General features: G+C 41.2%; 2 protein-coding genes across 2 annotated transcripts; one reads left to right on the forward strand and one right to left on the reverse strand.

Moving 5' to 3' along the window:
- The first annotated feature begins 13,128 nt into the window (after positions 1–13,128).
- On the forward strand, positions 13,129–41,104 carry NRDC (nardilysin convertase). The gene is made up of 31 exons (XM_084266335.1): positions 13,129–13,423; positions 17,802–18,135; positions 18,324–18,405; positions 18,928–19,081; positions 20,339–20,412; positions 21,846–21,941; positions 22,831–22,953; positions 24,440–24,497; positions 25,530–25,603; positions 25,795–25,864; positions 26,259–26,336; positions 26,666–26,786; positions 26,866–26,924; positions 27,505–27,559; positions 30,534–30,638; positions 30,903–31,026; positions 31,359–31,445; positions 32,025–32,144; positions 32,877–32,928; positions 33,526–33,676; positions 34,820–34,947; positions 35,281–35,443; positions 36,606–36,637; positions 36,937–37,075; positions 37,498–37,545; positions 37,870–37,922; positions 38,532–38,615; positions 39,819–39,909; positions 40,206–40,322; positions 40,535–40,624; positions 40,879–41,104. The coding sequence occupies exons 1-31, from the start codon at positions 13,227–13,229 to the stop codon at positions 41,074–41,076; spliced, it is 3,357 nt and encodes a 1,118-aa protein (XP_084122461.1). The 5' UTR covers positions 13,129–13,226; the 3' UTR covers positions 41,077–41,104.
- A 723-nt stretch (positions 41,105–41,827) lies between these two features.
- Positions 41,828–103,085, reverse strand: OSBPL9 (oxysterol binding protein like 9). The gene is made up of 23 exons (XM_084266365.1): positions 102,965–103,085; positions 93,978–94,028; positions 88,144–88,222; positions 75,700–75,776; positions 65,852–65,947; positions 63,845–63,892; positions 60,485–60,514; positions 59,613–59,663; positions 52,218–52,311; positions 51,604–51,705; positions 49,961–50,120; positions 49,275–49,387; positions 48,890–49,008; positions 47,416–47,501; positions 47,003–47,177; positions 45,441–45,525; positions 45,073–45,183; positions 44,651–44,714; positions 44,397–44,537; positions 43,651–43,729; positions 43,213–43,304; positions 42,691–42,826; positions 41,828–42,610 (listed from the first exon to the last, which is right to left on the reverse strand). Exons 1-23 carry the CDS (start codon positions 103,073–103,075, stop codon positions 42,536–42,538), a joined length of 2,175 nt encoding a protein of 724 aa, XP_084122491.1. The 5' UTR covers positions 103,076–103,085; the 3' UTR covers positions 41,828–42,535.
- Positions 103,086–120,856: the final 17,771 nt, after the last annotated feature.

Raw genomic sequence — 120,856 nt, forward strand, 5'->3', positions numbered from 1 at the left:
TCAGATATCTTGAGAGTCATTGTTGCTGTCCTCTAGACACGGACCTCACTTTTCTCCGGTCACCAGTGATGGCTTGCAGAGTGCTGGGGTTGTTGCAGTGTTGGGCACCTTGCTGTCCCTGATCCTTTGTTTCAAGAAGCCCAAAAGGTGTCTGTCCTGCAGCTTTTCCCCTGTATCCTGTAGTTTTACCTTCTCCAGGTTTGCATCTACTCTGATCAACTGCTTGATAGTGGATTTGTTGCAGGACAAAGGAAAGGAGGAATTGGCTGCTGCATATGCCTTTGGAAGGAAAATCTGACTTGAAACAGCACTATCTCAAAAAGATCAGGAGCTAAAATGTGAATGTTGGCAAATATTAGTGCCAATATTATTAGATTTTTCTTTCTGCATTTTTTGTTGATTTATTTTTTTTAAATTTTGTGCTGGATGGGTGTGTGTGGGGATAGTGTTTTTCTGGTTTCAGGCTCAAACACGAAGTATAATTTTTTTAAAAAGGAAGATTGATTAATAAAACATAACTGCAAATGAAAAATGGCCAAGGCATCCTGTTAGCTATTCTAGGGTGTTTTGTTGTATCACTATTTGAAGGGAGGAATAATTTTTGATACTTAATGTCTAAAATACTCTTCCAACATCTCTAGAATGGCAGAACTTCTCCATGAGTGTGTAGAACTCTGTGTGCATTAGCCACATGCAGGGCTTGTGTTTCTCTGAAACATTAGGAGGAACTGCTTTTGGAACATAGACTGTATGCCTTTGTGATTGCACACTTGTTTGCACATCCCAGCTCCAAACAGCAACTGCAAATTCTGTCTGTACATGTCAGTTCAGCAGATGTGGAGAGTTTGATGTCTTGAAGTGAAAATTCTGGACAAGCTTTATGGCTTTACCTTAGGCCACTGTCATTTGCTGGATCATGACACTAGCAAATACTTCTGTAATTCTGTTCTGTTGTGTCTCCAACTGTATTAGTTCTAAAAACAAGCACAATGTTCTGGAGAAAAACGCAGCTACGCTGATGTAGTTTGGGCTCGTTGTGCTAAAGGCTTGATCCCTGTGTATGTTGCTGTCAGAAATCTTTATTGTGATGTGTTTTGGGCGTGTGTGATCTAGTACTGAAAGTGCCATCTGTGCGGCGCTAGGAATGTGGTTATTGTATCTAACCCCTGAAACTGCAAAATAAAGAGACCTGTACTCACCGGGCATGGCCAGAGAGCTTGTGTGAGCTGCATCCTATTAAGCAGTGGTGTGCCTGTAGAAAGAATGTATCTTTTTAATGCTTTTAAAATACATCAAGCTACTTTGCTGGGCTCAGGGATCACCTCCCTGTCAAAAAAGGAACAATCTGTAATCAGATTTAAAACAGAGTGAGGAGAAGGATTATTTGGCCAGCAAATGTGCAGTATTGTAGTTGTAGCAGAAGTACATTTAAGGGCAACTTGTGTAATAGCAAAAAAACCCCAAAACAGGGATGGATGGTTTTGATCTGTGCAGGTATAATGAAGTACCTTGTGAATGATTTTTTTTTTTTTTTTTTTTAGCTCATCAACTTGATGGTAAAAGAAAATGGATTCAGCAGAATTGGAATTTAAATTCTTTTTGGTTTACTTTTTTTTTTGGCAGCAAAAAAGACCTCTCCCCTTTCTATGCAATGTGGAATTGTGTTTCATTGTGTTCCAGTCCAATGTATTTTTTATTTAAGAAGAACATTCCATTTTTTATTTAAGAAGTACATTCCAGGCCCTTCAAGCTAGGATGGGCAGAATTGTTTTTTACAGCACAAGCCAGCAAGTAGCTACATAGCAGTATAGTCCATAGAGATGGAGAAGACAGTTATGAATTCTACCCTGCCCTATATTGCATATATGGAGAAGCCTAGTATTTGTTGCTGAAATCCTGCAGAGTTTATTTCAAATGAGAGAGCAAATCCTCACAGGTAACTGACACAAAATACACATATTGATGAGATACATCTTCCATCTGCATTAAAAGCTGTGTGTGAATACGGAGAGGGCCTTCTGCCTTAAGTGGCATGCTGCTGATGTCAGCATTGCCAGCCAGTCAACAATAATCCTTACTTGTATTAACTTCTAAGAGGTAACAGTAGTATGTCAGCAGGGCAAGGGAAATAACAGACTAAGCTGTACTTCAGACAAATCCAAAATGCTTGATGAGGGTCTTGAGCTTTCCAAGTGCCTGGCTGTGGCCTAGGTGATAAAACAGTATGGTTACAAGATTAAAAAACCCCAAAGAGGTACTAGAGTGTGAAAGGAAATACATGGCTGCTCTTCACAAGCTTCTCATGTCTGTACAATACAGTACTGAGGGGGCTGTTCTCCAGTACCGCCATGCAGGACCCTCAGCGTTAGACACAGTCCTGGCTTCTGTTACCGTGAGCCAGTAATTTGTTGAGCTGGTAACTGTATTTGGAGCAATATTAATCAGTAAAGAAGACTCAGTGTGCCTTATTAGTCTAAAGAATGCACTAAAAATTCCCACAGAAGACAACTAACACTTTAAGAACAGCCAAGCGATTAATCAACTCAAGGTCCTCTTGGACATAAAGCTGTGTCCTTCACCTCCTGATAGGGAAGCAAAGAAACCTCCCTATCCTCATCTAAGAAAGACTTACGATTGTTCAGAGAAACCTCCCTGCCTGTGTTCAGAGTTGGGCATGAAGCCTTGAAATGTCGAAATCAAAGCTCAATCACCGGGCTGGTTATTAAGCAGGTGTTCTTTATGCAGTGCTGAGCACACAGGACTCCTACTAATGTCTGTGCTGTTTAAAGCAAAGTTTTCATATTTATACAGATCAGTTATACAGACTCATTGTATTTCTAAGAAAAGGCAGGGTTCTGCAAATTATTTCCAGTAAGTCATTTACATTAACTCCTCCCAGACAGATCATGCACAGGGACGCTCAGGTGGTCTTCAGGGATGAAGGCTAGATTTCTGCCTCTCAGCTAACCTTTTCCTTCAGCACATGCTCTCTATGCTTTTCTCCATAGTATGAAAAAAACCAATCCTGCACAAACTAGTTAGGAACCCCTTTTAGCTGATAACAAGATGTACTCTTTCAATTGGTTATTGGTTTCATAAATTTGTTACTTCCCTATCTTCACTTCCTTTGTCTTCGAGGATGTTCCACTGTTATGGCTATAATTTATAGCTATTCTAGCAAAACAGCTCAAATAGCTATATTTCATTAAAATCTTAAATTTCTGTAAATATTTTCTATACTCTTTATACTGAATCTATATTAATTGACTGTTTCTTAATCTATATCTATATTAATTTATCTAGTATTATTATGCATCATTAAAGCAGGCAAGCTTAGAATAAAGACTCCACTGTCCCTAGACAATGCAATGCCTTAAATAGATAATATGAGGAAGGTATCTCTCCCCAACCACCGAAGTCCCTGTGCTTGCACAGAATCATTTTGCCAATGGAATAGATTTTGATATGCTGGCACAGAAGGACATTTGGTCAAGTTAAGGAATATGCAAACATAGAAGGAGACTTTGTGATGGATATGCAAACTTAGGTGTGTAACTAAAATAATTAAGTTGTCCTATAATTTTTGTAACCAAGGTGATGGAACCAACTGACCATGGCAGTGAACAATGCTGCTACATTCCTTGTACAGCCTTACCCACCCAGACAACAGGTCTGGAAAAGCTGATGATATAAAGCAGGTCGTTCTGGGCAGGTGCATTGCATTGTGTATGGTGGGCGATACTGCGCATGCCCATAATAAGGGGGTCATCCAGCGGACATGGGTGGGCAACCCCCACCCTCCTCAGAGGCCCTTGCAGACCACCACCTCATATCACTGTGCATGCACAGCAGGGAGATGTAAAGAAATTCCAAGAGTGCGTTATCGTGGGGCTGCCTTTTCCAACAAACATAACAGATATGTGTGTCTTTGTTCTCTAGGACGAGGTTTCTTCTCAGTTTCGTTATCAGGTGGAGACTTTGGGATTTTCTGGGTATAAATGTATGATGGATACTCCCCAACAGTGTGTTCCACTTGTGGATTTCCACCTGGCACCCGGACCTGAATAAAGCAGTATTTCCTCTATGAACTAGTTCCTGGTTTCAAGAGTCTTAATTTCAGGTAACACTTCCATCTTGTGGAGAAATAAAACAGTAAAATATTGCATAGACATCCCAGTCTAAATGATTACACCCATGTTTCAGGGAGCCCCCCCCTCATTTATACAAGCCTCTGACACCTTAACTTTGCTTTTCATGTATCTTGGAGAGTCCCCCGCTGTAACAACCAGGGCCAAGGGCCAAGTCCTTACCAGTAGAGCAGAAAAGCTCAAAGGTTCAGGCTGAAAGGATTAAGTCCCTGACAATCCCTGAGTAAGACCCTACTGTGATACATAAAAGCTTTTACTTGTATTTTTTAATTCACATGCATAATTTTAGTTATTTGCTGATGTTTCAAAATATGTAACTTCTTGCAAGATTAAACAGCCCTTGAGATAACTCCTTACTCTTCCTGCGTGTATCACTGATAGCGGGGACTCAGGATGATTGGGATGATTTTGTCAAAATAAGTGCCAAGGAACTAGTTTAAACTGACCTTCTTGTAACATTCCAGGGGAAAGATGGATGCACGAATTCCATGACTAAATATGGACAAAGGAAGCCAAAAGTACAACTAGTAGCCAGTGTGAGGAAGACTATGGACCATCAGAGGGTAGGAAGATCCTAACCCTAATTTTGCTGCTCACTCTTGGACTATGTAAATGAATCCCGAGAACTCAACACTGCTCTTTCGGTGATCTCTGATAAATATGTATGGGGTTTTTTGTGTAGGAACTGATGTGCTTTGCTGACCCGGTGAAGCACTGGTGGCGAGCGGCGCTCAAAGCTGCCCCGCGCTGTGTTAAGGGACGGCCGCTGAACACCAAACGGGTTGTTAGCGAGTAACTCATCTGAGAACCGTCCCGACAGCGGCTTCGGTACCGGCTTCGTTGTTTCGAGACAAAGCCCCACAGAGCTCACCTCTCGGGAGAGACAGACACACACAGACACAGAGAGACAGACAGACACACCTACACCACCCCCCCCACATCCCCCCCACACCCCCCGCCAAGTCCCTCAGAGACACAAGCCGCATGCGTAACGACCATGCGAATATGCTAATTCGTTCATGCATATGCATCTCGCAAAGGCGATATAACTTTTGGCGGAAAGCCCGTCCCGCGGACATGTTAGGCGGAGAGATCCCCCGTGTCCCCCCGCAAAGCGATGCCTGCTCTTTAACAGCACTGGCGTGTTAAAGAGTTTTATTCCCGATTTCGGTGACAATTTTGGAGACCCGGGCAGGATCCCGCTTCTGAGCCTCCACGGATCTACGGGACGGTGAGATCTCCAGCGCGCACCGGGTGATTCTCGGGGAGATCCCCCCCTCCCCTGGTCCAGCGGAGACAGAGCGCGGCCCCTGGGGCTCCGGTAAGGCATCATTACCAGGGGATCCAGCTCCCCGCCTCTCCCCGCGGGCCGCGGTGTAAGGGAAGCATGTTCCCAGGCTGTTCTGGGACGGGTGGCTGGCTGGCTGCGCTTTGTTCCATGAGTGCTTCTCGGTCCTCTACGGGACGAGTTCTCGAAAAGTCACCGCTGGGGTGTATATTGAAACACTGGAAAGATATCGAGGGCAATTCCCTTAGCAAGAAACAATTAATTACATACTGTAATCGTTGGTGGCCAGAGTATGTTTTGGAGGATCAAGAAGTGTGGCCAAAGAATGGGAGCTTAAAGTATAACGCTGTGTTACAATTAATGCTGTTCTGCCGGCGGGAGGGGAAATGGGATGAAGTGCCTTACGTTGATTTGTTCTTCACGTTGCAAAAGCATCCGGAATGGCAAAAAGATTGCGGTATATTGCCCAGTGATCCTAGGGTTTTAGCTTTGGAAATGTATCAGGAAAAGAAGCCAGGCAGGCGTTCGGAGGGTAGTATGGAAAAGAGGTGTATTAAATATGGGAAATCAGAGGAAGAGCACATGGGCTCACTGGTGACCCCAAGAGGGGGAAGGCAGGAGTCACCAAGGCAGAATAAGATGGGGAAAGAAGAAGAAAATAATTCAAACTCTGATGAAGAGCAAGGGTCAAGCCCTATAGCTGGGACAACCAGCGGAGAGATGGAACTTGGTGACATAGAGAGGGGGGAGGCACTGCAAGCTCCTCTTCAGCAAGCAGTAGGCAGTAACAGGCTGGTTACAGTGAAAGCTCCATTTTCATTAACTGACTTGATGATGTGTAAGGAATTAGCAGGGACATACAGAAAAAATCCAGAGAAAGTAGCAGCAGTATTTGCAACCATAATCAAAAACCACGATCTGGACTGGTATGGTACACAGATGGTGTTAGATTCCTTGTTAACTCACGATGAAAGAACGATGGTGATAGCTAAAGCGAGAGAGGAGGCCGAGAGGGTACATGCCCTGAGTGCCCACCCGGGAACTGTGAATGATCACGTCCCAACAGTGGATCCCCAGTGGGATCCCAACATCACACCTCAGAGAGAATTACTAACCAGATACCAGAGATTAATCGAGTTTGCTATGAAGCGTGCTGTTCCAAAGGCTGATAATCTGTCCACATTATATGAAGTAAGACAAGGAAAAGAAGAGTCTCCCTCTGATTTCTTTGAGCGATTAATGTCCACAGCCCGGAGATATACAAATTTGGATCCCGATAGGGAAGGGGACACCTTTTATTTACATACTTTGTTTGTACAGCAGTCAGCCCCAGATATCCAAAGGAAACTGCAAAAGTTGAAGGGGGCGGCTCTGATAGACAGTAACAAATTGCTGGAAACAGCTTGGGAAGTATATTACAACAGGGAAGTGATGGAGGATAACCGGGATAGAAGAGTAATTGTCATGTTAAAAGAACAAGGGACACAGAGAGGGGATTACAGGGGACGGAGACAGGGTGGGATTGGAAGAGGCAGGTTCCAGCGCTGGCCCCTGGATAGGGACCAGTGTGCCATCTGCAAGGAAAGAGGACACTGGAAACAGGAATGTCCAAGAGGGAAGGGAGCTGGTGATGTCATTCCCAAACAGGCCATGGGATCAATGACACTGGTGAATGAGAAAGCAGATTCCCTAGTAGGCACTGGAGTTGCGCATTCTGCTTTAAATACCTGTAAAGGGGCTTTTAGTCAAGACACTGTGAATGTAGTTGGTGCCACCGGGAAAAGGGAGAACAGGCCATTTTTCCAGCCCCTGGAATTCAAAATAGGTAAAAAGTGGTTGACACACCAACTTCAATACACACCAGAGTGTCCGACAAATCTCCTGGAAAGGGACGTACTAAGCAAATTGGATGCTCGAATCACTTCTGATAATGGACAAATACAGGTACATATTCCAGAGAGTAAAGCTTTGGAAGCCCAAGTTCTTATGTTACAGCTGCCAGAGGTGGAGGAAAAGATTCCAGTGGAGGTGGAAAATGCGGTCACGCCGTTGGTATGGACCACTGATGCTCCTGGGCGATCAAAAGCAGCAGAACCCGTAAAAATACAACTGAAACCTAATGCCCGACCGGTAAGGCAAAAGCAATATCCTTTAAAATTAACAGAAAGAAGGGATTTGGAAAATATAATTAATAAGTTTATGCAATATAAGTTGCTGGTAGAGTGTCAATCAAGTTATAATACTCCAATTTTTCTTGTAAAGAAACCCCACTCGGAGGAGTACAGATTAGTACAAGATCTTAGGGCCATTAATCAGATAGTACAGGACATGCACTCAGTGGTAACTAATCCACACACCCTATTAACAACAGTCAAAGGAAATGACAAATGGTTTACAGTATTGAATTTAAAGGATGCTTTTTTCTGCATACCTCTGGACCTGGATAGTCAGGCACTTTTTGCATTTGAGTGGAAAAGTCCGACTACAGGACAGAAAACACAACTCACTTGGACTGTGTTGCCGCTAGGATTCAAAAACAGCCCTGCCTTGTTTGGAATGCAGTTTGCAAAGGAGCTAGAAATATGGAAAAAGAAGAATGAGACTGTAACTCTCCTTCAGTATGTGGGTGACATTCTGATAGCCGCTCCCTCGCAGAATGAGTGCATTCAGGTGACTATTAGCCTGTTAAACTTTCTAGGACAAGCTGGCTACCGGGTATCCAAGAAGAAGGCGCAGATTGCAAAGACCCAGGTCGTGTATCTGGGATTCACCATTTCACAGGGACAGCGGAGCCTGGGGACAGAACGTAAGGAAGCGATTTGCCAAGTACCAGAACCGCATTCGGTGAAGGAGCTACGCTCCTTCCTGGGAATGGCCGGATGGTGCCGACTGTGGATTCCTAATTATGGACTGATTGTGAAACCACTGTTTGAAACGCTCAAAGGATCAAAGGGGACACTGCATTGGACTCCTAAGTGCAGGTCTGCCTTTGAAAGCCTCAAGAAGGCTTTGATGGATGCCCCAGCCCTGGCCTTGCCTGATTTAAGCAAGCCCTTTGAACTCTTTGTATATGAGAGCCTTCATCAAGCTCTGGGGGTGCTAACTCAGACACGGGGATCCAGGAAAAGCCCTGTAGGATATTTTTCTAAACAACTTGATAATGTTAGCAAAGGATGGCCAGCGTGTTTAAAGGCTGTGGCTGCCACCGTTCTACTCATCAAAGAAGCCCAGAAATTCACCAAGGGGAAGAGAATGACTGTCTATGTGCCTCACACGGTGGTTTCTCTACTGGAGCAAAAGGGGGGCCACTGGTTATGCCCAAGCAGGATGCAAAAATACAAAGAGGTCCTCCTAGAGCAAAAAGACATGGAACTGAAGACAACTACTGCCCTTAACCCTACAATGTTTCTAGATCCTGTGTCTGTAAAGGAGGAAGTGTTACAACATGACTGCCTCCAAACCATCAAACAGGTGTATTCAAGTAGGGAGGACTTAAAGGACACTCCGATAGAAGACCCTGAGGAGGAATTATTTACAAGTGGTAGAAGCTACATGCACAAAGGGAAAAGAAGAGCTGGGTATGCAGTTGTAACTGAGACTGAGATTGTGGAAACTCAAACTTTGCCTGTAAACACAGCAGCCCAAAAGGCAAAACTGGTGGCACTACAACGGGCATTAGAATTATCTAAAGGAAAAAGGGTCAACATCTGGACAGACTCTAAGTATGCATTTGGAGTGGTTCACACCCACGGAGCGATATGGAAAGAAAGAGGACTACTATCGGCACAGGGATCTCCAATCAAATATGGGGACGTTATCAAGCAATTGCTGGAAAGTGTCCAGCTACCACGAGAAGTAGCCATTATGCACTGTAAGACCCATCAGTCTGGATGCATTTCATTCAGCAGAGGAAATCGATTAGCAGATAAAACAGCAAAGGAGGTGGCAGAGAAAAGCATCCCAGTTGTTGCACTGTGCAGACAGGGAAACATACCTGAAGGGGCTCCCAAATATCAGAGCCAGGACAGTCAATTAGCTGAAATACTAAAAGCTCATCAGAATCCCGAAGGGTGGTGGGTGACTGCAGAGCAGCAAGTCATAGTACCGCAGGCTGTAATGAAACAGGTAGCAGAAGACAAACGTTGTGCAACACATTGGGGGGTCAGAGGCTATTATGGCTAGCTTGAGAAGCCAAGTGCTCAGTGTAAAGATGTTGGAAATTATTAAGAGTGTGGCAAGTAAGATCTGTTTACAAAATAACCCCTATTCCTATAACAGACCCCCTTTAGGGACCACAGAGAGAGGCAACTGCCCTGGAGACTACTGGCAAATAGATTTTTCAGAATTACCTCAGCAAGGTGGGTATCAGTATCTGTTGGTTTTGGTTGATACCTTTTCAGGATGGCCTGAAGCCTTTCCCTGTCGCACCAACAAAGCTACAGAGGTTGCAAAAATCTTACTAAAAGAAATAATATCCAGATTTAGAGTTCTATTGGGAATGTCATCAGACAGAGAATCTCATTTTATAGCAGAGGTTGTGCAGAATTTATCCAAAACAATGAGAATCAAGTGGGACCTACATCCCCCATGGAGACCACAATCTAGTGGGAAGGTGGAAAGGATCAGTCAGGGCCTAATAAGCCGAATTAATAAAATTTGTCAGGAAACATCACTTAATTGGCCAACACTAAGCATGTACAGGCTCTCTAAAGATGACCAGTACTACTGGTAAAACAGGACTGCAAACTTGTGATGTATGGGACCATATAGAAATAGGGACAATAAGTTAATCACAACTATATACGTGTACTCAAAGAATATAGTCATAGGACTTAGTCATGTAACCATATAGTTTGAAGAAAATAACTAATGGAGGAGGAAGCCTGTTTTTCTTTCCCTGACAAAGGGCTTACTTGTGAGGAGTAAGAAACGGTCTCGCATTATCTCAAGGGAGTGATTATAAGAAGCAAGAATTTGAAAACAGGATGGCATCCATCACAAATACATCCATAAATCTCCTAGCTGAAGGAAAAAAGATGGTTAACAAGGGCATGAATTAGCTCAGACCGATAAGAACACTGCAAGCTTGCAGGATCATCGCATTCCAGGCAAAGGGTGAAAAGACCTACAGCCTTCCTCCCAAGGACCACCGCCCATGTTCCAAGGACCCTTGCCCACAATTTTTGGAAGAGTCTGCACAAGCGCGAAGGACTGAGAAGCTAATTAGCATATGAAGCGAGAGTAGGCGGGTTGAGGTAATGAATATGTGTAGGCGTTAATTGAATATTCATTGTTTCATTGTATAAATATGGGATGGGTTTGCTACTTCGGGGATGCATGTTTGTGGTGGAGCGACCCGCCCGTGCATCTGCGCTCAACAACATATCGACCTTATAACTTCCGAGTTATAGACTCTTATTTCTGAACGTCACTTGGGTTTAGCTCATTGAAGTGGTGAGCAATACCAGCTGAAAGCTAGGTTCCCTACCAGCTCACCAGTGTGGCCAGGCATTTTGAACACTAAAGACAGCCCCACTTCATCGGTCTGAGTGATGCAGTTCATGCTTGGTGTTTCTAACAGCCGCTGAGAGCAGCTGACTATACCGTTTCTTCATGCTAAGAGAGCAGCTGACAATGATACCATTTTGATAGAGGAACTAATATTCAGGAGTTAAAACATGAGGCCATTATTTGGTATTTAGTTTAGGCCACATATTCTTGACTTCAAGCAGGAACGAGCCACACTGGGACACTTTGCCTGCATTTATGACTGACTACAGGATAAGCAAGGAAGGAATTAACCAAACACTCCTTCAGACAGATGAGGAACTGGAACTCGTCAAACAAATGAAGGACAAAGCATGATCACTGACGTGAGCTGGTACAAGCAAATTTTGCAGTCAGGGTGAAAAGTGCACAGCAAGGAAGACACACGGCCATCATCACTGAGACCCCAGCCCACGACCACCAGGAAGCACCAGGCATGTGCAGCTGGGAAGAGTTAAAGGCAGGGACTATGGAAATGATTTGTCGGGACTTGTTGTAATAAGGACTGCCCTTTCGGGGAGAGATTATGAATATGTACAGGCGAACTGAATATGTAACTATTTGCTACATAAATACGAGCTCTTGCAGACAGCATACACGATTTTGATGGGACTACCCCCCCACCCTGTGCTGCCCAGTGCTGAATAAAACATACCTACTTTACAACCTTACAGGTTGTGGAGTCTGTTTTCCACACATCAGTACTTCAATATGAGCACATATCAAGCACAGGAGTGCCTGTCTCCGGTAGGAACCGTTCAGATCTAGAGACATAGCCAAAGAATGAAGAAAGCATAAGCAAGAATAGGGTTCAGTCAGCGGCTACAGGGAGGAAGACCAGAGGACCCCTGCCCAACACAGCCACCCCTGTGTTAGGATGCATGCGTATGATAATGATTTCCAGGCAATAACATGAATATGCTAATCACCACCCTCCCTTTTTTAGTGTTCAAGGTAATCAGCAGAGTTAACCAATGGGCTTTGTAGAATGAGAATACATATATATATATATGTATATATAAAGTAACCAAATAGATATTGGTTACTTTACATATATATTTGGTTACTTTCTATGAATATATATATTTTATATATGTTTTTTTTATATATATAAAACTTTGGTTAACTTTATATATATATATATATAAAATAATATATATAATATATATATTATATATATAAAACTTTGGTTACTTATATATATATAAAATAATATATACATATACACCACATATATATTATTTTATATATAAAAGTAACCAAATCATAGCAAAGGTCAAATTAAGCAGCGAGCAGCCTGTGCAGTTTCGGGCAATGACCCTGCTAGAAGATGTACAAATGGGCTGTGATTTGTAACCAACTCCGGAGCAGGTTTAGTGGAGCTCTCCCCCGCCTTCCCCAGCGCAGGAATAAAGAAGCGCCTGCTTATCTGCTTTGCGTAAGGTAAGTTCCTGGCGATTGCGATCGCTAACGGGATCAGCACCCGCCTACGCCCGCCGGGGGGCACCGGGGGGCCGGGTCTGCTGACGCTGCCCCGTCCCCACCCGCAGTCCCGCCCTGCTCTGAGGCGACTGCGCGCGAGACCCCGCCCCCCGGGGGCTTGCGAGAGCTGATTGGTACTGTCAGCAGTGAGCGGCAGCTACTTCAGCCAATAGAAAAGGAGACAGCAAGGCGGGCCTCCGCCAACCAGCGATTAGACTGTTCCAATGCAAGAGCGGGGGGGGGGTAAAAGCTAGCGTGGCAGGCGGGTTTAAATGTCGGGACGCGGCGGCACAGAGAGGGGTTCCCGGGGTCTGGCTCTATCTCCCTGGCTTTTTCTCCTCGCTCTGATTTCTCTGCTCTCTCGGCCCTTTTTCCGAAAGGGGTTACGTTTCGCTCCGTCTCTCTCCCCATCTAAAGCTTCCCCCACCACCCCCACGCCGCAAGCATAATCTCCACCAATCAGCGTCCCCCCAAAGCAAGCGAGGGCCTGGGATTGGTCCCTTTTCCCCACCTGACACCACGGCGAGCGCTGACTGGTGCCACCTGTCTCCGCTACTTCCTCGTGCGGCGGAAGCCGCTCGGGTCGCGGCGGGGCGGGGGGCAGTCGGCGGCGGTGGGGGCGCATGCGCAGTCTTGCGGCCGCCTTCGCACGGAGGGGCCGAGCGGTGCGGGTGGGGGCCCGCGGCCTGGCGGGTCGCGGCGTGGCCGGGCGGCCCGTGCGCGCCGTTGCCCGACCGCTGTGGTGCGGTGCGACCGCCGCCATGCCCGGCAGGAACAAGGCGACGTCCAGCTACAGCAGCCCGGAGCTGGCGATGGGGCAGCAGGCCGGGGAGGGCGGCCGCGACACCAGAGGCCGCTCGCCTCACGGGGAGGAGGAGGATCGCGGGGATACCGGTCCCGGTGCCAACCTCGGCGACCCCGACATCGTCAAGTCCCCCAGCGACCCCAAGCAATATCGGTGAGGGCCGGCGGCGTCGGGTCTCCTCCCGGAGGCCGGTGGTCCGGGGAGGCTCAGGGCGGGGGTGGGGTTGAGGCAGCCCCCGGCTGGGCTCTGCGGTAGGCCGGGGCCTCCCCTCTCCTCCTGCCCACGGAAAACCAGCCCTGGCCGGAGGGAGGAGGCGAGTGCGGAGCTGGGTGCCGGCCTGCCCCGCGTCCCGAGCCCACTGGGCGCTCCAGCACGGCTGGAGCCTCGGGTGCTTGAAGTTGGGCTTGGTGACCGGGGGAATTAGGGGCCTCTCTGTGAAAAAATGGAGACTGAGGGTGCTCGGGTGTGTGTCTGCTGCAGGTGAGCCGGCTGGTTTGTGTGCGGTGATGGGCTTGGGGAGAAAGCGTGGGTACTTGGTGGAAGGCAGTACGCTGCGGTGGAATGCTTTGAAGAGCCAGCTGTGCTGAGTTGTTAGTTTGCAGATCTCCTCTGGGCAGCTCCGGGCTGAAAGTGTTAAGCTGAAGTGCAAAATGTAGTTGCAAAATGCAGTTAAGATAATGCAGAGCAGATACCAACTTTTACAAAGTCTGCTACTCTTCCTGGCTTAGATAAGCTTCCAGGTTTTAACCCAAATATCTGTGGGTTGGGACAAAAATGACTTTTATGCTGCTATCTTGGTTTTGTGTTTTCATTTATGTATTTCTGAACAATACCCCTGCAAGTGCTAAAAAAGATCACCTTCCCTGAGCACAGCCCACAGCATCTGGGGCCACCTCACAGTGAGAGATGCAGCTGAGAATGCCAGCGGAGGTCAAGCTCTTTGGGTGCTGTAAGGCAGTCATCCTTGAAGGGACACTGTTACAACTTCTTTCTGTTGGGCAGATTATTCAGGCCTTCTCAGAGATGCAGGAGGTTTTTTCCTTCACTTTTCATAATGTCTAATCTGTGCAGCCAGTGGAGAATTAGCCTAAGCCTGGAGCTGAATTTTGGATTCGCAGTGACATTGGTTGACAATGAAATTCCCTGCTGGCTGCGTGAAGAGGACTCTGTCTACTGGCTTAGGGAGAAACCTGCTCCCTTCCTTCTTGCCCTACTTCCTTGCTGCTTCCTCTGGATCTCTGTCTGTCTCTCCTGCTGGTGTTCATACTGGTGCTACTTTACAGAAGGTTTGTCTTACTTTGTTCACCACTGTCAGCTTAGGAGACTTCTGCCTTCACTATCTGAAAACAGTCACTGGCTCTCTATTAGGCTCAGAAGCCTTCTCTATGTGTGGAGAATTGGAGAGTGTGTTTGCTTACAGCATAAGATCAACTAATACCAATGCTTTGGAAAGTTCCTACTGTCTGCACTTAACAGGTAGTTTTGCAGTTGGAAGCAGAAAGTCACAACTTTTTGGACGTATTTCCATGTGTGGGGAGTGAGCCTTGCATGGAGCAGGTGCAAACATTACCCTTAGGAAGGAGAACTCAGTGTGGCTGAAAGTAAAGCAAACCTGTCTCCATTAACTCTAGACCAGACCTCCCAAGTAGATGTTACAGGCAGGTGATTTGATGATGCATATACACTTTCTCCTCTGTTCCTGCATCAGTTACAATGTTTACTGCAGACCAGTCACAGGGGGCCTAATTGCCTGTCTGGTGACATCAGTCTGAACTCAGTGGAAAATGTTACATTTTATTGTCTCAAACACAGTGATTATAAACCAAGAGTTCTGACAGATTGCAGAATGCTTTCAAAAGTGAGTCTGTTGGGATAAAGAATTACTGTCCTAGTGAAAGTTGGTTTTATTACAACTATGAGTGAGTGGTTATCTTTGCCAAAATGTATGTTTTATTTACGTTCACCCATTTGTGGAATTTCCTGGGCTTGTATTGCTTGATTTGGGTAATTTGGTAACTGAAAACACTTCTCTAAGTGTTTACTGTGCATTGATGTGTATTTCAATACTTACTTAATACCTAAACAGTTACCATCAATACAAGAAAAAAAACTTTGTGTAAGAACAATTCTATGATGTTTATTACAGTAGTTTTAAAAATCCACATTTTATATTTAAGCCTTATTTGTATCAGTGTGTATAGTCCTTCAAAAAAAACCCCATCCCAGTTGAACTATGCTTGCTTCTCTTCCTACATTGGGATGGCATTTTTGTGCTATATTTTGTGTACTAATTGATAGGTAGGTGTTGATTACACTTGTCCTTTTCCATTGGACTGAACCATGGAAAAAGAACACCCACATCAGTTGGTGCCTCTACTCAGTATAACCTAAACTGTTCTAGAGTCTCCTGAAGTGAGATCTGATAGCCTTCAACAGCAGATTAGTTCAATTGTTGCCTTGCTAGGTGCTTTCTGCCCTGGTGTGTAACACCCACAAGCCTGAAGATGAGTAATGTAAAATTAGCGTCATCTGCTCCATTAGTGTCGTGGAGGTGATGTGGAAAGGATCAACCAGAGCCACTGGATACGCCTGGCTGAACAGCTCTGTGGCACCTTGTTCTGGAAGAACAGCATTATTCTGTCCTTCACTTTCCATGACTGTCCACAGATCACTGGGCAGCCAGTACTCTCCATGGGCTGTGACCACCTGAAGAGGACAGTTGTATATGGAGGTGAAGATGTTGGTTGTGCTGGAAGACCCACTGTTGGCTTGTCACCACCTGGGATTCTTGATCTGAGCTCCCCAGAGGCTGAAGCATCCGAATGTACAGTATATCTGTTTTTAGGATCCCTGTTGTGCATTCAGAAGTGCCACAGCTGCCTGATGTGACATATGTATATGATGCAAACAGATTTTCAGAATGTATGGATGATTAAATTTATACCCAGACATTAGCATGGATCTCAGACTATCTGTACTTCCTACAGTTAGTCATAGCATCTCTGCAAGTCATACGCTGTGTGCTGGAGTTTAAATGAACAAAAATGCACTTGTGCTTTTGACTGGAACAGATTTGTGCTGCTCAGCAAACCTGCCCCAAGCAAAAGGGGTGTGTTAATGGTTATGAAACCCTAACCCAGAGGAAGTGCTATCAATTCCACTTGGGTGAGTGGTCATAATTCCTAAACTTAACACAACTATTAAACATATGTTAGTGTTTTTCATAGACTTGGTTGTCCAAGAAGTGTTGTTTTTCCTGTGCATAACTCTTGTCCCCTGTTTACCCCTTTCCTTTCAAATACATACCCATGAAATTGGGGTAACCTGTTTCCAAGGCCGTTTGTGGTTTGCAGAGCTATAGCTGGTGGCTGCAGCTCTACTGAGAAGTGTAATACATGCTGACTTCATGTTTTGAATTGGGATATTGGTAGCAACACATGCTTTTATTGCTGGGAACCATTGAAATAGCATAGCGATACCCATGAATGACATTTGTGAGGAACATTGGGAACCGTGCAGTTGGAAAACACGCTGTGTCTTCTGTTTTTCTTTTGGGTACTTACCATGTAGCTTGAGCTGGAAATCTCTGAAATTTCTGCTGCCTAATTATTGCAGTGGCCACACTGCAAAGTTTTGAACTGTTATAAACTTACTCTGTAACTCAGGTTTTTTGTGGGAGTGTGGGATGTGACCACAGTTTCTTTTTATGCTACCTGTTTTTTTTTTTTCTCTCTCATGGTTGGATTGGATACCACCTGTGTGTATCATGCTACTTTGTAGGTTGGCTCAAGTATTTCCTGGATTCAGCATTCCTTCCTTTCTGCAGCTGGCATACTAGCCAGCACAGGCTCCCAGAGTGCTCTGACTAATTCAATGAATTGTGACTGTTGAAACGAATGCTGCTGAGAGATCTCATAGTGCAGAACATTGGTGCTTGCAGTCCTGTGCCTGAAAAGTTGTAGAATAGTGGTTTATATATATATATATATGTGCATGTGTGTATTTATATGTGTGCATGCATATATATATAAAGTTCTATATGTGCACACAGAGAACACTGTATATTGCTTCTTGACAGTCACCCAATGAACACCCTGTGACTTACCTTGAACACATACCTGCTGTGTCTGTGGACCCCATTTAATTGATAAATTTGAATAAAATGCAGTGTTTGGGACCTATTTAGAGGCAAAGACTAAGATATTATTTCCACTGTGCAGAGTTTTCTGGGAGGGTGTGAGTAGCTTAAATACTTCACAAAGGGAGAAGTAAAAGCCCCAGTTGGTGTTCCTGACCTTATGAGGAGAAGGGCTGCTGCTGCTACCTGGAAGTGCTTACAGCTATTAAATAGTAGAAGAGTGTTTTCACTGTCCTATAAAACTTCTCACCCCCTTAGCTACCACTAGCTTTTCATTAGGAGATATCAGTTGAAGACCAGGGAACTATTGTAGGAAATAGAGACATTTTTGTGATTCTGGAAATTGTCATTTGGGAAATGAGAGCATTCATTGCAGATAATTATTTTTTTCAGGTATATCAAACTGCAAAATGGCTTATGTGCACTTTTGATTTCGGATTTGAATTACTTGGATGATGCCCCAGCTGCTTTATCTGAGGAGGATGAGGAGGAGGAAACCGATGATGATGAGGAGGATGAATCTGAAGAGGAAAGTGATGAAGAAGATGACTCTGGAGCTGAGATTGAAGATGGTAGAGAAGGTTTTGATGATGAGGACTGTGATGAGGAAGATGAGGCAGAAGACAATGATGGAGATAATGAGGACTTCAATGATCCTGATGACAGTGAATTAGAAGAGCTGGCTGAAAAGGAGGAGACAAGAAAGAGAGGCTGTACAGAAAAGCAGGTATGTACTTAAAGCTGTAGAGTGAAAAAATACAGAGCATGCTTTCTTGTGCTCTGAAACCTTGTGATAAAGCACTCAGACTAGACCTGTTTATTGTGCCTGCCCTGGTTGATTTATCTTATACTTCTGTCATCTTCCCCAAGTGTTTCTGGAAGCAGCCTATACTGAGAGTGTTGTATTTTCTCTAGTCTGCAGCAGCCCTCTGCGTTGCTGTTGGCAGCTTCTCCGATCCCGAAGATCTGCCTGGCTTAGCACACTTCCTGGAACACAGTATGTATCTGCTTCTATTTCATTTTCTCCAGCTTCAGTGCAAAATGAGTGCTATCTCTCTCTGAATTTCTCTAGTCTTTTAGTATCATTTCAGCTACCCCAGAATTTGGTTTTATAAAAACACCAATTTAACAAGGAACTTTTACTATGGGACAAAGTGTGTTATGCTCTTTGGCAGGCTGTGCATTAAGGTCACACACCTTTATCTCCCTAGTGAAGGATGATGAAATAGTAATACATGTACAGAAAGCACGTGAAGTTTCTGACCAGATGTATTCTTGACCAATTGAGGTCCATCATGCCTAGAAAAAGGCACTTTTGTTTCCAGCCTGTTTGGGCCTTCTGCTGAGGACAGCTTGCACTAGTTATTGGACAGATCACACAGTCTGTTGCAGTTTAGTAGTCAGTCTCTACGTGTGTGCAGTGAGTTGTAGGTAACGCTGCTGAAGAGGGCTTGCTATAGCTGCAATTAATGTTATCAAATTCATGTAATCTTGGTGATTTTGGTGATTTTTGTTCCAGTGGTTTTTATGGGCAGTTTGAAGTACCCAGATGAGAACGGGTTTGATGCGTTTCTGAAGAAACACGGGGGCAGTGACAACGCTTCGACTGACTGTGAGCGAACAGTCTTCCAGTTTGATGTGCAGAGGAAGTATTTCAAAGAAGCTCTTGATAGGTAATTTCATTTAAGTGGTGATGAGGTGTTAAGAAATGTTTGCATGTGCCTCAGGAGCTTGGGTGTAGCTGTTCAGCTTTTCATTTTGGGGTCATGTTGCTGAACTTCCATAGGTGCTACCACAGAGATTACTGAATATAAGGAAAATATTGTTTGCCTTTGGGTATCTTACTACTTGTTGAGGTAGTGCCTGTGTAGCTGCTGTGTGATTACTTGGGATCCATGTGTAAATCTTAATGCACGTAGCTTTTCGACTGCTTTAGCAGCCTTAAACTAGTAGCATTGATGACCAAAGAAATCTTATGCAACATGACAACTGCTCAGAGTGGAAGTGCTCCCAGAGTCCTACTGACTCATCCTGTGAAATATCTGTCCTGATAGATTTAGTGCTTGTTCTAAATTTTTTTTTGTCTGTTTCCAAGTCATAATCCATCATGGTGGGTGGGAGGGCAGCCTGGAAAGTTATGGTATAGTGTGTGCCTCAGAAGGATAAATTTAACCCAGTGCAGGTTAAGTCTGTGTCTTTTGCCAGAAAGTATTTAACTGGCTCTTCTGTGCTGTGGGGTGTACGTTTGGGAAAACGGAGCACCACCTCTTGACATGGTTTCCTTCACTGAAAGGAAATGACCCATGCATGGTGGCATGGCAGCTGAGTATTCTTGATGCTGTAGAATATCTCAGGAGGACAGTAGACTCCACTATGAACTTACTTTGATCACAATACATTCCTGTGATGACACGGAGAATAGTGTGCAGGTTTTACCAATTGTTGCCTAAATCTTACTAGGCCAAATTCAGCTTTCATTTGTGGATTAGTCTGGCTTTTTCAGGTGTTTGGAAAAGTGAAAGACATCACCTTTCAGTGGTCTTTAGCTTAATGGTCCCTGCAGTAGTAGAACTCCCATCAGCAATGTATTACTGTTAACCTTTTACTTCCACCAGCTGGATCACATCTCGGATCTGGTATGATCATTCTTAGGATGCAAAGGCAGATGATCCTGCACCCATTAGCATCATATCCTGCTGTATCCAACCAGTTCATTCCCACTGTATGGAGCTGGGGAGCCCTGCCCTTTGGTTTTTGTCACAAAACTGGCTTTTTTGTCATTCCGTAAGACAATATAGTCGAGAATTGTATCATTTGGAGTAAGGCAAGCAACTTTATAAACTAAACTAGTAGACATTGGGTTTAATTGCTGTTTTTTGCACTAGCTCATTTGACACTGAAGAAGAGTATGTAAATTATCTGTTTTGTAGGTGGGCACAGTTCTTTATCCACCCACTGATGATCAGGGATGCGATAGACCGAGAAGTCGAGGCTGTAGACAGTGGTAAGTAAGAGTATCTTTTCCTGTCTGGCTAGCCCATCTTAAAGACACAAAACATATTTTGTAATGATGTTTATTAGTTTCCATTTTGGACTACCTTTCTGAGCAGTCAAATTTGCCTAACTCGACAGATTAAAATCCTCTTCAAGTTTCATGGATATCAGTGGCTGTTAGAGGGGGAAGACTGAATGTAGTTCCATCACTGAGAGAGTTTACTGTCTCAGTTCTTGAATTAGAAATTAATCATTGTAAGTGTTTAGGCAGTAAGTGGTGGGGTAATCATACAAGCACAAGAATGCTTGTTAGTGAACAACTTTCCTATAGCTCCAGCATAGCTCCGGTGCTCTCTCCAGTCCTATGTGGAGTTAATAAAATCAGTTGAGGTGATTTTGTATTTGTCTCCTTATTCTAATGCCTTCATTAACTACAAAGTTGCTTCACAGGAGAAAATTGAACCAGGCATAGGAGTGGAGCATTCACTTGGTTTTCTAATATGCAAAGATTATCTCCAGACTGCTGACAAAACCTAATTGTTTTAGAAAAAAGCCTGTCATTGGCAGGTACACAAACTGGTTCAAAAATTTATCCCCATTCACCATCTTCTGACAAGGAAAAATGGGCAATTTGACCTTTGAATTTAGTTAAGTGTCAGTATAAACAAGGACCTGTTTTTGAGTTAAGGTGTGGTTCTGTGACAGCTTAAGCCAGTTTATGCCTTCAGTTGAACCTCTTTCATCATGCAGATCCACTGCTTCCCTTGTATTTACACAGGAGGAATGCACTGCCCAGTAAATTTAGTCAGCTTGATGAACTGGCTGCAGAATAACCCAGACAAAAGAATTGGTTTACAGTTCTGCTCTGCACGTTTCTTATTACCAGCAAAAACCAGAACAGGAAAATGCAGTTCAAGGAGGGTAAATTCTTGATTTTGACAGAATGTCATATTTAGATTAGCATAAACTGATTGTAAAGCTGCATTTTTGGAAACTATTTTTCTCAGCTTTCAATTTTTTTTTCACTTGATTATTAGGCTAGAAGTTGTTCTTCTCATGGGAGAAGCAGGTTTGTAATTGTTCTCTTGTCCTTTCTGCAGGGCCTGACCACACAGAATATTGGTGGCCTTGTGGCCCTGATAAATTTAACAGATTGAGAGTGTTCAGATAGGACAGGTTGGGGCTTTACATGCTTCCCCTCCTTATCATCCTGTTCTTTAGTTCTCAGCAATAAGCTCCGTTTTTCCTGTTCTCTTGACTTAGATCAACTGCTGCTAGCAAGTCCTTGTCCTGTTTCACTCATTCATCATACATTAAAACAAATTCCAGGCTGTGTCAATGCAGAGTGACTCCTTTTCAGTTTGGTTGGGGTTTTTGCTTTGCTTTGTTTTGTTGGAACACAACCTCGAATTTTGATGCATACCACTGCAAATTCTGTAACAGAGTATCAGCTAGCAAGACCCTCTGATGCAAACAGAAAGGAGATGCTATTTGGGAGTCTTGCCAGGCCTGGACATCCTATGAAGAAATTTTTTTGGGGTAAGTTCTCAATTTCTGTTATAAAGTGGGGATGATACTTAAATGTTTAACCACTTAAAAGATGCACTAATGTGAGCTGTCTTATCACAGCAAACAACAGCTTTGCTCAGAAGTATTAGGGCAATTATGCATTTTACAGTAAAATGTTTGGGACTGAAAGGAGCTGTAGCTGTCTGCTTCTTAAGATATTTTCATTCTGGTACTGCCTTTTGTTGATATTTAAGCTAGGTTGCCCTAGGCATATAATCATGTAACTTGCTGTTAATGTGAAGGTGGTGCTCTCTGAGTCATCTCTGTCTTGCTTAAACTTGGGTTTTGCTATTAAAATTTCCCAGAAAAATAAAGTATTTCTGGATTTGTGTCTATGGAGACTTTTTAAAGTATAAATAATTCCCTGTTGAACTTGCAGAAGTAGATCTTCACAGCCATGTGAGTGGAGCAGAAGGGAAATTTGTTCTTGCTCTCCTGGACAGTCAGAGCCCTAGCACCCTCACCCTCATGGTGCTGGGAGCATGTAAATTGCAGTGTGATTTATAAAGACTTAGCCAGTTTGAAATGTAGGTAATTTTTATATCATTTTTCCCTGTTCTGTGAGTTCCATTGCTGAGGAAATAGCTGGCAGCACACAACGAGCTGTGCAGTCCATGTTACAGGTGATCTGATAATGCAGGAGGACTCTGTCCTCCCTTGTCATAGAAACATCAACTGTCCTTATAATAGAAACTAGAAATGGGAAGATATTAAACTTGAGTTAACATTAGTTTAGCTCTGAATTTCTGTTACATTTTTTTAATGTGTTTACTGTGCCAGGGGAGGAAAAGAAGTACTATATATCTGGTCTTGACACAGACAGCAATCTAGATCACTAACCACCTTTCAATGCTTGCAGGTAATGCAGATACACTCAAACATGGGCCTAAAATGAACAACATCGATACCTACACCAGACTGAGGGACTTCTGGCAGCACCATTACTCTGCTCACTATATGACTTTAGTTGTACAATCTAAAGGTAATAGCACTTGATCCTTAAAACCAGGCTTGTTGCTGCTGGTGGTGTAGGGCTTTGGGCACCAGTTCGGCTCTAACCCAAGCTGTTGTAGTGGACTGACCAGTCCTGCAGGAGGTTATTTATTTATATGTGGATCTTAGCCTGGTTTCCAAAAGAAACTTGAGCAGCAGCTGTGCTGTGTTATTGTCACCCTGCCACTTCTTGAGAAACTTTTAACTGAAACTGTTGAATAGGTTCCAGACTAATGCAGAAGGTAAAATCTCAGAGATATATTTAAAAAAGAATCTGTAGGAATGTAGAGTTGGACCACTTTATGCTGCTGGTTTATCTGCCATCAGCAGTGAATCTCCACAGAAAATGATGGGGAGGCTGAGTCTGGGTCTCCCACTCGCTCTGTTTGGGGCACTTCAGAGGTCTTAAAACACAGTTCTCTAGGAAAAGTAGAATTTCTAAGGTTTTTCCCCATAGACTTGAAAGTTCTATGCAAATGGAATTGAGTTAAATTTTAGCAAAGAACTTCAGACCTCTGGGTTGTTTCTGCTGAGAATAAGCCAAATAAATTTCTTAGAAGTTAAGCATGTAGTAGATCTAAAAATAAACTGTTGTGTGTATTCAAGTTATGTTTGTGCTTAGGGGCTTTGTTTAGTGCTGAAACGATTGCAAATTCCATCTGTAAAATGGAGATGGTAATAATAGAAGTGGTATTTCTTCTCCTATGCTTTTATTTTCTGTCTAGACTGTAAAATACTTGAGGTATTCAGTGCCTCTTGGATAATCATTTATGTAGTGATGGATTGTAATGTTTCTTCTGGTGACTGGGAGGAAAAAAAAAAAAGGGCAAATGATAGCCAGCCAGGTCAACTTTATATTTCTACCTCTGTTAAAACAAAAGAAACCATTAATACTCCCCACACCCCATCCTACCTTTGTTGTTGCTGTTGATTAGCATATGCTGCATTGCATTGGGAATTTGGAATGCTTGCATAAACAAGCAATTTCCAATTGGTCATTTAAAAAAAGACCATAAACTTCTGGTTCTTCACATATTTCCCTTAGAGGATGGGAAGAAGGAATTCTTAGGACTGCAGGACAGCATTTGGGTGTGAAATTTGGTGGTGTATATTCTTACCATAGAGTGATGGAATGAGTCTAGCAAGTACTGGTCAATTTGTAGATCCCTAAGTCAGTAATTCCTTTTTACCATCACACCAGGTACGACTGAACTTCAAATCCCAGTTGTATCAGCCTGAGATTTCAGCCCTTCATGCAAAATCACAGCTGTGGCCAAAGATACAGTTCTGTGAATATTAAGAATTGGCTCAAACCAACAGCCTTGAAGCCTCTAATTTAGAACTTTGCAAATTTAAAATACACTGATGTGCAGCCTCTTTAGAATAACTGTATTGGTGAGGTAAGATAAAGAATTTGTTTTAGATCTTCAGGAAATTGCATTTCTGTCTGCTGTTTTTTTTTCTCTCCTTATTAGAAACACTGGATACATTGGAAAAGTGGGTGACAGAAATCTTCTCTGAGATCCCAAATAAGTAAGGTTCTTTTGATGCATGAAGGCATTACAAATTATAAAATTACCTGTTCCTAAAATGATGGTGTTTAAAAAAATACACCTGTACTGGAGAAACTAAGGAAATTAACATTTGCTAATTGACATCCTTATCCAGGGGGAAAAAAAAAGATAACTTTGGAAATTAAAGACTGGCATTAATTGTTTCAGGAAGATTTTGTTTATGCTTAATAATTATTTCCTTGCAAGGGGTGTGGTGCTGACTTGCAGCAGTGTTTCATTAATATGTGCTGATACCTCAATTTTTTTTTACAAATCATGCAAACCTAGATTATCATTTCACGTTTATCTCTGCTTTATGTCAAAAATAATTAGCAGCAAAATAAATTTAAAACCATATCTTTAATCCAAGTGGTATCTTGAAGGTGGCATCTTTTTTTCTAATAATTTACCCCAGTGTGCTGCCTGAAAAGGGGGTTGGTTCTGCAAAAGCTTTACTAACTTCAAAAGCACTTTATTTCCCCTTTAATTTTCTGCTTTTTGCAAGGTCTTTATTTCTGTTTTGCATGGAAATGTGCTTGTGAAAGTCTTAATGCCAACCAGAGACAGATGTGTCTTTCCCTCCCCCAGTCCTTCTCATTCCTGCTTCCCCACAAGACAGTCCATCAGGATTCTGAGCATCCAGGGCCAGCTCAGGAAATCGTTTGCTGTGCTGAGCTTTCCTTTCCCCTGTTGGGAAAGTGAGCTTTTTATTGGTACTGCCTTGGGCAGGAGGAGAGGGAGGAGAGATCTGAGTCTTGGTAGTTACTCTGTTGTGTGGGCAGAGTGCAAGTGAATGCCAGGTTGCCTTCAGCTTTAGGCAGGGTGGATCCTGGGCTGCACCCTTTGTTAAGGGCTGTTGTCTGGGTGTCTGGTGTACCGCCTCTGTCACTCAGAGCTGTGGATGCTTACATCTTGTGATGATCTCAGTGTACAAGTCATGATGATCTTGTCATTTAGTCGTTTGTCTCTTGAATCCTTGCCAGTAACATCACACTTTAATTTTGCTTTGAAGTGGTTTACCCAAACCCAGCTTTGGCCATCTGACTCAGCCTTTTGACACGCCAGAATTTCACAAGCTTTACAGAGGTGAGTAAAACAGATTTCTCTCAAGGTTTTGCATTGTGGAGTTTCATATTTCCTCTGTGGGAGCTGGACACTTCATAGAATAATTCTGTGTAGTTCTGAATAGCTATTAACCATTCCTTACACTTTGTGTAAAATTTCTTATCTATGTCTAATCCTGTGTATTTATATTCACTGCATTTGTTTGTGTTCAGTTGTTCCCATCAGGAAGGTTCATTCACTGAGTATCACTTGGGCGCTTCCACCACAAGAACAGTATTACAGGTACAGTGGTGCTGCACTTCTACCATCTTTATGTCATAGTTTATTGACTTTCACAACAAACCAAAGAATCTCATTAATTTGTGTTGCAGATTAATTGTGTTCAGCTAGGGCACCATTTTTTAAATTCATTAAACTGATGCAGATAAGGTTCCCTTTCTAAAGTGAGTGGAATTGGTATGCAGCTGATTTAACGTCATTCCTCACTGACTCAGATCACTCATTATGTTCTAACTCCCACATTTTTATCTCCTTATCATAATGGTGCCTGAAAGTGCAAAACTTGCCATGCAGAGGCAGACAGTGTATATTTTAGTCATTTATCTAGTGATTGGAGTTCTTTCTGTGGAACCTATTGCCTTGTGGCATTTAAAACATCCTTCAAATTTCCTTTCAGGGTGAAGCCTCTTCATTATATTTCCTGGTTGGTGGGACATGAAGGCAAAGGCAGTGTCCTTTCTTTCCTTAGGAAAAAGTATGTACTTTTTAAGCATAGATATTAAATGCTTTGCTGTTGTTAAAATAAAGGCAAACTCTATTTTGTGTGTATATGAAAGAAATAATTGATTTCTGGTCTGTGACGCATGGGTCAGCAATATCTGCACCTGATCTTTCACAGATCTCCAGAAAGGAGCTTAGCTTTGTCACTGCTCCTCAGTTCTGTGCCCTGAGGTTCTTATGTTGGAAAAGCTTTGTGTAAACTGTAAATGGATTGAAAGCCATTGAAGAAGAGCTATGATTTGTTAATTGTAACTGAGCTCACAAAAAATGAGTAATTAGTAAGTACCTTTAACTCTTCCACAGATTTTGGGCTCTTGCATTATATGGAGGAAATGGTGAGACAGGATTTGAGCAGAACTCCACTTATTCCATCTTCAGCATTTCTGTGACATTGACTGATGAAGGTTACAAGCACTTCTATGAGGTATGGTTTACTGCAACTTGCTTTTCTTTACTGTTTTCCTAATGTCTGATAAAATTAATCTATTCCTTTCTGTCTGCAGGTGGCCCATGTTGTATTTCAGTATGTGAAGATGCTGCAGAAAAGAGGGCCAGATAAAAGGCAAGTGTTGGCCACTACCATCACATGGTGGCAAGACTGTCCTTCTCCATCAGCCTGTTATTTGTAGTATTTGCACTTTTTGTGGGGTTACTAGAGCATGAGTGGTGAGTCAGCAGTAAAGCTTGTCTCTGTGGGAAATGGATAAGTTAAAGTTTAAAAATCCGTTTGTTTATGCTGGTTTCGTGGTGCTTTTAGTTTGGTTTGAGTTCTGATTTTAGTCAGTTGAACTAGTGTAGGTGTAAGGTGCAGTTTTGCATTTATTTAAATAAATTTGTTGAGCCAAATCTGTGGAAGTCAGGACTGTGGTGCGCTAGTGTTAGATTTTATGTTAATTTGCTATCAGATTTTGGCTCTTTATAGTTAAGTCTTCCTCTTTGGAAAGTAGCAGAACTTTCTGCCAGTTGAGAAATGCCCTTTTGGGTGGAAGGGAAGTGTGTGTAGTACTGGCTTCAACTTCTTGTCGGTTCAGATTCGTTCAGGTACCCTTGATGCCTTTCCTAGAAGACTGCTTTTTCCCAGATTCTTGATAAATGTTGTGGAATAATGGAGAACATTCACTTCTGTTCTCCCTCCTTTACAGAATATGGGAAGAAATACAGAAGATTGAAGCTAATGAATTTCACTACCAGGAACAGGTATTCATCCACTGCTTTGCATTGATAGAAGTGAATCATTTTAATTTTGAAACACATTTTCAAAGTTCTATTCAACCAGAAACACATTATGCATTTAATGAGACTGCATTTTGCTGAAAAAGATTATATATTCTGGGTGAGGAAATACTGTGACTTTCCCTTAACAGAATTACTTTTTTCATGCTCTGCCTGTAGGTAGGCTCTTTTCATGTTTTAATCATTAGGTCCTTGTGTGTAGGATTCTGTAGTGCTCTGCAAATTTGTTGGGGCTTTTTTTGTATTTTTGCTGAATTTATCTTTAAGCTGCTTGGGCAGTGCTGATTTCTGGGTGTAGAAAAGCTGTGTGAAAGGGGTGGCTTGCTGGAGGCCTGGTCTCATGCAGGCTGGGGTGCTAACAACCTCTCCTCTGCCCTTACAACATTACCCAGTTAAGTGTGAGTCTTCCTTGGCTTACTGAAGTAGCAATTAGCAGAAATCTTACTTGGTTTTTTTTATTAAAGAAAAAGAAGGGAATACAGTTTAGATAATTTGAGAAGCCTCACTGCATTGACTCCCTTAGTCACTGCATTTAGCCATGATCTTTTTCTTAAGTAGCACTGGTTTTGAGTGTCACTAAAGTTTCCTTTTGGGAAAATGGACCCATATACCACATCTGTGGCTTGAGAGCGTCACTGATTGTTGGTTTCTTTAAGATACACAGATGCAGGAAGGAGAGAAAAAAAAAAGAGAATAGGAAATATTGAAGGTGGAGTTTTTTCCTTTCCAGATGCTCCAAGTATTTTCAGACTCTCTCAAGACCTGCCAGTCTGCTCAGAGCATCAGGATGTTAGAAATGTCATTTTTAGCAAACCCTTGCATCTGTAGCTCTGCTTCCAAACTAGCATATGGAGGATATTGAGTGTCGTGAGTGGCCTTTGAGTGACAGGAGAGGATTTGCAAGTGATGCAGACAGCAAGGACTGCTGCCAACAGCCGCAGGCGATAGGTAACAGAGCGGTGGATTTCTGTGGGAGGAACGAGTTTACACTGATTTACAAGTGCATTTTTTAAAATGTTATGTGTAATTTCTAGTGGAATACAGCTTTTATGGATGTGATAGTGAAGCTCAACAGTTACAAGATTACAACAGACTGTCTTCCTAACAAAAGTTCTCCCCAGAGCAGTGAAGAAGAGCTGGAAATGTGTGAAGAATGGCTGTTTAGGACATTGGGCACACCAGGAAGGAAGGAAGGAAGGAATGCCTGTCACCCTACATACAGTTTTGTAATTCTGTCTTTAATCACTGTCAACAGAGGTTGTCCAATCTGAAGTTGGACTTTTTCATCAAAATGAACCTACTTAGTGCTGAAAGGTTCTTACTGATCTTACTGGTTCTTTTTATTACTGAAACATAGAAATTCACTCAACAGTCAGAGTCCCAATGTAACTGTTAAGCAGGCATTCTTTATTGCAGCACTGGGGATCATTGCACCATGAGTGCTCCGATGAATTAGTGAGATAACAGAGAATTCATGTTGCAAGATCATACATATTGAATACATTTTCTGAGATCTAATCTCCATAAACATTAGATTTCCAGGAATTCAATTATATATGTCAAAGTTTATGCTGCATACGCAATAATTCTTTCTGGTGGGCTTCAGGGAGTCTCTGGTGGTTGAGGGATGAAGAAAATACTCTTCTTAAAGTGTTTGCTAATCAGCCTTCTTTTGTTATTCTTTTGATTTTGGTGACTTGACTCCCACTTGTGACCCACAAACCAGTTCGACAGTCATGGGGTTAAATGTTAATAGGCTTAATGGTTAGACTGCATGCTTAGTAAGTTTGCACAATTTGCTCATCTATCTACATGACTTAGAACAAACTATAAGCTTGACCTTTGAGGAATCCCTAATCTCTTTCATTAAATTCCTTCAGTACTCCCAGCTAGAACTGTATGTTCCCCAAAACTGTTACTGCTCTAATAGACTGTATATTCTCAGCATCAGGCCAGCTGGGAATAGAAAACACCCGAGTTGGGACTGGGGAAATAGCTGCTGTTGAGAGCCCTGCCTTTTCGGCCAGCTGACTTTGAGTGATCAATAGAATTCTGGCTTATTCTGCAGGGTTTTAACTCAGAAAGCAGGGAGTGGAGATATCTTTGTGCTTTTGTGACAGGGTTGTGCATCTTAGGGACAGATGAATGACACAGTCATGGCACATCACTCTTCTGGTTGATACAACTGGTATGTGGCCATCCTAAAGAAAAATAGCCACAGAGGCGTGGTTTTGTGAGAGGCAGTTATGTGACCCAGGAGGGGTTTAATGTTTCCTCAGATGTACAGCCTCTTAAGAAATTTTTGCTCATGTTTACCTCTGTGTTTATAAGACACAGATGTGTCAAACTCACCCATTTTCAGGTGAACTGTGCGGGCTCTATCTGGACCCAGAATCTACAGTATGATGCTGGCTGGCTCAAAAAAATCCCCAAAACACTCAGGAAGAAGCTCTCCACTTACACAGCTAAAAGGCAATCTGTACTTTGATGTCCATGTAGGAGAATTTCTTCCTCCTCATGCTGCACATCACAGAAAGGAGCAGAATTAAGAGTTATTCAAGCAGCAGCAGTTCCTCAGCTTGTTCTTCCCAACTTCCAGATCACTTTGTCTTGAACTGCACGACTCTGCTTATGTTCCCTGGAGGCGAGGAGTACATTCTACTGGGTCTTTAACCTAGTAGGGTCCATCTCTGTAAACACATGCTCAAGGACATTTCTTCTATAAAGGTGATGTCTGACATTTTGGGTTTCTCAGGGGAGTCCTGAGGATTAGGTATGGTGATGAAATATATTTAGTTTAATAACCGAAACCAAATGCCGTAACATGCAGGGCAGGCAACTCGTGCTCAACATACCTGACCAGTCAAGCTCTTCTCAGAGTAGAATATTGATATTTCAGTTTTCTGATTACATGAAAAATAGCTTTATTTGTTTACAGACAGATCCAGTCGACTATGTGGAAAGCCTTTGTGAGAACATGCAGTTGTTTCAGAAGGAGGATTTTCTGACAGGAGACCAGCTCTTGTTTGAATACAAGCCCGAGGTAAATACTCTTTGAACTCTGATTACATGTTTTGATGCAAGGAAAACATAAGCATGCTGTTTAATGTAGGCACCTACATAGGTGTATAATTAGGGATAATACAGGCACAGGTTTTGTATTAATTGAATCTCTTTATACTCAGCAAATCTCCTTTTTTGTAAGCTTCTTACATTGTCTTGTTGTTATGTTCAGACTAAGAAGTCTTTGCTGGGTCAGGCAGAGCCAGCGTTGTGTTTTAACTGAAATATTGTCTTGAACTTGTAGATCATTGCTGATGCCCTCAACCAGCTCAGTCCTCAGAGAGCCAACATTGTTTTGCTGTCTGCTGCCAATGAAGGCCAGTGTCATCTAAAAGAGAGGTGGTTTGGAACACAGTACAGCGTGGAAGGTAAAATGGCAATAGAAACTTGGGGAATGTTAGATTCATAAGTTAGACATTAAAAGGGTAACAAGGCAAAATACAACCACATGGTAGTAGGGAAATGAATCCTCAGTGCTTTACTGACCTCATCATAGTCAAATAGTTCATAGTCCTACTCCAGGGGAGTTTGTAGGAATGGATTTAGAAAGAGCCATGATGTAATGAACCAGATAATGTTAAGAAACTCCTGTTGTACTGGAAGTCTTCATGGGGATAGCCAAGAGATGAGATGATTGGCCTAGGAAATAGGATAGCATTAACTTTCCCTTAAACTAAATGCTTTTCATGTTTCTTGATAGATATTGACAAGTACTGGAGTGATTTGTGGGCCAGTGACTTTGAATTAAATCAGGATTTACACCTTCCAGAAGAAAACAAATACATAGGTAAGGCTCCTGAGCATGAGTGAATTTTTCCCTCAGTAACTTATTTGAGAATTCCCTATAGTTTAGAAACAACATTCATTTCCATCTGCACATCAGCCTAGTTTTTAAAGAAATGGGAACTATGTCCACCTGAATTCTATGTAATGTTCTTTTTTTTAAAGGATCTGAGCTTTTCTGAGGTGTAAACTTACAGATCACGTAGCCATAACAGAGCAGGCCTTACCACAGTCAGTGGGAGTTAACACACAGTTCCAGACACCCTGGAGTACAGTTTTATTTACTTAATCCTGCTGGTTTTGAAAGCATCTAGATACCATCTGGCTTTGTTGTCCAAACCAAATGAAAATAAACCCATGACATGTATGCTGGATGGAATGCAACATCACCATTTCAGCATTGCTTCAGAGCCGCTCTTCTGATGTTCTTTGGGTCTGGGAAAGCATTACCACATATTATTTAGGGAACTGGGAGGGAGAAGATGTATATTGTTGATGATTTGGAAGGTTTTTGTGCATGTTGCCTGGCTGTGTCTGTGAAACCCACTAACTTCTGGTCTTGGTTTGTTTTTTTCTCTGTTAGCCACTGACTTTGCTTTGAAAGTTGCTGACTGCCCTGAGACAGAATATCCAGTCAAAACACTAAGCACACAACAAGGCTGTCTCTGGTACAGGAAGGATGATAAATTCAAAATCCCAAAAGGTAAATGCATAGGGCTTTTCAAAGAGTAGGAAGTCCCTGTTTTAACTAGCTGGAATTTATTTGAAGGCAAATAACCCTCCATAGTGTTCACCATTGAAACTCAATGTTTACTATCACCTCTTTCATGGTCCCTTTGATGTGTTACATAAAAATTTTGCTACAATAAAAAAGCAGGTAAACCACCTTGCAAAAAAGAAACTGTTGATTCAGCAGGTTAAAAAGTGGAGTCACTGAAATATACTGACTTCTGAAGGTCTGACTGGGGACAGAATTTGGCAGACAGAATATTGATACCAAGATGAAGGTTTGGACATGAACAGATGAATTAGAAAAGACTCATCTGCTCTCCAGAAAGAGAAAACTATAGCCTGGACCTGAGACAAATGTGGAAAATATGTTGCTGCTTTCGAGTGGAGTGTCACATTTTTTAGTGTCTGTAAACAGATGCTTTGTGGAGTTTTTTATTTATATTGGTCACTTCATGTCAGTATTCTGCAAAGCACAGCTTTGTATTTTCTATTATTTGGTAATTTTAAGGGAAGTTTTGGGGAGTGAGAAAGAGAAGACGTTTGTTGATGACTTACTATAAGCAAAAATACATTTATAGCAGAATGGCCATTTTCACTAGAATCAGATTGTAACCAAAGAATAACCCAGTGGAATTACATTTCACTTCAGAAAGCTGTGACTTTTTGTACAATTGCTCATTCAAGTTTCTTTTCCCCCCACCAGGTTATGTTCGCTTCCATCTGATCTCTCCATTGATCCAGCAGTCTGCAGAAAAGTGAGGATTGGATTGTTTATGCTGATCTTGCAGAGTAATTCCATTCCCACACCTAGGGAAAGCCACAGGTCCTCCCTGTAGCAGAGAGATGTGTAGGAGTTTTGTGGTCTGTTACCCCAGTGCAAGTTTGAGCTTTGAATGGGAATCCAGGCAGTAACAAAAATCAGACTGCAGCTGCTATGTTGTGTAGCCTGATTTGCTGTAGCTTACCTTGAGAGATTAATTATCTCTTATTACTCAAGTCTCCAACAGAACCAAGTCCACCTGTCCCCCATTCCTTCACACAGAATGTAAGGATCTCCTCTGCTGTGACTCTCCAAAGTGTTGAGCAAAGTGTTGATACAGTGTGCATTCCTACCTTGAAGAAATCTTAAATCACTGCAAAGAACAGCTGAATGTTCAAGGAATTGTTAAGTAGTGGCATGTGCTTTCTAGGCAAAGGGAAACTTTCCTTCTTTGTTTTCAGGTTTGCTGAGAATTTCCCCTTGAATCTCATTTTACTCAAGCATTCGTTTCTGTTGGAGAACTTGTGTGCTGTCAAACTCATTGGGCTTGATTTTATCTTTGATTTTTCTCTCTGCCCTTTTCTCCACCCAGCATAGTTTTGTTTGACACGTTTGTAAACATCCTTTCCCACAATCTGGGTGAACCAGCTTATGAAGCAGACGTGGCTCAGTTGGAATACAAGCTGGTAGCTGGAGAGCACGGCTTAGTCATTCGAGTGAAAGGATTCAATCATAAACTACCTGTAAGTACTGTGGATCTTAGAAATACTTTTATGCCTGTGGCTTTTCAGTGTCTGTGCTTTTTGGCCTGGCAGCTGGAGCCCAGCTGGCTGGAGCTTTGAATGTTTCAAGGAGGTATTTTACATGGGAAGGTTTTGTGTCCCTGTTCAGACACGGGGGTAATGCAGCACATGCTCTCCTGTGTGCTTATGTCCATAAAGAGGCAGTTTTACTCACTTAGACAAGCTGCTGACACTAGGCTGACTTAAGAAAAATCTTCCTTTCAGTAACAGCTGTATCTCCATTAAGCTCTAACAGCTTTTCCTTTAAAAAGAGCTGTGAGTCTCCCATGTCCACACAGCGTTAGGGCCTCTCCATCTACAAGCTACGGCCATCTGCTTGCACTCTGAAGTGTCCCTGGAAACAGGTTCTGTTCACAGATGGACTTTGGGGATGCAGCTTCTGAACATGCTCATTTGGGGTGTGTTTTTTCTTTGTTGGGTTGCTCAGGGCTTACCTTAGGAGTGTTAGGGATCCCTGTTGCCCTTCTCTAAATGCTGGCCATGTAAGACATGGGGAGCACAGAGAGGATGTAGTGATTGAAGAGGAGACAACTGCCAAGCTCTCTTAGACTTTCATTGCAAGAGCTTGCCTGGAGCTTTAACAAGACTGTCAATCATCTGTCAGGCTTATTAATGGGAGGTTTAACAAAAAAAGCCAGAGGTGCCAATGGCACGGTCTGAATATTCTTTTTGAATCATGAATGGTGCTCTGTCCACTGTGCTGCTCAGCTGTAAAAGGAAAAACTGGAATATCTAATGCAGGAATGTTGGCTCCAGAGGCTAAATTTGTTTCAACAGAGTGTGGAAACTCCTCTTGGTTTGGGATGCTGAGCTTATTTCAGTCCCTTTCTAAGAATGTGGTGCTTTTGAATGTGACTAGTTTGGTATGGAATTGGTTAGTTAAGAACATGTAACAGAACTGAGGAATGTGCTTCAGTAACCCCACATGTCTCTTATGTTAACCAAATAAATAATGAGGATTTTTTAATATAGGATTAAGTTGAAATTGGTTCTTCTTAAAACAGAAAACAAAAGCCAAACAAAAAGACCCAAACCAAACTGACGAACCAAAACCACCCTGACTTAAAACTGTTTTCTTTGCAGCTTTTATTTCAGCTCATCATTGATTACTTGTCTGACTTCAGCTTTACTCCAGCAGTTTTTGAAATGATAACAGAGCAGCTGAAGAAAACATACTTCAACATCCTCATCAAACCCGAGACTCTGGCCAAGTGAGTTGTGGGGCAGGGCAAAAAGCAGCTTCACAGTAAGCATTGAGGTTGAGCTGAAGAGCTTGGAATCACTGCTCTCTGCTAGTGGAGGCTTGTTCCAGGGTTAGCTTGACTTAGCTCAAGCAGCGTATCAGATGTGTTGGATTAGGCATCCAGGTAGCTGCTGCTTTGAAGTGACCTGTAGGCAACAGCAGGCGCTGCGGGAGGGCAGGGTCAGCTTGTGGCAGTGCTCCCATCCTTCCTGTCTCTAGCACAGTCCTGACTCAGAAATGGGATCCCTTTCATGGAACAGCTCTTGACAGCATTGCTTCTGTTTTCCTTCTCACATTGCAGGGACGTGCGTCTCCTGATTCTAGAGCACGGCCGGTGGTCCATGATAGATAAGTACCAGACGCTGATGAAAGGCCTTTCCATCGAGTCTCTCTCCTCCTTTGTTAAGGCTTTCAAATCACAGCTCTTTGTAGAGGGTCTCGTACAAGGAAACTTCACGAGCAGAGTAAGTACAGTTTCAGCAGCTGCCATGCACTCTGACTTGTTCTTTAAATGTGCTTTAACGTGGTTGCCACAACTCCAGCGCTCAGCTGCCTGCATCTTCTGTGCAGTCTGGAGCTCGCTGGCAGCTTCACCTCTGACAGCTCGGGAGTGCCCATCTGTGTGAGCCACTGGGCAGTCTGGAGTTGCCAGTTTGAACAGAGAGGGATTTTTTTTACAGGTATTTGGGTTTAAACTGCAGAGAGGGAAAAACCTGGTGGAAATACACGTGTACCGTGTTTCCTCTGCTGCTGTATTGATGCATTTCATGTTGAGGAGTTACTGTGGTGGTGCCACAGGAATAGGCTTCCCTCAAAGTGCACTTACAGTAGAAATGCATTTGCCTGTGTGGCTTGGTCAGGCTTCCCCAAGATCCAGTTGTGTTCAGGCTTGTTGAACACCTGCAGTATTCTAGATATGTACCTTGGAGTAGGTCACAGAGAGTCCTGTCAGACTTATAGAAGAGGGCTGTAATGGGGCTCAGCCCCGTGTATCCAGCAGCATTGCGTGCCTGGGTGTGGCACAGGAGGGAAACCTGCTGCAGTTATGGTTTGTGCTGCAGTAGCTGGTGGTGTTTGGCTGTTTAAAGCCTCCTTTGAGAGGTCAGATTGTTGTAATGTCAGCTGTCCCCTCTGGAGCCATGGGACAGAAGGATGTCTGAGGGTGTAATTGCCATCTGCTATGACTCTGCATTCAGAATGTTTTTACTGCTGCAGCCTGTGTGTGAGCTGAGCTCCTCTTGCTGTGTGGCAGCCCTGGAACTTCTCCATCAGTTTTACTGTTTCTTGTACTTCCATTTCCTCCACTTAAGCCCAAGAGTCTCCAGCTTCATGCGCAAGAGAGGCCTTAACCTCCTCCTGTGTGCACCCTCTGCTGTTGCGATGGCTGGTGCTGGTTCTCTGCATTCTGCATTCTCCTCCTGGAGAAGTTACAGTACAAGAAACTGCCTGGAGAGTGTTTGCTTTGCTGCCTGGTGCAGAGGTGTCTGAGGGACAGGGATGTAGATGGTGTAGCAGAGCTCGGCTGTTCTTTGCTGGAGGGTCACTTTTTCTTAAGTGATGCACTGGGCTGTGAATTGGGGTCATCCTTCTCTTCCAAATAAAACCTCTGTTTGTTTTCTCTCCTAGGAAGCAAAGGACTTTCTCAATTACGTTGTTCAGTGAGTATCTCTGACTCTTGCATCACTCCTGTGGAAACTGTAATCGAGTTAAGGATCTTTTTGGGAGGGAAGGGGTCAGGGTGGGAGGGAGGCAGAAATTCCCTTGTCCCCTGTGGATACAGTGCTGCTGCTGTTCACAGGAGGTGACCGGTCGTCATGGCCAGTCAGGCAGGACATTGTTCTGGTTTGGGGAAGGGGCAAACAGTGCCAGGCCGAGCGTGTCAGCACCTGGGTGTTGTGTTGGTTTTGGGGGAGGTGTGAACTGGCATCTGATGCTTTGCTGTTTGTGCTCCCTTCAGAAAGCTCCAGTTCTCTCCTCTGGTCCATCCCTGCCCTGTTCAGTTCCGGGTGGTGGATTTGCCAAACACACATCTGCTCTGTAAGGTGAAAACTCTCAACAAAGGTGATGCCAACTCTGAAGTGACAGTGTATTACCAGGTAACGTGGCAATAACAAGCTTGGTGTGTGCCAGTGCATCTGCTCTGGTAGCTGCTGATGCTGCAGTTGTACTTAGGTCACAGCTGTGCCAGTGGAGGTGTTACAGAGTGCATATAAACACAGGTCCTCAGCCTATGAAGCTAAACCCAGGTGGGCTCTCTGCCTGTGGTGTTCCCCAATACCAGCACCTTCCTCTCCTGGCTGGTAGCTGGGTTTGTTCCTTGGCAATTTCCTGGTGTCCTCACACTGGTGCAGGGGTCCTGGGCTGAGCCCTGCTCTCTCTTCTGAAGTTGAGCCCCCCATGGGAATTGTAATTCAGTGCCATAGTCCAGGCTGGGGTGTGTGCCACAACTGCCACTGCAGCCTGAGCTGTAGCACTGTAACTCCATGAAGTCACCCTAAATTTTTCATTTTCTTTCCAGTCAGGTGCCAGGAACCTGAGGGAATACACCCTTATGGAGCTGCTTGTGGTAAGTTAGTGTTTGTGTCTGAAGATGGTGCTTGGAGCCAAGATACAGGCACAGGGCTAGATGGTGCAAAGGGGACAGCATGTATCTGTTCCTTGCTCTGATTAAACTTCTGGGAGTTTGGGACAGGATCCCCAGACTGCTGCAGTGTTGGGCAGCATAGAGGTCTCTTCTCTTAGCTCCTCACCCAAAAGATTGAGACCTCTGGTAGCTCCATGGGTGTAGTGGGAAAGGCAGCAGTTGAGCTGTTCTTGCACGTCATGATCACGTTTCAGTGTGGAGCCTGAGGGGCGGCTTCTGCTGTAACGCGTCTGTGCTCCGTTTCAGATGCACATGGAGGAGCCTTGCTTTGACTTCCTGAGAACCAAGCAGACCCTCGGGTGAGTTGCAGCAGAGGATGGCTCCTAGGTGCCTGTGTTTGCTGTTCCTTCATACTTGTACTCTGGAAACCGCTTTGGCTGGGTGGCTGATTCCTCAGTTACTGTAATGGCAACAGCAGCACAGGCACGTGAACACCATCCATACAAGCTGCTGTCACGTTGTTTCTGAGTCCCCTAAGGATTTTATCTGTTACTAGATTGTTCACACCGAATTACTCAGTGCAAAGTTGTTCCTTCCACTTCCTAAATCAGCTCCCCACTCCCTGGGGCTGTTGTCGCAGCGGCTCGGTGGGGTGGAGCAGCCTCCCTCAGAGGCACCCCCCTCTACCTCAGGAAACTGGAACGAGCTTTTCGCAGCTCGAACGTGCTGCCCTGCTGAGTTTGTTTGCAGGAACACAAACACAGACACTCTGCCAAGCTAAAAGGGTTTCTGAAAAATGAGGAAACATTGAAGTGCAATGATGTAGGAAATAGAAAGTCTCAGTCATCTTTAATTTCCTTCTAGCTCAGATTTTTCTTTCAGAAGTACCAACAGTTGTAACTAGTGAATGAAATGTGCTTGTGTTTGTGGAATGACTCTATTGTTCCCCCCCTCTTTTTTTGGTAAAGCTACCACGTGTACCCCACCTGCAGGAATACTTCTGGCATTCTTGGCTTCTCAGTCACAGTAGCAACCCAGGCAACTAAATACAAGTAAGTGCACCGTGGTTAATGTTCACACTGGCCCCAGCCTTGGGCAGTGCCCATTGCAGGTGACCTGGTCAGGCCATGGCCTCCCAGCTGGGCCTGGCAGCCAGGCCTGGCTGATGTGACCATGTTTACATGTTGTATTTTGTTGTAGTGGGGTATTTACACAGCATTTGGTTGAAGAGGTATTACTCAGAGAGTTTCACTCCATCTTGTTCTGTGAGGTCAGGTCAGAGCTGGTTTCAGCTTGCTTTTGCTTGAGCTTTTCAGTGCCCCTGCTCTCCTTGAGGAGTTCCCATCTGCTTCAGGCCCCAGAGTTGTGGGATTTTTTTAGTTCTGTGAGGGGAGTTAAGAGCCCAAAGGGAATGTGTAGGGAGAACATAGGGCCTTAGCATGTGACACTGCTGGCTGACACTTATGGCACAGTGACTGAAAACCCATGTCTAACCTAAGCAATAGCCTTAAGCTTCGTAAACTGCAGCGTTCCCTTGGAAGAGGGAAAAGTAATCTTGAGACTAAGGGAACTGTCCCACTGCCCTTGTGCAGAGACTCTGCCAGGAGAGCTGCACCTATTGCCCAGTAAATCCTGTCTGGTTGTTCTGCAGCCAGACCCCTGTCCTGGTTTTGTTCAGAGTTGGGACTAGGATTGGTGTTGGACTGGCCAGATTGGAAGGGTCAGTGAAAAACATGAACTCAGGAAAGGTAACAATGAATCAGTGAAACTTTAATTAGTGCAGAGTACTGCGGCCTGGAGTTTTAACCTGTGGAGGACACTTCTGTTCCTGAGGGCTGTGGCATCTGGGAAGGTTTTAATGTTTGAGAAGCCACACAAGCCATCGCTTCACTGTGCTGTTGTGTCAGTGCCATGGGACAGAAGTATCTACAGGCAGGGCTGAGGTTGGGCTTCCTGGTGCAGCAGCCTCCAGCACATACTGCTGCTCAGGGCCCCCATCACATCACAGCGGCAGCTCCTTGTGCTGCTTGGGCTATAGTTAATGTAGCTAAAAATGAGAGCCTGGGGTTTCTTCCTGCTGCTAGGGAAGAGAGAAGAGTTGCTGTTCACTGGACTGTGAGCTTCTTGGGGGAGGGAGGTGAGCCTGTCCCCAGCAGTCCCTCATTATTTGAGGGCTGTTCTGCTACTTTACCCCTGGGTGTGGTTGGTTGTTCTTTTCTTTTCCTGCCTGATTTAATTATTTAACTCTCTTTTAGCTCTGAATTGGTTGACAAGAAAATAGAGGAGTTTCTTTCTTGCTTTGAAGAGAAAATCAAGCATTTAACTGAAGATGCTTTTAGCACCCAGGTAGGTAAAACTTGAGCTTGAGAAGTTCTTCCTTGAATGGTGCAGCAAGACCTACACTGATGGGTTTGGTTCTGTGTAACTGGCATCTTTCTGAGGCTTTTCTGGGCAAAGGGCTGACTTTTACATCTTGCCTGTGACTCAGTTCTGCACTTGCTCGCTCTCCCTTTACAGTAGAGTTTGAAAGCAATGATCCATCTCATAAATGTAATCTGGGTTTCTTTCAACTTGGGTGAAGATGATGATGGTACATTAACAGTGGTTTGAAACCAATTGTTTTGTCTTGTTTTCAACTGAAGGTTACAGCTTTGATAAAACTTAAGGAATGTGAAGACTCCCATCTTGGAGAAGAAGTAGACAGGAACTGGAATGAAGTTGTGACGCAGCAGTATCTCTTTGACAGGCTGGCCCGTGAGGTTGGTGGTCCCTCCTTGTTAAGTGATGCCAAAGGGAACAGCACCATGTCCCCTTTGCCTTTTACAGCAGTTTGAAATGCAGAGGCTGAAGTGGGGGTGATGCAGATTCTAAAGCTACTTGGTATTTTCAAAAGGTGCTTTTGCCTCCTGGGATGTTGTGTGTAGAGAAACCAGCTTTACCCTTACTTATACCTCATTCCTGTGGCTTTCAGATTGAAGCTCTGAACCATGTTACGAAGTCAGACCTGGTCACCTGGTTCCAAGCACACAGAAGCAACAAAAAGAAAGTGCTCAGTGTACACGTGAGTGTTCATCAGCCTGTGCTGCCAACTGCTGCAGGGTCAAACCTGGAGGACCTCAGAGTGCCCAGCCTGGGTTATGGTGAAAGAGCTCTAATCTAGCTTTTTGCCACATAAATGCAATTTCAGCAACAGTAATAACTAGAAATGTGGAACAGAGGGACAGTTAAGTAGTTAATTGTCAGGGCAGATGAACAGGGAATGAGGTCCAAGTAGAAGCTTAGAGCCAAATTTCTCTCCTGGTGACTCTCTTGCAGGTGGTTGGGTATGGAAAGCACGAAGGGGACACGGAGGTTGCAGCGCTCTCAGAAGTACAGACTTCTTCGTCTGGTGAAATACCTCATCTCATTTTCTTGCCCCCATCTTCTTTGATGACTAACGCCACTTCCATCAAGGACATCAAAGCTTACACCTCAACTCTGAATGTTCTCCCTTACCATAAAATATTAAAATAAAAATGACGTGGTGCCCCGCAGTGCTGTGTACCACAGGTGCTTTCTGCAACATAAACATGACAAACCTATTTCTGTTAAATCAGGGCTGCAGAGTTAGCTGGGATGATGATGATGATGTCCATTCAGATATTGAGGAAGCTTTCCTCAAGCAAGTTTCCAGCCAACCTCATTAAATCTCCTGAGTTCATTAAGAATAGGCACAGCCCTGAGTAGCTGGAGCTAAGGGTGAGCTTCCCCACCACCACCCGATGCCACGTTTTCCTCTCGGGCTGGCTGAAGGGGCCCATTGCACCTTTTCGTTCAGACCCGGCTCATCCATCATCCCTGCAGGGCTGGAGCAGATCCAGCCCCCCCAGAAAGCATGCCATGGTTCTTCTGGAGAAGCTTCCACGAGGGCTGGAGGGGGAAGCCCAAGGCTTCAGTGTCACAGTGCTTTGGTTTAGTTTTGCTCTATGTGCAACATACAAAGTGAGATGAAATCATGTCAGAGCGAGATTGAGCTGTGGAAAGAAAACCGGGCCCATCGCTACATCTACTGCCTCAGCTGTTACGTAATGCCAGGCAAGAGCACAGAGCCACAACCATGCCTGAAGTGCTGGCAAGCCAACAGATTCCAGAACAAGTCTACTGTGGGTGTGGCAAATGCTGCTCCTTGGCTAGTTCATTAAGTACCTTAAGAAGCAGTTTGAGCTGCAAGGAGTGTGGCGGGGAGAAAAATAATACGATTTCACAGAGAACAAGTGACCATCACTCAGCTGAAAAGGCAGTCTTGCTGCAAAGGTTTATTATGAAATAAATAAAAAGTCCTTAAGAGAAGTTTGAAAAATCTACTTTATGAAGCTTTAAGATGCATTGAGTAGAATTACCTATGGTTACATTTTAATCTCAAAATAACCAAGTTATTTTGGGCAAGACACTGAAATGCCAAAAGATCTGATTATCATACAGGTGGAAGATAACACTTACCTAGCGTTTTCTAACCCACTGTCCCATCAGAGGAATCCTCCTATTTACACGGTGCGAACATTAGCTAGATTTAAATGACATCTTGCATTTCACTTCTTGCTTTTTAAATTATGTAGGACCCAGGAATATTATGCAACTGATACCAATGCCATGGCCTTCACAGTGGTTACACAAAGTGTGTATGCTTCACAGCCCTGATTCTCCATGCTGTAGAGCATCAGTAACGGCTGCAGGCAGGAGCCTGCCTTCGAAGCCTGAATATGCTACCAGTAGAGCAGAGTCCAATCTACCTTACTGCACAGCCAAGAAGTTTCTTGTTTCGCTTAATTGCTTATCTGCATCAGTAAGTCCGGTATCCCTGAGATAGGAACCACTGTAGCTGGAGGGGTCAGGTTCTCCAAACGGTAGGTGTGTGATCACTGCTGACATATCTTGGTATCAGACGTAAACGTCGCTAAGCCCAGGCTTGACTGTTTCTGGTTCTAACACCCACTTAATGCTTACTGGCAGCAAGTCGTTTCAGTAGCGGCTCATCGTACACCCAGCATTCTCCATCTTCATGGAATAACTAGAAAAAGGGGAATGATCAGATGTAAGGAACAAATGCTACAGGTTAGAGCATGTTTACACTGTTGGAATAAAGCTCACCCTTGTTTCCCATGAGGTCTCATTCTCCTTCCTGGCTCTGGCTTCAGCTCTTTGTCGTTCCTCAAGCGCGTGCTTGGCAGCCGTGGCTGCATCGATGTCTCTAATTTTTAAGTTGTAGGTGACATCCTTCCATAAGCTTAACAAAAGAAATGAATGGAGACTGCTTTAGAGAAGCAAAGTGTCACAGGGTTGTAGAAACATAATACTGGCTGCCAGTCACCACTGTTTGTTTGATTAAAGTAGGCCTCACAAGGGCAGACCTCCCCCCACCAATCTCTTAAACCACAACTGCCTGATTCAAGGAGGCTGCAGGAAGCGCTCAGGACCCCAAACATTTGGTCCCAAGGAGGATGTGACCAAGCACTACAGGTCTCCTTCCCCATCAGAACCCCAACCTCTTGGACCTGGGCTCTGTCCTGCAGCTGAGCTGTATGAGGAGCACAGTTCCTCCATGAAGGGATACAAGTCTACATTAGTCAGAAAGAGTCTTAATTAATTTGACCATTTAACTGAAGTTCTTACCAGCGAGACTCAAAGTCGTCTTGGTCCTCCAATTTCCTTACCTTCTTCTTAATTGTAGGCATTTTCTTGGTATCTATAAAGACAGCGTTCTCCTGGAAAGAGAGATTAAAAAAAAATCAGTTCTTTATCTAGACAAACTTTGTTTACTGTTGCACTCTAGTGCAGTGGTTGTAAGGAAATACTTGAAAACGTAATCCTCCAGATTCTGGTCTTGCTATAAAACTCAAATTGCCTTAAAATAATTAACAAAGTAAATGATGGGGTTTAGCCTGAATTCAGCACTCTTGTGATCTTGCACAGCTTCACAGAAGTATTGTTGATGTAAAAAAAAAAATATCCCCAAATAACAAAACAAACCCCCACCACAAACAAAAAAACATCACACTACTTAAAGTATTATCTCCCATTTCAAGAAAGAGGAAAAAAAAGCTGCTTTACCCCCGTTGTGTATTTTGCATACATGACACCGTTCCATTCTCCTTCGATGGAGCAGAAGGGTTTCTTGTCATTAGGAGAACTGGAGAGAAAGAAACAGTCAGCTCTCAGTTGTATTACAGAAGCTGAAAGACCCTCAAGGGTCACACCGTGACCCCAGATGCCATACAGTCTGATTTACATCAGCTCTTACAATGTCCATCACCAGTACAGAAGTTTTGCATGAATTGGTTCAACTGGATAAAGCTCCAGTAGAAGCTCTGCTCCAGGGTAACACAGCTCTTGCCTTAGGGCTCTGTCAGCATTCTGAGTTTAGGAAACTAGTTGCAGGCTTTCAAAACAGTTGCAATGCTACATTTACAAAGGTTTGGCAAACTCAAAGCTGCTTACCCAGACTACTGGGGAACATGAGCACTACTTCACAGATGGCATCTATCAATGTGTGGCAAGAAGTGCCTGAAAACCAAGTTATGATCCTCATTTTTGTCAGCACCTGCTCGCTGACACTAGAGCAGATCTCCAAACATCAGGAGAAGCTCCACTGGATTCTCTGCTCTGGGCATGCACCATTTCAGGTAACTCAGGAGTGAAAAGTTCCTTTTGGTAACGAGCTGAGGCTGTCACAGAGCAGGGCAAGCAGGATCTAGGCCTGCGTGCTCCTCTCTGACAGGGAATCCTGAGATAAGCTACTGTGTGTAGCTGAGTATTTTACACCCCTGACTTGAGATGAGCCGAAGAAACCCCCTTACAAGATTTCAGCTGTAATCCTGTGCTTCTTCCCTCCATAGAACGGTTTTGTGTGGAAGACGATGGAAGCGTTATAACCTGTCTTGGAGCAGTTGATAGTGCATTCTCCACCAAGTTCTATCCATGGCACAGTGAGAATAGACCTGCAATTGTAAAGACAGGCATATATTTGAAACCTCCAGATGGATCAGTATTAGGAATGAAATATTCCACATGGAATTAAAAATGAGCACACCAGAACTGAGCATTTACTTGCCTTCCGTAGCCGTTAGGAAAGGTCAGGATATAGTGTTCATCGTAATCCAGGCACGTGACACACCCTGGGAAGGAAAAACAGGAAAGTTCTCAAAAAACACTAAACAAAAACACAGCAAAACTTTTCAGAATGATCTCCTGAAATGCTTTATTAACAGGTACCACAGAAAGGAAAGGTGACGAGCTGTACTGTGCAGCGATGCTGAAAATGCCTGGCTTCTAAGGGAAGGCAGGGGCAGCTGTGTTTAGCAGAGAGACTGAGCTCCAAGTGATTTCAGCGTGCAGCGTGTGGAACCTCTGATTTCTGGATACATAGAGTCAAATATTTCTCATGTCTAATGGGATGAGTTTGAATAATTTCTGTAAAAATTCTAATTGCAGAACATAAATGTCTCTTCAGTTGTTGCATTTACACACACATACCTTGTCCTATGTTATGAACCCCGATAGACATTCCTAAGAACTTTGACTTGGTCCATATGTGAGCATTGAACTGTATCCTCTTGTTAAAACACTCTGCATAAAATGCTGAAACTGAACAAGAAGGTATTAAAAACAGCAGCACAAGACATTACTATTGTTTCCAAATTAATTCATCAGGAAATATCTGAGTGCCTCATACTAATGTGGCAACAGCCTGAATTTATTTCTCACAAAAACAGTTTCTAGAGAAAACCTTTAGCCTTTAAATTTAGGTAGAAAATACAAATCCAAAATTTAAACCAAGAGCTGACTTTACTGCTGCTCCTATCCAGGTGCCACCTCTGTTAGCAAAGTTATTGTCAACTTACTTGGAGGATGATGAGAGACCTGCTCTGCCACAAAGGTTACACTGCTTTTACTGACCCAAGGAACTGGTCCCTCTGACACTGGCTCCTGTGTGATAGTAGAGAGGATTTTCATCACTGATGCTGTTCACAAAACACTGGATGCTTCCAAGAGAAGCTGCTTCAATATTTAAGAGCTTCTAAAAACACAGTACAGTGATGTTAACTTATTTGTCAGCTTGCTAATTCCATGGGGAGGAACTCCTGACTCCCGAACCTGTGATGCTTTCTCAAGAACATGCAGCTTTTACTCTTGTTTCTAAGTAAACAGGGATTTGGGGAGGTGTCCCTCCCACAACTGTTAAACTGAAAGACTCAAGTATGAACCCAACTACAAAGCAGTATTTTAATCCACTTAACTTCTCATTAACCAAGAGAAAGCAGAAACAGCTTTCATCTTTGCTCCTGATCAAATCTGATACACATACTAATAACAATCAGATTATGTATGTGTCACAAAGCCAAAACACAAAATTAATTTCCTGCAACAAATCCCATAATCCATCACTAGAAGCAACAGAAGCACAACAATACTGCCTTTATCCCAGCAAACACGAGTCCAAGCATTCACCTCAGAAACGAGAAAGATTTGAGCAAACAGGGCAGGGGGAGAAAGAGAGAAGCAAATGAAATGCAAAAAAATACATATACATTGTTTGTATCTATACAATCACATTTAGATATACTACACTGAGGCTACATGAAGTACCTCACAGCAGCACTTCCCACCTCATCATTCATTTGCAACTTCAAGGTGAGAAGCCTAAACAAGGCGTTTAACCAACCAATGAACCCACCCTACAACAAGAAATTCCTCCCCTGCAAGTGCTAGAGCTTCACTCCAGACTCAGAAGGTCAGGTCACTGCTTCCCCTGTTTCCCTGCACAGGTCTGATTGATCCTCGAGTCTCACTGAGACTTCGGCAAGTAAGAGAAAAGCTCCTACTCTGGTAGATGAGTTCAGATTGGAGATGGGCATTGCTGTTACTCAGCCCTTCACTCCACCAGATGTACTCTGATAAAGTAGAAAAGGAAGAGTAGTGGCCACACACAGCTAAACTATTACCCAAGCTCAGAACCCAAACCTTCTGAAGTCTACAAAAAGATATTTTTTTTTTAAGGAAGAATTAAATATACTGGAGAAACTGCACTGCCTTCTAGGTTGTAAGTGAAGAAAAAGAAACCCCACTGTTAAAAATACTGCTTTAGAGAAATTATGAAAAGAAATCAGAGAAAGGGTGTCATACTCAGCACTATGGAACAATTGAAGGGAAAAAAAGAGAACACCTTCAACGTGTCAAATAGTTCTTAAAAACTAATAGTTCAGATTCTGTTACACAAAGTATTTTAGGCTTCTGTCCAAAGGAAAGGAGGAAGGGAGTAGGAGAACCAATCAAGAAATTGCTATGTTTTGTTGATTTTGCTTCTTAAGCAAAACTTCAGCCATTTCAGTCAGGAAATTAACAAAGCTCAGTGAACTATTTGCATGCATTCTAGGCAGCAAAAAACATACCACAAGAAACTAACCATATCATCTTCACCTTCAGTGCCTGGTAATACCCAATGACATCGGAAGATCTCGCCCAAAATGGGATTGTAAGGCTTTTTAGCAACTGACCCTTTTCTTCCCGCATGAAAAGCCGAGAGGTACCACTTAACCACCTGAACCATTCGTTCCTTTGGATCCTTCTGGTCGCTAATGCTACATGGGCCAGAAGAGAGAGAAAAGAGGAAAATGAAATACAAGCAGGCACCTCAATCACAGGACAGCTTTTTGGATGTTTGCTTGTTTTACAACTAGAACTTTGAATAATTTGTTTTTCCAGTTTACACCAAAACTTAAGCAACATTCTTCAAAACAACCGACTTGCTTTTGGCAGCTCAGGGTGGCCATAAATACCATCCGAACTAGTTAATGCTCCACTTGACAGATCAAATACCTGACAAACAGGTCCGGATGTGCAAAGAAGTCAGCATACATTTCCAACAGTGACCTTCTTTCCAGGATAAAAGTTGGGAGAACCACCTGAGAGGAGAAAAGAACAAGTCTTGTAGATCAAGGTACGTTAACATCCTGCACAAGAACATCCCACATACTAACTGTAAATAGCACACAAAGCCCCCGAGGCTTCGTGTGCCTGTAAGCTGATTGTGTTCTCAAACTCACCCATGAGTTCTGACATATGCAGGTCAGTTGCCATCTTGTGTAAAACCAAAGATTTAAGAGGACCCGCCTCTTGTCTTACAGATATTCTACTCCCACTTACAGCATATCCAGCTATGTGGCTGAGCTTATCACAAGCTGTTCTTAATTGCAGTAACACGGATTAGTTAATTTCATCTGTATGTACACTACTGATTTGCAGCTATAGTAATTATCTCATTCCTCATACGTGCCTTTTTATCAAAATGATGGTTCATCTCTTCCCTACCACCTTTCTCCCCCAGCAGCATTTGGTGCTTCCATACTTTGGGATCTGCACTCTGCCAGCGTGGTACAGACCAGTGTGGAAAGCCACAGCAGCTGCTGTCACTGACTTTAAAGTGACACACACAAGATGCACACTGATGATACGTCTTGGCAGCTTAACTTGAGATCAGTAATTTTCAACTATTCCAGGAGTCCCCAACATAGACACATTTTGGATCGATTCCTATTCAGAAACTGCCAGAAACCTTCCACAGTTTGCTTGTGAGCTGCTGGCTATTTCCCTGGAAAAGTTTTACTGTAATGTGAGTTCCAGACTGGACAGGTCAAGTCCTCCACTTAGGACACAAATGATAGGATTGACATCTCCTCCTCTTTTTTCAACCTTGAATTACTTGTTTAAATTTAAACAAGCTGCCTAGAAAGATCAACACCTTCAGAAAGCTGTTCATTCAACCTTAAGACAGACAACAACATGAATCACATTCACAAAAAAATCCAACTCTTTACTTGCCAGACCTACTTGTAGTATTTTAAAATACATGAACAACTTAATTGGGATCTCATGAAGTAAGCAAAGAATTTCACTGTATGCTTAACACCCCCTTTTACTTTTACATTCATGCCTTACTGAATGTCACCATAGACTGGGAACTCATAGATCTTTGTTCTAGGAAGCTAAAGGACTGGAGAAGCATTGCTCCTGCATACCTTTATCCCAGCTCTACAGGCATTCCAAGGATCAGGTTCAAAGAGAACAAATCGCTGCTTTCCACAACAAGCTGTTTTCCCAAACAGATTTTAGCACCAGGATATATTTACTCTGCATTAATTTTCCCCTCCCAGTAACAACTCCAATTAAAAAAACCCAAAAAACCCAACCCACTAATGAGATTATAGCTTAACATAACAAATATACAGTTAAAATTGTTACTTTAACATTGGACTGATTTACACAGAATTCCCCTCCCAATCAAGAAGTTTACCTTTGTTAGATCCATTCCTAATCTAACTTGTGACAACAGATGCATAATAACACTCTTATGTTCTTCCACTGATTCTCCTTCCCCATCATCATCTCGATCATCAGGAGGATCGAAGAGATCTAGAAAGATCAAATGGCTTTTGTTTTTTTTTAAACCTTCAAAGACAGACTGTATTCAATTAATATATATATCAAAAAGATAATATTTACAAAACTCAAGTTTTAAAATCCTTAAATCAATGATCTTCCATCAGCAAAGCAGCAGCAGATAAACCATTTGCTGTAAGTACCTTTTTTCATATGTATATTCGTAGATACATGGACACAGTTTGCACACAGATTAACAACCAAGACCTCCTCACTGACTGCTCCCACAGCTCACTTACCAGCATCGTTTGTCCCATTAGACATGGAAGAATTGAGGGACTCTGTGGTATCAGGACGTTTCAGACTACTTCCTGTGCTGCTCCGAGTCAGGACTGCAGCGGACCCTGAAGAACTAAAGGAGGGTAATAAGTTCTCACAATTCACAGTGAACTCATTCAGACCAAATTACTGTAATTTGATGTACACAGACTTCCACTCCCTAAGGACTTCACTGATAGACATTAATGTATGCACCACACACTGACAGCACACGGAAACAGACTGCAGCTGAGTGAATGGGAAAGCCTGCAGTCCAAGGTAATAACACCTGAAGCCATAGAACAGCTGACTAATTCCTCTTGGAAACATGCAGCACCCCTTAATTTTCTGATTCACAAAAAAACAAGAGTAAATAGACATTTTAGGGAAAAGCAGTCAATTTAAACCCCAACTTTTTAGTAAATGAGAGAGGGAATGAGTTATTTACTAAAGAAGGAGCAGAGGAGGAAACCACAGCCCTCACCAATGGTTGTTCTGGTGGAGGATAATCTTACTCTCTTACACAGAGTGGCTTTTTAACCTCCCCCTACCTTTTTTTTTTTTGTGAGGCCAACGTGGCTTATTTGTTTATTCAGCTTAACTAACTTCTACAAGCAGATAGATAAACATTGTATTAAGCACAGACTGTGTACTTTCAGGTACTTACTCTATACATCGCTTTGGGGAAGAACTGCTCTGATAGAATTCATCAGCATCATAGAATTCATCCTCACTGCTTGAGTAAGAAAAATCTGGGACTGTGTTTGGAGACAGGTTCACATGGCTTGGAGAGGTGAGACTGCTGCTAGGTGCTGACTGCCCACTTCCTATGGAGCATTGAAAATTACAGATTCAATAAAATCAAAGGAGTTTAAAATCTGCCAGTTTTAAGTTATGAGATTGTTCAAATCAATGAAGATTAACATGAACTCAGAAGGTATGATATCTTACAAAATTAAAAGTGATAATTAGTCAGGTTCACATTGAGCTTCATTTAACATAAGACAAAAGAAAAGTCACAAGGAAAATCAAGAACACAGAACAACACTAAAGTAGTTAAAGGACTTTGCATTTGCCTTCATCAAAGTTCATGAGGTTTCTGTCAGTCATTCTGTCAGATTGGCAGCCCTGTCATATCTGTTGCTCTTCCCAATCTGGCAAGGCCTGTGCCTATGTTATCTGAGCCAGTAAGCAGTACTGGACCCAGCATCAAACTCTGACATACACCCAGTGTCATTTGGTTGCCATTCAGACAGCTGATTGCAAGCCCCAGGCCTGGCGGTCCTGCCAGTGCTTACTCCCATTCTATTTACCTAAAACATCTTTTTCCCATTTAGTTACAAATATATTTGTGACAAAACCTAAAGAATACAGTTTCTAAGGGGGATTACAAGAGTCCTGTCTCACCACTAACCCGCTGTTTCTCACAAGAGCCACAGCAAGAAAGACAAGCCAGGTTAACACCGACACAGACCTTTCGTGGCAGCCCAAGTCACAACAGTGGTTATTAAGCAAGCTGAGGTGTTCACACAAACAGCAATCAATCATCAGACACCAGCTAGAAAATGAGGTGCATAGAGCAAGACTGGAAAACCCCAAAAGGAACGTTCTGGCAGGAGAAAAAGCCAGCAGTGGTATCCTTCCTTTTTCCAACTGGGGCAAATGCTGTTTAGCACACAGTGTTCTGGGATGGAAGGGCAGTGATAAAGTCACTTACACACAAGCTTAGAAAAAAAACTGGGAGGGAACTAGGAGAGTTGTAGTGTGATCAGCCAATATAATCAATGCACCTCATCGCTAAGTACCAGTCAATGCAGACACACCATAAAAGATGTTAAGTATGTAAGTATGGTTTAAAAATAAAACAAACACTTGATTATAGGAATTTGCAAACAAATAATTATAGCAACTTCATATATATCATAGCAACTTTTGCTTCAAAGCATCCACTGTAGTTTTTAAAAGCCCAATGAATGCTGTTATTTAAGGGAGAGAGAGGGGAATCAATGAATTAAAGAGCCCAAAGGCCATACATGACGTATTATCTGCAAAGTTCTTGTGCTGATTACTGCAAGATTGCAATGATGGAGAAGAGCAAGCAAGCTTGTAGTACTCCTGTGTTTTATGTATGGGGAGGGGAGGGATGCAGAGCAACTGGTTTTATCACAACACTGAAATACATATTGATTAAAAGGAAGATGTCAGCTGATAGGACATTGTCTTAACAGCTAATTACATTAGGTTACAGACAGTACATATTCACGTTTTCTTTCTTGCACTTCAAAAACAGTTACACAGAACTAACTGTACCTGTACTATTTGGTGTTGGAGTCTGATTTCCAAGCGATGCTACTACAGGTCCCACTGGCAAAGATGAGGGTCGCTGCTCTGACTTGCACAACTGAGCAGGTTCTAGGGGATATTTTGATATGTTAAACCCAAAATCCACATTTTGGGTAGAAGATTCCACATTATTTCATCTCACCCTCAAAAATGAAATGCTTTTCTACAGAAGCTATTCAAACAGAACAACCTGTTTCCACCATTGTTATCTAGCTCTTTTTTCTGTTACTAAGCAAAGATGGCATTTTAAAACAATGTTGGGTATTTAGCTAGAAAGCATTTATCTTTTTTGAAAACTACGGTTTTGTGTATTTTAAGAAAATGCATTAGAAACACAAGCCAGTAACTTAGAGCAAGAAAAGTACAGCAATTTATCCACAGATCTAGAGGCAGATTTACCTGGGGCTGAGGAAGCTCCGTACCTCCTGCTCCTTTCCCTTTGCACCACTGTGGTGAGTGTGCACCACAAAGTGCAACTGCCTATGTGACACAGAAGCTACCCACCATTATGCACCTAGATTGCAGTTGCATCCTGCTCTGCTCAGGAATATTTCTATGGAGGTTCTTTCTGCACACCATACCTGGAGGTATAACTGCTTGGGAAGGCATTGTACTGATCACCGACTGTTCCAAGGGGCTTGGCTGATATACTGCGTCAACCGGGTTTATAGTGCTCTGAGACAAAAGAAAGAAAAGCACATTTTTCTTCCTCAATTAAAAAGAAAAATTAAATCAAGCACAGAAAGGAAGGACACTGTGAGCACAAGAAACGCCCAGTTGCAAGATAGCAAATTCCTGAGAGAGAAGGTAAAACACAAATTGACAGTTGAGGACACGAGGAACACTTTCAAAGCAGTAATGCTTTCATTCTTCAGACAGCTTTTCCAATAAACTGCATTTGCTACAGATAGGAGTTGTCCTACAAAGTAGTCTTATTTCAAGTTCTAGCTTCTGGTATGCTTTCCAATGTCCACTAAAAAAAACCATTGCATGCAGAGTAAAAAGTTAGGTGCAAATTATCTGGCAAAAATGAGGACAGGTAATCTGATTTTTTTTTTTAATTTTTTTTTTTTTTAAACAAATTTGTCCAGACCATAGAAAATCAACCTCTAAATTAAAACAAGACTCATCAGCACGCTCACAGCCATGAAGTGGCTTTGTTGCCAAAGCTCCTTCCAGCACAAGCTGACAATTTTCAGTGTCTCTCCAGTAAAGGACATGTCGATCTACGTCTGAACGTGGGCACTTTGAAAACGAAGCACCAATTCAACGCGACACTCACCGAAGTCACAGACCTCAGTATATGCTCTTGGCCTCTTACACAACCAGCCTCTTGGCAATCTAAATTGCAATGCCTTTTAATCCACACTAGAATCATTTTGCCTTGCTTCACTGCCCTGTAATTTTGTTGCCATCTAAGCACTGCATGTTATGTATGTTTACATACAACAAACAGAACTTCTATGCTGTTCTGCGTTGGTGGCTGGATACAAGGCACACCAAAGCCTTTTCCAAACATCTTGTAATTTAAAACCATTGATCTATGTCAGAACTATGAAAATCTTTGCCTCGTTTCCAAGGAAATCTTGCTACTGTGCTTAAGTTGAAGAGTATCAAGCCAGGGAAAGTCACACAATACAGAATTCTGCTTTTATAAAAGTTCTCTTTTTTAAAAGCTAAGGGAGCTTTGCCTTTATATTTAGTGAGAGTGTTTACTCTTACCCTCTTTTTATATCACTATTTATAACATTAGAAAATAAAATAGAGCCTCCAACTGTTCCTCCCTCCTTTTGGTCTATTAATTTCTATTTGCATGCAGACTAAGGGAAATGGGGTAATTTAAACCTTCCGACTCCTATTCTCCTACAAAAGTAAGATTTCTTTCTTGCCTCCTTTCCTGGATAACTGTTATTCTGAATTTTATCCTGCATTTAGAATCAGTGAAGACAGGGGTGGTTTTAATAGCAGGGATTTATTTAATTGAAAAAACCAACCCAAATCAACCTACTATTCCCTAGTTCTTTAAAAAAAAATATATAAAAGCTCCAGTTAAAAAAAGGAAGAAAGAAAAAAGGCATAAAATTGCTTTCCACAATTTTTTTTGTATTACTGAAGAGCATACAAATAAATAATCCAGTACATATACTGTGACCTCACTGTATTCCAGCATCCAGCCTATGTGCCTTACACATTACCTCAACTGCTGGTACACCTGTGCATGCAACACAGGTAGGTCCCTGTTTCACATATTTCACAGTTAAAAATTATGATCCCATTTTCAGAGTTGGGAAACTTAAAATCCAAGATGGTCCTATGGCAGACAGGATGCTATTGCTATCTCTGTCTCCCCTAGTTTTTAGAGAAAATAATCATATATATGATACAGAACATTGGTGTGGTAACAGAAAACCCCCACAAAGTAACTTAGGTTTTGTATGCAGAATTGTAATCTTATCTTTAAACAGCAATTCTCCACACCGCAACACGAACTGGAGTTTTTTCTAAGATACTTTAGGGTATGCCTTCCTGGTGCAGACACAGATCAAGGCAGACCTGAAATTTTTCTACTCCGAGATTAATAACAACTTAAGAACAACCAGTAGAAAAAAACAAGGCTTTAATCCTACCATGGTGTCAAATATTGATCGTACTCCTGCCTAAGTTTCAAGTGAAAACATGAACTTTAGCCCAAGCTAACGTTGGCCTCAATAGCATCAAAAATTCAGCCCTCGCAATCACTGATCCATCTAATACATTCTTGCAGTAACACTACTTTTTTTTGTTCTACTCAGTGTAAGCTAGCCCACAGACAATTAGAATCGTGGCTAATCAAATTCAGGCTGCAGTAAGTTGCAGCATGGTATGAAATGCCTGAGATGCGGGTCACTGTGCACGCCGTACCGCTTCTGCCCGCAGTAGCATCTAGCTGCATAACCTCTCTTTTCCAGGGCCTGTAACCCATTCCATTACACTAAAAGCTGAATTACATGAATAGCCACAGGGTAACTGTTCATCTTACTTATGATAAACATGAAACCAAAAAACTGTAAGTGCATCTTTACTCCAAAGTTCATACCAGAAAACCATACTGCTGTATAGAATGGAAAGACAAATAAAGCTTGGGAATTACTGTCAGCTGTAATGAAAACACACTGTGCTTAGTTAGGTTTTACTAAAATCAAAAGTATCTGAAATAAAAGTATCCAAAATGTAATAAAAAGAGAACAAAGAAAGAGAAGTCACATGTGACTGAAACCAAAGATGACAGAAGTTACATTAAAAATGCAGAAGTTATATTGAAGAAACATTGCTTTAACAGACATAATACAACTTTGCATCAAATGAGCAGCACTGTAGAAGAGACAAACTACTTGAAGCACACAGATAGCTGATCTATTTCATACATAAAGACACTTCAGATGGAACACAAAACTATTTCTATCCCAATAATTTTTCTTTCATCTGTTCACATGGCAGATTTTTATCTAAGCATTCAGTCACAACACTGCCATTTAAGACACTCAGTATAAAACTGATCACTATTTTCTGAAGGCAAGGGTGTTAGGAACCTCAACAGCTAATGACTCAACAGGAATTGTAAGACGACAACTGAAGCAGTAAATTAGAGAAAGGAAGAAATATGTTGCAAAATGAGTGGAAATTCAGGTCCCTGTTCACATGTTCTGCAGAAATAAAGAGAGAGAAAGATTAGATTTAAACTTACTATAAGTCCATCTGCGTGCTTCTCCTCATTATTTTGGTCCTTAAGGAAGAAACGTTAAAAATATCAACATAACGATCTCGTATGACTTATCAGTTCTGCATTAAGTGAGAACAGCAAGTTTCTCTCAGGAATGTTTACATTTTCAGTCATAAATTGTTCCTCATAACGTGATACAGTAACTAAACTCAGAAAAAAAACAGTTCTAGATACAGTCACTGCACCTCTGAAGATCAGTGCTTCCCAAGGATCAATCCATACAAGTCTGAACAGTTTTTAAAATAACCTTTCAGAACTGCAGGTACAACTATGCTTTACAACACAGGTTCTTCCCAAATAGCTGAGAGCCCCCCCAAACACCTTCTGCAGCACCACTGAGTCCCTGAAAACCAAAAGCCATGAGGTTCTCAGTTTCTGAAGAACCACAATTAGAACACAGGCCAAGTTTTCAAAGGCACTTTTTCCTTTTGAAAGGCAGAACTGCCTTTACAAGAAACATGTTTTTAACTTTTGCTTTTTGGTGTGCACTAGGTTGTTTGGGTTTTTTTAGATTAATTATAATCTAGAAATTGGGGTTTTGGATGGTTTGTTCTTGTTTGGTTTTTTGCCTAGAAGCATTTATGAAAGAGCATGCAAAGCATGGCACAAAACTGTCATGAGGGGAAGTTACAGTAGCAACAGACAAAGTAACACCAATGTACATTGAGCAGAGTTTTAACCCTGTACCAGCAACAGCATAAAGTTTACTGAACACTAAAGCCAAATCTCTTAAATTCTGCTGCAAAGGTTGTATTATCAGTGTATCAATCCATAACTTTGTTCAGTGTAAGCCTTAAGACCTGCCTGCAGAGCATTTCCCCCAATTTCCAGTTATTATAAGAGGAACAAGAAGGGGTGGGGTGGGGGAGCTGTCAACTGCATTAAGTTGCCACACACTGAAGTTTTGAGACTTCACACATTCTCCCCTAGCTTATATAGTTGGCAATAGGCTGCTCAAGTTTTGGGTCTGCTGGCTGACATTTGTTAAGCAAGGCTTTCTGTGACAAGGGCACCAAGGGCAGGGAGCTCCACTGGTTTTCAAACTTGCAAAGAAGAAAGAATATTGCTAGAGTCCAAATACTAATTTTTTTTAACATTAAGACCTAAGAAATAAAACCCAAAGATGCTGTATTTGTGCAGAAGATTGCTATCCTATGCCAGCAATGTAGTCAGCAATGCGATGTGTTGATGAGGTAAAGGAGGCACAAATGCCACAAAACTAGGCAGGCAAGACTGACCAGGAATGGTGGAGTGGGAGAGGGATGCAAAGATGTAAAACTAAGTATCTCAATTATAAAAGCTACTTCATAAAACATATGTATTTCTAAGTCTGCAGCTCACCAACTCGCTGACAGACCATGACATACAGTTTACAACCAACCCACCATCAAAACTGGACACTTTCAACTGTCACATATGTAAAGGGGACAACACAAGCCAAACGCTCCACCTACCCATCCCACTTTGCTTATCAGAAAGCAATTAAAACAAACTATGTATGAAATACAACATATTCCTCTTTAGCTGGTATTTACTTACTCACTTTGAAAACACCTTGGGTCACCTCAAGTACAAGCAGCATGATTATGTACTTGTTTTACCAGTAAGTTTAATGAGAATGTAACTGTCCAAGTCCTATGGCATGTTATTATAGGAGTCCAAGAAAGAGCTCAACTTAACACATAATTTAACAGGAAAAAAACCAACACAAAACAAATACAACCCAAACCCAGCCAAACCCCAAGGTTTGCCTAGATGTTCTGAAGTCATCCAAATAATACATGGCTCTGTGCTTGAAACAGAGAGATGTTCTGACTCCACAGAGAAGTGGTAACGGTTTTCAAGGTATGCAAACAACAGAGGGTAATTGTGAAGCCTGTCACCTAAGGAGAAAGGCACTGTAGAAGTAAAAATGGGGGGCAGGGCTGGTGTTAATATGATTTGTTTTCAGCAGCCATACTTGTCTTACAGCTTTAAGAAAAAAAAGCTTGCAGAATCTTAAGAGGTCCTATACTGGAGAACAGCAAGCTGTCAGTCCAACACAATACGTTTTTCTGTATGTACTGCTTCATACACATGCAACTTACAGAGCTGTAATAAACCAACCCCCCCTGGATACATCATTTCCTACAACAGTTAGAAATTAGGTACCAACACAGGTTATGGTAAAGGGGGCAGGGGTGGGTGGGGGAAGAGAAGTGCAATGTAGTCAATAAGTACAGCTGCCTAGGGTACAGAGAGGAGAAGATAAAGAGATGAAGCAAAATAAAGGTTATCAGAATAGCAGTGAGATTTATAGAGGGTATTTTTCACAATATTAGCTGTGCACAAACTACTCATTTAAACTACCTTATCTTCAGCAGCTCTACAAGAGCAATAGATACAGTTTAGCAAAAACCAAACAAAAGTCCCCCAGTCCTGGATGGATAAACCCTTCTATTTACACTGGTTAATGTGTACTTGTGCTGAAAGGAGGGCTGCAAGGTGTGATTTTGTATTACAGAAAGCAAGTCTTGGTGTCTTTGGGGGATCCAAATTCCACCTACCTTTACGCTTACAGGGTAGCTGGAGCAGTAAAGCACTGAACCTGATAAAAGTAGTTACTGCAACTGCCATTACAAGTTCAATTTTGTCCATTATCAGCAAACCACCTAGCCAACCTCAAAATATACTTAGGATCAGCACAAGATATGCAATCCTATTTTTCTATCCCCCAATAAACTTACTCATAGCAGAAATGGAATTTGATATTCAATAGAAGCTAACTCAGCCACCTACAACTACCAGCTTTAATCAAGAAGCTGAAAAGCAGGTTATAATTCTGTTCTTTCAGATTTGCTAATTGCATAGAAAAGCTTTTTAAAAAGAGCAAATTTTTATAGGAATTAAACCTCTGAAAACAACAACTCTTAAATACATTCATATAGCAATTAACAAAAAAAGTATCAAGGCATCTGTTCAGTTTCTCCAACTGCTACCTTAATACAGCAAGCCACATATAGCTGTTTTAAATAGAAAATAACATACTATGATCTAATCTATAATTGACTCCATCAAATACCCAAAGAATGACATACAGTCTACCAGTTTCATTGTATTGAAACAATCCAAAATATACCCAGTGCTAAATAACAGCAAATTACTCAGTACTGACAAGGCCTTGCTTGCTATCACTACAGTGAAGGATTTAAATAGTATCACTACACACTGAAGAAAGACTGTTCTAGCTCTAGATTCATGTGGCACAAAAAAATCTCTCAGTGTACCCTACTACTAGTAAAATATTTTGGCTTTTTATAAACCTGTTAACAACAAGCCTTTTCTCTAGAATTTTGAAGCTACTGATATGAAATGTGAGTTTCACAACATATACATTGATCCTTTTAGCAAGTGACTTCTATCTGATCCTGCAAGGTTTCAAATGCTTCAATTTTTACTGGCATAGAAATTTTGTACATCATACCTGGCATCTAGATTGAAGACAAACAGCAGTACTGTACTTCAAAGGAAAAAAACCCAAACTGAACTAGACTACAGAAAAAGTAATTGAAGAGCCTATGCTTATTTTTGAATAAATCAGAATGTGGTGTTCTTAAATTCATCTCTAAGTTTGGAAAATACCATAAGTTAATTTATTTGCAAAACACTGCCTTCCTTCACTTTGGTCTCACGATATATATCAGCAGCTCATAATTAATATATCCTAAATATAGTACATGAAGGTCTGTAAGAAGAGAACTTGACTAAAAAAATTCCCAATCTCAATGCATTCTCAAAGAATACAATTTGTACTTCAAGTTCCAACATCATCATGAACTTCAGACCTATTAAAACCCTTGCCAAACCAGTTTAGATTGTTAACATCACAATGTTACATTAGTCACATTCTTAAATGAAACAAAAAGATGACTTCTTATAAGTTTCTATTCAGTCACCCTTAGGGTTGATGAAGTTCTTCAGACTAAGAGCAAACTCTGCAAAATAAAGTTTATCTCAAAAGGAAAGTGCTCTTGTTAATGTGACTGTTACCTCACACCAGACTGCCTGCTACAGAACTCAGTATTTCAGAGACTTCATGAAAATAGTATCATAAAATCAACATATCCCATATATCTAGATCTCCTGGATCATACAGAAGGCTCTTTGAGTTGTCAATTGTTTGCACACAGATTAATGCTGTATAATGAAAATTCAAAATAGTTTAGAGAATACTTACTTTAGCTATCTGTAGCAACACAATGCAGTGTTTTATTGATTCTACCATGCTCTAGGAAACAAAAATAACAGAAAAGATAAACTTGTATTACTATCCTATAACATTTTGCAGTTACAGGTATTTTTATCAGTTACAGAAAACATTAACTGAAACACTGGGCGAGAACTAATGGGCACACACTTCTGCAGACCCCTTTCCCTTTCTTTTTCTTCCCAGGGACAAAGGAACAGCAGTAGAAAACCAAAGTTTCCAAAATCCACACACAGTACAGGGTATCAGGGTGGAACAGAGGTCAGCTTCAAACTTCCAGAGTGCTGCAAGCAGGTAAAGTGCCATGTGAAAAGAGGCTGAGAGAGCTGGGATTGTTTAGTCTGGAGAAGAAAAGGCTCAAGGAGACCTTATCGATATCTAATTGGGATGGTAGGGTGTAAAGAACACTGGGCCAGACTCTTCTCAGGGGTGCCCAGTGACAGGACAACAGAGTAACCACAAACTGAAAGACAGGAAATCCACCCTAAACATAAGAAAACACTTTTTTACTCTAGGCATGATCAAACACTAGAACAGGCTGTACATCCTCCAGCCTTGGCATTATGCAAAACTCAACTGGATTTGGTTGGGTAGCCTGCTCTAGCCGACTGTACTCTGAGCATGGGGTTGGTCTACAGACCTTCAGAGGTCCATTTCAACCACAACTATTCTGTAATCTTATGACTCTAAGATGCTAGACATAAATCTGAATGCAGCACCAGAAGCAGGCTGCCTTTGCACTCACACTGTTGGACCTATTAAAGATTCCCACTTTCCTGTAAAAAGCTTTAAAAAACTCCACAATATATATAACAAAAAAAAAAAACCCAAAAGAAACTTACACTGGTTGTTTCTTTGAGACTTTCAATTTTCTGAAAAAGAAAAATCAAAATAGTATGGTTAAAGACAGAATTCATTTGAGCTAACCTGTCATCTTCATATATATCAAAAATTGTGAGAACAATGCAGCTAAGTCAGACAGACTCAGTCCCCACCAGCCCTGTTATTTAAGGGCAAAGCAAATGTTCATATAGAAGTCTCTGGATTTTCATTAACAATGTGTTAGTCTACAACAGTAATGTAAGCAGCCATAAAACGAAGTTCACAGACTCTCTCCCTTATACAAACACACTATGGATATGACACTGGTGAGAGAAAACCAAATGCATATTCACTGACAACAAAACCAGCATGCTCACAAGAGTTCTTGGCTTGGAGGAAAAGTTATGACAATACTTATACCTCATCTTATCAGTTGTACAGAACTACACTGCTATGTAAGTGTGCTGCTACAACCCTTGTAAGTTTTTCCTGTCATTTGTTTAATCTTGCATCAAAGTAATATAGATAATTTAGAAAATACAAAATCGTAAGGAAAATAGTAAGCAGCTAAAGAGACATGTTGAAAATACAAAAATATTACCAAAAAGATAAAATCAAAGAATATAATTTAGTGCTAAAAGTTATCACAGTTTTCTCTCTTCAACATCGCTACTTTTTCACAACTGGTGGAGGTAGAATTTTAACAAGACAATTCCCTTCATTTTCAGTAATGAATACACACATCTTCAAATTGATTTCCTGCAGACTTCCCTTTGCAGGATGCAGCCACATGCTGTATCTGATCAAACTGCAGCCTGCTGCTGAAACTTATCCAACTTGCTGCTTGTTGCTTCTTCTTGACATCTGACCTTTTAGAAAGCCACTGTTGATCTGCTTTTTACAAAGCAACCTTGTCTAGATCCAGGCCTGAAGGTTGGTGGCTCTGCCTGTGGCAGGGGTTTTGGAATGCTATGATCCTTACGGTCCCTTCCAACCCAGACCATCCCATGATCCAATAGAAAGCTGATTTTATTTCATTGGAAGTTATTTTTGCCTTATTCACCAAGCATGAGACTACAGAGAGTTGGATCAGCTTGCTCAGCAGAGAAAGGCAGCAGAGGCTCGTAGGGGCAGCCGACTCGTGATCAGAGTATCTTCAACCTGAATCTGTGTGCTCAGTCTTGGACCTGCTTCACCAGAATGACTTCTTGTGAACCAAACAGCTTGAGCAGGCTACACTTCCCTCCAAAATCTTGTTAAACACTGTCAGCTTTGTTGCAGCCTGCCAAATGCACACCTTTTTGCTGTTCTGATACTTCTGAACACTTACAGTTTTATTCTTCCTGATATGGATGGGCAAGATAGTTTCACAAAACCAAACAGAAAGGTTTGAGTTCTCACCAATAATGTTCTCAGCTAACACTGTACAAGAGTAAGGTCTTATCTTGTCTTCACCTTGAAAAACCAGTAGCCTCAGACCACACACCTTCCTTTACTTCCTATGTAATCAAGATATATATATAGATACTTATATATAGTACTGCACGAGTAGATTCAGCAAAACTGGCAGCACTGCCAGTATAGTAGGTGTGCACAACAGTACAATCCCACTACACAGAGCTAGCTGTAGTTCTTCCAGGAGTATTGATATAATACAGGTAATTTATAATAATCACAATAGTTCTCAGTCTACAAAATTAATCAAGTCTACACGTGCACTGTCTTCTCCCAAGTTCAACAGATTACTGTGTCTCAGAACAAAGATAACAGAGATCCTGAAGCAGCTTGCAACACCAATACCCTATTACCATTACCTTCAAAAGACCAAATACTCTAAAATACAGCTCCTCCAATGCTCTGTGCACTTGCAAAAACTGTACCTCAGGTTTTAAATGTCTGGCCATAAACAGTTGCAGAAAAGAACACCTGGCTAACTGGGAAGCGTGCAACACTCAAATGATGAAATCTTGTCTCCTCAGAGGAAAAAACTATGGGTTGGATGGAAGTATTCTGCAGGCTACACTCAGCTCACAGTTGACAGCTGAACCATACTTCCATAAACAAACAGGAAAACTCCTAAATACAGTATCAAAAAAACCTCTTAGCTGTTTTAGTACAGGAAAAGATGTGAAGAAAAAAAACTGGTCTGCAAAGTCTTTTTCATTTTTAATAAATGGAATCTACAGTAATAGCTACACTCATCAAGATTTAAAACCAGAGGAAGCTGACCTCTTCTAAACAAGCCTCCAACTTTCCCTATAAAATCAGTCTGTCTGTTTCATCGATGCCTTGCAGAGATAAAGCAAGAAATCAGCACAACACGTGGAAAGTCTCCAGAGATTAGAGGCACTGTCACAGGGAAAAGAGAGTACTGCCTGATCTGCAAAGTAGCATCTGGAGGGAGGTCAAAGCTGAAGGAGAGCTCGTCCCAGTAAGTCACACTGAAGGAGAAATACAGAATCTTACCCTTTTGGTCAGCTGTCTACAGATTAAACAGGGGTATACAAAGAACACTTGCATTCAAGTTATTTTAGAAGGCTGTACATGCAAAGGAACTCCAGAAGGACCATCACCTGTGAAGTCCTTAAGACACCAGCAGCATATCAAACAAGATGGTTAACGAACAGATGAAAGGTCACAACCATTATAAAGAAGTAAACCAATCACACAAAGCATCACACTCTCTTCAAAACTGAAACCAAACACCAAGGGAACATCAGCTCATTTTTCACAAGGGAAACTGGGAGGGAAGATGGGAAGTAGGATGAGACACACTATTACTTTATGATGTTGAAATTACTGCGTTTAGTGAAAACAAAAGCAACTCCTCAGTAATAAATCCTTCCTAAGAAGATGTTAAATCCCTCCTCTGCACCCCACAAATTAACATAGGAAACCAGTTTCATTTTTGGCATCCTCACCTAACGTGAAAGAAAGATGGCTTTCTCTCCAACACATGGTATGCTAGTCACAAACCACACAAGATGCAGCCTCATTATGTGAGTATGTGATTCTTAGTACCTACTTTCTTTTCCCCCTTTAGAATAGCTTTGCTATTCCTACAAACATTAAGCACTCAACCCTGTTCAATGTAAAAAAAGAAAATAGAAAATTTAAGTTAAAAATGCTTTTGACAGAGTCATTTCCCACAGACTGAAACTTTCTTTAATGTTATGATGCCCAGTATTGCTAAAAATTCTGCTTCGTGCCTACTCACACCAAAATGTCATCAGTTATTCAAAATGATTTAAGTGATTTTGTCAACTTGAGGAAAATGAAAACAGACCAAGAATGTTTAAATTTTTATACCCTACAGCAAATTGATGCATGAAACCATCTGATTAAGCAAAATAAGCAGTATTTAAGCAAAATGTACTTGCTTTTCTCTGTTCATCATCTTTGCAGTTCTGGAGTTTTTCGTCAAAGAGCTGAAAGAAAAAGATACTTGTGAAAACACTGAAAGTGTCATTTTTCCATATAAAAATTAAGCATGAAATTTCAAAACTGAAATAACTTAAATATTTATTAAATGCTATGATGCTGGCATTATTATTTTTGCCTAATATTTCTTCACAGCATTTGTGATATAACAGACTTGTAACTAATTTCTCATATTATCCCATTCTGCAGAAGATTGAATCTCAGCATAGTTCCACAGATCAGCCAGCCTAGCATGATTCTACCACAGCTTGAACAAAAAAGGGAGGTTAAGTAATAAAGGCAACACTCATCAGAACACTCCAAACTGCCTTTATTTCAGCAAAAGTCTTTGGGGCATAGAGAGCCTCAACCATTACCAACCCTTGCCTTACCTTGTCACTCAGGTACATGATTCATGTCACCTAAGTTTTGTAAGCACTTCTTTTGGGAAGATACACAGTGATTTGCCAGCATTAACTTCTATTTTCTTTTAAGAAAATAATGGAATTAAGTGGAATCTGAGACGCAGCCAAGCAAAGTGAATCCAATTCTTCCTGAAAGGCTCGGAAGTGTATTTAACACAAGATGAGCTGAAACAGTTTAAAGTCGCCTCCAAGAACACTAAAAGGGGAACCACTAAGTGCAACTTGTTCAAGGAAGAAAAAAGTTCATCACATCCACTCTTATTCAGAAAAGGAGCTGTAATTTTTAGTAGGTGAGCTACAGCTCTTCACTCAACTGCCTGCCTAAAACCTCACGTTCCCTTCCCCCTGAGGGCTGATCTCTGGTTCTATAAAGACTCTAGTCCACCCTCAACTTCATTCTTCTTTCATTATTAATCAACTCCTACATCCCCTCCCCCACCCTCTGCCTGAAATACCAATTAGAAGGTGTAAAGTGTAAATACCTTCTTTCAGTGAAGCATGCCAGATGGCTCTGGAGCAGGAGACAAAGCTAACTCGCGATCAAGTAGTTGCAGTTTAGCTTTGAATTTTGTTTGAATCTTTTGCCTGCCTCCACTTCGGTTGATATGCTCCTCCCCCTCTCTGCCCTCCCCTGAAACCAAATTTTTGCTGAATATCCCACATGCAATACTTGCCCATTATATTTGGGGCAGGGGGGAGGAGCAGAATCCAAACCATCAGAACTGAAAAATCTTAACAGCAATTTTAACCTGCTGAGTCACGGGAATAGTGTCCTAACCAGCAGCAAAAACTGTTTTCTCAATAAGGTGAGTACTGAGAGATACGACCTCATCATTCTTCACCTTCCCATTTAATCTTGAAGTGCATGTGTACAAAGTGTAAGGGGACTTTATTTGTACAAAATTTCTACAGAATGTTTTCACTCAAGGACAAAGATCAGATCACCTGTCATTACTCCAGTGAAGCCTGAAACTATCTGCAACTGTAGTCACATACTAGTAGTATTTGACAATATTTCCTCAAGATAAATTCTAATGCCACAAGCAATAAATGATTTAATTATGCTTTAAAAATAAACTTAAGTAACTTCTGCTTTATATACACAAAAAAATGTTTTAAGTCATTCTAAGCCATTCTATAAAATCTGAGTTATTCTAATCTTCCAAAATGATTTTAGTCATATCAAGATCCACTCTAAGAGAAAGGCTTCGGGTTATTTCAGCCCTTACCTCATAACTTTTAATTTTCATACTTTTGTAAAATAAGCCCTTTATTTCAGAATTAGTTAGATCTTATGTCACATCCTAAGCTAGGAGAAAATAAAATTCTTCCATCATCAGATTTCATATATTAAAAAGGGACGTCTTCTCCAGTTCAGTCAGCTCAACTAGATAAGCTCTCTGCATCCCATAGTTCGCAGAACACATGCCAAGCACAAAACATCACTCTCTCCCTGTGTTGAGCTTCCTTTCAACTGGACAGCAAAATACAGGCTGGCAAGCAGACTCCCAGTACAGTAAATACACCAGTTAGTTACCATACCTTCAACTGGTCTATCAAGATCTGTAAGTAAGCGTCAGCCTCAGTGAGTTTCTTGTCAAAATCATGAACGCTGGGAACAAATCCTGAATCCACACCCTAGATATAAATAAAGAAAAAATCAAATACATAATTAGTTTCAGAGGATGAAAAAAAGATAACAAAAATATGGGTTTGCCTGCCAACTGACTGATCAGATGTTGCCTTGCCTCTCGTCCTGCCATGTGCAAACACAGACACACAGCTGAACGCATTTGCCTTCCATTTGCAGCTAAATCAGTAACAGCAAATTGCTACATAGTTTTAGTGGGGGTATAATCATCACACACCAGAGTATTTCATTACTTCTGGTTGAACAAATCTCCTTAAATTACACTAATTAAAGTTTCTTTGGAAAACATCAAGGAGAATTCAAGCTCTTCATGTGATTCTAGATGTATTTCAGTTAAGGCAGACAAACCCGTACCCAACTGGATGACTGCACTCTTCACGCTGCAGACAACATTGTGCAAGTCACAGCTTCTTAGCTAAGATCTGAAGGAAGGAGTGCCAGATCTCTTCTTAAATATGGACCCATCTTTGAGCTGAAAACCTGAAAATTATTATTCCTGGTTGTCCTAGTTCCTCTATAGCTATAGTGATTTGCATCCTTGTCACTGTATTTGATTTCTCAGGTTTTGCTGCCCATATGCAAACCAGGACAAAGCATCAGTGCCACAAGAATGATTGTTCTTTATCTTTTCTTGCTTACAAATTTGTTTCCAATAATGAAATCAAAGTACACGTCTGCATATAGTATAATTCCTACGTTTAAACTGATAAAGCATGTATTTAAAGACCTGAGCAAACTCCCACTGGGTTACCACATCTTTAATTAAGGGAAAGAAAAGGAGAGGACTCTTGAAATTGATTACTTCTGACTTCACAGACATATGCTGTGTAAACACATTTAAGGTTTACTTATATAATACCTTTAATGCAAATTGGGCTGCAAAACAAGTATGGAGCTTAAAAAAATTGTGCAATAGGAGTTAAATATATAGGAGGTAAGAACCCATGAAGGACAAAGTAGCAAACATCAGTTACAGCAGAAACACAACACTGAGAGCATCCCAGCAGTGACAGAACTTTCCTCCTAGCCTAAATACTTTCACCCGTATTCACATGGATCTACAACATGACATCTTCACTTCAGACTCTTATGAAACCATCAGCTGTGCTGCTCTGGCTGCTGAGAATCACACGGTTGTGAATGTATAAAGATCAGCCAGCAGGGAAACAACAGTTTGCACAGGGGAAGATGGGGCAAGATGGGCAATCTGTATTTGCAAAATTCTGTACTGGCATGACTTTTTCCTTGATCTTGTTTGCTCTGCCAATACAGAAAGTTTATTTTATTTTTGTTTGATAATGGACCATCATATTAAAGCTTCATTGATGGCTAAAGGTGTAAAAACTTGTGTGCAACAGAGGAATGACTTGCTCTTGGATCTGTCAAGCTGTGTGCACTCAAAACAGTCATTCAGTCAGCGTAGAAGATATTATCCTTTATTCATTTGCCAAATCTTAAACTGTGCTGCAGACTAATGCCCAGGTCTTGACAACAGTACTACAGGAGTAAATCTACCCATACAGATTACTTTGTGTAACAGCATAACACAAAAGATACTTTACCCTGTGTTAGACAGTCCACACTGCACAAATTTAGAAATAGAGTTTTGAAGGGGGGAGTTGAAGGGTGGGGTGGTGGGGTGAGGGGGAGAAGAAAAGAAGCAACTGTTTTGCCTATGAAATTTTAAAAAAACAAAACCAAAACCCACAACAAAAAGACAAAAACCACTCAGTGTAAAAAAAGTTATCAAAGAGAAACTAATAGGCTAAAGGGATAGTACTCTCAATGAAGCAGCTTTTGACACTGTCTCAAACTAGTCAAATTTAAATTACATTGAAACTAGATCTGAAATGAAATTAGTATGCCATTCCATTGTTGTGAACAGAATTGTCTGCACAGCTGGCAGCTAACACCATCATTAAAGCAAATGGTCTAGCATGCTCAGTTTAAAAATTCTGGAGGTCAGGCTTCATATATCAAAACTGCCTAACTACACAGAAAATTTCTGCTGAGGATACTATATGCAGAAATATAGTTTATGATGCAAGTTAACTGTATGCTGCATCAAAACACTGATTTTTATTTTGGTCATCAGTCTATGGCTGCTAATATCTAACAATCTGGTGTTTGTAGTGGTGGCTTTAAGATAAAATTCCATTCTTAATTTTCAACCTCTTAGAACTAAGGGAAAAGCTGATTAAAACATTTAGCATTACAACTGAGCAGACATCCACATCAAACACAGAGTGAAACCTGTGACCTAAAAAGTTGTATTAGAAAGTTAAAACTTCAGTGTAAAGAGACAGCCATAAAACCAAGCATGGTGTCAAGCAGGCATAGCACAGAAATGAAACACAGAAAAAATCTTGAAAAGAAACACAGATACTTATAAAGCTGTAGCACTTCACTAGTTGGTTCTTGGTTTGTATAAAGAAAGTTTAGATGACATTTGATAACCTACTGCACAAATTTACTAGCCTGTTATATGAGATCAGGTTAATGATTTTAAGTTCTCCCCTAGTTTTAAAATTGAAACCCAAAAGATAACTGGAAAGTTAAAAATATCAAGAAGCTGGTCTCACAATGAGAAGGGGCTTGGACCAGGTGACTTCCAAAGGTCTTCTCCAGCTGAAGGCACGGTGTGATTCTAAAATAAGCACCTTCAAATTATAAACAAAGGATAGGAACCCAGACTGGTTTAGATCTTCAGAGATCCACTGTTTCTCTCCTACTGTAAGTACCAATCCAAAGTAATACTATCTGTGTTTCCACTGAATAACCAGGTCTATCAGTAAGTACACTTTATGTCCCTCAAATAACTACTCCATGCTCATGTAGGTTTTAAGGAATTAACAGATTATATTACCAGATGAAATAGCTGCAGAAGCGATTTATGTAACTTCTAGTCTGTCCACCACCTCTCAGAACAGCACTGGTCTGGGTATAAGTAAAGAACTCTCATTCTAGGAGTCCTCCCAAATTATTCCCTTTCTACACAAAATACAAATCGATTAAAGTACGTATTATGAGTCTTTATCTCCACTACAGAACTGCTGGTACTAAGGGAGTTGATATGCTGTTACCTTGCTCTCCAAATGAGAGGTCATGCATATCACTAGTGTAACTGTATTCAAAACTTGCCCCTGCTGAGAAGTAATTCCAGCCTAATTTAAACCAGTCCTTTTAAACTAGGATGGGATGAAAAGGTTGCACCATCCTTAGAAGCACAGCAGAAAATCTCAAATCTATTTCTCAAATGAAAGCATTACAATAATGACCTCTGTGGAAAATGAACAGTAATGAAGGAAGGGAAACAAAGAAGATAGAGGCAACAGCAAAGACTTGATAAGAGCTGTCCTTGCAGAATAGCTGTACTGGGGGAGGAAAGAGAAAACTGTGCAGAGTGGACTGTCTTATCTTTTTAAAGATACTTGTGCTATATTCTTCATTTAATCAGGATTCCAAGTCCAACAAAAAGTCTTGTGGAAGTTAGTTTATAGAAATGAAGAAGAGTGTTTTCCATCTGCAGCACATCATCAGAAACCTGTGTCCTGCCTACAGCACGTTTGATCTTGTCAAGTAGGATACTACCTGTAAGAGCCTGATAGAAAAGTGAAGAAAAACAACACATGGACTAGTAAGCTACAGTAACAATGGCACCTTCTTTTTATTTGTGGTGAAGACAACCACACGTTTTTCCTCTGCTATGTTTTAAAGCCATATTTAAAGCTCAAAATGTAAATGTCTAAAAGAAGTTTGAAATCAAATGTATGATTTCTGGAAGGCATACGTGCCTGTCAGACACTCCGAATACTGCACTTCCAAAAACACCCCCAAAACTATTTCTGCTGTGCAAAACACAAAATGCTTAGCAAAGGCTGTACAGCTATAGATATCATCAGGTCTTCTAGGAAAACAGAGTTCAAAATACACAAGTATTTACATACTGAGGTAAAATCCTGTTTTTAAAGCGTAGGTTAGCTTGTAAGTCTGAAACCTCACACAGATTAAGTGTATCCTGGAGTCCCATTCATTTACCCACACATTTTATTACAGATCTAGATAATGCACATGTGCTAATGTGTTACTTGCTATCATAGTTTCTTTGTTTGCAAACTTTGAAAAAGGGCAGCATGCCTGTTAACTCTATGCCCTTCCACCAGCACTTAAAACATATCTATACTGGATATATTCTTAATCTAAAAGAACCTGTTCTTCAGTTATATGCAAGCATTCTTGGCTCACATGATTAACAGTATTGGAAAGCCAGTGAGTAACAATATAATATGCTCCAGGGAAACATGTAATAAAGTTTTAGTCCATCTTTTATTCTTGTTTGCAGCTATCAGAAGGTCATCAGAAGTCCTGGTTAACATGATACTAAGTGAACCACCACTAGCAATACAGTTTTGCAAACACACCAGCATAAGCAAAGGAGAAACAAATTGGTTCTCCTGTTTATTCTCACCCTTACTCTGCTCTTTCTAGTCAACATAAACATTTATCCTGCCACATAATCAACTCAATGTGGAAAGTAATCTCAGTTAAACCCAAGCTCAGGCAGGGAGGGCAGCAGGAAAAGTAGTTTTAATTTGGGCCAGTTCTGAATCCAGTTCCAGACTCAGCTACTCTCACCACACTGCCTCTTCTCTTGTGCTAGCAGAAGCAGACAGGACTGCTCCCAGCAGCAGTACCAGCTCCTAAATACTGGTGAAGCCATGGTGTAACTTTTAATTTTTAAGCCACTGTATCACACTTCACAGCAACCATCCCAGATCCACTTCTCAGAACAGTTTTCTTACCCTATTATTTGCTACTTACGAAGTAAACACCTTGTGTAAATTATGTTAGTACAAAGCTAGAGCCTTTTTTATTTTTTTAAATTCCTTTCACTTTCCTGGTGGTAAGAAACAGCCCACATTTGTACTGACAGCAACTTCAGTTCCTTTGTCTCTACAGCAGTCCACTTAGAGGCTGAAACAGTTTGGGGCATTACCTGAAGTATTTTAATAAATTTGAGTAGGAAATCCTTTGAAGCTTACAAGTGTTTTTAAAGACTCTCTAATTTAGATAATCACTAATCTACTCAGAAAGCAAGGAAGCCATCTTATTTGTAGAATATGCAAGTTTCAGCTTTGTGTTTGTTTTGTTGGGGTTTTTTAATCGAGTTGGTAGTTAGTTGTCTTCTATGCAATTCTCAGCAGCCTTTTCAGCTGCCACTTCAAGATGTTTACTAAGATGCTCTAGCAGCACTGGAGCAGCAGAAGGGAAAAGTGCATTCCAAGACATAGGATTTAAGGCAAGAATGAGTGTGAAAGCTTCAGCTAGAAGGAGGAAGGGGGGAGGGGTAAGTGGGGAATTAAAATCAAAAGAAAAAGCAAAGCTCACCCCTCCAGCTCAGAGGAAGCATGACTCCTACAGACAGGATCTTAACACTGCCAGAACACACACACACACTACACTCAGCCACTTAGAATTTTAAAATATATTCCTTTTTTTTTTTTGTAACTGAATTCCCTTAAGGGATGAGAAGTGTGTAGTTACTAGTAGGTTTTAGGTAGATTCATGTTTAAACATTGGTCTTCCACTTTTCAGATCAAAGAATAAAGTTACTGTCATCCTAAAAAGACATGAATTGTCTTCAAGAGGTTTTCACACTAGAGAATTCCAGAGCAACAAAAGAAAATTTGAAGTTATCACCCTTCCACCTCGATTGAGACAAACAAGAAACAAGCCACAACCTTCCCCCCATGCACACCCTCCCCCTTATCTCTTGTGGGTATGAAGCAACTGATGTGCTGCCACTGCAAAGCCACTGACCTGGTAATGCCACAAAAATGTCTTGGGATGGGCAAGGGGGAACACACCCGTGGATTCAGAATGCTACTTCAAATACAATCACATCAACTACTGTTCAAGGACTTTTCGATAGACAAAGCTAATACTAGAAGAGCTACACATATTTGCAGTAGTGCCTTTAATACAAAGAACATATAAAAGCAAAGCAGACAGAACAGCAGACTTCAGTTTCAAAATTCATAAAAATTAGATTGCAAATGATTTTGAAATGTTTCCTCCCTATTCTTGTTTCATTCGAATGTGGCATTACTAATTGTCAGCCATCTGGACAGCTAGGATCCCTCTATGTGTTTATGACTCAGTTCTTCCTCAGTTCTTTGATGGTAGCTCATTCTTGCAAGTTTAGGTTTGTTGGGAAGCAAGAAGGCGTGTTTAATTATTTTTAAGTGTTTCAAAAATAATTCCATTATTAAGACAGAAGGACAACACAGGAGGACATTGAGGCAAAAATAAAATTAGCAAAAACTAATCAGACTAGAGAAGACCCAGACACCACTTCACCTCTCCACCCAGCATTAATTCCTTACCCGTTCTGAGTTAGCTCACACAAGACATGAACAACTTAGGTTTCAGTACACTTTCTCACATCTAACAGACGTTTGACACTATAAGGAAAATCTAATCCAAATCTGACTGTCCAAACTTGAACACCCCAGTTCCACTCCTGTAGCTGAACAGGCAGACTGAAAGTGGCACCAACATCTGACTTACAAACGATCTATAAACTCCAACAGAACCAGATGCGTGAAGACTTCATATGACAGATAGCCACGGTTCTGTTTGCTAGAGCCTCTGAACCCAAGAAAATACCCTCACAGAAAATAATCTCTGCTGCAGCACTCAACCCCCCATCCACGCTGGCTGAGGGAATAATCCTCCCGGAGAACTCATCTGACTTTATCGTGCAAATAAAAAGGAAAGCAAAAGAACATCAAGCGCACGAGGTGCCGTTTTGGTTTAAATGTTAAATTTAAGCCAAGACGGGCTTGTATCCAACGGGCCCGTAACCGGATGAAAGCATCCCTCCTCCAGGCACGCAGGGGGCCCCGAAACTCGGCGGCACTCCGGTAAGGGGCCCGAGCGGCTCCCCGAGGCTCCGCCGGCCCCCCCCGCGCGGGAAGCCCGTGCCCACCTTCCCTGCGGAGCCCCGCTACCCGGGGGCTGCCTAACACCCATCTCTGCCGCCCGTTCCCCAAGGCTTCACCGGAGGACCCGCCCGGGCGGGGCAGGGCAGCGGCCGGAGCCGCGGTAGGGAGAAGGCAGCGCCCGGCTTCCCGTCAGGCAGGCGCCGCGGGGCGCCACAGGGAGCCCGCCCCAGAGGGGGTACCCGGCAGCCCTGGCACCTGCCCCCTTCTTCCCTCCCCTGTACTTACACCAGCCATTCCTCCGCGAGGCGAGGCGTGCGGAACGGCGGAGCTGGCTGCCCGCCCGCCGGGCCCCGGCAGCACCGCCTCCAGCGGGGGTGGAGGCAGCTGCGGGGCGGAGAAGGGCACCCCGCCGGCCGCGGCCCTACCGCTCGCATCACGAATAAGGCGGCCGCCGATTGGTGGGCGGCCGGGACGTAGTACCCCTGCCTCAGGACAATGGCGGTCACCGGGAGGGGGGACGCCCCGGGAGAGCGGGGAGGCCGCAGCGCGAGTGCGGGGTCTGCACCGCGCCTCCGCCGCCAAAACAAAAGCCGCTATGTGGAACAGGCGAGGCCCCTCAAACAGCCGGCTCCGTGTCGGTCAGGGGTGCCCGAGGGACGGCTTTAGGGTCACCCCATCCGAGGCACCGCTGCCTTCAGCTGCCGCCAAGACCAGAGCAGGCTCACGACGCCCAGAGGACCTGGGCAGCTACTGAACTGCGGGGGGAGCGCGCCCTGGTGCTCGGCCCTGCGGGCAGCCCCTACCTTCAGCCCAGGCCCTGCAGAGCTCGTTCGTTCTGTCCACACAGGGGCCCCGCAGGTGAACAGTACCTGAGACCGCCCCTCCTCACTCATGAAAAAGAGGTATTCTGCAAGGAGCTGTATCCTTGTTCCAGTGTTAAATCAGTATCTGCTCCACAGCTCGTGTCAGTGAAGATGGCGAGCCTGACAGTGGGGTGGGAGTGGAGAGTATTGCTGCTGCTCTGAAAAGACAGGCCTTGGAAACAAAACACGTGTATGGCCGGCACACTGAGAGGGCTCCTGAGTGGTGTGCACCCAACAGTGGCCCGGCAGCCCAACAGACACTAAGTTCAATGCTGAACACAGGTGAAAAGGATGTGGATACGTTTCTTACTAATCACTTACAGATTTTTCAATTATTCCATCAAATATAACTAGATAAATTACTTAGGGTTTTTTTGTCTAAGTGTGCCTTACTTACTTGGATAACTCCTGGAACGTGAGCACGTTATGTAACGGGAAACGCTTCTGTAATTAGCTGCAGCCATGAGACCTACATCTGCCAATAAAGCTACAATCACAATTTCTGGAAAGCACGCAAGTGTACACTTCGATAAAGCTGTCGGATATTCTGGTGTTTCATTTCTGCACTGTGTTATCTCCAAGCCAAAAATCTGCACCTCCATCTCCAGATGGAGGAAACAGATTTCTTCCTTTCAGACCTTAAAGATGACCGCTGACATTAACCTATTCACTTTCCCTCTCCAAACTATGAGGAAAGAGGCATCCCTTGGGAGGCAGCTCTGCCCTTCCAAGTCCACATGGTGTTCTCTAGATAATCCCTGTGTCCTCACACCCACCTCACAGCAGAGTTCTTCAACGTGTGGTCAGCTACTGTGTCCAGATGGAGAGATTACTTCTAAAATATCCATGACATGTTACCAGGGATACAAAGCTGATTGGCAAACTTGAATTTTTATCCAGGGATTTGCTATCTGCTAGAAAATTTGCAGTAGTCTTTAGAAGTCAAAAAAGGTTGAAAAACACTGTTTAGCAGGAAATTAAGGTAAATTGTCTGAGACGGTACATGTACCTGAAGTTGGATGGGATAAATTCAGGCTTGTTCTAACTCTTTAGATTGGGCAGATGTCACCTATATCAGTCTTTATAAGCTGCTTCTGTTTCTGATATTAGGGATTTTAATATATCTTTCTTCACACAGCATCAATAGTAGAGAGACCCAATTCTCTTGCCATACTCCAAAAGCATACCAAACCTTCACACAATGCAAATAATGAACACCTGTTTTGGTATGTCTACACTGACATCAGAAACCTTTATGGTTCAAACCAAGTCTGAGAAAACCCCTTTAAGAAAGTTTGGGTTTCTCCCCAAGGCAAGAATAAAAGTTTATCAAGTCTTATAGATGTGTCCAAGTCCAGAATATCACCAGAAACTTGTCATAGATAACTAGTGCTAAGAGCCATCCTCAGTCACCATCTGTTTTTAGAACCAGAAAACAACTGGTATCCAGCTTACACAGTGGATTCAAACAGATGCTATTTACCATTTTTGTCATCCAGAAAGAGGTTTGATGCTGCTACTTAATTTTAAAATTAGGTGGTGTATAAGCATGCAATGGGCTTGACTCAAAAAGGACTAACTCCCAGTTAAAAGCAACTAAATGTTTAACAGCAAGTCTGAAACCACCATTTAAAAATAAATGAGTTAATAAAGAGAAGTCTTAGTATATACTAACTCTTCATATTGCTAAGACAAGGAAATAGTAACACAAAGACTCACACCTAATCTCAGGTACCTACACTGATGTCTTACTGTATCTGACTGTATAGGCTATAGATGCTACAGGTTATAGATGTAGCCTATAGATACAGGCTATAGAACGACCAGGTGCTACACAGGATTAGTTTGGTATGAGCAGCCATGCCATTATATTTCACTGGTTGTAAAAAAAAGAAAGCAAAACAAGTTAAAAGTGAAAGTTAAACTTGCCTGAAGCTGGAGGGTATGGCGGAGAATGGTGTCCTCTAAGGCATGAATCCACTTCTCTCTCTCATCAGCATCCCGAGCTGGAAAAGTATTCAAAAGTTATTTTTAAATAACATGCAGCATACTAAAAGCCATATGCAAGCAGATCTGATGTCCTTACTAAATATGGACATTAAACCATAGTTTCTTTGTTAAGTCACCAAGGACATAATTCCAGAGTTTTCTTAATATCCTGTTTATTTTTCTGTGGTTACAGCTCTGTAATATTACTGCGTTCATCTACTAAGTGACACTGGAGACATGTTTTAAATCATCATGCATGCAAAAAACTTTTATGCTTTGATAGAGATTTTATTCTACTAATGACCCAGTACCACATATATCAAAATAAAAAAATTAAATACAAATTTAAGAACATGATATATGTAAGAAGAGTTCTGTATTATTGCTCTGTGATTATCTGTCCCTCATCTATCTTTAGGGCCATACATGAGAAAAGCATTTGCACAGACATTCCTCACTTATTTCATTAAGTCATTTAAAATTTTCCTTAGCTGTTCAACCTGTAAAAGAAATATCCAGTAATTCTGCTTCAGCTGGACACAGTAACTTTGACTAAGTTAGCTTTTCAGGTATAGATTCGTAACACAGGACAAACACAAACTCTTAACAGGTCACCAGTGTGAATAATGAAGCACAAAGAATGACCTGAAATAGATAAAAAGATTTTTTTAAACTCCTGACAATCTTACTCTAAAACTGAATAGAACCTGAATTGTATATTCATGACAACACACCCAATTGTATTTTCATACTTCTGCAACAGAGCACCATACAGATTTAATTAAGAATTCAAGTCAGAAAGTAACGACGGAAAGATGATTATGCTTCTTGGGCACAGACAGTGAGAGTTAAGAAAGCAATTTATTAAGTGATGATTGAAGGAGGCAGTAGATGGCTTTCAGGACTGGAGGGACAAGGAATAGAAGAGCTGGAGGATGAAGGAAGAATATATCAAAAGAGACTAAGGACTTTCATCACTCTTTTTTTTTTCCCCCACTTCTTCCACATAATACCACTTTTCTTGCCACTGCCCCCACTACAGACACATCACCTTCACTTTGCTAGTTTGGAAATTCCTTGCTGTGTTCTCTGTGTTCAAAAAACATAGAATCAGTGGACTCCAGGTGAAGAAATTAGAAAACAATCTGCAGTCATTATACTGTAAACAAACTGCCCCAGATACAGATTTAGAATAGTTATTGACAATTGTTTCTAGTTCCTCATTCCAGTTGGAGGTATTTAAAAGAAACAGGAAACCTGCTAAAAGCAAGGAAAGAAGTGAGCTAGCACCTATTATGAATCAGAGAACTAAGATTCCTATCTAACATTTGTTTTGGTGCTTAGAGGAAACTTCTCTGTTGTTCTATCGAAATGCACTCTCCAGCCTCAAAACGCTTTGTTTTCAACGTTCCCTTTTTCACCCTTGTGTTTCCATTGCTTTTATTCTTGGAAATTCTGCAGCTCAAACCCATCCATACTCAAAACTGCTGCAGGGTCTTCCAGCTATGTTAAACAAACCTTCCTTTAGGAAACTATGTATTACTTTTTGACACATCCCTTCTTTTAAAGAGTATTTAATTGGACAGAGGAGGGGGATGAGGGAAGGAGAATCAGAAATCCACTGAAGCATTTCTTTATTACGCTCCCTTGCCTTTAGGAGGAGGAAGGTGTAGATTTTTCTAGACTCTACTATTCATATCAAGATAATAATACTGCATTGTTTACTCCAATACGCTAATTATGTCAAATTAACAAAATCATCAGGAAAGAACTGAGAGTTAATGTGTTTAATGTGTTTATGAGAAATAGGCAAGTATGTCTTTTTAATATCAATAATTGCTCTAACTGATGAGGTGGCCTCACAATGTAATGGAGTAAAACTGACTACTCACAAGGTAAAAGTAAAAGCCTAGTTTGAAATCTAGCTAGTAAAAAAAAAAGTATTTTCCTAGATACAAGTTAATCTCTATTCATTGTTCTTTTCAAATAGTAAAGTGTGATCGGTTGTCAAAACTCTTTATTGTTTGGTAACAATACAATTAACCTGCACAAATGAAAACTAGGCATAAGGGAGGGTGACTGCCCATAGTGCTCTCATATGCACAAAGGAAGTCTGTAGGAAGAAGCTAATTAAATGTTACTTGGAACAGCAGGTAAATAACTTTCCTGCAGGAACTGCAGCAAGCATTAGAAAGCTAGATTTTGCCATCAGTAATATTCTCAAAAACTCATTAGAATGAATTTCTAACTAACAGTGGTTCTTCCTACTAGTTCTCTACATCTTAACTGAAAAGCTGAAGTAGGTGCTGAGGACAAGCTTATGATGCAATGAAACTAGACAGTGTGAAGGGACAGAAGCCCTGTGAACTCTGCCCAAATAAGAGCATTAAGGCAAATTTATTTTGCAATGTGCCGATTCTATTTTTTCTCTTCACATTATGCACACAAACTCCTTGTTCTTTTTTCACAGCACAGCTTACACTTTAACACTAGTTGCAATTATTGAATTAGTCAGTATTTTCCTTTGACACTAATTTCAATGCTTATTAGCTTCTTTGGTTCTGCTTGCCCAGAACAGGCCCCTTCACCATCCTGACAGCCGTATCAATCAGACTTATGCTGCTCCCACCAGTCACAGCTCAACAGTAAACACACAAACTCACCCGTGTCATTAGTCTGTCTTCAAATGTATCAATGCTTCAGCTTTTCAAAGGCGTGTTCAAAGTGATGGTAGTTAACATATTTCAAAGTGTGTAAGGTTTCTTGGGCTTGTTTTCTGTGGCTTTTTAATCAACCATCTCCCAGTCCTGAAGAACATCTGACTGGGGACCGGGGGGTTCAAGTCACTGAGAAGCAGCTGGTAAGTAATCCACAGGATACAAAAACCCTGTGTTCAAGTTTTTTGCCTGTGATTATTTAAACTAAAAAAGGAACAATTAAGCTGCAGGCCAGTGAATTAATCCTTGTATTGCAACAGACTTCCTATGACCTTCCACACTGGCAGCAAAAAGAGGTCACTGTATTAGTGAAATACTAATCTCAATATACAGTAGCCCGTTAATAAAGGTTATCACATTAGGACTTGTATACAAAGCACTAACAGAACAGAGGAGGCTTACAGCAACAGTGAAGACCTAGAAACCAAGCACTCAGTGCAGTTCAGAAATTGAACTGACTTTCCCATGCTCATCAATAAACTAAACTTTTGAAGCATGTATTTTTCCAACAGCCCTTTTCATAGCTCTTTCTACCAGGGTTCAGCAGAAGGAAAAAAAAAAAGCTGTATTTTTCCTCATATACTAGACATTAGAAACTTAGGGCATAGCATAATCAATCCTCAATCCTTAGGTAGAGCACATGAGTCTCATCAACCCTGCTACTAAGACAAAGTCTCAGCTACAATAAATCCAGGACCACTGCCACAAGAACTGCTTACTGTAGGGAAACACAGAGCATTGTAACCTTTTAAGCACTCTCCGTTCAGGACACTGGTTTAACTTTCAGACTATCATCAATAGCAGATCCTCCTGGCTCTCATCCATACACTCTTTTAAGAAAACCATGGAGAAAACAGTAGGATGCAGTTTTTTGGTGAAGCAAGCTGCGAGAAAAGTTACATTAAATCTAATCAAAATGGCTGCAGTGAGATTAGGTGCAAGTAAAAGCTCTCTAATGGTAAAAGCAATTTAGAACTGAACAGCTGCCAAAAGAGCACTGATGAAAAAAAAAAATCAATGGGAACATTCAAAAAAGAGATTAGCCAACACACTCAGAAACAATTTATGGGAAAAACCTACACACAATGGTCAGAGATCATTATCCACCCATCTGCATGGAAAGCTAGATATCCCAGCCAGTTTTCATTTAAAGAGGGCACCTTTGGCTAAATAAACAGCTCTAGTATCCTTTCAGTCCAAAAGTTTGTGACGCATGCTAGGTAACATCCACTCTGCATCAGCAAATGCTGGAGCCTTTCTTCAGCAGATAGGGGACATGAACGCCTTGCTCATTAGCTCTGCACTCCTGCCTCAAGTACCCTGAAATCACTGCAGCCTTTCTCATCATTTGATCAGGCTCTGTTTTGAAGTGAATTCCATGGCCAAACCCCCAATTTCTATGGGAAAGCTACTCCAGAATTTCTTTTGGCCAGCACATTTGGGATATGGGAATTATTACTTAGTCCAAGGAATTTCACTAGTATCTGTGCTTAGATAAAAATGGATAAATGGTATCTGGTCCCTCCTGATACTGAACTTCTAAAAGAAGAAGGGTCAGTGACAAGAGAGAGAAACATGTTCCTAGGCTGACTCTGGACAAATGACAAATAAGAAACACCAAGACATGTACATGAGAAATATCTAGCATTTAAAAAACATAAATGTGTCACTTCAACTGTTTAGAAGTGATTCAAATGTTTTTATATTAATAAGGAAAAAAAATAACCCACAGCAGAGCCAATGCTACACTACATGAGTATTCACAGTGGTTCTCAGTCTGATGGTTTAATGGGGTAGTCACATGTGAGCTGAAATTCAAATTGCACTGAGGCATCAGCTGTCTACAAAAATATGAATACTGTGTGCATGTGAGAGAACAGTAACAGTCCCCATGCTTTTATCTATTTTAAGTGCCAGAATCATTAACTCAATTTTTACTGCCATTTACCGGTGAACATTTGCACATGGAACCAGCTAAATCCACACAGACCGAGATATATACATATATATTCACTGCTGCCTGCAAGAGGTTGGAATCATTAATGGCTGAAACATTGCAAATTTACCACAATTATGTCAGTTAAGCTATTGTTACATTTTTCTACTGCAGCAAGTAGGTATGAGCTAGAGTACAATTTGTTCATGTGCTTCACCTTTCACTCCTCTTTGTCTGCAGTGCATCCTTTGAGAGGTACCTGTATCATTTATTGTGACATCTCAGGGATGCCTGGGACAACCATGGGGCACTTAACACAATCACAGTCCTATTTATGACTAGTTCAGAGAAGCACACTTGAGAAGTCTGCATTAAGGTGAGATTTAATATGATAATAATGTTTTTAAAGACGTGCATTTTTTGTGATGTGTCTGAGCTTATTCATAGGATATTTCAACATCCATATTTTACTAAAAAAAAATTCCCATCTCTTTCCTAGAGCAGGTACAAAGTAAGAAAAGCAATTATTTTACCAAGGAGAAAATTATCAAATGAAAAAAGTTCTAAAGACAAGAATCATTGCTTCTACTCAGGAATTTCTGTAATTCAGGAAAACAATGTTTTACCAGTCCTAAAACATTCCTTTACCTGTGAATTTCCCAAACTGCCAAGTCAGATATGGCAGAGGCTTAAAAAAGCTCTATTCTATAAGGACAAGAAGGCAAATGGAATGCCACTACATTAAATGCTCTCAGCCTCAATTAATTTCCCAAATAGAAAATGGGTATTGTAATTTAGAGTTTCCATAATATTTACTTTGTTGTGAAGAGATTATATGTGTTTATATAACATATACCAAACGTTAAAGTACAGCATAAAACAGATTACTTTTTCTAGCCTAAGCTTGATAGCATCTAAAGATTAGATATAAACAAGTTTAACAACTCTACTCCCCAATACGGCATTTACCAGAGCGTTTCTAGGTCACGCACAGCAGTACTTGGAAGTCAGAACATACAAAACATATCACCTCACAATTAGCCTACTGGTGTGTTGGTTTGGTTGTTTTTTTGCTGTGTGCATCTTTCATCAGGATGAAAGAGAACCCCTCAGGAATGAGTTTAAAAAAAAATCACTAGATTACTTATAAATACACCGCACCATCACAAAGTGAAAAGCATATTTTATTTTCATTCACTGTGACCTACTTACAGACAGAACTCAGTAAAAATGGTCTGTTACACCCCAAGTCAATAGAGTCAATTATGCAGCCTTCACTCTGACACAACTTCTGCTGATTTTTATGCAAAATTCCTGTATTTTCTCCGCCAAGTGCAGAACTAACCTAGTGCCTCTACACACAAATAGCCAGATGATAGACATGTCATTCTGACTATATTGAAATTCACAGGATTTTTGCCAGCAGGCTCAATGGAGAGAGATTTTAGTCAGTAGTGCCCAATAAGGTGGAAAAGTTACACATCAACGGGCTGTTCCATGGCTAAAGTCTTTTTAAAGTCAGTGAAGGCCCTTCAAACCATAGAAAAACATGCAAGATGAAGCAGGGTTTTATACAAGCCTAACAAAATACAGTTGCAATGCTTACAAATACCCTTCTCACACATCCAGCTCCTACCACTGTCAGGAGCTTTATCACAGTCTCACTACCTTACTTCCACTGTATCACAGTTCTGGAGTTGTCACAGTCATTATTCCACTTTCTACTAATCTTCCTTCTGATGCCATTCTCCACCCACATGTATAAATCAACCCTCATTTTCTTCTGCAGGTGTTTGGCCAGTCAGATCTCCCTGTACCTATTGAAGACTCCCACACAGTCACGAGAGGAAAAGAGAAAAGTCGAACCTTGTCCAAAGAAAAAGCATCAAATGGTCTCCTGTGGACAATGTATTAGTAAGATTAATCTGTGATCTTGAGCAACCAATGAAACTGCTGTTTCACTGTTACCTAAGCTCAAAAGCCTTTTTAGCAAGCTTTATAATCAGCCCATAAAACATACCTTCAGGTGGAAACTTGTGTCACAAAAGAAATAGACGATGAAGATGCTGTTAATCCTCTCTGGGAATTCATACACAAGTAACTTCTGAATTAGACATTTCTGAATGTGCAAGTATCTGTGTTTCCACTAGAAAATGTCCACATTTAAATAATAACAACAGTAAAACTAAATAATACTTCATATAGTATACTCTGTGGAAAAAGCTTTCAAGGTATGTTTGTATTTACAAGCCAGTGCAGATCACACTGAACCAGCTCAGAAAGTACTGGTTTACAGTAAAAATCATATTTTGGCTTGAACTAAGCAAAAATATCAAAATGGAAGAGCAAAAAAGTAACAACTGCTTTCTTTGCCAATAATTTAGTTGTCAATTTAACAGATCAAACTCAAGTTTTATCGCTATTTGGAATTTCTTGTGAAAACAGAAGGAAAAGAGTGTCCCTCCCCTCCTCATAGTCAGATCTTTTCTGACCATTTTTTCTCCCCTTCCAAAATAGTCACCATGTATTATATTTACAGTGAAGATAATAGATTCTTACTGATGCCAAAAGCAACAAGCCATTAATACACTATTTCTTTGACAGGAAGGGAAAAAGAAAACAACTGGACACATCACGCAGTGTTTCAAGGTGTTATTTGCTACTCTGAAGTTTAACATACATTTATGCAATGCTATTTCAACCTCAAGAATGGGAAAACCAGGTGTTGTTTATATACAACCATAAAAATTGAGTGCAGACAGCCCCATTAAAAATGGCATACTCATGGTATGACTGCAAAGCAGACAATATAGGACACTGAGTGCGAAAAGGAACCGCATGAAACAGTAAAAGCACAGCCAAGCACCATTCCCTGTGCTCTGGTCGTATGTTCCAACTGCTGAAAACACTAGTGAACACATTCACACTGAAAAGGAGATAGAAGAGAGGGAGGAAGACAGAAAAATCACTCTGTAAAAGCTAAGCCTAGCTCTGGTTTGCAGAGGAATTTTTTCAGTTTTGGCAGCTGGGAGAGGACAAGATGCAGCCCAGAACTTCACGTAGGACAGATCTGGTCAGTTAAATGGAGGAGGACTGGTACCTCCGCTCTGATGCAGATGTATGAAGAGATCAGGCTGGAAGTTTTAATTTTAACAGAACTGCTCACCTTCCTCTGCAATATAACATATGACTGTTGATCATAGCATAGAGGAATTCACTGTTTTGGCACAACCAGAACCCAAACAGACCCTGAAAAATGTTACCTTAGGACAAACCATGTGGGCAACATCATTGAGGAAATCAGCACAGACTGAGATTTCACACCAAAATCTCTTTCTAGGCGGTTTTTTGATATCAAATTAAAAACAGCTCTCAAAACTTTTTTGGGGAAAAGGCTGCAATTTATGAATCATTGGGTAACCTGATAGACTAAAGTGCCTCATCATGCCACAAGAGCAATCAGCTTCCTGTCATCTATTTGGTGGACAATGCCAAGGTTTTATAGAAGACTGTAAATACTATTTCTCCAAGTTGTGGCGAAATGGAGGTCTGAAGCCATCCTACTTTATTTTGATACTTAATACACAGAGTTAAAATATCAAATTCTGATACTGCTCAGGGTCTTTGTAGACCCCAGCGTATCCTTAGTAATAGCTGTCTCCCACATTAACAAAAATTCCCTGCTTTTATAACATTAAGGCAACCTCTTGCTGTGCCAATCCCCCTCTTTTCTCAGCTGGGATGGGAAGCAGTCACAAACTGAGTTAGAAACTGGGGCAGCATGGGTAAGAAGGAGAAATCTACCTGTGCTAGCTGACAGCTTTCATGTAGCAGGAGAACAAGTTGCACAGCAACACTCATGCTTCATTTCTCAGATATTTCTGTGGCAGGAATAGGAAAGCAAAGACAAAAGCTAAAGCAAAATCATCTCAGATCAATGCACTGGACTGCTTCCAATCTTTCAATCCTTTATTACACAAAACAGCGGAGACAAGACTGATTTGCCTTCCAAGGAGCTGTGCTGCAGGCTGTAAAAAAAAAAAAAGCTGGGTTTTTAGATAGGAGTTTAGAAATCTGAATTCTTGTTTCTGCACACAGTGTGTGTTTAGTGAAGCACTTTAATCCAAATAAAAGCCATTACTGCTTCAGGTTAGACAGCAATTCAAATATCAAGAAGGCAACAATACCCTTGACGGACTGTCTTGAACATCATGTTTCCACATTTGAATTTAAGCCACAAGCATCCTAGTGAGCAGAAAGAGCTGCTAAGTGATATGAAGGATAGATGAACTGACTTTCAAAATGGAAAGAGCTTACAGCTACATGATGATATGAAGATGTTAAAAGAAAAAAACAAAACCAAAAAAACCCAAAACCCACAGAACAACAAAAACAGCATTTGAAGGTTATGGAACATTTAGAATAAATACATGTATTATGGCAAGCAAAAATACATTATTGAGAAAGAGCTTCATCACAAGGAGGTACATTAGACTAAGAGTATTGCCCCAAATCTCTTGCAGCAACTTGAATGGATTTTTGCATCTGAACTAACCCATGAAAGGTGCTTTGAGATCTGCCCAATCCAGAAGCCTTTGAGTCAATCCATGAAACTGGATATAGAGTATGAGCAAACAAGGACCAATCAGGAGATGAAATACATTACTTTTAAATATAGTTTACAATTTCTGTGGACATTCTACCCCTCCTTTCCCCCTCCAGTGTGAACAGGTATCTATACAACAAAATAAAGGGAAAAATATTTGCTGGGCACTCTGGCAAAGTTAAAATTAAGCTGACAGTGAAACTGAAACATGTTGTTTGTTTTATTGCCCATATTTATTAAATTCTCTCCTTTACACCCAGGTACTAAGTCTATTGATACCATTGGATATTTACACTGTCATCATTCAAAGCCTACATTTTCTTTGTAAGAAAAACTTCTGAACTTTTACTGATAATTCATACAGGGATGGCCACTAGGAAGCACAGTTGCAAACAGAATAGAGGGAGCTTGTCACAGGCAGCAACAAAATATGAACTACACAATAGAAAGTCTCAGAATTTCCCAAGATCCAGTGACAGACAAATCTTAGCAGAAGATGCCGGAGGTTTAGCATTTCAGAAATTCAGTTTCACATATATCCATACATATGAAAACAGCATCCCTGTGGGAAGCTGATCAGTTATCTTTAAATGACTTATTTGCCCTTCATCTCGTTACTTCCATCTCTAGAGTGTTAGACAGAGGTGCAATTTTAGCAACTGACACTAAGAATTAATAATGCATCCAGGATGAAGTTTTTCCTTCTTTTCCCAAATTCAAATTCTAGCACTGTCAGTCAGTAAAATTTCACTGAGGCCAAAGAAGATTAATGTCTTCACCAATCAGCACTTAAAGTCTGAGTATGAGAAAACATTTTTCTTCTGGAGGCTGAAAGAGAAGCCGTTCCACTGCAGATGGGACCCTAACTTACACACAGGTCAGCAGATCTTTGAAATCTTGGTATTCTTAAAGTTCTGTTGTTTTTCCAACAGGCTCCAAGCTGTTTGGATCCCTCTCTGTCTTTGAGAATGAAGAACGGCAGTGAGAAGGAAAGAAGAGAGAGTATCTTTTTAAAGTTGCCATTTCTGAAGCAGTCTTTTCTTCCACAAGACTTGTTTTATAAAGGGTAGATGTATTTATAGCTATGGCTATCTCACAGAACAAAAGCACTATCTGGATCATTTATAAAAAAATCTTAAGGCAAAAATTGTTTGGAATACTGTGTTTTCTTGGATTATTCCCAGAATCTGTTCTACATACTCTATGTAGTCTCAGAACACATACTGTAGTATTTACATTATTACCTATTCACCACTTAGGACTGACAGTGACCTCTATTTCACACAATTTAAAGCTTGCATAGTATCAAAAACTGTGTATATACACACACACACATAAATATATAAAACATAAGGATTGCATGAGGTGCAAACACATTTACAGTGACTAAGAACTATGGATATAGTTCCACAGAGCTGTTTTATCCTGAAATACCCCAGCACTAATGTCTTACCTGTGTTTTTACATATCCACTTTACAGCCATATATACTCTGTTTGTATCATTACAATTTGCTAGGTATCAGGGATGTTATATTTGCAGTATGCTACCAGAAAAAGCATAATACAGAAAACAGTATATAAGATCTCATTTCTACACTAAAGGAGCATAAATGAATCCTGATAAGCAATGCACACAAACTGACATTATAAAGCACGAGATGTTATGTGACAAGACCGGTGTTCCGAAATTATCAGTATTACTTCGAGCAGAACATCACTTATATCAAATACTATCAGTCTTCTTTTAAGACATCTGACTACCCAAAAGAGAACACAGCATACAAGAAATCAGTGCAAAGAAGACCTATTTTAAAAGGTATATCTTAGTAACTAAAGATGAGAGATTTCTAGATTTACCTGTATCAAATTCTCAACAATTCAGCAGTATTTAGCTCCACTGTACTGAAAGACTGCCACGGTATGGCATTCCATTACTGCATTAGCAATTAGCTTGCATTTTATCAGTTATCCATGGGAACAGTAGATTTAAACATTCCTGTGAGCTCAGCATTAGGAAGGTATGTTCATGAGCCTTAATGCAGTGAAAAGCCAGACTACAGCAGCAGCAGCATTTAGGAAGAACTGTAGCACAAGGAATACAGACACCAGTGACAATATGGTGTACAATTAACATTTCTCATTAGAAATAGTCTCTCACAAACGCAGTAGAATTAATGATAAATCCCATTTCCATAACACTGATTTAAAAATATGTACAGTGCTATATAGTATATAGAATTATTCCAGTGTATGCATATAAACTAATATGTCTGCTTACATGCAAATATGCCTCTTGGATATTTACAGTTTCTAGCTCTATGCAAAGCAATTAAATGATTTAGTCACTACATTTCACAGGAAAAGCAAAAGGACTAACAAATGTTACTTGAAAAATATTTTCATCACACTTCCCTAGGATTTTAACATTCAGAAAAGCTAAGTTCTCTAGTCAATATTATCACAGTATTTTGTCCTGCTGCTGCAGATAAAATAATTTAAGGAATACATAACAATGATATAGAACCTTACCCTTTCTACCGGTGAACCATAGCATGCAATGACGAAACATAGCAGTGGCAGATGGCATTGGTGTTAGTAAATGTGAATAAAAGGATAATAGCAGAGAAATGGTGACTGGCAGACAAGACACAGAAATGTAGATGAAATGAATGCAAGCTGGTAAATCTTGAAGCAAAGTTCCACCTTTAAGCCAAACGTTGCCTCTAGTCTCCTCATAAAAGAGCATTAAGTTCTATTTGGATACAAATTGCAACCTTCAGACCAGTCTTGATTCTCTTCATACAGAAATGCATAATTGTATCTTGATAACGCAGATCAGAAACGTTTTGAAAGCGAAACTCATTATCAGAAGCCCATTACTTTCTCCCCTTGAGTGATTTATTCTTTACATTTTTAATCTCCAAATCCTGCCAGAGCTACAGTCTCTTTCTAGCACACATGTATCCACTGCAGATGTAAATCCCTGCCTAACCTGCAGCACCCCTGGATCCAGAATGTTCTCAGTGTGCTCATTCATGCTGTTCTGTTGCCAAACGTTTAAAATCATCCATCAAATACAAGTGGAATCTATTATAAGAAAAAACAATCTCTGCTTTCAGCTCACCCTGAAAATGGAAGGTTTTCTGATCAACAGTTATAGTGAAGGTGCTGTCGTCCTCATCGTCTATACCAATCACAGCTCCCTGTGAAACAAAGAACAAAATCCTGATAAGGCAAGCAGTGACATCAGCAGCACACACTCTATCACTACACCACTGGAATTTAAAAAGCATTGACAAATTAGAGGCAAACTGAGCACACTGAAGAGCAGAAAGACTCTCTGTTTAGTCACAGGATGCAGGTCAGTCTTTTATGTTTAGTTGCAGAAAAAAAAACCCCAGTAATTATTTGCAAAACTGATTTCTCTGGATAATAACATGCATTTAATATTTTTTTATAACGGAGGTGACTTTGTGCTACATCATCATTAGAGTGAACAGTTTTCTCCTACATTCCAAGCTGTATTTTAAAGAGTGAGGAGCAATATATTATCATTCCTTTCAGTGCATAAAAATACTAATTCATAGCTCTACAAAAAGAAGCTCTTGACCTGATTTTATCTATCAGTCTATAAAAAAGATAAATTATTCTAGCAGAATGAATTTGGCCCATCGTGTCACATCACTGGTATACTGCATGATCTAATTTTCAGTCCCTAAGTAAATATAAACAGTAAGTCATCAGGATATATCAAAAGCAGCTAGCTTTGTCTTCTAATTCCTCATGAATTATTAGAAGGAAATGCAAATAAGTTATAGAGTTAAAGGCCATCTGTGCCTTTCATTTACAAATCTATCCACCTTTTCATTCCTGCCCCCCCTCCTCCAACCACTGAATAAATAATACACTTTCACCCAGGAGAAGACAACATTGAAAAAGGAACTATTCCAGCCTTTGCCAATTCCAACAAATTACAACATTTAGTTCAAAAATCACCAATGGATTTACTCAGCTTCTCTCCTCCTTCTCCAGAACACACAGCATCAAGATCTGTTTTATCCTTCCTTCCCACAAAACAGGCAGACATCACGTATTTAAAGGGTAAATTCTGCCCTTACTCTCAGAGTAAACAGTAAGTAACAATAGTAAGAGCATCTATGAGTCAATTCCAACAAATTCAGCATTTTATTCAGCTAAGTATCATACAGCAACTGCAGAGTAGGGGGCCAGGTATGTATCAGGCTGGCCAAAATGTAAGATCTGAGGGCAGAGGGACCTGAATCAATCTTGCACACAGTGTCCATAACCCCTGTGTGAGGTTTCTAGCCACTGGTACCATGGTACCACTATCAGAGGCACCACTAGGACAAGTCCCAGTTAAGAACAGCACCAACCATATGTAATACAAGGCTCAATAGCAGGAAAGGATAGCACCAAACTGCTTTTTTCTTCCCTCCACTGGCAAAAATGTACCACTTCACTTCTCCAAGAATATCTTCCACACAAGCTTTTCAAGGACAGCTCTATGATCACTATAAAAAGGCACCAGAAATGCATACCCAAACCAGTATAATTCTGAATACTTCCAGTACGGGAAATACAAGCAGCAGGTGACTAGCTATTTGTGCCATTTGTGCTAGTATGGGGCTATGTTTTGGATTTGTGCTGAAATTAACATTATATACTATTCTATATTTATGAGCAATAATATATTTATATTATAATATGATAATATTGTACTTGTTATCCTACTAAACTGTCTTTATCTTAACCCCCAAGTTGTTGTTGGGTTTTTTCCCGTTCCCTCCCCCATCCCACTGCTGGGGGGTTAAGGGGGGAGTGAGGCTGCATGAACCTTAGTTACTAGCTAGGGCTCTTTGGCACCCAGTGTGGGGTTGTGTTTCCACCCCTGGTGCAGTCCAGGTGTACTGGACACCCCTCCAAGTTAAAGCAAACATTTATGTTTCCAACAACAAGCAAAAAGGAAACACAGGGCGGGTTTTGGAGAATGCATATTCCAAATTACAGTCTGAGTGTAAGTTGTCTTTATCAAGTGACCCAGAAGAACAATTTTAAATGGAGCCCTGAGAAGCAACAAGCCTTTGAACAAATTAAACAGGAAACAGGCCGTGCAGTAACCTTTGGGCCAGTCCTGGCAGGACCAGATGTAAAAAATGGGCTCTACATGGCAGCTGGCAAGATTAGCCCTACCTGGAGTCTCTGGCAGAGAACACCAGGAGAGACTCGAGGTTCAGCCCTGAGTTTTGGAGCTGGGGATACAGAGGACTCAAGGCCCACTAGACTCCAACTGAAAAAGGAAAACTGGCAGCATATGAAGGGGTTTGAGCTGATTCAGAGGTGGCTGGTACTGAAGCCCAGCTCTTCACAGCATCCTGACTGACAGTGCTGGGGTGGATGTTCAAAGGGAGGGTCTCCTCTGCACATCATGCAACTGATGCTATGTGGAGCAAGTAGGTTGCACTGATCACATAGCAGGCTTGAACAGGAAACCCCAATCACCCAGGAATCCTGGAAGTGATCATGGACTGTCCAGAATACAAAGCTTTTGTAATGTTGTCAGAGGAGGAGGTGATGTGTGCTGAAGAGGCATCACCATATAATAAACTGGCAAAAAACAAGAAGCAATATGCCCTCTGGGTCCTGTTTCACTGTGGGAAAACACTGGAGGCAGAAGGCTGCTGTGTGGAGTCCTACCCAAGTCAGAGAAACTGCAGAAGGAGAAGGTGACCCAAGCCAGTTTGTGGAAATGAAAGGTATCCATCTGTTTTTTGACCATGCTGAATGACACAAGTGGCCAGTACTTTATTTCTACACTGACTCATGGATGGTGAAAAATGCAAAATGTGTACCTCAAAGGGATTTCATCTGGAGTGATGATCACCAATTATTTAAATTGCATGATGTTAACTGCTACATAACACTATATGTTACCACTCTGTCATTCCTATATGCCGTAACAATGGTGTTGCAGTAAGAAACACCCATATTAATGAAGAATGAACTTGCATGAAACTGAGCAAGGTGCCAAGGTGATGAAACCAGAACTGTCTTCAGCAATGAGAGGCCAGCAACTTCCTGGAGATTGACATCTTCAACCCACAGACCATACAGGCCAGATACACCAACTACAAGCTCCGGATGCAGCATGCAACAATCCAACATCACACACCATCTCCCCTGCCCTGAGAGGCTGTTATGACAGATGGAACCTAAAGTCACAGACAACGTAAAGGAACTCAGAGGACATTTTGTGGATATCTGACAGTGGCCATCCATAGGCTACGGGAATGATATCTGTGCACCATATCAAAGGATGGGAAGAAGGGTGGTGGTTAATGAGGTTGTATTGGATAGTGTGGTACCTGAGCATGACATAAATGGTATGGAATAAGGGGTGGTTTGGGCTAGGATAATGCCCTTCACAGTAGCTAGTATGGGGCTGTGGTCTGGATTTGTGCTGAACACAGTGTTGGTAACACAGGATGTTTTTGTTACTGCTGAGCAGTTGCTTACACAGAGCCAAAAGGCCTTTGCTGCTTCTCACCCCACCCCACCAGTGAGGAGGCTGGCGGGGGGTGGATGGGACACAATAAGCCGGGAGGGGACACCTGGGCCAGCTGACCCCACCTGACCAAAGGGGTATTCCATGATCTATATACAACTGGGAAAGCTAGCCAGGGGCTGGGATCACTGCTTGGAAACAGATTGGGCATCGGCTTTTTTTTCCTCCATAGGTGAACTGGCACAACTGCATTTGTGCATCACTCGTTTTATATATTTATTATTACTACTGTTGTTGTTGCTGTTATTCTTGTCTTTGTTATCTTATTAAACTGCCTCTATCTCAGCCCATGAGGTGTGAGGTTTTCTCTATTCTTCTCCCATCCTACTGAAGGGAGAGTGAATGAGCAGCTACGTGGTGCTTAGCTACCACCATGACATCATTACATTCAGAGACTATCTGGTAAGGATGTAAGATGCCAGTGACATGACACTTCTGTTGTCATCCAGATAATACACATGAACAAGTAATAGGAAAATTAATGTGTGAGTGTTAAGTGCATATTTAAGAAAACTTAGGACTTAAACACAGTACAGACAACAGATTCCTCTATTAACACACCTCCTAAGTACAATATGACACTCAACAAAAGAATTTGAAGATGAAACTTCAGGCCTATGAAATGTGTATCAAGAGCAAAAAGGTGAGGAACAAGATTTGTAAAATCCATTCAAGAAGAAAGGAAGTATTTTTGCCAAACTACTTAAATTACATGTTTGTTTATGTTCACACCTACAGTTACATATCAACAATTACCCTAAACAGAAAACCTCTTTGATAGAATTTCAGACTGCAGAAGCCCATCTGTTCAGCTACTGATATCACTGTCATCTGCCAGAAGAGCTGCTTTACAAAGGCAGAAAAAGATTCCTTCCTCCCTCACAAAAAAACCCCCAAAACCTACACATTATCAGAAAAAGGATGGAGGAGTCAGCCAATCTTCAGAAAACTCCAAAGAGTACTTTGGGGTAGGAGAGTGGCAGATGGGGGAAGAGAAAGGGATTGTTTTATGTTAAATACATATAAAGATGGATCATGCAGTATTGAACAGATTGTTCACTTTTAATATTTCCTAAACTGACAAGCTGAGGCCAACCTCCACACTGACAGACTCACAACACTATTAAAGCTGGCATGGTTTGGGTTTTCATAATAAATTTTTTGGCCCAATGCAAAAAACATCTTCTTGAATCTTCTGGAATGTCATGTTCTAGCCAGTTGTTTGACTTTACATTACCCTTAAGGAAATTCTAAATTAAGATATCAATACATTAAACAAGGGAAAGTACATACAAAAGTCATCTGGAATCCAAGTGAATGGAGATCCTCTGTATGAGTCTCAGAAGGTTCTAGGTACCCCTTTATTAGGCCCACAGAAGGATGAGAAAGGAGTAACAACAGAAGGAAGGAATAACTGGGAGAAGCAGAGTTCTGTTGCAACACTCACCACATTTTGTGTCAGACCACAGATCACCTTCCCTATACTTCTCTTGCCTCAAGACTCAAAATGTTCCTATTCACACACTTTATCCTCCTGAGCCCTTCCCCCTATTTACATCAGCTCCTCACAAGACATCTGCACATTGGAACTAGAGATTCTATGGGGAATGGGAAAAAATACAGAAAAAGGACTGGGCAAGAAATATATTTGGTATGTGTTATGACCATGAGGCAGAATCTGGGTATGTGCAAATACATGACAGCATTCCCACCTCACTTCAGTACTGTCATTTCAAACTAAAGGCAGCACTCAAGGTTAAATGTCCCAAGCTGGAGTGCCTCAAACAGGTAATACTCAGCTTTCCCATTCTGTGTCTTTTTACCTCTGTTTCCCTAATTTCTACCCCCTGCAGCTGATATTTCAAAACCTTTGTCTGCTGTGTTCTTCCTTGCCTTTCCAGACCTCCTTTGTTTCTCTAAACTCAAGCACAGTTAAGTGGCAGGCCAAACTGGCAGAATGAAGGACACAGGAAGAGAATAAAGGCACATGAGGGCAGAAGGAAGCAGTTTTGCAATGACTTCTGTAGGTATAGAACTTGTATGTACACACATATGTATCTCCACACACAAAGAAATGAGAACTGAAAGCAGCAATTTTTTCACAGCATGCTGCTACCAACCCACTACTCTGTCATATAATGCTTTTTTATACAATGTATAAGATGTATAATATTTTTATACAACATATAAAATTACAAAATGTAATTAGCCCAGCATGTGACTAGATCTCAATTTTTTTCTTTCTTTAAATACGTTTCACTATTTTGCAGAGTCAGGAGCAGAGCCCAAACCTCAAAAATCTCCTTGCAGTTCTTTCCATTAGGCCATATTATATACACAGTAAGTCATTAAGTACTGAATAAAACAACACTTACCCTGAGTCTAACACACCCTCGGCGTGATCCTCTCATCATTTTGTCTTTTGACTGAAACAGAATAGAACAGATCACTGGATTAACAAACACAGTAAGAACTGCAAAGAGAAAGCTAGTTAATCAGAGCAACAAAGAACTCAAAGAATAATGAGGTTTTGTAGAATGTTTTATTGACTGATTAAACAAGACACAATTTCTGTTACAAAGTCGGTTAGTTCTTACATAAAAGAAAGTACACCACCATGGCATGAAGAAATAATCCTTCAAAAAATAAAAATACAATATCCCACTTCACGAAGTTTTGCAGATACCTTGGGTAAATACTTAGAGATGCAGTCCACACCTTTATAGAAAGTAAAAAGAGGTAAAGAAGAAAGGAAGTATTAAAAAATGGCAGATACTGACTTGCATCCTCTTCCTTTCTATCCTATTCTTAGAAAACTGTCCGTATAACAAAATCCAGCTGTTTAGGCAGAATTGTACAAATGAAATGATCTCTGTCAATGTCTCATACCCCTTTTCACACAGATACAAATTTCCTGTTTAGACAGGTGTCTATGTTTACTTCCTAGATAGTACAGCCTGCTTTCATTACAACAGAAAAGCTGCTTGAAGCACTGACAAAGGAATTCCAGAGGAAAAAACCTCAAGCCCCCAAACAGGCAATCCTAAACAGCCAGCTTGCTTCTAGCTTGAAACTGTGATACTTTGAACTTTCAGCTATTCCCAGCACTGACTCAGGTGGATTTATCAGTAACCTTCTGCCAGTGGCATTATTGGGCAACAGTGGAACTATTTAAGATAAAGAAAAAAAGAAAACATTTCAGTCATCCTAAATAGATTTCTGATAGATGCAAAACATGTTTTTTTCACTAACACCCTACATATTTAAGATACAGCTACAAGGAAAGCATGAAGCAGTCACAGCAAGTCCTAACTTAAAAATACAAACAATATTTTGCTGATCTCTCATTCAATTCAGTCTCTAATTTGTCAGAGTCATCTTCTGAGTTAGAAACCATCAGTAATAATCCACTTGTTTTCACATCAATACAGGTTAGCTGGTCAAAACTAAATGGAAGTAAAGACCTGCAGCGCATCCATCATTTACTCTACAGGGATATAATTTCTTTGTAGATTTCCTGAATGAAAACTTCTCCACAGGGAGAGGTTCGGTTTTTTCAAGCTCAAAGCCAAGAAAGGGCATTTTCCTGTCAGAAACTGTATATACTTGGGATATGCCTCACTGAGGTACACTGATGTTTTTATATTCACTGCCTTGAGAGTTCTCCCATCACGGGAGGACACTCCTGAGAGCCGGTTACTCCCTCTGCTGGTTTCACAGAAAAATATTTGCATAATCTTCACAGGAAAGAAAATATCTGGACTGAGGATGCAACTCTGCAGCAGCAGAAATGGATCAGGTTGGGATCCCCCAGCTCCAGGCACTCCAGTGTGCCAGGCAAAGCACTCCCATCTCACTGCACCCAGCACAGGCAGATCCAAATCAGGCAAAAAGCAAAGGCAGCAGAAGAGACATTTAGTTTGGTTTGGTTTAGATCTCTCATCCAGCTAAGAGCCAATCCTAGTGCAAGGGGTCCTAGTGCAATGGAGAACAGAATCCCAACAACCCTGACTTCCACTGTGCAGACTGACTATCAACCCACCTGCAAAACAAAAAGCCTTTCTTTTTCTTGTATACCTCATTTTAATGGGATGGAAATTAAGTTTAAACATTATAATGTTCTCAGATGGCAAAAAGGCTCACAAGATGCATCACAGGTTCAGCCCATGGTCCTATATACTTACAATTTTGTCATCTACAGACAGAGCTTTAATTGGTTAATACCAATTACAATGAAGCAGTAAATCTAATTCATTCTACCTAAGTGGAATAAAGCACCTGTCCTTGCAGTATGTGAATTCCCTGTGCACTAAAGCATGCAGCTATCACCACATAGTGCTCTAGTCTCTCATTGGAATACAGTGAGTCTTTCACTGACTGCTGCAGCAGAGAACTTTAAAACATAACTTGGCTGACAGTTTAGATTTGTCTCTCACCCCCAAACTAATATTTTATAAATGTACAATTCATAAGGCTTCACCTTCCCCTTAAACCATTATGTTTTACCCTTTTGTTTGGATTAGGCATGAATATCCAGTATGTCCCATACTTGGTCAAGTATCCTTGGAAAATTAAAGCCATCCCAATACCTGTTTTGAGGAATGGTTCCATTTCACTGAAAAAGATCTCATACACCAGAAAGACATCTCTGAATGGCTAATAAAGTCACATTTTTCCTTCTTTCTTCTATTTCAAGTTTTAATATTCAGCTATCTTTTTTCAATGATCAGTTTTATAACCAGATAAAATTACACTTTCAGTACACAGTGTACTGATTTTGATGACGATGGACTTGAATAGGTTACAAGCAGGTAGCAACATGAGATAAATTTCAGCTGAAACTCAAATTAAAAATTGTAAAAATGAACAAAGCTGTACTGTATTACTGCAGGAGTGTAAGTATCTTCCTGAAAAATATGGCCCGTATTGGTTTTTTTCTTATATCTAAGCAGTGAAGCTGATCAAATACAACACTGCTCTAACATAAGGCATTTCGGGTAATGTACAACTTCTTATAGAAATTAAAATAATGCCTGAAAAAAAAAAGATTAAAAAATCCTAACTCCCAAAGGCCCCCAGCCCTCCTTCATCTTTAGAACTGTTTCATTTGGGTTGTAGCTGTTGCATTGCAGTATAAAACACAGCTGGTGTCTGCCTCCAAAACTTCTCAGGCACAAGTTCTGCTTGCGCAGAAGCGCACAGAACTTGAAGAGGCACATTACTGACTCATGCTGTGCTGTCAAAGAAATCTCTAACATAAGTACACAGAGAAGCAAACCACTTATGACATTTATTTCCCATTAAGGGTGAAGAACCTGAAACAATCTCTATTTATAAACAGTGTTTTTTGCAGTTCAACTAAACCTACAAGAGAAGCATTAGTTTGGACCACTTTGCATAATACTCCTTGTTCTCATCAAATGCTAAGGCAATGCTCTTTTTTTCAAGCAGAAATAAACCCCCAAAATGCAAAAACATGCTGTTCCCAGCCCACCCTTCCTCCAGCAACCTTGCAAGGCACACCCCAGTCTCAGAGGAGGATTTCCTCAAGCACAGGGACATACACTGCAAAGCAGTGATCAAGTACTGAGGGACCCAAAACCAGACCCACAGCCCAACTACTAAAGGGAAGTCAACTACTTAAATTATAATCCTGTCATTTATTGACTCCATCTACACCTGTGATACTTCAGGCAAGTTAAGTTCAAGCAAATTGAAACTATGTACAAAATTCAATCTGGCACTGATAAAGGGGGCTTGCTAGTAAGATGCTCGTAAAGGGTTAAGGCGGGTTTTGCTAACAGGACGAAGTGCCACAGTGAGTATGTCAGAGATGACCTTGCATAAACAATGTCTTGTTTAACAACTCGTTTCTAGTATAGTTGGTCTTGAGTAATTAGTGTTCTTGAAACAATTTAAAGCGGACCCAGGATTGATAAGGAGGAAGCATCCCAAGGATGCTGAAACCTGAGACTGATAAGGAGGAAGGATCCCAAGGATAATTGTGCCCAGCTGGAACAATCACAACTACGCATGTGCCAGGGAGAGGAGATGAGAATTCAACCTGACGACGACTTTGAGCCTTCATCGCTGAGACGCCCGACGACCACTACCATGAGACAGTGTGCAGGTGATATCAGGAGGAGTTTATGGAAATTACTTCCTGGAACTAATTTTAATACAAAGCAGGAACAGGTTATGCATACGATAGGTATACTGCAAAACTCCATGAATATGTAACATTCTACTGTATATAGTTAAGGTGAATTGCGGTGTTTGGTGCGCATGCTTGTGGAGGAGTGACCCCCCCTGCACCTGGCACCAAATAAACATACCTTCTCTATAACTCTTGGTGAGTTGTGATGTTTCTGCCCATCAGCACTGCATTATAGCCATCAGTATCTTTATCCTGTGCCTGTAAACTCCCAATGTTTTCTTCTTACGCCAAGTTCAGCCTGGTTTTATTAGACTCACAGAGCTGTTTGCAGCGCACGTGACAGATCAAGTTATTACAGGAAAAAGTGTCTCCTCAGCTGAGAATGGAAAGTAGAGACCTCAAAGGGAATGTTGGGGCTAAAGATTTTTTTCTTTCCTGTTTTCTTGGGATTTCGCCACACAGCTGGTGATTGAGAAACCGTACTGGGAAAAGCAGGAAAACACATTCAACTGAAAGTCTCTACCAGTGGGGCACTGAGCCATGACTCCAGCTTCAGAGGCATCATTTGAAATCAAGTCAACAAGATTTGAGTTCACCACCAAAGATTCCTGAAACTGCTGCGAAATGTTGAGTCCCCCTCCTCAACATTTGGACCATACAATCTACATGCCAGTTCTTCATTACAGTACAGTACAACCAGTAGTAAATATGCTAACCAGCAGCAATCTTTCAAAAACATGAGAGGAAAAATATTTTTACACCACAGCAACTACTTCCTCCTAACGGCTGTTTTCATGCAGACTTTGCTCCTGAAAGCATTCAACCACCCTATGTTTTTAAACAGAATAGCCAAGCATTTAAATCTGTAATTTAGGCATTTAATGGTGCAGGAACTCTTAAGAGGATGGGAGGCTACCTAGTTTTGTTTTGAGGTCCTACACAGCAGCTTTTTCTTGCAACCCTCATTCATTATACACAGCCGCTGTTTAAGTCTACAACATTTTGAACAGTTCTCCTTTCAATACCACACTACACCAAATATCCACAGCTTTAAAGTATTTTAAGGAACTGACCTTCCTATCTGTTGGCCCCAGTTTTAGCATTGTGTGCACAGACAGCTATGCCAGTTCTGCTTTCAATTTATTACACAAATAAAATATTTATTTAACGAGTACAATTAAAATAAGGATTTAAATCAGATTTTCAGCCATGAGGGGTTCTCTGGATTATTTCTACAGGATTCCCAAGGGCAACTGAGGCTATAGCTGATGTGTATTTAAGACAGCACTTCTGCCAGAAAACACAAACAAAACGCAAACTGCCCTCAACTCCCTCTTCCTCTCCAGCCATTTCTCTCCATGTTATCTTACAGTATGATGCCAACACACGTTTTTATGCTGACATGTAGCAAATAAGCAACTGAACAAATGCAGCTGGGAAAAAAAAAAAACCAGCAGAAAGTTGTTTTTCAGCTGGAATCCAGCTCACAGAACAATTTTACAGCTCCTGTGCCAGCAGAAGGCAGAAATGAGCCACTCCAAGACTTTTCTGTTGAATATTGTCAGTGCAGCCAACTACACACTGAAAAAGCCACAATGCTTCAGCAGACTAACATCTGCTATAGCTTCAAGAGGAAGCATTGCTGGGTTCACAAATCAAAGACTATCATATATTCAATATACTTATTATAGTACAACCATGTAAAGACAGTATTTGGAAGACAGGTCCAGATCATACTCTCTGAAATATGTAATTTATAAATAAATACAAACAAATGTAATTAGAAGCAAATTCAAGGATGTGCATTTCTATTCTGAAAGAGAAAACAAAAAAAAAATCACAAATGACAGAAGAACTGGGAAAAAGCAAACAATTTGGAAATGTAAAAACCTTTTGTAGAACAGAGGAGGGCCATAACAATGATCGGGGGCTGGAGCACCTCTCTTATGAAGACAGGCTGAGAGTTGGGCTTGTTCAGCCTGAAGAAGAGAAGGCTCCACAGTGACCTAACTGCAGTGTACCAATACTTAAAGGGGTCCTACAGGAAAGTGGGAGAGGGGCTGTTCACCAGGGAGTGGTGTAGTGATAGGACAAGGGACAATGGCTTTAAGCTGAAAGAGGGTAGCTTTAGATTAGACCTTAAAAAGAAATTCTTTACTAGTCCCTGCCCATGGCAGGGGGGTTGGAACTAGATGATATCTGGGGTCCCTTCCAACCCAAAGCATTCTATGATTCTATGAGCCTGGAAATGCATGTGAGACATACACATTCACACTTGCAAGTAGTACTAGTGTTCTCTGCAATACAACAAGTAGAGAGGAAAGAATACACAAATGAAAACAGAGATGAGTGTGAACATTAAACTTTCATTTTTCTGTCTCAGACTTGTTCCCTGAAATTTCTAATCATGTCAGAAATGTAAATTTAATTGAATGCCTTTGCTTCTGATGCATGTATCCAAAACATACTCATTTTAACAAGAGACAAAGCATACTAATTTAGGTCCATTTCCACACACACACCCAAGTGCAAAACTACTGCACACTAACTAGGAATGTTTATTCCACTTTAAGGCTACATTTCTGCAATCTATTTTAAGTTGCTACCAACAGCAGCACGAGGACACACCTATGAAGACTCACGTGTTTCTGGATCTAGCTCTGGTGGAAAGTTCATCTGCATCAGAAGTTATTACCCCACTGTTTTCCAGAGTTCCTCTGCCAAAAGTTACTTAGCTATTGGATCTATTGGAGAAAGTGGGTCCTGCATGCACAACTTTCTGGGTGTAAACAGGCTAAGGAGTCTGTGAGAAGTGACAGGCAGGTAAAAACCAATCGGTTAACTGTAATCTATCAACAGAATTGTTTACAGATTGCAGCAAGGTGGAAACAACCACAGCTTACCCCACCCATGCATTACACCCAAGGGAAGGGCCAGTTTCACGCTCAAAATTCAGTTACCCAAGCAGAGCAAGGCAAATATATATTGCTTCAGACTGAAACTGGCTCAGAGAAAATGGAGTACACAACCCTGTGTTTCATTCAAAATACAAGTCTGCATATACAGAACCACAACAGACCATTTCCCCACATAAGCAAAGCTCCCAAACCTGCTCGTGTTCCAAATTAATGTAGCCTTACAAACCATCATCTGGGAGTTATTACTGTAAAACTAAAGGTAGAGCTGAAAGAAACAGTATCCCACTACCTTCTCAATACTAATATTAGTACTTGTGAGGCACGTGGTCAGCTGGGACTTGATCTGAATTCTATTGCCTATTGCCAACCCTACCACCCGATGAGTAATCACGCCAGCACACATGAAGAAGGGCGCATGCCCAAGGACCAGATCCTTTGGCAGCCAGTCTTAGGTACAAGGACCACTTCAGATGTCCAAAGAACAGCTTAACACGTGCTTTATAGACACAGGCACAGAAAAGACAGCACATGGATAAAGCAAACGTTCTAAAACAAATGTTAACTGCAGGCGTTTCTTACTGGTAAAGACCCATGAACCAGAGATTTCTTGATGCCAACTTGAATTTTTTTAGAACAGGTAGTTAAAAAAAAAGGGTGGATTTTAAAATTTGCACACTGTCATTATAATAACAGAGAACATAATAAATTATACACAATAAAAATGTAACGCATATGTGGGGATACTTAATAATAGGAATTAATTAAACATAAGAACTGTTTTTTACTAAACAGGTGAAGACCATATAATGAAAATCATTGCAATAAGCAGAATTAGCATTATAATTATTATTATAATACACATTTGTCATCAGAAAATGTTTCTATTTCTGTAGCTGAGCATTAAATGACTTTGCACCTTGGACCTCTACTCCGACTATACTCACTAATTCACCTCCATCAAAACAGCTGACATTTGAACAGCCACTAAAAAGCAACTGCAAAAGCACTTCATTTCTTCACCCATATTTCAGGTGAGGGATTTTGAACCTACATAAACCAAAACTGTTTGAGTCTGTAACTGTTCTATGCTAAGCACCTTAAAAAATCCTAAGTCTGGAGAGATCACTGCTCTCCTAGCAGGCTGGAAATCCAGATTTAGGGAAAAGAGGTTGATATGCAATACTTCCATAGGAAGAGAACTCCACAGAGAGCATGATACTCCAAGTTATTTCCTGTAAATCTATTCCAATTTACTACAGGTTAAATGTGTGTTTTATCCAGCCCAACCCACTATCAGTAGCTGCTCCACGCTAAGAAAACCTAACTGCATGGGGTTCAGCCGGTTAGTCTTCTCTTTTAATAGTATACCCTTGAAAAAAATCAATTTATACTGGTATAATACGCATTAATTCACACTTTTATGTAAGAAGCTGGACAAACCACCAAGTCAGGATCCGTCAGCAGCTACGCAGAGCCGAGGAAAGCATCGCTGCTGTTTAACACACCGCGCTGCACTTTAAAAGTTGGTACTTGGAAGTAGGAAGCCCTCAACGGGAACAGGAAAGTCTCCAACCGGGGAGCAACCGGCCGCCGAGGCGCCGAAGGCGGCATGTGAGGCGACAGCGTCCCCGCGGCCCTCGGGAGGGAAGCGACAGGACATCGCTGCTCCGCGCACTCCCTTCTGAGGGGAGCCGAGCCGAACCGCACCGCCCGGGAATGCGGCACCTTCACGGGCCCTTCGCCCGGGCAGGGGGGCCAAATTAGGGCGAGAGCAAGTTCCCGGGGACAGAGAGCGGGGCGCTGAGGCAGCGGGACCCGGGAGCCAGAGGCCGTCACCGAATAAGGCTCCAGAGCACCCGGAGAGAACGGGCCGCCCCCGCTCCCCCGGGGCAGAGAAGCTGCCTCCCGCTCGCGGGTGGGTCCGTGGGTGTGAGGCCCCAGGGAGCGGCGGGAGCCACCTACGGCTCCTGGGACTCCACTGGCGACACCGGCTCCGGGGCCACCGGCCGCCAGGGAATTCCCCGCCAGGGGGCAACGGCCGCTCCCGCCCAACGACCCCGCCCCGGAGCCGCCCCCTCCCCCCGCGCCGGCCGCCAACAATAACAACGCCGCTCGCCCCCACCGATAAATCTCCCCGCAGGGCCACCCCATTGGCTACTCCCGCCGCCTCCTCCTTCCCCATTGGCCAGCCGGGCACTCACACCGCCCGAGTCCCCTCCCCACCCCCACCCTGCGCCTCAGCCGGTCTCCCGGCTCCTCACCCGCCCGGCCCGCCGCTGCCCCTCACCGTGTAGTAGGAGAGGAGCCCGGCGTTATAGTCCAGCACGAACCAGCGGTACTGCCAACCCTTCATGACATTGGTCCATTTGCTCAGCGGGCCCTCCATGATAGACGCCATCTTAGGCACCGAACCGGCACCGCCGCGCACACCACCCGTTCGGTGAGGGGAGCAGGGGAGAGACACGGCAGCCGCCAGGAGGGAACGGGGCGGGGTACGCAGCGAGGGGCGGGGCCAGAGGCCACACTTCCCCGGAGGGCGGGCGGGGGAGGGGCGTGGTTTGCGCGCGCAGTGGGAACGCGCGTCCGGGGAGGGGCGCGGTGAGGCGACGGGAAAACGGGCGGGAGCGAGCGGTGAGGGAGGCGGGAAGTGCTGGGGTGTCTGGGGGATTTGCTTCTGTGGGTGTTACTTGAGGGATTTGGTACCTGAAGTGGCGGGACTTCCCTACGTGCTTCTGGGGAGGCAGAGGGCGAGGCATGAGGGAGGGCTGCGCGGTGGAGGCACGGTTCCCTGGCGCTTCGGTTGTGCGAGGGTGGAGGGCGTTATCCTGTCCCCTAAAACCATTGTCACCTGTTCGTTTGTCTCTCTGCCTCTCTTGTTTGCCTGTTCAAAAGCAGCTGTGGCCTTCCTATAGGCCTGGGTCTTCTGACAGGGCTACCTGGCCAGAGTGTATGAAAAACACTTACAGCTTACACTAACCTTTCAAGGGTAAGGGTCACTGAACCAGGGGACAGCTCTCCTGTGGGCTGGTCCCAAGAATATGGAATGAATTTTCTGGGAGCGATGGGCAGTTGTGAAACTGTTGTTCATTGCAAGGCACGTTCTTTGGCACCAAGCTTCTCTGACATAAGTGCATCAGCTGTACTTTAACATACAAACTTCCAGGGCTCTGTAGAGGTACTGGTGTTGGTTTGTTCCTAGGGATCAACAATACAACAGCAGAAAAATGTTTTCATGGTGAGGTTTGTGTTTGTCATGCAATCTTTGTGGTATTTTTAATAACTTTTTTCTTCTCTATTTTTCTGTTTGTTTTTAATGGAAAAGTTCCTCTACAGCTGGGCTAAGTTAGGTCTAGTGTCTTACAACATTGCAGCTTAATACTGAGTTAAACTAGTTTTAACGGAAAAATCACCCCAGATACCACTTTTGTGAAAAAGAATCACTCAAAGGTGAAGCATTTTTTGAAATTAAAAAATAAGAAATGCTTCTGTAACTCTAATTCACCTTCCCAGTTCACATGTCATGCTGCTTACTAGTTTGTTGCCAAGTGGAATTTATGGCGTTGACTTTATAATACCCCTGAGAGTCACCTGGAGGTGTGCTTAAGCACGGTGTTACCAGTTTAATCTAGTTTATGCACGATTCAGTCTCAAACCCCAGTTTGTTAATTCTGATAACATTATCTTTCAAGCTGAGTTTGACCTTAGTAGTCTGTTTTCTTCTTTAGTTTCACTGACTAAACAAAGCCTGGCTGCCTGGAGATTATACCCAGGCAAGCAAAACAAAAAACATCAGATGGTGCCAGAACATTACTAGTACTGCCATTTAAAGCTGTAGCTGGACTGGGGCTACTTTTACTGTATTACACCACAAGAGTTGAAGCTGTACAAAAAGCTTGTGCAAAAATCCTCCTGACTTAACTGTGAAAGAGCTGTCTGTAGTCGGAGCATTGTCAGGGAGAAGTTCTTGACAGAAGAGCTTTCTATTTACCTTAGTTTGCCAGAGGCTGAATTTGCTGAACTTCAGCATACCCTGAATATCTTACTAGTTCTTTGTTCTCTGTGACTTTTTTGAGAGGAAAGTGTGCCAAAGACTTGTCTCCACTAGAAAAAACATGTATTTTTGCTAGCTCAATTTAGCTAAACCTTAAAAGCCCTAGAGTAGATGGAAAAATTGTGTTAATGGGTCTTAAAGGGGAATTAATCTCAAGGGTTCTTTTAGCAATGTAGGATGGATATTCTCTTTAGGTAATTCAACAGAGATCAGAGAATCATTGTTTTTTCAAAAAACCCCACACAAATCAAAATAAACACATGTGAAATCATATTTTGTTATTAACATTCAGGACAATTTCATTATGTACTTTCTTGACATGTCAGAATGTCTTCTGTGTGTATCAGATTACTCCAGTATGTATTGAACATGGTTCATGAAGGCTTTGTTAAAGGGATTAGGCTAGGATCTGAAAACAATCCTAGGTGCCCATTAAAGTTGTTTTGAAAGATCAGTACAAACATTTTAGTTCAATTAAATCAACTGAAATTAGTCACAACTGTCAGGTAACCTACCTTTGTACACTTTGTAAGTTACACCTCAACATCAACAACAAGAAAAAAACCTTAAAATAGAGGTTACTTCCGTAATAGAAGAATTTTGTTTCCTTTAAAGTGTTCCATCTGTATCCAATTTGGAACAGTTACAAAGAACTGCTATTTTCTGTAATTATAGACAGTCTTACTGTGATGTTCTCCAGATTTTCCAAAACTTAGATTAGGCTAGTACATCAACCTCTTTAACATTACGTGGAGTACTTACTGTCATCTGAGAGAACAGGACATCACAGAGATAGACAGAACTGGGCAGAAAGCAGTAATCCTGCCTTTGTTTTCTACGCTGCTTCACGAAAATCATTATCCAGCATCATTCTCTTGCCACACAGAGGCCTCAGTTAAATTATCCTGTGGTAATGTCCCAGCCACATGCAGATTTCTTGACTGACCACAGCGTTTAGCCCATAAAGTGGTCTCTGGAGTACTTAGACTGTCCCAGTAGGGATGTAGGGGGAAACCTGAGATATGCCCATTCCTTACTGTGTTTTCCAGGACATCCCAACTTGCACCCTACTTTTAAAAATTTCTTCTTTGTTCTTTTCCTTTGTCCAAGCTTGTCCAGTAAATTACATTTGGAATTTTTTGGTCATTACAGTTTAAATCTGTATGATTTCTAGCCAAGAAGAGGGTCAATTTAGAGTTAGCTTCATGGTAGGCAGAATGAGAAGCAAGAGTATACTTGAAAGTCTGATTCTTTAAGAGGAAAATGCTCTTATGTTGTAAACTTTGCTGAAGTTATAGCTGAAATTATTTTGAAGAACCTCAGTAATGAAGTTGTGTGGCTTGTGGGTTTCCTTAAGGGTGTCTGGGAGTGTGATGGGCAGCAGCGAAAGTAGCTTTAGTTTCTCCCCACAGCTGCAGTTGCTTGGGGTTTTGAAGAACATAAGGAAGGCATTTGAGAAGAGAACAAATGACATTTTGTTTCCTTTTCTTTTCCCACTTCATAAATGGGCTGGTAGTTTAATTTTGTATTTCTTGTTATATCAGGTCACTGTGTCAATAACGGACAAGATAATCATCATAATTGAGAAATTATGTTTTAGCTTGATGGTGGATGATTCTTTTTTTGCTTGTTGGTAGCAAGTAATGTCTTTTATTTGTACCTTTAGGGAAAAAAAAATCCTCCATTTTTCCTCCATTTGCTTTTTTTATGGGTAACAAATGTGCTAATAAACTAAATCAAGTAGAAGATAAAGCTTTCAGTGTCGTCTTCAATCTCCTGCTACTGTCCTTTAACAATACTTTCTTGTCTCTCTATGCATATGCCAACTACACTAAGAACAGGAATGATGTTGTCAAAGACTAAACATTTTTTATTTTATTTCTTCAGAATTATGTCTCATTTTGGGGGCTACAGAGAGGAAGATAGATGGGAGAGAATCACCTTTACAACACAAGCAGTCATTCTGAAAAAGGATAATCAAATCAAGTATGCCAGTAAGTGCCATCATAAGTAGATTTTCTGAATAGATTTATTTTACTGTCACTGTTTTAAATACAAATGTTTATTAAAAATACTCGCAATATGACGGAACAAAGGCAGTAATTGGTTCTCTGTCTTTCTGAAGCAAAGAAAGAATTGTATCTTGGGGCTTCCTTGCCAATTTCTGTATTATCCCAGCAAATAAAAGCCATCAGCAATATTTTTTCCCAACCCTGTTTATCTCTGCTTTTAATGAATTGTCATAAATTCCTCTAGGTCAGAGATGAGGAACCTTGTTGAGGGCTGAGCAGACCTTTCTGAATCTTTGAAACTATTCCATGTAGTCATACACCAGAAGAAACAAAATGGTAACAGGTTGTATGGAATTAAAGCCCTCACTTAGGTCACAGAGTCCCAGTTCTGTTTCTGCTCACAGGCTATGGCTGTGTTTCCACAGGTTTCACAAGAGAAGGAACTTTTCTTTCTGAACATTATAAAGATTTGCCATATTATTGTCCACATTCTCATCCTTTCATGGTACGTTTAGGGCTACACTGGAGAGTGTTACCATATTGGAGCGAGTTCTCCAAACCACATGGAATGTGTTCACCAAAATTGTGGTACCATTTAAGAAACGGCTGAAGAATCTCTCTTGTATTTAAAACAGGGGGTTTTATCTGTAGTTGTTTAGTCTTGTCTAGCAGTGCTGTTTGTCTGGGGGATGATGCAGCAAAGACACAGCTGACTCACCTAACTGGCACCGATACTTTACAGGACTTGGAAAAGTTTGTTAGATGTTGCAGTGTGTGTTAAAAATAGGGTGTGATGGTATTCAGTTAAGCAGTTCAAGTGATTCACTGACCAAATCCTGTTACAGGGTCTACAGAGAAATACGTTTTAAGGGCATTGTAAATTTCAGTAGCTTTGTAATGGTAACATAACTTAAATTTTGGTACATTGTCATAAAAGAGTAAATTCAGGTTACAGTTTTGCAGGATGGTTAGACATAACACCATTATCTTGGAGTTCCAAGAGATGTAAACTGACATTTTAGGACTCTGCATTGCTTCAAGAAGTACATTTCTGATCTTGCTGGGGGGCCTTGCCATTTAGAAACGCAGTATCCTTCTGTACACCCTGTACAGGGGGCAGGAAATTCATCCCATACCTAGTCACACTTGAGATCTTTCACTGTTGGGAGATGAAGGCATTAACAACAATACAAACTTAATAGGGAAAGTATCCTCTAACAAAATCTGTAACTTAAGTATATTATAACTCTAGTCCAAAATTATGAAAAGATTTGCATAGCTTTTACACTGAAGAAAAAGTCATATGAGCTATTTTCCTTCTGCACACGGTCTGAGTTTTGGTAATCTGAAAATCAGTCTAGCAACTAGAAAAATGCTGGAATGACTTCTGCAGGGGGACTGTTTCCCTGTAATCTTTCTATTATTTTGTAATAAATCTTACAACTTCATAATTTATTCTTGAGAACAGCAAGCCTGACTGCTGAGTACAAGAGTTTAGAGTTCACAGCATGCTGAATCACATTTTATATTCCTAATGCATTGCTTAGATGGGTAATGTCATTTGATTTAAGCATCTTACCATCCTCTGGGCAGAATTTATTTAAAATTTAATGCAGAAGTCCATGCTATTTTCTCAACCACAAATAAGTGATTTCTACTTTAGTCTCCTCAGAGACTTCTAAAAGATACAGAGGAATGCTGCTCAACTGGAATGTTTACTTCACTGCAGCTGAGGTATGCAGCCCACTAGTACAAAAAGGCAAATAATTATAATCTCTTTTCTCAAAGCTTTCCCACCACCACCTCTTTACATAGTGTTTGGCCTATTAATATGTTTCAAATAAGGTTACTTACCCTATCTATTCAATTTGTTTTGCAAAAATGCCATAGATACATTGTCTTCTTGCAAAATTTAGGCTATTTACAGGAGAGTCCAATGCAAATTTAGCAAGGGAAAAGGTAAGCCTTGATTTAATGTTTTAAACAGTATTGTCAATAATCATAAGGTTTATATGTTTTATGTGTTTATTTCAGTAAGGAGTGCTTATTTTTTATTTATACTCTATATGTATTTGTTATTAATGGCTACAGGAATATCAAAGCTAAAATTTAAAGCTAATATATATACATACACAAGTAGGTTCCAAAATATAGGCATATTATTAGGCTGTTATGAACAGTATCCATGTTGTCTGGTACAAAGTCTTATTAAAGTCTGGAGGAAAAATAACTTTTTGCTTCTCTCACTTTTTTTTACAGAAATAATGTATAGACTTAAGCATAAAACTGGCTGTGGTTTTCAGGGTCCTGGGCAGGACATCTAAGGAGATGAAAGGGAGAATAAAATTCTGGGTTTTAAAGCCAAATCAGTTTTCTTTAGGTCTAGAATTGCTCACAATGGTTTGTACATAGGAGGGGACTTACATACAGTATATAATACTCATCTAATACCATCCTGTTTTTGGGGTGCTGACAAGATCTGGCTTTAGGGTTATTGTTTCTTGCGTAAGGATGGGAGACAAAGGTAGCAAGGTTCATCCTACCAAAAATTGCAAGTCTATTTCTTCTTATCTGAGAATGGAAATAATATTTTTTGGTGCCAGCTTAAAGGATATCCTTCCTTCTTGTTCTGATGGAAGCAAAAATGCAGAAATTATTTTAGTAGTCAAACATTACTTTGCTCATTCGCTAACATCAACAGTTTCACTGACTTTAGCTGAAGTTGCTCAGAACTGCTGAAATACACCCAGATGTCATGGCCTGAAACAAAGGGAATCCTACTCAGCTCGTAGGCAGCAGCACACAGGGCGGCTATGTTACTCAGTTTGTAAGCCAAGAACTTAATGAAAATCCAGGCCTTGTTGCATCCGTTTGCTTCCAAGTTTCAAAAGTTCAGTCTGTTCTATTTGTGCTTCCCAGTGCTCTGATAAACTATTCAATTTGAATGGGAACTACAACATAACTTCTAAGCAAATGCTACAATAACATTAATATTAAAATCTGTCAATGGTACTGGAGTTAACCGAACTCTCTGGGCAACTATCAAAATGGAGAGTTGCATCATTTGCTTTCCGTTGCCCAACATAATTAATTTTTGAAAATAAACTTTTGAGGAATATTCTAACAAACATCACTACAAAAATAGGCTGCAGTATACAGTGAGACTTTCATTTCCATAGCCTAAGCTGAAGTTGGTAATATCTAGGACGTCGTAGTTTCTTACAGTTGTGTATTTACTTGAGGTATACACACTAAAAAATCTGGAAATAAGATCTTAACGAAGGAAAGCATGAGCTTAGTTGAGTGTTTCCAGTTCTGGCCAAACAGGCCAAAAGTTGTTCATACTTGTGTGCTCCATTGGTGTTGATGTGGTTACATGTACATAATCAAGAGCAAAAATAAAACATTTAAATACTCAAAGCATTTAAGTGCCTGAAGTTAAGCTCTGCTGTTCAGATTGCATAAGAAAAGAGGAGCAGCTGAGTTTTTCATTAGTATTACACTCTCCAGTTTAAGCCAACTAGTTTTCAGTTATGCTGTTTCCAGTATGCCAACTAGAGAAAAGCTGCAGCTCTTCTGAATACAGCAGAATCAGTAGCAATTAAACTGTTGTCTTACCAGCCTTTCAGAGTTTGGTTTACATATCTGACTATTTTAGACAAAACAAAATCCTACCCACAGTTTTCCTTGATCCAACTATCATTTACTTATTGATAACATTAACCCATTCTGTCTGCAGAATGTCACACCTACTTGGCTTTACACTTCTGTGTGGGAATTTAATCTGCTAAATATCAGGGATGATGTTTCATACATTTAATCACTGCAGAGTCACTGCATTAAATTTACTCATTGCATTGAATTTCTAGAACATGAGGAGGACAGTGTTCTTTTTCTTGTAGGTAGTAGACCAATCTTACACTCTGAGTATTTGTCTTGGCCACAGAGTTAACTCAATTTATAATTTCTTCATGGTTTTTAGGTTTTATACCCACAAATCCCTAATTGTAGCATTGTACTTTAAAGATTTCTGGGGATAATCAGTGCAGTGTCAGCTGATGCAGTGACTGTGTTAAGCATAGGTAATACTCTGTAGTGTAACTGATCTTGGTAGTGCTTGGCTTCCTCAAGTGATGGATGTCATTTCTGTTCCCAGTAGCAACATGGGCATATTCTGTACTGTGAATGCTCAGACAGTGTAATTACATCTTGGAAATGTTTGATTTTTTCATGCATAGAGAAACTGCAGCATGCAATCTGCCATTCTTTAGGTTTTTCAAATATACTGTGTCAGGATTCCTGATACTAAGAAATTCAGACAACTAGATACAGAGTTGTGGGAGATGGACAGATTAATAGACCATAATATATGTCTATATATATATATGTGTGTGTGTGTGTATTCTCAGGAGAAAATTCCTTATGGGAAAAACTGGCAATTCTGGGAAGATAAGACATATGGTAGCTTTAGATCAGGTTTACTTTACAGTGAAGGCATTGCCTAAGACACAGTGATGCCAGCAGGAACAATGCCTGCACTTAGGAAAGCCATGGACCAAGTGTTTGGCAGGGGATTGTGTGGAAAGGCTAGGAAGTATCACATGCTGGGGAGAACTTTCTGGTAGCTGTTCATATATCAGATTGTTTAAATGGGAAATCAGTAGACTTCATATTCCAGGCATTTTAAATTATTTATTTGTGCTTAAGCCTTGCCAACCAAAGCGTAAGTTAAAAAGGAATTCTGGTCTCTGAACCTTCAGAGTTCATATTTGTAAGCTTTTTTTTGGCAACCTTGAAGGCCAGAAATGCCCTATATTTTGCTGCTTTCTTATTTGTTTGTTTGTTTTTCTAATCCAGTCTCAAATAACCCATGTGAAGTTTTAACTCCAGAGAGTGAAGCTTTATTAAAATAAAAGCCAAACAAAAAATTTGAAAATATATAATAAAATCTTGGTAGCTAGAAAAACTGGATCTAAAGCATGCCATATTTGAAAAGAGTAAGTAGAAAGGCAGTAAATGAGAAAAGTGCATCTTCCAAGCAGATAGGCCCTGTTTATCTAAAATGGGACAAGGAAAACTTTTATCCCACTTAACTTTTACTTTTGGATGGCATTTGAATTGGTCTTGTGCATTTGGCAGCTCATCTGTTGAGCCATCTGTTTCAAATTATGTATGCTCAGAGGGCACATTGCATCCAGGGATACAGTTACCCCAAATATGAAAAATTTGAATTGGATTTGGAGTTTAGTGATGTGTAAACATGGATGTGCAATCCTACATCTAAATGAACTCTGTTTATTTTGGAGCAGCTGAAGCATTCATACAGCTGGAGAAACCTGAGGGAAGTTGTAAGTGGAAAGTCTCAGGCTGTATTCACTGTCTTGTGCTCACGCAGTGCAAAATAAGAAAAAAACCTTCTCCCAAGGTCCCCAGCTTGGAAATTTCTCTTCTAGACTGAAAAGTTCTTAATGGACTAAGAGCTAATACAGTAACCAGTTTTACAGCCCATTTAAACAGTGCCTTAAAGGGACTGCAGGGTAGAGAAACTGCCTTTTGGCTCCCTCCATTAATGAATCATCTCCTTTCCCATCACAGTGCTAGAGATTAACTGGGTTGTAAATCAGAAAGCTATAACCAACTCTCTGAAAGCCTTTGTTATGCAAGTACATCTTGGAGAGCAAGGGGGATTTGATCCATAAACCTTAATGGTGTATTAGGTAAATTTTGTATTATTTATGGCATACTAGTAGCACTTATCTTTTTCATATGTTATCTGCTTTGAACATACTTTCTCTGGAAGAATATACTGCTTGTTCTACCCCTCCCTATTCCTTCCTTTCCCCAGAATGCTGACTCAATTCCTTTTACTCTTTCAGTCAGCTTGCAGTTTTAAGCATTTCCCTGTCCGATTTTCAGTGGAACACATGACTTCCCTCTTGTCAGCACGGTGCCGCTCTGTTGCGGCTGCTGAATAACGCACTGGTGGGAGATGGAAGAGATGTCTTTACAAGCAGTAGATACTGACATAAGACAATCTTCTCCTCATGGAATACACTCAAACTATGGACTTGGGTAGCAGTTCCATGTGAGAGAAGGAAACTTGGCTCATGTAGTGCAGTGGTGGAAGTAATGGTAAATCGAGAACCAGCCAGGAGACTTGAGGGATAAATGTAATTTTTCATAGAGTTTATTTCAAGATTATTTTATTTCCTTTTTACAGGTTTTCACATTAGCCAAAATCCCACATTGTTTGCATTATCAGCAAAGTTTAAGTCCTCTGGTGATGAGGATGAGACTTCAGTAATACAGTTTATAATAAATTGACTAAATGTAGATGTATTATTTGGCAGATCTTATTCAATGTACATGAAGAGTCTGATTATGACAGTAGGTTGATTGTGGTGCTTGGAAATACTTCTTCCTGCTAGAAGTAGCACACACAGTTCATTTAATCAAATGTATATCATCACCACCAGTAATTTTGTTAATCTGATATAAATAGGTATGTATTAATGTACCAATACATTCTTCAATTGCTTCTCAGCTTTTATCCATCTAATTTAAATTAATATTATCAATAACAGTGTGAGTTAACTCAGTCTGTCTTTCAGATTGTGGGGTGCATTTTTAAGACCAGAATATATTTAATGTAATTTTCTTTGTAAACTGAGCAAATTTTATTTAAAAGCTGTTGTTAAACTACTGAAACCCTTGATGTAGTTTTCCCAGTCACAGTGGATGTTGCAGTGGAAGTATTTTCCATGTCTGCTGTAATTACTAGAGAAACTCAGTTAAAGAAACCTTTTCAATGAATGGTCACCAGGCTTTTGTAGCTACATCTGTTGAACACAACAGGTGAAGCAAATAATATATCTTTTGTTATAGATAATAGGAAAGAAGCATAAGGTGACACAGAGGTAAGTGGGTTCTTGTCAGCTGATGGAGTTCAGTTAATGCTCTCCTGCATCTGATCAATCATGTGCATACCTTGAACAGTTCTGTCGACATTGAATCAGTCCTGAATTACTTACTTCTCCAATTTAATAGTAAAAAACCAAACCAAAACCCAAACAGAAAACAAATCAGTCATTAAACAAAGAATTTGGTCATCTTTAAGGGTATTTCATGTTTCAGTTGCACAGTGTGTGCAACCACATGAAAACATATATTCAATTGTAAACTATTCACTGCACCCTTATGTTACAGCAATGAGATAATATTCAGTCTTTGATATTTAGCAGTGATATTTATTGTACATGTTTAAAACATTTTTCATAAAGGAAAATCTTTTAGGTACTATCTCATCAGTCAAGCTACTTTACTATTATGGACAGTTCCAAACTGATTTAGAAGAATGAAAATAATGTAATTACATGTCAGTAATTCTGCAGCCCAGAAAAAAGACAGAGGTTTTGAGGCAACATTCCTCAGTCTTACATGTTGACACCAGTGGGATTGTATGTTTTGCACTTAAAGGAACATTTTGTCTGCCAGTGTTGTGCAATAGTTGGCCGAGTAACAGAAGATTCCTCTCTCTGCTACAGAGCTGTAAATCAAAAATAATCCCACATGGTGGTTTCTCATTTATGGACATACAGCCGGATTGTGGTTCTGAAAAGGGGTAGTGGCAGCAGAAAGTGTCTGTAGAGATTCCCACAGACTCACACCAAATTCCTTCTGTCAGCAGGAAGAACGCTGCACTAGGGTATCTGATAGTTTTCACAAAGGGCAACCTGCAGTCTCCCTTACAGGACCCATACAGATGTAAACAAGTAATGCTTTGCTCTCCCTTCTCACGACATTTGTCAATAATTTGCCATCTTTTCCTTAGCAACAAAGCCATCAAAACATGTATTTTAGCTAGCATGGTTTTAAATGTGGCTTAATCACAGTTAACTCACATGGTCAAATCATCTCTGTCCTTATTTCCTCTGAGGGCAAAATCATTAATGCTTTTTCAAATAGGATTGATTTTCCACTGTAGTTAAGGCATTTGAGTCATCTCCTCGCTGTATGTTTGGCAGTTGCAGCACCATGACCCAGCTCAGATTTCTGTTCTGTCACCTGTGGTCTTCTTCATATATATGAGAGAGTTTATTTCTGAAACCAAGTGGAACATGATTTAGATTTAGGGAAGTTTTTTACTACTAATGTAAAATTAAACACACTATTGTGTTGTCCTGAATACAGAGGAATTTAAACATGAGTTGTGTTTTGCTATGTTAGTGGATCAATTGTTGCTCAGACTGCATTGCAAGTGGTAGATTACTGTGATTTGGGGAAGTTAGAGTTTTTTGTAGATGACCAACATTATTGCATCAATGTTGTTATTTTCATAATTTCCAAACCATGTTTACATTTTATGATTGTAATTAAGACTAGATGAAAAAGAAAGAAAATGGAGAATGGAAGAATATGTAAGATATATCAAAAGGCATTGGGCAACCTCATCTAGTGGAGGGTGTCTCTGCCCAGGGCAGGGGGTTGGAACTAGATGATCTTTACCCTTCTATGATTCTATGAAGATAAAGAGAATTAGGAGGACAAAAAAGCAAAGTCTCAAGAAGAAATGCTTGCTAGTATCAAGATTTACAGTAATGCCATAGTCATTTCCTGTAGCTCCTTCCTTAAGGAAGGAAGGTTTAGATTAGATATTAGGGGGAAGTATTTTACAGAAAGAGTGGTGAGGTGCTGGAACAGGCTGCCCAGAGAGGTGGTGGATGCCCTGTCCCTGGAAGTGTTCAAGGCCAGGTTGGATGGGGCCCTGGGCAAATCTTGTGTAGATCCAGGCCTGGAGGTTGGTGGCCCTGCCTGTGGCAGGGGGGTTGGAACTCTATGATCCTTGGGGTCCCTTCCAACCCAGACCATTCTATGATTCTATGATTCATGAGTTTGTCTTAAACCATTTCATGAGAAGAAAAAAAAAATAAACTGTCAATAGCATGCTCTTTTGCTTAATTACTTCATGTAACTTACGATTATGAAATTAATTGAAGTGCAAAGTGAATTAGTTCTAGGTTAGGGGAATGCCAGGAATTTAGTGTGTAGATTTTAATATATTCTGATAGACTTGCAGTTGTTTCAGAAAGGTGAGCCGCACATTCGTTCCCTGGATTCATGGACAACATGCCTAAGGAAAAAGGGAACAGAAAAAACTGTTGGTAGAAGCTTTTCTGCCTGGTACTTTGTAACCATATTTAGTCTTCAACCCTCATTTTGATTGAATGTACAATACACATCACAATACTGATGTGTTTAATTTATAATCAAGGCTGTTGATGTTTCAGCACTGGTATTGCTTGTGCTATTTTTGTCAGGGTATGTATTAAGCTGTACGAGGAATGGCTAGATCTCCAACTGCTGCATTAGCGGGACATCATGTCATATTAGTGCCCAATGAAGATTTTTCGAGGCTTCAAATATGATCATAGTATCACAGACTGGTTTGGGTAGGAGAGGACCTTAAAGCCCCCCTAGTTCCAACCCCCCTTGCCATGGACAGGGGCACCCTCCACTAGTCCAGGCTGCCCAAAGCCACATCCAACCTGGCTTTGAGCACTGCCAGGGGTCCAGGGGCAGACACAGCTTCTCTGCGCAGCTTGTGCCATGGCCTCATTGCCCTCACAGGGAAGAATTTCTTCCTAATCTCAATCTACCCCCTTTCAGTTTAAAGCATTATCCCTTGATCACTCCCTGCCCTTGTAAACACTCCTTCCCAGCTTTCCTGTAGTCCCTTCAGGTACTGGAAAGCTCCTCTAAGGTCTCCCTAGAGCCTTCTCTTCTCCAAATGGAACAAACTAAACTCTTTCTGCCTGTCTTCATAGAACAGGTGCTCCAGCCCTCTGATCTTGAATTAGAAATTAAATCCTCAGTGAAAAATGTCACTCTGCTGTGTGTCATCCATCTAGTTTACAGAGGCCAAACTGACTGTAATTCTTTTGGGGCACAAGGTATAGCCCCATGAAATTGGTTGGAGAAAATACACTTACAGTCTTAATGAAAAGAGAAATTGCTTATGTTTTGAAATAGTATAGATGGATCTGTAGTGCTGCATTTTAAATTTGCCAACTCTTCCTTCACACATAATTGTTTTGAGATTCAAACCTTCAGGTTAGTGTCAACTGTAACATTCCAATCTCTTAATAAAAATTCAATTATTAAAGTTCAAAAATAGTTTTGCCCTTTGGTATTCTGAATGTTTGCAATATAAATGACATCATTTTATGAAACAAAGGGGTGCAATTATTCCATACTGTACTGCGTTTCTATGTCACATAAGACTACCAGATGAAAAAATGAAATTCAGATATATTCAAGTATTTCTGGACCTCCAAACAGAAAACACTGCTCAGATGAAGAAATATGCCAAGATACCTGAATAACCTAGTTTGTGTTTCTGTAATACGGCTACAATTTTGTATAAAATCGATCATCCCACAACCCACTTTAAAACACTTCCAAGACAGCTTGAACTTTGAAAGCCCGCAAGCTCCCGTTGAGGGGCTGAGAGCAGGGCACAAGAGGAATTAGCAGGCTATTCCTATGCAGTTTTCATAATGCCCAACATACCTGCTCTAGTAACTACATATCCTCTCAGAAGATATGCTGTAGGACTCAGACATTACAGGGTTTATGCAAAACAGTTACGAGATCTCATGGGAAGGTCTAGATTATTTGGTTTATTATTGATTATATTGTTACTGGTTATTTATATTTATTTATTATTATCTCTAGGTCAGGTTAGATTATTGTAATGGTCTCTTGTGGCCCTAAAACGTACCAGCCTATTACCAACCCGATGTCTAGAAAGCTTGGAGCTGTGTAAAATGTAAAGAACACATAAAGCACATTCCGGGGTGTATTTCTAAAGGCACACCTGCAGCTGTGACTTCCTAAAACAACTTGTGTCACTATTCCTGGAAAGTACTCTGAGATTTCTGATAAAGGATACCTTCAGTCCAAACAGTCATAGAAATTTGGTATTAATCTCAATTAATCTGCTGTTTTGTACCAGAAGCATGGCTGCTGCTTGGCTTTCTGAAACCTGTGCAGCATAGGACAGTCTCTCTTTACCTGTGAGCTGGTTCCCTTGCATTTCATTCTTTGATCATAGAATAGTAATTCTTTTTTTTTTTTTTTTTTTTTTGCCAGGATTTTGTGTGTTCATGCATACAGTTCCTTTTGTTCTGTAAAACTCAAAATGGTTTAATCCTTCTGACATTTAAATCCTTAATTCTGTATCCGTAATACTGGAGCCACTAATCTGCTTTGCACTGAAATCCCAGAAAGCTGGGTATGTCATTTCATGTTCAGGTATGCAGGAGGCAGGAGTGAGTCATTCCTCTAGTCACCCTCCTGAGTGTTCATGGGTTGTAATAATACTTTTCCTAGAACGAGCAGAACAAGTCATACTAAATACCTATGTGTTGTTTTGGCAAAAAATAATGGGTTTCCTGTGTGCTGATGCATAATGTAAACAAAGCTATAATAAAGGAAGGGATGGACACTTCAGATGTTATTTCCAGGGAGACCAGTGAATATGATTACAATGTTACTAGCTATGCTAATAAAGCTATTTGGTGATCATAAGTGATTTATAAAACACAGAGGTCATTAGCGTCTGATTCTGACTCGTGTAACGCTGCCTCGCTGCAGCCCAGGTTTCAGATTTGAAGTCAACTGTTCTAGAACACATACATTTATACACTTGCACAGCCTCTTACAGTGGGGATTTGCACCAAAACCATTACACTGTTGTTCTTGTAGCTGCACGGGTACAAGACCCATTCCTCCTCACAAGCCATTTGGCTGGATTTGATTTATTAGTAGTCACTTGTTTGCCCAGTGTAGACTTAACCTTGTGCATTGTACTTCTAAAGAAAGGGTAAAGAACATTGAGAGCTGGTACCCACTTGCCAAAATGTTAGTACGTAGAATCATAGGAAGTCCTGTTATACTTAGAAATAATAGCCTGCTAATACTGTTCTCCATGTCCTTTTGGTATCAAAAGTGTCCAGTCATTGAGGATCTTATGAGAAATAAATCAACATATACCAGTTGTTCAGAGCAGATTACAGATAAACACATCTCCTTCAGGAGAATTAATGTTGAATGTGAGAAGATATAAAATGAAACTGGCAAGATTATATCTATTTCATTGACCTTTTGACTTTCTTATGTTCTTAGCAAGCTTTCCCCAAAACCCAGCACACAATCCTACCACCCTTTCAACACCTACACAGTTCTGAGCGCAGGAGATACTGCAAAAGTCCAACATTAATGGGATCAGCAAAGAGAGAGACAGAAAAAAAGGATTTCTACTGAGAAGCAAATAAGGGGAGAGGTACATTTAGGAAGTACACCGGTTCCAGATTTCAGGAGCTCTTCCACCTTAGCCAAGCTTTAGTGAGGTGCTAAGGCAAGAAAGTAGTTGGAGGACATTGTTTTGCAAACCTGTCAAAGGTTCCAGGTAAATTTTAGTAGCCCTAATTTTTGTCTAGACAGGAATTAAGTATGAAGTCCAGTTTCATGACCCTGTGTCAGGGGATGACATTTGAATCCCAGCTTAGAAGCAGTTAGCTATTTCCTTCTGGGAGCTGTTGATCTAGATGCACACAAATCTGCAGCACAACAATTCACTGTCAGCAGGCTGAGAAGTGCTGCTGTAATTACTACAGAGGTGTCTAAGCCTGTGAGCTAGATGTTTAACTCAGGTGGTTGGAGACATCCAAACCCAGGTTTGTCTATAGGAAGCACAGAATGCTCAACTGCAAAGATTGCACCAACCCATTGTTGATTGAATGTAGCTCATTATTATTTTAATTTGAGAGGCCATAGTCATTACCTTGAGTAATCATTGCACCCTGACTGTGGCCAGTGGTGACTGTGTGTTCCAAAAGTCTGTCTACTTCTCAGAGAAGCCACGTGTGCCATGTGCATGGCCAGGGTGTGAAGGTACCTAACCACGTACCTGGCACTGCCTGCTTGTTTCTAAGCAGCAAGTACAACTTGTGGGCTGTTGCTGCTGCTTAGGAGAGCTCAACAGCAGAGTGAAAGGGTTTTCTGGCTCAGCAGCTTGCTGTGCACATCATCTGCAGTTTGAGGCAGCAAAGCGGTGGATTTTATTGTGTTTACTTTCTAATCCAGAGGCTGCAGGAAGGTCAGGCCCTTGGACGCAGTCATTCAGCCAGAGTACCTCCTGGACAGCACATTCTGCTCAGAATTGACTTGGGACATTTAATCATGCTGTGGGTGAGGCCGCTGTGCATGAAGAGCTCTGCTGGGAGAGGCAAGGACCTCTACAAGGCCCTGGTGTTCCTTGGCTCAGCACTCTTACTTCAGTAGCCTTGCTGCAGCTGCCGGTCTAGTCCTGGACCAGATGGGAAACACTTGATGCAATACCCAGCAGAGAAAGGGAACAGCAGCAAGAACACATCTGTCGAGTCCGATAGCCTGCCCACAAAATCCTGCTTGCACCAGCTGTCAACACCAAGCCTCTCACTCCAGAGCCAGGTCCCGTTACCCTGGTTTGCATTTTCCTTCTGTTTGCAATGAGAAGACATCAGCCTGGGCGTAACCTCTCTCCTGAGAGGCCACCAATCTGCTGCCAAGCCTTGGCTGTTCTCCTTGCCCCGGAAGAGGAGAGTGAGAAGAAGAAAACAACTGACACAGCAGAGGGCATCCGTGGGAGATTATCACAGCTAATAGAGACCCAGGCCCTCCAAATCTCTACCAAGGGGCCCCCTCCAAAATACTAACAGGCTCAAATACTGCTGTACCCAGGGATATGCAGCTGTAGTTTTACAGTCTTCTGGTTTAATTTCTAGGTAGTAATTATTGTAGGACAGTATTCAAATTTTAATCAAAGAAGAAAAAAAATCAACCTCAAAATATAGTAGCCTGTGCTATTTTCTAAGGATTTTACCTAGGAAGAAATGAGTGTGAGGTGGAGTAAAGTGTGACAGTATATGAATATTATCTATTCTGTTTGCTTTTTATATTCTTCACCTCCATATCAACTTCTTGCTGGAACAGGTCGGTAAAGCAGAGCTTCTAGAAAACCTTTGTCAGAGAATAGGTGGGAAGGAGGGATCTTACATTTTCGTGACAGATGATG

This window comes from Gallinula chloropus, assembly GCF_964237585.1.
Source record: "Gallinula chloropus genome assembly, chromosome: 6".
In the NCBI taxonomy this organism is placed as follows: domain Eukaryota; kingdom Metazoa; phylum Chordata; class Aves; order Gruiformes; family Rallidae; genus Gallinula; species Gallinula chloropus.

Coding starts and splice junctions, on each gene's coding strand:
- NRDC (XM_084266335.1), top strand. CDS start 13,227: ATGCCCGGCAGGAACAAGGCGACGTCCAGCTACAGCAGCCCGGAGCTG. Junction 25,865..26,258: donor CCACAAGAACAGTATTACAG/GTACAGTGGTGC, acceptor ATTTCCTTTCAG/GGTGAAGCCTCTTCATTATA. Junction 30,639..30,902: donor TGTTTGAATACAAGCCCGAG/GTAAATACTCTT, acceptor TTGAACTTGTAG/ATCATTGCTGATGCCCTCAA.
- OSBPL9 (XM_084266365.1), bottom strand. CDS start 103,075: ATGGCGTCTATCATGGAGGGCCCGCTGAGCAAATGGACCAATGTCATG. Junction 88,223..93,977: donor GAGGGTGTGTTAGACTCAGG/GTAAGTGTTGTT, acceptor TTTGTTTCACAG/GGAGCTGTGATTGGTATAGA. Junction 44,715..45,072: donor GGTTCATAACATAGGACAAG/GTATGTGTGTGT, acceptor TTTCCTTCCCAG/GGTGTGTCACGTGCCTGGAT.